Below are 144179 nucleotides of genomic sequence, written 5' to 3' on the forward strand. Positions count from 1 at the left end.
CGCTGACCCCACGCTGAGAGCTCCAAAGACAGCACCAACAAATAGCCCCACTGGGTGCTGAGAGAGAAGGGTGAGGTAAGTTGTAGATACATATAATCAAATAGGAGATTAGAGTGAAAACAAACAAATAAAAAGAAAAAAAAGAAGCCACCAAAGAGAGTGACCCTTTAAAAAGTCCTGATTTGATCCATTGGACAATCCAGTTTGGTCAAGTAAATCCAATACGCTTGTCTCTCTTTTTTTTTTACAGCCTCTCTTGAGCCTTGGATGGAGCCGCACTAAGATCAGAGACTCGCTGTCACAACATTAGCCCTCCCCTCTCTCTCTCTTTCTTCTTTCTCCTCTCCTCTTTACTTTAACACTTGTAGGACAGACCTGAGCAGGCTGACAGACAGAGTACTGAGCTGGTGACCTGGGTCTGTTCGAGACCCTGAGATCCAGACAGAGGAGGGGTTTCAGTGCAGCATTCATGGAGCAACAGCAACAGAAGAAAGAAGCCTTGGGACCCTGAGAAACTGACAGTGTGCAGACACCACGTGGATATTTTTCTATTTTTTTTTTTTTTTTTTTTGTGCGTCCCAGTTTGAATGTGTGTTTGTTGGACAAAATCCACCTGAGTTACATGAGAGATGTTTTTGGACTTTAATGATCGCACGTTTTCAGCTTGACGAGAGCTTGGGGAGATGTTTTGAACAATATAGCAAACAGCTGTTCTGAACTGATTTCAGATAGTTTTGGAACAACAATAAAATAATAGGTGGATCCTACTTTTCTTAAAAAAAAAAAAAAAAAAAAAAAGGAATAACGTTCTCAAAAGATGCCCGACATAAAAACAAAGGATCTTTCTTTAAATGGTGACACTGATAATAGAAGGATGATAGATGCAAGTTAAGCAAGGTCAAGACTGCAAACACTGCAGTGTGGATCACAGTCATTGTTGACAAAGGGAATATTCATCTTTCCTTGGAGTGAAAAAGTTTTCGTGCGGGCCTGACAATCTACAAGTTTTAAAGGTGTCGGCCTCAATTTCCTTATCACACTGTTGGACATAGAGAGCACTTACGGATGAAATGATCCATTCATCTATAAACCAGTTGCTGGGAATGCCAAAGCAGTTTCATTTGTAGGTAACTCGGCCTCTTAAATTGGACGGCTTCAAAACCAGCAGATTTGGGATTTGCTCAAGACCACCTCTGCTGTCTGCTGATGACACATGGATTTGTGCAGAGGTGACCTAAACTAATTTCTGACTGTCTAATGCATGCATCCATGTTACCTACACTGCTTTTATTTACCACTGATGGTTATTAACTTACTGTAAGACAGAGTTTAAAATACAAAAAGTCTTTAAGCCACTGTTTCTTTGTTGTTTTAACACACAGGAGCTTTAGAGGAGGCCTGTTACTAAGCTGTACACATCAGCGCTGAGATATCACAAATTCCCATAAAACCAAGATGGCTACCTCTTTGCATCCATTTTTTGTAAACCTCTCACTGGCGCTTTTCCTGGGACTGACTTCTCTGGGCAGACTGAACTCCCGTCTGTCGGGTCACGCTTTGGCGCAGGTCTCTAACAACCAGACTACAGAGCCGTCTGTAATGCCAGAGGCGGCGTTGGTGACACCAACACCAGAAACACAGGACCAAACATCTCTGTCTGGCAGTAACCGCTGCTGGGGTTACTACGATGTCATGGGCCAATGGGACCCACCTTTCAACTGTAACGCAGGCATCTACATGTTCTGCTGTGGTTCCTGCTTCTATCGTTTCTGCTGTCAGTTCAAAGTCCACAGTCTGGACCAGACTTCTTGTTCCAACTACGACACACCAGTGTGGGCCAACACTGGCGGCCCAGCAGTTCCTGTCACAGAGGTCCACGAGGAGCCAGACCGTGATCGGACCCACATGATCGTATATATTATCTGTGGTGTGGTGGCCATTATGGTGCTGGTGGGAATTTTCACTAAACTTGGGCTGGAGAAGAGTCAGGGAGGACAGACTGACATGACCAACTCCAGGTAAGAATCAGACAACATGGAAATGAGATGAGTGTTTGTGACACTGTTCAATGTTATAGTCATGATGTTTTCATGATACCACCTGTAGTATAGTAGTTAGGAAACATTTGCCTGGGTTTTTTAAATCATGAATGAATGCAAAATCTGGGGTGCAACAAACAGGTTCATACCTTGTTTTAGGATATGTACATGAACATATACTGATGAAAATTGAATAAGATGTAATTTGATTTAGCTAAAATTAACAAATAGCAAAATTTTTAGGTTGTAAAATGTACATTAATTTTAATTCAGTGCATTTGTTCAGAAAGGAAGTTTTCCACTTATTAAAATGTCATTTATAGAGGTGTCCCGATCCGATATTGATATCGGATATTATTCCGATATTGATATCGGATATTATTCCGATATTGATATCGGATATCATTCCGATATCAGCCAGAAAAGAATCGGACTGCATCTAAAATCTCCAATATATATTATATTTATTCAATTGTAGAATAATGTAGATATTATGTTGAAGGTTAAAATGTATGTAACCGATTGGTTAATAATAAATGGGTCAGTTTTTCTCATATCTACTGTTGCTGACTATTGTTCTCTGTTTGAGTGACACTTTTCTAATATTCCACACTACAAATTAAGTAATAAAAGTATGTATGATACGTGCTGATATAGTATCGTATCGATATTGGTATCGACAAATACTCAAGGCTGCAATATCGGTATTGTATTGAAAGTGAAAAAATAGTATCGGGACATACGTACATAGTCATTTATCAAACAAAAGTCGCCAAAAATCAAAAACATTTCTAAAAAAACCCACCTTTATGTACATTCACATATATTCGTAATCATGCATTGGCCTACACGCAAACAAATATTTTCACTGTTGATTCAGAAGACTGATCTTAGTTGCTAACTGACAAAACACACAAATTGGCTTATACATAATGTCATTACATAATATTAAAACTGCTTCACAAACAAGACGTTAGTAAAAAAAAAAAAAAAAAAAAACAAATAAATAAATAAATCCAACTAATATTTCTTTGTTCATCGTATAACTGTTTAAAATGTTGTTTTCAGTATTTATGTTTGGTAACAGGCTGAAAGCAACAGCTGCCAGTTTTAGTCTTTCCTCGTGCACGTTAGGTGGGTGCAGGTGCTGGGAAAAATCCACTAGCAACAACTGGTCAATGTATAGCTTCTTCAAGCTCGTAGGCTAACCGCAAATTGAAAAATGAATCTAATAATTGAATACATTTTAAGTTAAACTATGGACTTATAAATTTGTTACAGCTCTAATCATTCTATTACACATAATTAGCCTGCAAAGGTAATCAACCATGGGTGGGACCATTTTAAAGCTGGTGTTTAAAATGTAATCCCGTACAATACTTGTATTTCTAAAAAAAATATTACGCTGCTGTGTAATTGTGTTTCGGCCTAACCTTGTTAGTCACACACCGGATGGATTGAGACATGTCTGCATATGTGTGAGAGGGTCACCAGCTGGCTAATGAATAAAGCGAGTGAGTCACAGTGAGGTGATAATGGCTGTGAAGTCTGTTTACAACCATTGGCCAGAACAGGCAAGTGGAGTGGAGGGGGGCGACGGGGCGAGGGGGCGAGGATGCTGAGGACGGAGGTCAGGTGGCAGGATGGAGATTGTAAAGGACAGATGTTGAGTGACAGTAAGAGAGGAGTTTGCTCAAAATTGTAGTGCAGCTGCACGGAGTTTACTCTGTATTGGTGCAGCCGTTTCACATTGATGGTTGATTGATTGCTGTGACACAACTATGTCTCTGGCAATATGTGGCCTCGAGAGAACAATGAGAAGGGAGAGGGTGGTTTTGGAAGCATGGAATATTGAACGGATCCGACTGGAGTGCAGCCAATGGCTATATCTAGTGCAGATAACGTGTGTGAGAGAGAGAGAGAGAGAGAGAGAGAGAGAGAGAGAGGCAGACTGGGTGTGTGCTCTGGATGGTACTGGCCAGTCTTTCGGGTGCTTAAAGTTAGCCCATAGGGGCTCCTTTAAAATGATGACGTTATCAGATCTCTTTTCAACATTCAAATGCAGAATAATGAAGATAAAGAGGAGGATCAAAGCAGATATTATAAACATTGCAGTACTGATAAAAAAAGGCCTTGATTATGGGAGGGGCTCCTGAAGCAGTTAAGACACGCCCAGCCTATACATAAAATCTCCAAAGAACAAGCTATGCTATGCTATGCTATGCTATGCTATGCTATGCTATGCTATGCTATGCTATGCTATGCTATGCTAACTACACACTACTTTTAAAAGGAGGGGCGGGGCCAACAGTGCTGGTTTGTGAGGAAAGAAGCCACCAGAACGTCACAAATCATCATTCTCAGCCAATAGCAAAATGTAATTGTAATAGCTAGGTTTCAACTCATAGAGGGCAGTCACTCTGACACCTTTACGACTACTTTAAATATGCAGTGCAAATGTAAAAAGTTGGACTCAATCAACAGCACTACTTTATATCCAAATACATTTGCTTTCAGAAGAAAACAAAAGTGGTTAACATGAAATACTGGTATCCATATTGGTACCTAGGCTGTCAACATAGAAAAAAGAGGTACGTATTTTGGCTTTAAGTGTCCCATTGATGACACAAATAATCCTCAAAATGTACTTATATATAGGCTTTCCTAAATCTATGGAATGTAAATATCGTTATTCTAGTAAAAAAAAACAGTTTTAGGCAAAAACATACTTTTGTTCTTCTGTGTAATGACAGATTTCCCTTGCCATATTGAATACCCTACCAACATACTGTAAACAACAGTTGTTTGTTAGACTTTTTTACACAAACATATATCTATCAGGTCTATGAAAGTCATTCTCTCACGTATAAAGGATATTTAATTTATTTTCTTTAACAGGACAATCACACAGAAGATACATTTTAATCATAACAGCTCATCAAATACACTACATGCTTTGATAATAAATGTTTGAACAATGTAAGGCAAAAGTAAGCAGATCCCCTCCTATTTCATCCTTTTCTACAAAAGCCAAAATATCTGCGGTTTCTATTTTTTGCCTTTGCATTTGAAAGTGAGGAAAGACATACTGCTTTACGGCAGCCCAATAATAATAATAATAATGATAATAATAATAATAATGCATCAATTTTCTATAGCACATTTTTGAACACTCAAAGTCGCTTTACAGAATTAAGGGATTATTCTTTCACTCATACTTAGTGGTGGTAAGCCACAGCTGCCCTGGGGCAGACCGACAGAAGCTAGGCTGCCAAAGTGCACCATCGGCCCTTCCGACCGCCACCAACACTCACACACTACATTCATACTAGGAAATGTGGGTAAAGTGCCTTGCCCAAGGACACAATGACAGATACCACAGGGGTGACTGCCACCCCACTGGGGTGACTGCCACCCCACTGTGGCACCTGGAATTCTCAGTGGTCACCCATCCAACTACCAACCAGGCCCAGACCTGCATAGCTTCCGAGATGTAACGGGATCAGGCAATGACAGGCAGGTACGGCCACAATATAAGCTAATGCTAGATTATGACCAGCCCCGTGACTCCACACGGTTGTCTACAATTTCACTTTTCTCAAACTTATATCATGGCGGAGCTAGCAAAAAAAGGCAGGGTAGACCTTTGTCCTTGGAACTTGAGCAAATCCATGTAGTGACAGCTCAGCAGCAACACACAGCATACTGTGCAAATGCCATACAAACACACTCGCAACCCAGCATTCCATCAGGCAGCACGCACACAAATATCCATCTATCTATCTATCTATCTATCTATCTATCTATCTATCTATCTATCTATCTATCTATCTATCTATCTATCTATCTATCTATCTATCTATCTATCTATCCATCCATCCATCCATCCATCCATCCATCCATCCATCCATCCATCCATCCATCCATCCATCCATCCATCCATCCATCTATCCATCCATCCATCCATCCATCCATCCATCCATTCATCCATCAATCAATCTTTTATTTGTATGGTGCCAAATCATAACCAATGGTATCTCAAGACACTTTACAGTAGAGCAGTCTTAAGGACGGACTCTTCATTTTATGGATACACACATATGCATATATACGTATATACACATACATATGTGTCCCACACCCAACATGAATTCATCCATCCATCCATCCATCCATTTTCAGAGCCGCTTTGTCAGCACAAAAGCAAACACATCACACACATTTCCACACTCCCTTCCATATTACTCCCACATCATTCATTTATTTTACTTGTCTCTTCCTCATACTGTTCACATGGTCACATGGGACTATATGTGTAAAAGCACCCTTAGTGTCACTGTTGTCTTAGGATTTTTCAGTGATCGGTTGCTACCGTCTTGGGAGAGCAAAGGTGCGCATGTAGCTGTGGGGTGGGGCAGGTGGCGGGGGGTGCAGAGTTTTTACAACAGTGACATAACCAAAAGGACCTTTAGGGGGAGCGCTAAGCACAAGTTACTTAGTTCTGCTTTAAATTCAATACCATAATAACTAACCAGACTGATAACAATATTACTAATATTAATTATCTTTATTAAGTTCTTTTCTTACTACTTTCACAGAGCACATAAAACATAAAATAGAACAGGGAAATAATGAGTTATTGTACAATCAAATGCAAATCACTTGCAGATTAAAACGTTGAAAAACATGTTTTAGGTTAAAAATAAGATGGAAACATGTCAGTAAATAAATTGGTATTAAAAGCTATTTTGAAAAGGTGGCTCCTGAGGCTATTCCTGAATGTGTTTATGCTGCTGCAGTCTCTGAGGTTAAAGAGTAGGGATTTCTAAAAGGAGGGGGCAGCGATGAAAAAGGCGCTGTTGCCTCAGGTCCTGTGGTTGGATCAGAGAGGAGGGGAGAGAAGATTAGAATTGAATGAACAGAGATCTCTAAAGGGAATGTGTTGGAGTAATTCAGTCAAGTAGGATGGGTGCATCCTGGTGAAAACTCTGGGGAACGATTGCATTTTGAGAATGGGTCAGAAGACAGAAAAGGCTTCTGAGGAGGAGGAAAGATGTCTTCATTACACGGTTATTGTGATGTCAGAAATGATTTGGTATGTGTGTTGCAGGTTATTGGATTTAGTTGTCGATAGTGAAAATTTTCGTCCATCCAACGTTGTTTCATGTATGCAGTTCCATATGAGGATGAGGGTTGAAGGTGTGATGGATTTAATGGGAATGTATAGCTTGATGTCATCAGCATGAGGTGATAACAGGTGTTGCCTGAAAATACAGATTCTACTAATAATTAATGTTCACAAAAGTCAGAATAAATAAATAAATAACAACTAAAAAAAAGCCAACTTTTAAATGTACACATTGTAACAAAAACTGACTTGATTCTCACGGTAAGTGCATGCTAAGAGGTCATCTATACATCCTTTATGTTTGTATGATATTAAAGTATGGGTCTCTGCTATGTCACCTAAGATCAGTACATATGTATTTCTTCTCAAAGAATATTGTGGTTTGTTTGATTAAAAAAGAAAAATTAATGCTACATTCTGGAAAGACTGAAGTTTTGGTTGATAACAAATATGTTGATGGGTTACAGGTAGAACTGAATGATTTAATTCAAACTTACAGTCTTTTGTGAAAAAAAACAAAAAAAAAAAAAAAACAGCTCAAATCTATTCATGTAATGTAATTGGCATCAAAATAAAATAAAGTGTTTTATCAATGTAAATAGTTTACTATGTTGAGATCATTATAGGAAAGAAAATTTATATGTTTTTAATTATAATTTTTTAGCAAATGCAGCAATTCAGTAAGTTGTGTATTCTTTAGATTTTGCTTTAATGTGTGGTGGTGGGGCTCATTGTTAATTAAAAACAAAAAATGGATGATTAGGGTTGCACGTGAAAAACTGACACTGCGATTTTTTATAATCCTGCGAGATATATTGCGATATTTTTTTTAAAAATGCAGGAATTTTTACCATATGACTCTGCACTGCTGCCATCTTGTGGGATAATTAACCTGCATTGATCTCTGTATCTGTCCCATGTTAGAAAACCTTGTGTGCCTGAGTGCATCACTTTTCCGACAACTTCCAAAGCTTATTTATGTATTTGTGGTTCACAGGGATGCCCAATGACTGTGCCAGTTCAGTTGGTCGGGACACAGTTATGCCTCCTGACAGCCCATTTTACTGGACAAATGTGTGCAGTGTTTGCACAAAAGATCTGCATTGTGATTATTGCGCGCAAGTAAAATGTGATGACGATGCTCAAACGATATATTGTGCAGCCTTACTGATGATGACCATTTATTGATGCCTGTTCATGTGCATAATTGTCCTTAAAGCTGCTACCCCAATATGTTTTTTTATTAGAGAAATTCATCGTGTATGCCTCATAGATTAAGGAATTATACATAATTTACCCCAAAATGAAGGAAAAATGTTGAAAAACGCTGTTTGAAAGTTTGTATTCATCACTACCCGAAACAGTCAATTTGTTCACATTTTATGTGCCTTACATTAGATTTGTATTTATTAGAAGATCTATGCCTAACAAAACGCATTATTTTGCACCATATTCATTTTATTAACTTTTAATACAGGGATTACTTTACCCTGTGTGCCACCATGTTGAAATGACATCATTGATGACACCAATCTCCCCTTTCAGTCCAGTTCTATAGGAGGTGCAGCATTCATGAAAATACAGGCAACCAGGATTGCACTGCTGCTCTGAGCTCTTGGCGTGACACCATCACTTATACTGCAGCACAATCAAAAAAACACGCACTTCCCTTTACTTGAAGCAGTGTGCTGGATCAAAAAAGTCCAAAGTAGCAATGAAGAAACGAAGGTCCGCACCACTGCAAAGTATGCTCCCAAATTCAGTTTTTAATAAAACACCATAAGACGTGACGTTTCGGGCTGACCGCCCTTCATCAGACATAGGTTGTAACTTTCCGGCACACCTGATTTTTGTATCTTAAGAATGTTAAATTTATAAATAGTACAAAAAGTATTTAAATATACATAGTCTATTTTTCTATAGATATACTGTATATTTGTATATAGTAGTGTATATATTTTTGTATATATTTATATAGTGTATATAGTTGGTACACATGACAATTGTAAATATATGCGAGACAAATGACCACTCGCCTACACTGAAATGCATCATGTGACCACCCTGACCAATCATGTACACTATAAAAACAGGTGTGCCGGAAAGTTACAACCTATGTCTGATGAAGGGCGTTCAGCCCAAAACATCACGTCTTTTGGTGTTTTATTAAAAACTGAATTTGGGAGCAAACTATGCAGTGGTGCGGACCTTCGTTTCTTCATAACCATCACTTATACTGCCTGTATTTACATGCCGTCTACGAAACAGCAGAGTTGGAACTGTCGCCTCCTGCGGTCACAGATTTTTTGGGCTCACGGATTTTATTTATCAAATTTCGATAAACAAAAGAGGATTACATCAACTTTTTTAACTTTTACTGATTTTTAAAGCAACCCAAAGCAGAACAAGTTGTCATTTTGTCTGAAAAAGCTGCTAAAAGATCCCGAATACTTCATCTCCTACAGAACTCAATGGACAGAAATGGGGAGATTGGCGTCATCAATGATGTAATTTCAACATGGCGATGTAATGTAGTCCCATTTTTTAAATGTTAATAAAACAAATATGGTGCAAAATAATGTGTTTTGTTAGGCATAGATAATAAGGACATTTCAAAAGTTTTAGGCCACATTTGTAAAAACAGTGGCTCTGATTGGCTACCATGAAACATGACGCCGCCTTAGCCAATCATAATCGCTCACCTTGTTTTTAACCCACCTCCTCACTACAGCTGCGTATGAAGCCTGGGATGCTTTTGGATAAAGGTTTATTCAATCGATACATGTAACGCACCGCATTTAACGTTCAGTAACAATAACGGCGTTGTAACGGCGTAAAAAGTAAATAGTTAGATTACCTGTTACTGAAAAACAAACACCGTTATTCCAAACACTGTATATGAGAGTGGTCAAATTTCCATTTAACAAAAGCTTTACTTTGCAGTAATACATTTGCATTCCGTTCTTCTGGGTAATCACCCGACTAAACTGTATTAATGGTTCCTTTGAAAAATAACACCTTAAATGGTGTTGCTATTTTGTCTTTAACAAATAATATTAAGTCAAAACTGGAAAATGTGCAGTCTGCCAGTGAAAATCATTTTGTTTATCCCTCTAGAAGGTATGAACCCAGGTGAGATTGTTTATCACACTGGGCTTTAAAATCCATCCTCGACCTGCATTCATTTGACTGACAGACACATTCTCTGGCTGGGAGTTACAAATGTGTGTGTCAGGGTGCACAGGTGTTGGCCACTGTCCCATGTGTGCATTCCACAAATAAATCCAGCCACAAGGCAGTTAAGGTGCTAATGCGCTGAAACCTGAGGTCAGACAATCACAACAGCCAGTGGTGCAATGGAGTATAAAACAAGAACACACATGTGCTCCTGTGCATTCACACACTCTAAAAATCTCTCATTATGAGTGTATGACGACCCCCCTGGCCCAGCACTAACACCTCCTCACCCCCTTTCTGTGGCCCTAATGTTGCACCGCTTCTCATTTCCCAGCGGCTGTGGGTGTTTTTGTTTGGCTCTGAGCCTCTGTAGTGTCTGTTGCTGGGTAGCTAAATTAAAAATGAGTTATATCCTTTGATGCATGATTCAGCAGTGGGAAGCAATATGCCGAATCATATTTTTCTAATTTAACGACAGCTCAGTTTACGATATAATGGACAGCGGCAGCACCAGAAATGGGAAGGGTAAGAATTAGAAGGGCATTAAAGTAAACCTGCTAATACTGTAAAAAAAAAAAAAAAAAAAAAAAACCGCAGCTTTCATTTTCTAGCCGTTTTTTGCACCTTGGGCAGTAATTATATATTACAAAATGCCACAGATGCAAAATGATGAATTATTTTTTTTTTTTTGGGGATATATCATTAAAAAATATCTTCACATCTCGTCAAAACTATTCAGATGTTTTAGATGAAAATTTCCCACATTACACTTCAACCTTAAAACATCACTTTGGTTCAGGTTTTGGGATATTTAAAGCCACAGCATGTAAGTTCTTCTCATAATGAGGTTTGCATGGCCACAATGAAAGACTGGTACTTTTATTCTATATCTGAAATCTATTGAAGCTGAGCTCACACCTTGAATTTCGTTTGCATTTATGGTGTATATAGCAAGAAACGGATTTCAGATTTGATTTTAGAACTGGGTACCAAGCCAAAACAATTCACTTTAAAATTGTACCATAATTTATCATATTATTGTGCTTAAATTTGAATCATCCTGTTATTGTTTAGTTGTCTTTATGATGGAGGTGTGTCTACTAATGCATGGATCCCACGCAGCAAGAGGTCTTAGCAGCACAGTCCCCCTTATAATAAGTTATTTCACTAAAGAGCCACGGGTTCAAGGGCAGCGGCGATTGAATGAACCATAAGAGAGGAAAACAACATCTCCGTGGGTCCCTCTCTATTCCTTTACCACATTGTGTTTCAGCAACTGGGCACTCCATTTCCTTTATTATTGAGCCACTGTGGTGCTTTTCATCAATGCGTGTGACAGGTGTTTAGAGCCAAGAGATAAACGTGTGCACAGAGCTCCATGCCCCCCCCCCCCCCCGATATTATTATCGCAGAGACTAGATGAACTGAATACATTAAGAAAGGCCAAACAATCCAGACATTTAATACAGGTAATTGTGTTATTTGTGCATCATGTTACAAGGCCAATAAAACCAGGTGATGTGGTTTAAACTATAACAAGGCCTGTTTAAGGTTTAATAGAAAAAGACCTCAGGGTTTGTGAGAAACACAGCTTACTTCTTTTAAATTCCTTTATCATAACATTTCCTATCACTACTATGAGGAATTTGAAGACTCAAATTAAACTTGCCCGCATATTTTTGGATGGAGGGGGGGAGGAGAGAAAACCCATGCCAGCTCCACAGATAGAGCCAAGTGTCCACCCCAGGGTTTGAACCCCGGACACCACCCTGATGCCCTGTCTGAGCTTCTTCTCTGATTTGACACCCCTGATCTTTTAGGGTCCATTCACGCCAAAAGATTTGTTTCCTTGGATAATCTGCATTCGTTTGGCCCTGTGTGAACACGCACCCAAAGTCTAGAGTGGATCAGAGAAGTAAATTCCACTTCGGATTAAAAGAAGGCTCTCGGAACAGTTGCAAAAAAATTCCCACTTCTCATGTAGAGCAGACTGACAGCAGTGTGAGTAAAGTTTAACAATCCTATCATCCGCAAATATTACTGACACATTTTACCCTTGGGGTCAATCTGACCCCAGGATTATTTACCTCCAGAAAAAGATTTTGAAATAAAAATAATCAACAAAAGGAAAATTAAACATAGCCTATACAACAACGGCTATAACATAACAGAAACACTTCCCTACACATGGTTGGATTTGATTTTCTCCAGATTTCCTCACTGACATTGTCCGGGCGGACCATCCTTCACTGAGCGTCGTTTCCGGCCGGACAATAATAACGACTACACCTCTTCTTATGCGGTGTAATTGTTATTATTATTACAGCAATATTATTATTACAATAATATAATTACACCGCATAAGAAGAGGAAGAAGAGTCTTCTTCCTCTTCTTATGCGGTGTAATTGTTATTATTGTCCGGCTGGAAACGACGCTCAGTGAAGGATGGTCCGCCCGGACAATGTCGGGCAGAAATCAGGAGAAAATCGGGAGGGTTGGCAAGTATGTATTAAACACAAAAAACACTTTACATTTTAAGTGTTTATATATATGTATTGTCATTTCTAAGTTACATGTAAGTGTGATTTAAACAAGAATAGCTAAATAAATAAATCTATATATATAAAAGCTCACTGGTAAGTGCTGCTATTTGAGCTATTTTTAGAACAGGCCAGCGGGCGACTCATCTGGTCCTTACGGGCGACCTGGTGCCCGCGGGCACCACGTTGGTGACCCCTGGGCTAGGAGATAGGAAAGGAGATAGGAGGGACAATTCGGACACAGCCTTAGTGTATCTTGAAAATCTTTCATCCAGGTTTTTTTCTAATTTGGGGTGCACATTCATGAGTCTCAAAGAATGAACCATATGGATTGATATTGGTGACCCCATGTTTTTGTAACAGATTTGTGGTTATTTTCACACACATTCTCCTCAAGAGCTGAGAAACAGACAGTTTTTTACAGCTAAAACAGTTTGGGGTCAAATTGATCCCAGAACACCACCAATGGGTGCAATACAAGAAGTGTCCGGCACAATTTTATGCATAATCAATTGTTACCTATCAAATAAGGAAAGGTCATGAAATATGAAAAAGAAACTGTAAACTACTATTTTTGGAATGATAAACATTAAATTGGATCAAATTGACCCCAAGAATAATAGGAGGGTTGAAAACACACACCAAAAACAGGGGCAGGCGTGTCTATATTAAGATTTTAATGTGTTTGGTGGGGTGAACACATCATGGCTTTACCACAGAAGGAGTCACTGACTTGCTTACCCTTTGCTAGTTCTTCCTACTGCTGAAAATCACAACACTGAACAATTTGAATTATACAGCATCGAAATCAAGCAGCTCTTGTTACTGACAGGGTTTTCCAGTCAGTTTGGAGCAATTCTAAAAGTGCATTTTTAATGCAAACCGAGCCAAGTCAAGGTGATAAATTTATCAGCTGGTCTCCGCCCATTTGCAAGAAGTCCTGGGCTGTTCCAATGTGAAAGCAGCCTAAAAGAGGAGCAGTAATTTTGTATGAAATCTGACATTAACAATAAGAAAGTACAACGATTGGATGCAACACAAAGAGGTGGGAAAATTCTGCCGAGTTGTTTTTATAAAGGAAAGAAAATATGAATGCACCCTGACCGTTTTAGTGTTACATTAATACCCAAGAACACATCAAAGAACTAACATCGAACATAACTCCAATTGACTTGGTATGTACGTACACTCATCAAAGATGTAAAGCATGTCCTCAGGTTTCAGTGCTGATATCTCTTCTGCTGGTAAAGCAGGATGTTATTCCCACCTTTCATTAAAGCAGCGAGACTCAGCTTCCTTATTAAACTGCCTTTTCCCTACAGCTTAATCCAACCCAAAATAAATTCTTTGATGCTGCAGTGGTGCTAAAATAAAAAAAAAGATGTTGACCATCCCAAAGTGCAACAAGGAAATATTGTTTACGTGCCTCGTCCCACATAACAGGGAGGATGCTTTGAATAACTTCTACTCAGGTCTCACGTGAGCCATATCACTCTTTTATTCACTAATCCTGTTTATGGTCTTCTTTTGACTAGTTTAGTCTTTTTCATGCAAGCTCAAAGCAGTATACAGTTAGATCCTTAAAACTCTGGAAAAACCACAACTTACCTTTAAATAAAAAAATATTATCTGTGAGAAGAAATGTGCTTGAAGTGTTGCTTAGCGGTGGGAAAACAAATCATCAATGCACAAGTATCTTTGGTCAAGTAAAGAAAATCTTTGAAGGACCTATTTCTTCTTTAGTGAATGGCGTGTGCTGAGGTGCAGTATCATTGCTGTTGTAATTGTAACCCCACACCATGCCTCAGTGCAGCAGCGCACACAGAGATTGCTGCAGAGCCCTTAAGTTGTCTTAAGAAACTGTTGCTTCCGTAGCACCCGACCACAGAAGATTTTCTGTTTCTGCCCTCTTTTCATCTCTTGCATCTATAACCATTTGTTACACGGCAATTTTAAATCCCTCCCTTTTTAATATTTTTGTCCCACAGTATATTTTCCCCTCAGAGCATTGTGTGTAAAACTTATCAGGCAGGAACATTTGCATAACAGATGATCAGATCTAAATACAGAAGTGCATAAATTTCATCGTGTTTAGTTTTAGGCCCAGAAGGTACATTATAAATATTATTTTTAAATCTAACACAATGGGTCTGATTTACAAAAGATTTGCATGTGTTAAAAAGTGCACAAAACAAACATTGCGGTACTAACAAGGAGGTTTGCTTCTATTAAATGTGCAATATAACACAAGCAATCTATATATTGTGTTTGCTTCTAATAAATATAAAATACGCAATATTGGCGCCTCCATAATGTGCCATATATAGGGAATAAAATATGCAGAGAGAAAAGAGAAAAAAAAGAGAGAGAAAAGATGCCACAAGATGTATTGTAGAGGAACTATAGCAAACACACTGGTTTGTTGTAGTTCCTACTAGATAAAAATGTCATATCCAGAGTACGTATGTCTATAGCAGATGTTTTTGACTGACAGGGTCATAAAAATCCAGTCATAACCTATTTTCACTTGTCACTTTAAGTTTTTATTATAAACTATTCAATAGCATTTTTATTCACTCATTTTTAATTCACATTCATGTTCAAAAAAGCAGAACCGAGAATTCACTGTGCCATCACATATCAGTCAGATGAATGCATACAACTATTTCACTGCAGTGACTAGAAACACTGACCTTGGCCCCAAATAACATATGAACCATGAAATGAAATAATTGTACTTTATGAACAGTTCACCAACTGTGGCCTGAACACATATCGCAGACCTGATTCCTGGTCTGCATACAGTTCCTGATCCAGCAAGCACTCACTTCTGTGGGAGGAATAGCTAACTAATATGCTCACTAGCCAACAAGTGGTCAATGTTGTGAATTCTAATCTCTCAAAATGACAAATGACCTTCATATCACTATTAAAAAAAACTGGTTAATGCAACTCCTGGTGCAGATGCAAAATGTTGTATTGCAATGTAATCATGAGGCCATTATCACTGTTGCATAATATTGTAAACTCAGTGTATCGTCGCACCCCTACTGTTTTTGTGTATTTATCCAGCACCTCTGACAGGCAGGTTTTAAAGAGCAGTATGTAGGGAAAAGATATTTTCTGTTTTGGTCAATGATTTTGAAATGATATTATTCTTCTCAATTACATCTGCTGTTTATGTTTTGTTTTGTTTAGAGCCTTCTATATTGGATTTCTCCTGCTTCTATTCAGATGTGTTTTCTGTAATTCAAGATAATGTTTATTTGCTTCTTCCACTAATGCCTCAATAGCTTCCAATTTGCTGCCACTTTCCTCTGCCACGGTCTCCATGTTGAACGTAGTAAGTAAGTAATCTTTATTTATAGAGCGCTTTTCACAGGTAAAAAAAAACCACAAAGTGCTTTACTCAAATTTCAGTTTCATCCCGTCTAAACAGAACATGGAAGAACAGTAACACATAACATGGGTCCGTCAACCCTTGGTGGTATCACCTTTAAGTTATAATGATAAGTTATGATGTACTGTGTAAGTTATTTTCTTCAAATGTTACATTAGGAGGACTATTCAGATCCCTGAGATTTCCACTTTTGGGCCATAAATCAGCCACAACTAAATTATGAATATTTTGTCTGCTCGATGAAAAGTTCTATGCCTCCAAATTAGCTTGTTTCCTGTAATGTTTTCTTTTCTAAAGCTACTGCCAGCTGACTTTGTTATTTCTGTCTATTTCCTTTTGTTTTATGCACATCTATAATCATACAAAATGAAATCAAACGTTGAGCCTCCTCTTCATCTTCCTACCTGGTTTAGAAACTGGATCTCATTAGCATGAGCTGCTGCTGCTATTAACACAAACAAAATAACAGGTTAATTTATGTTTGTAAAAAGGGACACAATCTAAAACACATCTGAGTTTGTTTCTTTGTTTTTCTTTTTTTAGCTCGGCTGCCTGCTGATGACAACAATCTGTGTCACTTTTGATTTGGTAATTTTCAGGCTCAGTGGGAGGCTCGTGGGAGGCTCCATTGTTAGTGTGTTTGAATCTACTTTTCTGTGTATTCACATGACCTGCACAGCATCTCTGGATGGAGTAACTTGCACTGACAGTGGGGGTCACATTGCACACACACATTGGAAAGTGTGTATATCTACAATGGGTTTTGGACAGGGTTGTTCAACATGGGCTCCATTTTCACTTCAGTGATCCTGGTAATGGCCTTTTCCCAATGCAGATTGACGCCGACTCCAAGTCGTCCTGACAGGAAATCAACTGCTGTCATGTAGCTGTTTGCTGAGGCGCACACATCTGTGAGCGTTATTCGTCTGTCTAAGAACTTCGTCCATCCCTCCATCCACGTCTCTATACCTGTTTTTCTTGGGTCGCAGGGCAGATTAGTCAAGGCAGGAAACAACCTGGATGGATAGCCAGTTCATCACAGGGAAATGGTGTAATAACATCAATAATTCAGTTATATATGCTGTATAAGTGGTTTACAAAATGTGTGTTACAGCCCTTTGGTGGGTCCTGCAGGATATTTGCTAAAACACTAGGGGTTTGAAAAATAAAACCATTACACAATATATCACATTTTTTTTTTTTCTTCTTCTTTTCTGTTATTTAATCAATATGTTTCTTATTGCATTCATCACATTTTCGTGGACGTGTGTTTTCTTCTGCTGGAGACATTGTCACTTCTCAGCGGAGCACCCTAACTACTGGGCATGTTGACCAGCTCCTGTTCCTACATAAAAACTTTGAAAATTGTGCCACTTCCAGACCTCCACTCCAGTAGATATAATAATAATAATAATAATAATAATAATAATAATAATAATAATAATAATAATAAATAGGATGTTTTGAAGCAAATTGTTTTGACTCAATTTGTCCTCTGAATGATGAATATCTTCTGATGAACATATACAGCAACTTGATTTCTTGTCTCTACGTTTAATTTTGATATTAACTGGGTAGAATATTGCAATACCGTATATTGTGATAATATCGTATCGTGGCCCAAGTATCGTGATACGTATCATATTGCAATATTCTTGCCAACACTCACCCCTATAAAACAGTAGGCTTTCTAATTTTGCATTAAGTTTGTTTTGTGTGTGTCTTGAAAGTAGCTGCAATTCTATTACCCGTGGCAATGCACAAAATCCAAATATCGCAATAAAAACTGGTAATGGAAATGCCTGACTTTCAAAAAAACACTCAAATAACGCTAAAACGTTTTTACACTTTCATGAGGAGGAATTTCAAACATTTCGATAGTGAAACGTGTCACAAAAGCGCTACGTAAACACGTTTTGTCCGCAAACACTTCACAGAATGTGACGTACCTGGTCACATGACCACTTCTCTCTGAGAAAACACGGCGCGGTACGTGTAAACAGTAGAGGATACCGGGACATTTATACTTTGTCGATAATATTGCTTTTAATAGAAACCCAGCTTGTGGTAGTGTAAGCCAGACCAGCTGGGAGTGAGGTGAAGTGTCAATGTCATTTTGTGTTAGGGTTAAATAAAAAAACATGTCAATACACACATACTGATACAGGTTCAGTAATATTTCTAAAGAAAAAAAGAAACCACCAATGAAACAGGGTGGTTAGGGGTACATTTAGATATATTCTGTTTGAGCTCATGTAAATTTTTTACTTAGTGTAAAAATAATTAAATTGTTGTTGTTGTTTTTTATTTTGTTTGTGCAAAAAAAAAAAAAATGCAAATAATGCAAGCTCCATTATATTTATTTATGTATTCATAACAAGGAGAACATCAGTAAAAATAATAATTTAATGGATACTGTTTTTACGTTACTTTTGTAAAACATTTGGTATTGTTGGTTTAGAAGTCTGTATTCACCTTTTTATGATTGTAAACATTGCTTTAACCTATAGACTAGAATCTCAGTGTCTATATTTCCTTTCACGGTTGAGTTCTGAGTACAGCTGTTTTTCCTCCAGATTGTACATTTGTGTGGCTTCCTCACTGGTATACACGGGTTTATTGTTGCTCTCATACTCACGGATTTTGGTTTTACGATGACAACACTGTTGACGCAAGTGGGCTGTGCTTGTGCAGATTTTACTCCATTTTGACTGCTCCATCATCATCATCATCATCATCATCATCATCATCATCATCATCATCATCATCATCATCATCATCATCATCATCAGAGTACCAATGTGTTTCCCTTTGTCTTGTTCAACAGTCTTTCTCTTCCCAGAAATGACCATAGATTCTATCTTCACACACCATCATCTACATGAGGAAGCTTTGATTTTACACACAGTGGTTTTGAGCAGTGTAATAAATAACTGAATCCTGCAAGGTTAAAACAAAAGTGCAAGTGCAAAGGGAAATTGAGGTTAAAAGGGAATCTGGATCAATATACTGATTCTGGATCAATTTGGGAAAATCCCTGACTTTCATTATTGGCGAAATGTCAAACATTCTTAATTGCATTTATGTCCGTTGGTGCCTCACTTTCTCCACTGAGTTACAACTGGATCGGATCTAGATTGGTAATTTAATTGCAGTTTTTCGAGAAAACCAGGGTGCCTATACATTTGAATCTAGTGCATCTTTATTAATGTAGATAAACATGTCTTCCAAGCCTTTAAAAGTGTGAATAATCACTGATCCAGATAACTGGCAGCATCTGGCAAAGACATATTTGGTACTTGGCAGAGGTTTGAGTACTCTTGTTTGTTCTTTAAATATCTTTCATCATACACATTTCTAGATATGATCACGTTTACCTCATATTTTATCCTCATGTTCTAAGTAGGACGGACTATTAGTGTCTACGTTTACCTTTTGATTTCCATCAACGTGTTAAAGAGTGAGACGGTCAACAGGAAGCTGGAAATATACCAAAATGTTTATTCAAGGCTTCAGTGTAAAGGTCGCAGCAGTCGCACTGAACTGTTGTGTTGTTTATTTGTCAGCTTGTGTTGGACCTAAAAATGAGATACTAAGCAGCTGCAGTCGTCGCTGCACAATTAACGTTGCCAGCACATTAGTGCAATCCAAGAGGTTTTTATTGTTCATACAGTTGCAGAGCTAATTAGAAGCAAACTATTGATTCTAATTGGGGTTTGTAACTGCTTTACACAAAATAAAGGGCGTTTCCTATGCTCGACTGTAGAAGTGCGTACTTTGCCGATTATTAACTCTGACAAAGCACATAATCCACCTATAATAGTTGGATAATTATTTTTGCATTGCAGAAACCACAGTAAATCGGACACATTTGAATATATACACAATGAGGTAAAACAACTACGTCAAGCTCTCGATTTCATACATAAATTGTGCTTTTCTTTTTTGTCCTCTCATCATGCCATGTGTTATAACTTATTTTTAAATGGTTCTGTTTTTCCAAATTTTCCAGATAATTTTTTTTTTTCAGGATTTTTCACTTGGTTTTTAGAAGTGATGTTTTTATTTATTTATTTATTTATTTATTTTCAAGAAATGGGCAAGTTAGTGTCTGTTTTTCAAAAACGTTACTATTGCATTTAAATGAAGGGGGGAAGTTACTCCTTATCTTAGGACAAGACATGATGTGATTAAAGAATGAATGTCAATACTTCCTTCATATCATTTACATATCATTATACATTTATGTTACTCTCTTCTAACTTCATAATTTTTTCAGCACTGACAATTTTTTTTAAATGAGATTGTACATGCATAACATTGAACAATAGTCGTATTAATAGTTAGTCATACTTCGAATGTAGCAATAAAACTATCTTTAAAGAGGAATGGTTGACGTTCACGCTGATCTGTGAGGTTTAGTAAAAACACTCAGCAATTGCTTGAAGAAAAGAATAATCGAGTCTGTTGTTTTGTCGGCAGGGAAACAAAAAAACCTTCATAAGAGACCATGACTAATAAACCCAGCATTTTCTTCCACCAACCAGTCTGCTGTGTAACTACACAGATATCGCACAGTACCCACAAAAGTGGGGCGCAAAGGAACAGAAACACAGTTATATAAGAAAAGACCAGTAAGAGTTTGAAGAAAACAGACAGTAAAGTTGCAGGAGAACAGAGAGCAGAGCTCAAAGATTAGACCAAGACGATTGATGAGAAGAGAATGTGAGACAGTGGCAGTTGGTCACTTAAAGTGACTGAGAACGACAATCGACAAAACATTCCTATAAGTAGGGGTGTTGAAAGAAATTGATTCGGCGATATATCGTCATATTACGTTGCGTGTTTCTTGGATTGATTCAAAATGCATCCATATCGATTTTTTTTTTTTTACCTTCATTTTACCAGAAAAGTCTTTTCCACTACAGGAGACATTGTAACTGCACAAAGAAAATATCAATTTTGTGCATTACAATTATTGTATATCAGAGAATTTATTTACCTCAATTAATAGTAATGTGCATAACATGTTAGTAACAATTTAGTAGGATATTAAGGCCACAATATTGTTTATTCCATTAATGCCGTTTATTGTCAACTGGTGGAAAAGATGTTGGATGAGCATGTACAGTGTCTGAAATAGGCTCAAAAATGACTCAGCATGTTGGAAATAGATTCATCAATGTTTCCAAGTACCCCCTGCAATGTGTTCAAGTACCCCTAGGGGTACACGTACCCTTGGTTGGGAACCATTGATCTAGACTCTCGTTGAGCCAAGCCAACTCTACATTTTTACCATTTCTCTCCTTCTGAGGATTTCCTTCTCTACTCATGTTCTCTATTAATGCTGCTCCTTTACCTGTTCCCTGCTAACTGCATCTCCTTCACACTCCTAAGTTGCAAGCTTATAAAGATGTTAGCATTCAAGCCACATGCGCTGCTCCTCCCCACTTTGGTCCAAATGAACACTATAAATCTTAACAGAGGAGCTTTGCTGTAAGAGCTGCACACGTCCCTCAGAATAAAAATGGTTAGATGCAGCAAACCAAACCAAATATTTGCTGTTGTCAAATAGAAAAAAAGATGACAGAGCTTCTTAAATCCTGACCTAGGCCTACTCATCTGCTAACAATGTAATTTGATGTGAACCGTGTGTCTAAAAAGCAGGAAAACAAAGGGATTTATTTATACAAAGACAAGGAAGAAGGAGCACAAGTTAAATGCTTGTAATCTTCCTGAAAACAATTAAGTCGAGGTTATTCGTCAGCAAATTGGTCAGATTGCTTTAAGTCTTCACTATTGTTGACCAGTGTTTCAAGTAGCACATGTTGTTGTTCCACTTCCTTTTTCCATCTCTGGCAGTGGATTTTTTTTTCCTACTAAAAAGTCAGTTTTGCAAGTCACTACCAGCACATTGACAGCCCTCCAAAATCTTCCATAAGCTCTTTGGGAAAAAGAGCAGAGCAGCCAGCAGGCTGGATCACACTCAAAACACTACAAAGTGTCAGCGGGATGAAACTCTTAAATAGCGCAGAAAAACACACCCAATGCTTTTGAATGTAGAGCGTCTCCAATCCTCATCCCTTCTTTTCCAAAGTGACAGCTTCCTGTCCTCCCTCTTAACATGCCTGTGCATGCTATGCAGTATTAACCAGCATAGCTCAGAATATGCCAAGCTCGGTCGTGCATTCAGCGTAAGATCCCACATAAATGATCCCTCTGCACATGAGAACTGCATGATGATACATTTCCCCCATGTGCGTTCACGGTGTGTGTGTCTGTGTGTGTCAAATTCTATGCAGATTATATATTTAAATGTCACTCTGATGTTTTCCCGCAAGACTGAAACGTCTTACCTAGTGGTGTGTAGAGAAGCAGGCTGTTGTAAAATAGCGTAAATATGTCCTTTTCAGTGAAACATGACAGTACAGTTTATTTCTGACAGCTGACAGAGATCAATTGCAATAAAACATAAACCTCTTGTGTATAGGGCTACTCATAACTGTGTATTTTGACAAGAGCCCAATCAATTAATGAACCCGATTTTAACAATTAATTGACATCGGTCAATAGTGGTCAGCTATAATATGTAACTGATGTATTAACTTTAAGCTGTGAGGAAATTCTGTGCTACAATTACAACACTGGGAGAAGTGCACTAGTTCAATGTTACAATTACAATTTGCCTTTAAAAAAAAAAATATATATATATATATATATTTTTTTGTATTACAGAAATACAGTAGCTTACTAATATCACTGGCTTTACTGTCCTGATGTTGATAGTGTCACCAATTAAAGTTTTTTATTTTTTATTTAGCAATGTTTGCAGCTTTTTAAATCCTATTTTGGGTATTATGGGCTCTATTCTCCCATGTGCGGAAGTCCAAAAAGCCACGCAGCGGTGCTGTTTTTGACTGTGTGCTATTCTCCCCCTGTACTTAAGTGTGGGATACATATGTATGTGTATATACGTATATATGCATATGTGTGTATCCATAAAATGAAGAGTCCGTCCTTAAGACTGCTCTACTGTAAAGTGCCTTGAGATACCATTGGTTATGATTTGGCGCTATACAAATAAAGATTGATTGATTGATTGAAGTCAGTCGCAGCACGCCTTCATCCCTGTTACGCACTGTGGGTGGAGCAGCCCTGAAATGTGGGTGTTCCCATTCAATTCTGGCTTTATGCGCATTCTCCGGTGTCCTTTTCCTCTTACGTGCTTCTAACCTTGGAATAAGAGCAGCGCCCCGATAAGGTGAAACATTATATTGCACTAGAAATATGGACGTAGTTACATTTGAAGCCACACAAACTCCTGGATCACTCAGCTGCTGCTGCGCGATTAATTAAAACTCTGACAGACGCAGACTTCTGTCCACATTGGTCAAAGTGATTCAGAGAGAAACAAACTGTCATATGCAAATGAGGATGGACCACAAACTGTTCCCACACATATTTTAATGAGGCACAGCTCAGGGCGCTTTAAACTATTTATATTTAAAACTGTGTATTGTGGAAGCCAACAGTTCTGTTTCACTACAAACATCCTTCTGTATTCAAGCAGGACCCTCTGCGGCCGGGTTATTTCCTGATATCTCCAGGGCGCGTTACAGCAATTTTGCTCTGCTTACGCGCGGTGGGCGTGTCAGAAGCCTGGACCGCAGAATACGTGTAGGAGAGAAGCGCGTAACTGCTGGCGCGCAAAAAAGTGCTTAAGTCCAGATGGGAGAATAGAGCCCCTATATGAATTTGTGTTCATGGACAGCAGAGGTTCCCAACTTTTTTCAGGTCATGACGCCATTTTGATATCACAAATGTCCAGCAACCCCAGACACATTTTTATTCGTCTACTAGAATTGTTATTGATCATTATTTATTAAAGTGTGCTACAAAAAAAAAAGAGTAGTCTGGATTAGTGCACAAAGTGACAAATGCGCCACCTCGAGTTTTGAGTCAAAATAAAGAATCCATCTTTACTTTTGCACATTTTCAGCTACTTGGTTTCATGGCCAGTGTTTGAAGCACTTGTGCTCACTGCAGGAATCCATCAATGTTAATAACAGCAAGACTTTTGTTAGAGTAGAGCAAATTTAAGATTTTTCAACTTTCTGCTAACACGTGTGCAGTGAATCTATTGGAGAATCAATTTAGCTGAGCAGCATATTGGTCTCAATAATATAACAATAACTGAACATTCTGATTTAGGGAAACAATACGAATAGTTAATGATTACGATTGTGTTGCTTAACTTGTCTGACATCGTTTTCTAAAACATGGCATTCGGTTTATTTCAAAGATTTACAATTTCTATGAGTTGTATGGGGGGATGGAGCGTGGATGGAGTCTGAGCAGACACCAAGTGTGTGTGTGTGTGTGTGTGTGTAGTTGTGTACTTGTGTGTCTGTGTCAGTGAGTCACAAGGCAGTTTGTCATGTTGCTGCTCCACAGCTCTGATCCAAGGTGACAGGTGAAGCTAAGCTCCGCTAAACACAACACACAACGGAAAACGGTGGATGGAATAACAAATGGAGGAGCAGAGAAAGGACGAGGAACGCCCAGTTGTTAAAAAGAAGAAAGAAAGAATTGCATGTGGGAGAGGAAATAAAGAAATCAAAGGATGAGATTTGGAGAACAGTTTAGGAGATAAAGACGAGAAGAGCAAAGTGGACAGGGAGAGAAAGTCAACTGGAGCAAAAAAAGGGATGGGAAAGTGTCATTGTGGAGATAAAGAAGTGAATAACAATGGTTAATTAGTGTTTTATCAAAAAGGAAGACTGAAGCAGGCGTCTTTAAAAATTCTATTGTCTCATTTATCTGTAATTGCATCCTTTCACTTTTTCATATTCATCACATTTCCAATTTACTTTTCTCAGAAAGCTTCTGTCACATTAAGCGAAATGTGGGCTGCACATACAGGGATATTCATATAATGTAGTATTAGTAGCATAACCTCATAACACCATTCCATATTAACAACAAAAAAACTAAAGACACACGTACAAAATAAAGAAAAAAATCAAAGACAAAGAAGAGGCGACAACGCACGAGCGGGAAACGATGACAATGAGCCAACAAACAGAGCTATAAGTGATGGAGCTAATCAGGGAGGATGAGACTCACCTGTGTAAGAATGGGAGGAGCTAACCTCTCACACACACCTGCTGACGAGACAGGAGGTGCGTCCGAATAGTCCCTCCTATCTCCTTTCCTATTCACTTTTCCTTAACACCCCAAAAGTGGCGGCCATGATTAGGAGCGTTCCAATTCGCTAAAAGCTAAGGAAAGGAGGCTCAATGCTTCCTTTATAACCTCCTTTAGCTTAGGAAACACTGGTGCAGCCTTAACCAAAGGAGAAGACATAATGCTGACCCACAATTCCTTGCGGCAACAACATTTTAAGAGACCCGCTCATCTGAGCGCTAACAAAGACCAATGCAATAATATGCCTTGAACAACTTTAAGAGACATTTTCTAGCCACATTATGTTGTACATTTATATGCCCACAACGTTATGTAGGCCTGTATCTTGCATAAATGTATCAATTTCATAAAATAATACTTATTTTGGAAGAATGTTGATTTCTGAGTGGAAGGTGAGTGTGGGTAACTATTTTCTGGTGGTCTTTTCGCCTTTGATCTCAATTCAAACCTTGTGGTATTTGAGATTATATCAGCAAAAAATGTTATTGAGTTTTTACTAGTCTATTTTTGGAAATTTGTATTTTTTTTCCATGGCAGACATCACTAACCTTTGCTGCCGTCAGATTATTACATCACATAGTGGAAGTGTGTCTGATTGTCAAAACAATGTGATGGCCTTAACCCCATGACATCACCCATGGGGTTAAGGAAAAGTGGATAGGAATAGAGATAGGAGGGACTATTCGGACACAGCCTAAGTCTGAAGACACAGACAGTCGACAGCAACAGACAAAGACAAAACTAAGATCAAGACAAAATACTAAACAAGACTAAAATATGAACAGAAACAAAATAACCAACTTAACAGGCTCACCAGTGCTTAAACAGACAAGGATGATGGCAGTATGGCGTATACTGTATGAGAAGTAAAATATTTCAAGGATACTTTTGCCAATACAGAAAGAAAGTCAGGACACGTTGCAAAAAAATTGTAAAAATATATAATTTTGGTACAAAAAGCTGAAATGAGTTTCCTTCATATGGTGGCCTCACTGTTAGAGCTCAGTCATCCAGGAGGGGCTAGGAGTAGAGCCGCTGCTCTGTCACATTGAGAAGAGCCAGATGAGGTGGCTTGGGCACCTAATTAGGTTGCCCCCCAACGCCCCCCCTGGTAGGAAACCCCGAGTTAGACCCAGGACACGCTAGAAAGACTATGTCTCTGCTGGCCTGGGAACGCCTTGGAATCCTTTGGGAAAAGCTGGACGAAGTGGCCGGGGAGAGCAAAGTCTGGGCTTTCCTGCTAAGAATGCTGCCCCTGTAATGGATGGATATACACAGAGCTTTATTTGGGCCGGAGCAGGAATCAGCACCGGCCAGATTTTGACCGACACTTATTTGATTGGATCCAGCACCTAATTTTTAATTTTTTTTAAATTTTCCAGCACCTCATTTGCCTGTTTTAATTACATTTTGAAGTATTATATTTGGAAAGTTGTCTTTTATTGAGTTGAAATCACTGGAAATTTCATTGCACACGCAAAATTGAAAGTTAAAACTGAGGGTGAGTGAGAGAGAACAAAGTCAAGCCACGCCCACGCTACGTCTAAAGTGTGATTATGCCAAAATTGTTTCTCTGTCAGCTTGGAAGACAGTAGAAAATGGCAAAAAAAAAGAAAAGAAAAGCAAAAGAGCTTTTTTAAGCCAATAAGTGACGCTAAGCCTGAGGTAAAGGTTGTTTCTGTGAAAATCGCAAAACAGAAGCAGCACAGCAGCAGTTAGCGTAGTGAGTAGCACCTGTAGTGATAATGCTAATGTAGGAGCAACAGACACAGGAGGAGAAATATCCAGGGAACATGAGGAGGACTCAGGGACAGAGAGAAGAGAAGGAGAAAATGGTGAAAGTTCTAATATGGACATTAATACAGAAGCTCAGTTTAAAGCCAAGATGATCTGCTACTCTAGACTCTAGACAAGGCAGGCGTCGGCTGTGAAATATGTAAAAAAGTTGCGAGGATACAAAGTTCTCCATGGCTGTTTTTTGGCTGTTTTGTCAAATAAAGGGAAGTACGCATTTTATTTTCACTTTCTGCTGTGCTGATGATTCATAAGAGGAGTTATGGTGTAAAAGTTTGTAAACATTAGGTATTTGTTGCTTTTTGTGTTCTGAAATTTTAGTGTTTTGTGGGTAAATTAGTGCTGACTTTGCGCTGTCCTTGGTGCTGAAACATGGCAGATTTGACAGCTGTCACTCAGAGTGAGAGACAGATGTGCTCCGTAACGGGTGATTGTCCATGCTTCTTTAACCCTGATTCATCATTCTTTTATTATAACATTTAGGTTCATTGGTTGTTTGTGTTCACGTGACATTATTGACCCATTTAGTTAACAAAAGGCACTTGTCTCTCTCTTACTGCCTGAACAACACCCAGCGTTTGTTCAGGGACCTCATGATTTACAAATTAAGCACTGGATATATATGTATATTTTTTTTTTTCTGGCAATTGGGAACATCAGGAATTGTAGCTAAATAGTCGTAGGCAAGAGACAGAGAGGAATAATGAAGGATGTGAGGAAGGAATCAGAAGAAGTCAAGCTGGACAGGCTAATAGATTAGAGTCATTGATGTGACCCACCCTGCAGACCTGCTCTTACTCATGTGAGGAGAAGAGCCCAGATCAGAGGTTTTTTTTTACAAATGCCTGTGTGCATGTGTGTGCGTGTGTGTGTGTCTGACTGAATTTGATTTCATGAAAAATTAAGTCCAGGAATTGGCCCCGAGAGTTCTTATCCATTAGTTTATTGTACGTCACTGTCACAGTGTCCTTGCACTCTTTGTAGGTAAGTGTGTGTGTTTATAAGTGTGTGTGTGTGGGGTGGGGGGTATAAGTGTGAGTAACCCCTTTGACAAACAGCATATTGCTCAGAGCTTTGATGCCAATGTACAATGCTCCACTTTGAGCTGAATGCGGTGTGAAGGGAATATCTGTGCCTGTGTGAATGTGTGTCATGAGCTAAACACAGGTTGACTGCTTTGGTTGCACTGCAGTGTCAAGCTTTTTGAAGAGAGGCTTTCTGATATATTACATTGCATTGCATCAATTTTATTAGACTGCGTCAAACAGGATTTGTTTTTAGTTTGGTGCAGTAATCAGAGGTGTGTTTGGTTTGGAGATTATGGACATACAATTAGAGGAAGGTTAATGTAGCCTTACAACTAGCAAAGTGAAGCATTTCAATCTGATTGATTTGTGACATTCAAGGAAGAACTTCTGACATATCCACGTACATCCGTTATTGAGGCTCAAACATTTTAGGTATTGCATGTGCGTTGATTTTGCACGTTGGTGGAAAAGCACCAGCGTGAAATGATGAAAATGATGGCACTCATTGATGAAAGTCAACCTCTGCTTTTTGGTTTATCTATTGTGGTGAGTTTGCCTTTATTTAAATGTTAAGGTGATGATGTGAAGAATTCTCCGCAGACACTTTTTTGATACAAACAGAACATTTTATTAATACAAAGTGAAGATCAGTGTCCGAATTAGACCCTCGATGGTAAGGTCTGAGAGCAGCAAAGCTAAATGCTACTCTAAGGGAAAATAGGAAAGAGAACACATATGTTCTGAAGAGAAACCTGAAACCAGCATGGTGTCTAAATAAGGCTTTAGCTCTGGCACAAAGAGAGGAAGCAACAAATGTTTACTGTGGACCTAAAGGTGGTAAAAATCCCATTTGTCAAAGAACTGGAGCCGAAATCGGACACTTTTATGACACACAGCTGTGGCTAGTCTGGGACCAAGGAACCTCTCCATTTCCTAAGTCAATATACAGTAACACTCTAGCAACTGTGCTGGCTGAGCTTAATTGTGAAAACATGTGTTCAAGCATGCAAAAGACCAACACTCAAATCTAGGTAAAAATGTATACTGCATTAAATGAATATCATATGAAGCAGTCAATACACTATCCTTGAACAAACCCTTGATGGTGGCGACATTCTCTTCCTCACTGGAACAGCAGCACCTCTGGCTAACAGCCATGGCTGTTCCATGCGTCTGCGCATGAGGTTGGAATCCAAGGTCACTGAACTCTCTCGATCACACACACCACTAACATTTACTACTGCCTCTCTGTTCTGTGATGAAATATCGCTTTGGTGTTGCTCATTTTTCTCCCTGATGTGACATCCTTACAGTACAGGAAGTGTGACGCATTTAGGAGGAAACAATTGAACAAAATGGATTGTGGACGTAATGGAGGAAGCTTTCACGATTAAAGGATAAAACTAGTGCCATCTTCCTTTTTCATGGAACTTCTACTTTATAATTATATAAGCAGAAATGTAAAGAGTACTGATATATCCTGCTTAAGTAGAAGTACTCTTACTTGATGGAAATTGTACTAAAGTACAAGTAAAAAGTAGCTCTATTAAATAGTACTCAAAGTAAGTTACTAGTTACTTTCACCCACCAAGTTTAATTTTGGTAATAAATCTTGATACGGTTCCCTTGCATACAGTACACATCTCATGAATAAACGCAAAAAGAAAGAGACCAAATCTTGTACAATTGGAACACAAAGACATAAAATAATAATAATAATAACACCTAGGAATTAAATTCAAAATAAAAATAATTCTCAGGCTCTAAGTATAGCTACATTTAAGAACTGTAAAACTGAAAAAATAACTAGCTTTCAATGCTGTTTTGGTGCCTTGCATTGCATTTAATCTGATTGGTCGATCTGATTGTTGTCTGGTCATTTCATTTCATTTTTTGTAGTTTCACAATGCCTGTTGATCATTTGAAAACAAAGTAATAATAATTTACTATGGTTGGGTGTAGAAAAGTAATGAATGTCTTTACTTCTTTTAAAACGTATAGTACAAGCAAAATTACTACTTTAGAAATATACTAAAAAATGTATCTATAAAAGCAATTTAATTACAGTAATGTGAGTACTTGCAATCCGTCACGTTCACCTCTGTATACAGGTACAACTTCCTGTGTGATAAATACTTATATATATACTGTACATAGTACAAACTAGAATGAATAGTTTTGACAGCAAAAGAGACAGCAGCATGCACACAGTACTGCTTCACACACAGAACAACTACTACTTATAGCCTTTCACAACAAAAGCACAATTGCAACATACTGTATATATTTAACTCCTGTTTATTTTTATAACTTTAAAAAAACATGCATTTATTTAAAAAGAGAAAGCTTAATAATTGAATTGAATTATTTATTACAGTGGTCGTTCTCTAATCTTCAGTTGCTTAGTTGTGCCTCTTCTGTCACACAGGAAGTCGTGTCCATAATCAATAATCATAACAACAGGAGTGCTTTCAGGAAACAACATGGATCTGTGTCCCTACAATAGTGTGAATGCTCGGAAACTAGCTGATGCAAAAAGTTTGAAATGTGACTACTTAAAACAGCCAAACAATGTGGTATTGATCCTTGTACCTCTAAAGAAAATTGATTGAGTTTTCCAAATCTGACAGAGTTTTGAAAGGATGTGGCTCCCATGGTGTCAAGACAAAACAAATGTGAATAAAAAGTTCAATATTCGTCCATTATCAAGTAATGATGAATGAGTCTTTGATTGATCCGGAGCTTACTGAGAAGCAGCACACTGTCAATATTGTCAATGGGGTCCCTAGATATTCTACTGACAAATGTGTGTATGTGTGTCTCTGTGTGTGTAGGTGTATTCATGCGTGGGTTATGTGTGCGTCACACTGATGAACACTTCAGACGAAACCCTTGAGGTGTGTGTGTGTGTGTGTGTGTGTGTGTGTGTGTGTGTGTGCGTGTGTGTGTGTGTGTGTGTGTGTGTGTTGATGTTTCTAAAATAAAGATGGCCTAAAATAATGAGTGCAGGCAGTGACTCAGACGTTGACATATGGTATTTTCTGTGACATCATCCTTTGCAAATCTACATCCTCAGCACTGACATCCTGCCAGCAACTGGTTCTTACCGCTTCAAGCGTTCAGCCTCTGTAGGGTTTATTTTTATCTTGGATAAAAATAAATAAATAAAAATGTATTTGTCCAACCAAATGGATTTTAGACAATGATTTGGTTGTCCCAAACACTACATCTAGGTTTCATAGAGATAGAAGTGGCTATATGGCTAGTCTGGTTATATTCAAATTTTCCCATTTGATCACATTTTTTTTCAAAATACATTGTAAATGTACATGTTTTGAAAATGCACTGAGACAAAATGCACCACACTACCGTTTGTTAAGGTATATTTTGTATTTTAATTTGTTTTTGTAAAAAGTAAATTAGTTTAAAAAGCTTTTGTGACTTTTTTAACATTCTGGGCCTTTGAAAATCTTCTGGTCCCTGTTTTTTTTATATAGTACTTATTATATCTGTCATATTATGTTGTATGCCACCCTTTGTAAAGTCTATGTGATTGTTCAAACAAAAATACAGAAAAACAACGAACACGCACCAGCGTCATTTGACGTCACTATCAGCAGGACTGTATAACACAATCTTGTCAAGGCAATAGGTAGAACTCATTCTTTTTGGTTTAGAGCACTTCATCACCCTATAGCATAAAAAAAAACTTAAAATGAATGTTTATTTTTTCTCAAATCCTGCCCTATGCTCCTTTAAGAACCAAGATAAGAGTTTTTTTTTTGCTGATGATGACAGAGATTTTAACATTTTCAAAGTGATCCCGAATCAGTAGATTTATCTGGATTCCAAAATAAATTGGAATCTTCCATAGCGTAAGACCTATCGTTGGTTTAATATTGTCAAAATACATTAAGTACTTTTGATGTAATCCTGCTAACAGACAATAAAAAAAAATAAACGCAGCTGAAAGGTGAAAAAAAAAGTCAAGTGGCCAAAGTGATTGAGGAAGCTAGAGGCGATGCAATGATCACTATCAAGAATAATCAAGGAAACTTGGCTCCTGTGTTAAGATGATGAGACAATCGTAATGCTTGAAGATGAATCCACAATCACCTGGATAACATGACAGCCCAGAAAGTTCTAAGAAATGCATCATAAATGCTGACTTCTCATTGAAAAAAACAAAACAATAATTTTTTTTTTTTTTTTTTTTTTTCAATGCTACACTGGAATATTTGGCTGCATTTTAAAGATAATAATCATAACATGTTGTGCATAAGGCTGCATTGTGGTGGAGCGTTTCAAGTATGAGCTTACACATGTGTACACATGTAAATGGGAGTCTATGAGCGGACACAAACAAGCTCTGACATAACAGGCACTCAGCCATACCAGGGGACAATATTTGGCAGCTGTCAGCTCTAATAGGAGCAATGCAAGGCGGGGACAGACCCAGGATCTGCACTTTGCCTACAAGGGTGTGCTATCTGTCTGCTGCAACGTGTGTGTGTGTGTGTGTCTGTGTGTGCATACACTGATGTTTATGTATTAGAAGGATTGAGGCATCAAACCTCCTCTGAGTAGATATATGAAACCACTTGTGCCTCTAGAATCCATTTAGCCTCCTGTCTTTGTCGTGGATCTACTCCTGAGTTATGTGCACGTGCGAGTGCCGCGCTCTGACAGCAGTGATGGGAAAGAGTGTGGTGAATTAAAGATAAAAAGACACTTCAAGGGTTGACTCTGTCTTTTATAGCACTGTGAATCTGATAAGAGGGAGAAAGATTCGCAAGATCCTAACATCTCTTGCAAGCCATCTGTAAAAAAAAAAACAGATTTTTACCCTTATTTAAACCCCACACTTGAAGCAGAAGGTGGATAACTCCAACTATGATGATGGGTTTAAGTGAATTTACATAATTTAGGGAAAACATTTTGTAAAACAGTGATTACTGTAATTATGTTATCACTGAGGCATGAAGGAAAAAATGCTAAATTTCCACACGAGAAAAGAAAACAAATATTTGGATTGAAAACCACACTGAATACGGAATTGTGTTGGTTTTGGGCTTGTTTGGTGTTTAGTTTGCTATTGCTAATAAAAAAACAAACATCACTTCAGAGAAAGACTAAAAACAGATATATATATTTTTTCTTTTAGGGAACACAAACCCACAAAAATCTAGTTTTTTATCAGATATTGTAATTAGTTCATTTCAGTTCCTGTGCCGTGAAAGACTGCTTAAAAGCTAACACACACACATCTGTGTATGTGTGTCTCCTATGGGGCGCTGATTGTAAAGTTACGCATGTTAAAATAAACAGCAACTTTTTGCAAAATATAGCAACCAACCACAATCAAAAAACGAGACCAGATTTACAGATTTGTGAAATTTGTAATATTTTTTGTATAAATATGTCAATGTTAAATCTAAATGTTAAAAATCAAATCTTAATATAAATGTTCAATCTAAGTGTTAATTCTAAATAAACATTTAGCTAATAAGCAAATTCACTGTTTAGATTTAGCATTTAACATTTAGATTTAACATTTAAAATTTATATTTAACATTTACATTTAGATTAAACATTTAGATTTAACATTTAGATTTAACATCTAGATTTAAATGCAACATTTAGATTTAACATTTAGATTTAACATTTAGATTTAAATGCAACATTTAGATTTAACATTTAGATTTATTATCTAACATTTAGATTTAGATTTAACATTTAGATTTAATATTTAACATTTAGATTTAGATTTTCCATTTAGATTTAACATTGACATCATAAAAATCACAAATTTCACAAATAATGCTGGTCAAATCTGGTCAGAAGTAACAAAAAAAAAATCCATGTTTTTTAAACTTAGTTTGCTGCTAAATGTTGTAAAAAGTTGCTGTTTATTTTGGCGTAGTCAACGTCCTACATTTGTATATAGTGTTGTTATTTGATGCCACGTTGGAATGACTCATCCTTTACAGTGTGTGTGTGCGTGTGTGTGTGTGTGTGTGTGTGTGTGTGTGTGTGTGTGTGTGTGTGTGTGTGTGTGTGTGTGTGTGTGTGTGTGTGTGTGTGTGTGTGTGTGTGTGTGTGTGTGTGTGTTTTATACGTTGGCGTTTTACACGTTGTGGATTGGCACAATTGTAGGAGGCGAGCAGCGTTGCACACAATTATACAGCATCAATGTTTTGAAACTGCAGGGTTTCCTCTCCGTGCTCCGTTCGATGCTGGGTTACAGGCCCATGGATTCAACTGTGGGGGGGCTTGTAATATAACCTAACCTGCTGTGACAGTAAGGAGTGATTCAGCTACAAAGAGCTGTGTTAGAGACCCAGGGGAGTTCATGTGCTGTGTTCACGTTCATGCGTGCGTGCTGCGTGCATGTTGAACAGTTTTGGCTTGTTACATGACTATGGGGTATTTTTCTCACATTATTTTTTAGCAACAAATGCTATTTGACTATCAAAAAAAGCAGACATTGGGTTATACAACCGATGCTGGGCTTTTATGCAGCTACACACTGAGTGACTTATTTTCCTGCTGATGTCCATCAACCTCATTGATCTTGGATTTGACCATTTGGAATTAACACTCTCCTCTCTATCATTGGGCAAAATGAAAAGCAGTTGCCTGTTCTGTGCCTTTACAGCAGGGGTCACCAACCTTTCTGAAACTGAGAGCTACTTCAAAGCTACTTTATAGTCCAAAGGGCTACCAGTTAGAAAAGCACTTCTTAAATACAATACAATACAATTTCATAGTTTCAACTTAATTAAAGGGTAAGATAGGATAGCAGTAACTTAAAAAGTTAGGAAATAATTTCAGCAAGTTCTTTTTTTTTTTAATAATGTTATGGTTTCATTTATTCAGTTTTTCAGGAAATTTACTTTGATCTCCTGACATGTTTCGATTGTCAACTGCCAGTCTTCTTCAAAGGCGTCTGCTGATCGCTTTGATGTTTCCTTGACGTCACGTATTTTTTGTCTTCTTTTTGAATAATATGTTAAGGTTTCATTTATTCAGACTATTGTTTTTCACATCAAATCAATCAGCAGACACATCTGAAGAAGACTAGCAGTTGAAAGTCAAAACATGTAATGAGATCAAAGTAAATTTCCTGAAAAACAGTTGTCGGAATCAATGCAACCATAACATTTTAAAGGCAGGAAATGTTGAGTTTTCAACATGAAACACTTTATTTCTCCTAATTTATGCAATTGTTTAATTTTCATAAAATGTTTATAGAAAGTCCACTTTGAGTTTTTAAAAATGTATCTTATAGATATAATAATAAATATAACCTCCAACTGTCCATACACCAGATCTGCAACATTTAAAACCATTTGTCACAGTGTTTCATTGAAAATAAACATTTAAAGTTGATTAAATTAATATGAATACTTTATCAGCAGTATTTCGATAGATAGATAGATAGATAGATAGATAGATAGATAGATAGATAGATAGATAGATAGATAGATAGATAGATAGATAGATAGATAGATAGATAGATCATCATTTAACTACATCTCTCATATACTGTATATTAATCTAGAGTTTTAATGGAGCTCATTGATGACTAGGGCCCCTCACATGGTCCAGGAGGTCTACCTGGTGCCCGTGGGCACCGTGTTGGTGACCCCTGCTTTACAGTATGCTAATGTATCATCCGCTTCACCCACTTGTCTGATTTACAAGCTGCTGAAATAGCTAAACAAATACAGAATGATAAAATCTTTTTGGACTTTCTATCACCCTCAGTTGACCGCCAACAGCAAAACAACATGAGCTAATGAAGGAGCCGTTAGCATTAGTGAACTCTCGGTGGGCAAAGCAGTTCCAGAGCACAATAAGAGTCACTGTATTTAGAAAATGAGAGCCAGTTTAATCCTTTTCAGACATCTAAATGCACTAGGGTACTTTTGTTACATGATTGCAATTAGGAAAGAAGTGGACGCCTGCTCAATAAAACAGAAAATCAATTCTCCTTATTCCTTCAAACCACCTTCTGGTCCTGGAGAGCCACTCTGCTTTCACCCACACACCTGACTTTAGTGAATCAGTCATCACCCATGCAGCTCTGCTGAAAGCCTGATAACAAGCTAATAATCACATTTGCTTGTTGGAAACATGCAGAACTATGTCTTCCCTGCTCTTTACAGAAGTCACTCTGACCTCATGGATGTCACTTTCTAGACCAACATTTAAACAGGTTAGCATCTGGAAAGGAAAAACTGAAGAAAAAAAATGTTTATATTCCAACAATTAATTTTTTTTGTATATTAAAGCAGTGTTTCTCAAATGGGGGTATATGATGGCACTACAGGGGGTACTTGAGAGAGAGAGGGGGACATTTAACAAATTAAATCATTAAAAATATGGGGTTTTATCATTTTTATTTTTAGTTAAAAATGACAATCATACTAAATATTACCAGCAACTCACAAAACGACAACAAAAACACACAATATACAAGACAAAATAATAAAAAATATAAAAACAAACAACAACAAAATACACAAAATAACACCAAAAACACACTAAAAAAGTTGGAACAAAGTACAACCAATAGACTCTTTGATTGTTTGTAAACACTGTGACGTATTTTGTTGGGCGGGGCTTAGCCTGGAGGTAAAACCACAATTGTCTTTGTTTTTTCTGAGCACGAGTGTCCGCTGAAATCCTATAAAACTTTCATTTACGTCCACTAATGTTACTTCTCCTATTCTGGCACCCAAACACACAACAAAGCTGTAACATTACTGGCCTCCACAGCCTTTAGCCAGCGGCATTTCCTGTTTTTGCCTCCAGCCGTCACTCGTGGCATGCCATTAAGGGGTCTATAAGGGACTTTTAGAGCCAATGCTGATATTGGGGTTTTTACAAAGCCAACATCCAATGTATCTGCAATAACCGGTTGATATTAATTGATGTCATTCAATCATCATAGCGATTAGAACAAAGCTTGCACAAACAAATAAATTCAAATTGGCTGAGCAAAGGGAAGGAATAGAAACAAACATGGACGTTTAACCACAGGAGGGAAAGATTTGTTTAAACAACGACTTGAGTAGTTTAAAATTAATGCGTGCAAACAGCTTTTTGACAATAGCACAAATCATGATTTAGAAGAATTGGTTTGAACGACAGTCTTTGTCATAATAGCTGAGACGTTTAATGAAGTCAATCATACGTCATCCTGTTACATACAGTAGATGTCAGAGTGAGTAAACACAATAACTCATGCTATTCTACTTCTCATAAACACCAGAAAACTGCAGGCATTTCCATTTAACAGTTTATTTTTTCTTATTTATTCAAGACTGTGCAATTAGAAGAAAGCACACCAGAAATCCATTAATGTTATTTAATCTCTCAAAATGTTTTACTCCTAAGTAGCTTCATGCTGGGAGATTATCAACACACTTTTCAGAGGAGGATTCTTGATGAATGTTTGAATGATTACTAATTGCACTTCATGCGAGAGGCTCCATGATGGCAGATGACTGATTCCTTTTGATGCTGGTACCACACATTGACTCACTAGACAACACCCGGTCATGCCCAGTTGGCGGTCTCATAAGAACTATTTTGGATTTTTTTTTTTTTTTTTTTTATCCAAAAGCTTTTTAAAAGATTTAAAGCTTTTGTAACTTGTATTTAACATCTTTGTGGTGTTTAGCACATCTTCATTTTAGGACAGAGCTGAACATCTGGCGCTGTCAGATTGCCTGGAGAAGTTTTTGGGAGTTTTCCAGAATTGCACCAAATCCCATTGGAGTCGAAATCTCAGGAGGAACATTTATCACCACCTGCTGAATCACTTTTATGTACAGTTTTGGAAAAACACATTTCCTGTGTATAAGTCTCTTTAAATGATTCATTCATTTAACTTGTCCCTTTATTTTGGTAAAACTCACTAATCTATTGTTTTTTGTTATCCTGCTTTTACGCAAAACACTTCAATGTTACCTGTAGATGAAAAGTATATAACGTAAAATGTGTTTAATGTATTACCAACAAACAAAATATGTGCTAATGTATATAAAAAATACTAATGAAGTACTTTTTCTTTATTTGAAACATGTTTTTATCCCTTAAAATAAATTTGGAGCAGCCATGTTTGGACGGAAGTGATGCTAAGTCCTTGCTTTTGGTGCAGTGTTTATATTGGTTCCTTCCTGATGATTTCTCTGATTGTTTTTTTTTTTTCCTCAACATTTTCCTTAGTATTGTATAATGTATCAGTACGGAGAACACAATGATGCGTTTAGAAGCTATATTAAGTACTATTATACCTGAAAGAAACAAATCTAAGCTAGGCTACCACTACAAATGTGAGCCATAATGAAAACTGTCAGTAGCATTAGATTCCATTGTCTTTGTTCAAAAGCAATTGTACTAAAGATTAATGGGAACCGTCGACATTATATCACATATATTTATGTGAGAGGGAGCGAATGGGAATTCTGTTCTATAGTTTTACACAAACATTAATTTCTCCATTAAATAATAAAACAAAACGAAAATCACTTTATTCATTAATTGCATGAGTAGGTACACAATATAAGAAATGTCTTACAGCAGAAATTCCATGGTTTGATTTCCAAATTCCCTGTGTTTGCTAGGGTTTTTTCTTTAAACTTGAATATTTCACCTACGTTTATGGTCAATTGGAGTCTCTAAATTGCCCATAGTAAAATGGAAGAGTGTTTTTCTATCTTTACATGTTAACCTTGTTGTGACAGACTGGTGTTTTCTCCGGGGTCCCGTTAAGCAGAATATGAAAAATGAAAGTCATTCTTAGCTGTGCATTGCCTTCGGCTGTGCATGTATCGGTCTTAACAATGATTTTTTCTCATATCAACTTATACAGTATCAAAAGTCTACTATTGCACGTTGGAATAGTTTATGTGACAGCTTCTTCAGGGAAGACGAATAAACAGAGATGGGAGGAAAGGGATTTGTTTCCTAAAGGAGAAAAAAGGAGTGGGAGGAAACATGAAGTAGGCTAAAGGGTGAAACCCTGAGAGTTTGAGCAGACAAGAGGAGAGAAGGCTGAGAGGAGGCCAAGTGATGATGAAGAGATACAGGAGGAGATAAAAGGCTCATGGCAAACGAAAAACAAGGAAAGCAGGGACAGATAACAGGATGGGAGGAGGCAGAGTCTGAAAGTTGAGGAGATACGACAGGCATGATGGGTAGAAAAAAGAAGAGAGCGAGACGATGAGACGATGTTTCCAGAAAGAGAACAACAACAAGTACTCTACAATAGCACTCTTAAGCATTCTGGAGGGGATGCGGAGCGGGTGATGGTGGGAGGACAGGATGAGCGAGTGATGGAGAAACTGCCTTATTAGCATGGAGAAGGGAGAGGAGGGTGAGGAGTGGGAGACAAATGAAGTAATAGATTAGAAGTGAACAGTTATTAATGAGATGAGGAGAAGGCAAGGAATGACCAACAGGCAGAAAATGCAAAGAAAAAGCGTGTGGTTACAGAGTGGGCGTTTTTCAGGATTGGACAATATCATCAACATTTATCAAACCCTCTCAGAGAAACCTGGAGTCAACACACTGAACCATGAATAGCCATAATACATTATTGATTAGAACTATTGAATGCAATAATTAGACATTAAACAGTGATAATAACCTTCAACAACTTTACTAGTGAGGTGGAAATCTTGCCTGGCTCACCAGCACTTAAATGATTAATAATGTTTGTGAATGCAGAATAATGTTTTAATTGGTTTTTTTATGTTGTTGTTGTTTTTTTAGTATCCACTTTGTTGCGTTCACAACGGAAAGATTAATGCTTCAAATGCATGTAAGGGGTTGGTTACTGGCATTATAGCAGCCAGAAAAACACTGAAGGAGAGAAAATATGTACCGGTACATTTCTGAACGTTTAGCATTTGCCTCATGAGAAGAAGATCTGACTTCATGTTATTTTAATTTATCTTTAAAATAAAATGTTTTTTTTCCCAATCAAACATATTTATCTTATAGGAATACCATTTAAGGAGGTTATTTTAGCCATTTCCAAACTTTTCATAATAAAGTACAATTGTGCAGGTTCTGTTTAATTTTGAGTGTGTTAAAGGCACACCGGGGACTTTTTGACCTAAAGAGTTGACCCATATGAATTATTTTAAATGATTCCTCAGGCCAATATACAACGCTTGACAGTATTAATGCTCCGAGCGGGGCTTTCCTTTTGAAATACCACCCATGTAAGTTTGGAGAGATGGACCGTCTCTAGCCAGGTCATTTGACCTAGAGAACGTACCACTTTAAGGTAGTCACGTGACCCCAGGCTCTGATATACTCATTGGTCTAAGGCTTTTGCTACTAATTTTCCGACTGTTCGACTCCTGGTCATGGCCGAGGCAAGCAAAACGTTTAAAACTGCTTCTGAGGAGGTTAAAAAGATGCCGCCGAGACCTGGCCTACTCTGCCGAGACCCGCCTTTCGCCCCACGCTGACACCGCCCCGCTCACGTCGGGTCGCCCCTCCGCCGCGCCAACCTCCGGCAAAGGGGCCGACGACGGCTGCAAGGCCAGGGAGTAGGGGGCGGCGGCTGCTCCTCCAGCCTCGCTACACACCCCAGCCCCACCGACCCAGCCCTTAGAGCCAATCCTTATCCTGAAGTTACAGGTCAACTACTGTCTGCATACATGATCAAAACACAAGGGAGGCTGGCCCGACCGACTGACTGTTGATTTTTGCAACAGTGCTGCATCGCTTGTGGCCACGATGGGCGCTTGATGTAAAAGTTACAGGTCTAGCGCCCCTAGTGGCCAAAAGTTTCACAGTGTGCCTTTAAATAAATATTAGAGTATGTTTCTGGAAACACCTGAAGACATTTTCCCAGTTCTGTCAGTGTGTGTTGGTTGAGTGAGTACAATAGTTTGTTGCTTTTTCCTTTTGTTACTCACTCAAGTGTTTTCCTTCTCCTAATTGCCTTTCCCTCACTATAAAAGATGTGTTTGGATTATTGTGACTTTATGCCTTGTCCTGTCTGCGTCCCCTTAAACTCAAAGCTTTGGCTTGTCGTTCAACAGTTTTGCCTTATCAGCATGTTTCTGCTTGTCATTTTACCCCGCTTGAGTGAGATAATAATTAATTTGTGTTTTTAGTGCACCACAGAGAACCATTTACAGTAAACTAATAAAAGCATTATTTAAAGCAAGGGTTTTAGTGGTTAAGAAGCTCATATCTACAGTATATTCATGGAGCATATGATAGCAGCGCTGAGGTCCCAACTAAATTTTTGTTGTTACAGATTTGCTGTCATCAATAACAACATGCTGATATGGGGTATTTTCTTGTGTTAGGCAGGACACAGTGGAAAGTTTAAAGATTATCTTTGGTGCAGCAATTTGTTCCTGTGTTGCATTATTAATAGCATGTAGCGGCTTCCTGCAACACTGCAGGAATAACACATTTTGTATTTTAAATTGGTTTGTTTGCTCTTTGGAAAATAAGAACAGTTGTGACTGAACGGAGTCTTTCAAGGTTTTTATTAGTTTTGTGTTCAAGACCACACTATACGAGACCAAGACTTGCCCGAGAACAGAATGCACCGAGACCAAGACAAGACCAAGACTTCCGGGAGCCAAGACCGAGTCAAGACCAAGACCGAGACAAACCGAGACCATAAACATTTTTTTTTAATTTAAAAAAATATATAAATAAATAAAATTATGACAAGGTTCGACAGTTAAATAACATTCTCTCTTTAGTTTTAGTTTCTTTTAAATACATTTGACGGACAAAAAAGGTGCCTGCAAAAAATTAACTAAAATATTAAAACTACTACTGCTACTGATAAATTCACAATTATTCACAATTATTCTACATATTTAATATTCTGAAACAAGATTTTTATGTCAGCTGAATGTAGAGCAAGTGTTTAAAAGTATTTCTGCCAAGAAATAACAAGATCGAGTCAAAATGCTTCTGAGACAAGACCGAGACCTTTAAAATTTGGTCTCAAGACCGGTCTCCTTCCTGAATAGGGCTGAGCAATATGGTCCAAAAATGTCAGTATACGATATAAATCTCAATCATTTTAATTCAGATGAAGTCTTACCAGAAAGACAATTTTGGCTTAAAATTGCTGATACAAAATGCCACACAGACACAATTATTACAAAACAGCTGCACAACATGTGCCATTTCAGGCTTTTTCTCCTGTCAGAGACAGCACGTGTGAGTGAGTTCTGTAGTGTGGCTTGTTTAGTGGAAGGTCTGGGTTAGGACACACTCAGCAATCCATGTAACTGTGCTTTTCATGCTGAGAAAAAGGGACTCCTAAAGCAGGTAATTTGATACAAAATAAGCTATATATACAGTATATATATATGTATACTGTTTCTTTCCACTCATATACAAAATGAGATTCTTTAAAATGTTTATCACTCATTTATTCCATCATTGTGCTCTATTGTTGTTTCTTCATAGAATTCTGAGCAAATTTCAGAAATAACAGAAAGGGGGTATTAAGCCAAAAAAGTATGAGATCCACTGTGTTAGTATAAACCATTAGGTACTATTGTATATATGTTAGCTCCTAGTAGCTGTTTGTGTTCTGTTGTTGTCCAATCAAAGTATTTTGTGCTGCTGTTTAAGTTCTCGCATTACTATTGTGTTACTTTGTGCTGTACTTTAATTTCTCTCTGTGGCTCCTAAGGTGACATGTTCACTTATAACAATTTAAAAACGTGTTTTTACTCAGGCACAGTCGGTTCGACTCGAAAATAGTTTGGTGAGATCTTTCACATTGGAAGTAAACACACAGATGGCGCAACAGACTTGGATTTGTTTATTGAATAACAATATATTATATGAAATAATCAGTCACAGCTAAATCCCTGTTTAGTTCCTCTATAGAAAAGCACCATATACAGAATTATTGTCTCTAGTGCTTTAGGGCAGCATTAATACTTAAAAGACAGCTGGTGTAAACTTGTATTACTTCTGAAAACATGATTGATGTTCACAGCTGACACACAGTCAGAAACTCTTTCTTTTTTGCCTTTTTTTGGAGTTTTTTTTAAGTCGAACTCTTAGCCTTTGTTTGTTTTGTTGTTGACCAGTTTTACTCAATGTTGTGTTTCTTAATTAGAGGAAGATTCTAAGATGAAGATCAAACAGCTACATTTAAATGACACAAAGTTGAACGTTTTTCCCAGATGCTTTAAATTTGTCACAATCCTGTTTTTTTTTTTTTTCCGCTCACAATGCAATGTGTTTGTGTGCTTATGTGGAGGAGAGTCAAATGTGGTTGTTTTCTCTTCTCAGGACTTTAACAGAGCTTCTGAAGCAGCCGGGGGAGGCAGGGGTAGTGGATGGAGCCGTTATTCATCATCCCATTGGAACGAATGGTATCTCCGCCCGGGCACTTCGCTCCAACAATGGTAAGCCTCCGTTAAACTGAAACCTAAAGTGTGTTTTTTCAGCAACATTTTAATTAGCGACTGTATTTTTTTATATGAGACACAATGTTTTTTTAATTCTTATGCAGGGAGCTCTTTCAGCGTGTAATAATACATTTATTCAAGATAATATTTGCCAACAATAATAATTGTTAATCAAATTTCTTTCACAATTGGCCCCAAAATGGTGAAGGTTAGCAATCCGCAACCTCACAGTGAGAAGGTCATCATGTGTTTGAACAGATTTCATGCAGATTTAAGATTATTTCTCATTCATGCATCTCCATTTTCTTTCCACGTTCCAAAGGAGAGGTTGGATTGTGCTCTCTTCCACTCTCATGGATACATGACGGACGGATGTTGCATAATTGCAACAAATAATGGAATAAACAGCATCTCGTAGTTTAACAAAACAAGTAAAAGGGCCAAAAACCCTTTACAGTTTCTGTTCATTCTCCCCTTTTCTTCCAATACATAACTTTAAATCCACAATCATCTACTTGTCAGCATATCTGTGCCTCTAACTCAGGGGTCTGCAACCTTTACTCTACAAGGAACCATTTAACCTTATATCACCTGGATTAAAGTCCTCCTGGAGCCGAAAAATACCTTCTCAATGAAGACAATACAGTGAATTAAATTATGTACAGTTAAAATTATATAGAATATTGTTTGATTTAATTTGACTTGATTTTTATTGATCATGTAAATGGAAACTTAAAAACAGTTTAAAATAAAATAAAATAAATTGACATCAAGAAATGAAATTTCATTAATTGCCTCTGTGAAAAAGATAACTATTTATTTCAATATTATTATTTTTTTTTAAAGCTAACCATTGCATAAGAGTCAGAGAGCCACATTAGGCCCTATAGCCGCAGGTTGCAGACCCCTGCTCTAATTAGAGGTATTGATATTGATATCGGATATCGGTCCGATATCAGCCAGAAAACTATTATCAAATTTTATCAGAATACATCTAAAAACACCGATATAAGCGCTCTGACAAAATGTTCTACTCCAGCACTTCTATCTATAGATGAATGTGGTTCACGCACCAACAAAGTAACCTACTGTTGCTGACTACTGTTCTCTGTTTAAGTAACATCACTTGATCAAGCCTTTTCTAACATTCCACACTACAAAAAAAGTAATAAAAGTATATAAGATTCATGCTGATATCGTATCGGATCAATATTGTTATACGCAAGGCTGCAATATCGGCATCATATCAGAAGTGGAAAAAGTAGTATCGGGACATCCCTACCTCTAACACCCTCACACTTGCCTATTCAAACATGGTTTACACTAATAGCAGCCACATCCTCACACACACACACAAAGTGACATGAATGTGTCACTCCTGGGCCAATGGCAACAGAGACAGACAGGTCATATCTAATTAAGATGTAATTAGCTGTTCCATCTTTGGACCTACAGAGAGAAAACTGAGAGACCCATCTGTCTGCTTCACTCTGACCGCGTGTAGCCGTGCACGTACAATGCACGCACTCATTTAGCAGCTCAATATAACACTGTGATTCTTCAGTGGATTGATACTATAAAAATAAAAAAAAGCACATGTATTTCCTAAGGGTTCGTTTGTGATAAGTGTGATCAAGGTACTAAGGTTCCTTTGGTCTCAAAGGTAAGCCCTCATTATGAACACAGTGAATGTTAGCTGTCCTTTGGTCCAGATGTATTTATAACCAGCTTGGTGTGTATTACTGTGGGAAGGTTCAGGTTTCCCACTAAATGCAGTCAGGAAGTCGGATAATGTCAAAGAAACATAGGCTCACTGTAGATAGCTGCCTGATTACATGTGGAAAGCACACACTGAGGCAAAAACACCAGATGTTCTCTATGTTCCTCTCTGCTTTAGACATGAATTATTCCACAGTATCGCTCTTCATTTTATAGTGTCGCCAAACAGCAGACTCACACATGCAGTATTCATTCCCTCACACAGAGGAAATAAAACAGTCAGACTTCCATTTCCTCTTTTATCTTCTTTCCTCTACAACAAACATGTTTTTTGGCCTCCTCTTCACCTTCTGCTGTACTTAATATCACTTGGCTTTCTTCCCTCTTGCTTCCTCTCCCCCTTCACAATTCTTCCTCTTCTATCAAATCAACCCTCTTTGCATTCTCATTTTTTTTTTAAATGCTCTTACCTCTGTGCTCAATGCCATCAGCAGCCTGCCAACGCACTCTTAGCTTTGAGAACGCCACAACTTTGTGCGCAGTGTGCTCTGCAACCGAAAAACACAAATGCAATTTATAAAAGAGAGTGAACGTTGATTATATGAATGCTGCAAATAATGAACACACGGTACAGTCAGGGAGAATTGGTTAAGATGCAGGAAAAAGAAAAGAAAATACTTATATTTGGGATCAGTTAATGCTAATATTTGTCATCGCTAACCTCTGTCTAGACTTTAACCCTATAGGACTATTTCCATTAATAACACCAAAATGTATTGGGATCCAACTACGATACTAATATAGTTTATTAGATATACATAGGATACATTTTTGCTTCTTTTCAGTAAATGTACAAACATTTAAAATTTTCAATTTGTAGGATTTAGGAAAGATGTGATTTTTTACAACCAGTCAGATGAAATGTAACTGCTTTAAGCTGCTTTTTTTTTCTTTCTTTTTTTTAATCTGGTGAAAAACGATTGCATCAGTGTGCTAAATATGTACTTTTCCTCAAAAAACTAACTAGAAATGCACATTAAAATGATATACATGAGAAAATGTTTTGAAAGTTTTCTGAAATACACTTTTTTGGCAAATTTATTTTTGTTTTAGCAAAAAAGGAAATTAAACAAATGTGTTTTATTAATGCATTTACTCCAAATACACTTTCCTCAGTTTGATAAAGCATAGCCTGCAACTGCTCTATCCTCACTGTAACTGAAGGAGGGTGTGGAATATGTATAAGTAGCATTTTTTTGTTAAAAACAGACAAAATCTAAATATGTGGGCCAAATAATTTAAAAGATTTAAATAGAAATGCAGGAAGGAAGGAAAGTGTGTTGAGCAAGATATGTGGATCACTGATAATCAAAGCATACATCTGTGTGCACATGTGCATGTGTGTGTTTGTGTGGGGAAAGTCGGGTTCTTAGTGATGACAATGGGAGTAATTAGCTAAAACCATCCTGATCATGCTGTGACAGCCATCCCATAATCACCTCTTAATTAAACAGCCATAATCCTCCAGGCCACTCAAACAGAGACAGAGAGCGATAGGGAGGAAAGCGTTGACACGAGTCAAAGGCACAGACAGAAAATGGGCTAAGGATGGCAGACAGATAAATACATAACCACCATTTTTCACAAGAAGTTAATCATTTCAGGATTTAGATTTTCTGGCTTGTCAAGAATAATGTCTGCTTCAAAAGCTATTTTTTGTCCTGCCCTGTCCCCTGTTAATATGGTGAGATCCAGACTCATATTCAGGACATAAAATGAGGATAAGATTGGCTAATAAAAGCTCCTCTGCTCACTGAAAGGGTTTAGCAACTGTCTGATATATTTCTATAGCTGTGATGCCCCTGCTTCTCAGAGCTAATAAAGCCATTAGTCACATGATCATCCATACTGATTTATTATCAAAAACAAGTTCACCTTCCTTTCTCAGAAAGTCTTACATTAATTACTCAATAAAGTCCACAGATTAAAAACAGCTTGGAGCCATAGTCTGCGCAGTAGGGTCCGGTGGGAGGAGCCCTGGTAGCACGCCCCGCCCATTTAGCATACTGCCCTGATGACTTACGCAGCTACGCCAAGAACATAAGTATCTCTCCCATCTGGAAATTCTACCAACGTCTTGTTCAGATCATATATGTTAGTACAAAACCACCATATATTTCAACTCAAATATCTAGTAAAATGGCGTCTGCTTTCCTTCACAACGTTACTGCTTTTCACAAAGAGAGCCACGCAAGATCTGTGGCTGTCAATCATCGTCATATATGACATAAAATCCAGTTTTTTATCTTCAAATAACTTATTTAAAACAAACTTCACAGAAAAATGAGCACTTGAACACAATGTGGGGAGATAATAACTAATGATCACAGCAGACTTTAGGTTTGAAAAAAAATTGTGATGAGTATTTTAAAGGCACACTGTGTAACGTTTGGCCACTAGTGGCGCTAGACCGGTAACTTTCACGCAAGCGCCCTTAGTGGCAACAAGCGCCGCAGCACTGTCGCAAAAATCAACAGTCAGTCAGTCGGGCCAGCCTCCCTTGTCTTTTGATCATGTATGGAGACAGTAGTTGACCTTTAACTTTGGGATAAAGTTTGGCTCTAAGGGCTGGGGTGCGAAGCGGGGCAGGGCTAGAGTATGGGCTGGAGGAGCAGCCGCCACCGCCACCCTCCTCTCCCCGCCGCTCAGTCCCCCTTGCCGCATCGGTGATGCTCCCCCCCACTCCCTGGCCTCGCGCAGGCGTCGGCCCCCTTTGCTGAGGATCGGTGCAGCCCCGGGGTTGGGGCGGACGGATGACGCCGGGTCGCCCGTCCCCTCCGACCCCCGGCAAAGAGGGCCAACAACGGCAGCGAGGCCAGGGAGTAGAGGGGAACACGGCAAGGCTGGCCGAGCACCAGGTCTCCGGACGAAGAGTGCGGCGGTGGCGGTTTCTCCTCCAGTCCATAGACTGTAGCCGAGGCGTGAGCCCAACCCTGCTTTGTACCCCACCCCTGAGAGCCAATCCGTATCCTGAAGTTACAGATCTGACTTGCTGACTTCCCTTACTAAAGAATCCACGTTTAACTGAACTATCGCGGCGATTAGTGCATCATTAACCTAACACAAACTACCATATTCTGCTCTTTTGGCTGTAAACAGAGGCTAAACTTGTTTCAGCTGCCCACAGCAATGGCACCGGGTCGGGAAATGCACGCGTGGTATGACGTCAGGTGGGAACTATATATGTCCGAGCCTGTGGTCACGTGACTGCCGCAAAGTGAAACATTCTCCAGGTCACATGACCTGGCCAAAGACGGTCCGTCTCTCCAAACTTACATTGTCGGTATTTCAAGAGGGAAGCTCCGCTCGGAGCATTGATACTGTCAAGTGCTGTATATTGGCCTGAGGAATCATTTAAAATAACTAAATATGGGTCAACTCTTTAGGTCACAAAGTCCACGGTGTGCCTTTAACTTTACAGTTTGACCCACATCCCATCTGTTATCATTGAAGAGGCGGGGTTTATGACCTATACTGCAGCCAGTCAGCAGGGGGAGCTCTAAAAATAAAAGCTTCACTACTACAGGAGCTTGTCCCATCCATTCTTTACGGTCCATGGTAGCAACTGGTAGAACTGGAAGGTTAATCACGACTGTGTAGAGCATATTCTAGGGAGGTAGTACTTTAGTACTCGAGTACTCTTGTAGTGGCGTGGGCCGTTGGGGAAAATAGGTTTCATACAATCAAATGCAGCCATCCTCCAGCCAACGCTCAAAGCCGACTGCAGCGCGCCAATTCATTCATTTATTCATTGTTCATTAGTCATGGTGAGATGAGGCTTCTTTAAGCATTTGATGCTTTAATAGCATAAGCCATGTTTGTTAAGTCACTGCCCCCGTGTGCACAGAAACTCAGAGACTTTAGTTTAGTTGGTGAGCAAGCATTGTTAAATAAATCAACTTGGGCTACATTCACAACCAAATACAAAAAGTTCTTTAAAAATGTACTGGTACTTGCTGTAGTATTGCAATAGAAACACAACAGAGAATAACCAAGATCATATCAGATTTTAAAACTTTTACCTTTAGGCTTAAGTCTTGACTTAAAGAAAACCAAAATTGTGCCTATTTGTAAATAGTGTGTATGTGCGTATGCGCAACAATGTTTTAGAATATTTGTATTGTGGGTGGGTAAAGAAAGGCCCAACCAGGCACAGGAGTTGTAAACTAGCACTAGCTATATACTCTATGTCAGGGGTCACCAATACGGTGCCCACAGGTACCAGGTAGCCCGCATGGACCATGTGAAGGGCCCTCAGAACCTCTACTCAACAATGAGCTCCATCTAAAATCTGATTTACTTTCCAGGATTCAAACTCACAAAGATAAATACATATGAAAGATGTAGTTAGTACTTAGAGGTAAATACTGCTGCAAAAAATGATTTTAGTATTAAATTGACCATCTTTAAATGTTTAATTACACTGAAACATTGTTACAAATGTTTTTAGGTATTGCAGATTTGGTGAATAGGTTGTGATATATATATTTGTTATATAATATGATATGTAAGATATATTTTCAAAAATCCAAGTTGGATTTTTGTCAAATATGACATTACATTTTACAAATATTATACAATTAGTTAAAAGTTGTTTGTTAGTAGCTCGTAAAATAAGAAAATTATTATTTTCTATGAAATGCAATGAAAATGAAACAATTGTATAAAATAAGGGTTGCATGATGAAACTTAAACATTTCCTACCTTTTTAAGTTACTGCTAGCCTTATAATTTTACCCTCTAATTCAAGTGAAGCTGTAAACATTTGGTTTTTAGGAAGTGCTTTTCAAACTGGTAACCCTTCGTACTATTGAGTACCTATGAAGTAGCTCACAGTTTCAAAAAGGTTGGTGACCCCTGCTCCATGTGCATCATATCAGCTGCAAACCTATTTTTGTATTCATGTTGAATTGCATTGTCCCTGTCAAATAAATAAATAAATGAATGAATGAAAAAAACTGTGTTGCATGCACGTAAAGTTTGTAAAAGGAGATGAAGATGATGAAAACTGCGACATTGTCTATTGTGTGGAATAACAACACGATCAGACTGACTTGGACTTTTTCGCCATATTGCAATCGCATCTTTACTGAATTCATGAAAAAAAAAAAAAAAAATGTTCATTGTGTGGCTGAACAGAATGTATTATTTATTCAGCTCAAACCATAGTTTTTGGTGTGGTCATGACTTTTAAACAGCCTGTTGGGCTTGGGAGCTGTGATCACTTTGTATTCACAAAGACAAAGTTTCCTGAAATCTTCGGTGGTGATTCGTGCTGTTTGAAAAGACTGTTTCTGGGGCTCTAAAAACACAAACTGCAAATATTGGTTGTGGTTTCAGACATAACGGCTCCTGTGTGGATGGGGCCTCAAAAACTTCAACACTTCATCACCATCAGCCCCCACAGCACAGCAAAAACTCATGAGAATAGAGGATGCCGGGAAAAAGACTTCTACAGAGTGCGTGAGTGAACACAGTATTTCATTGGGAAACAGAGTGTTTGTTTGTAATCGGCATCACTATTCAAGTTATTTATAAATGGTGTAAATGTATATTTTACTGTACTCCATGGGAGAGAATAGATACATCATTGTGCATTCTGGAATTGTGTCCTTTGAGGAGAAAACTACAGTGCTGCTGTGTTTTAACCTTAATTACAATTTAATATATATTTCTTCTAAAGTTGCAGAGAGAACTTATAAACAGCAATGTGTTTTATTCCTAATGGTCCCATCGGTGATGCCTTTAAATTAATCTGATTTTACATTTATAAATAATCCATTACACACTAACACAAAGAGGATAACTCTAAGATATTAAAAACACTGTGACTTCAAATTTAAATTTTAAAATTTCATGAACAGTAAAGTGCATGTCGCTGCCTCCAAGTATCACTGTAAACTTGGTATGACAATAATATCCAGAGGTGCTCCAAAGTCAAGTAAAGTAAATGCACAGAACTGTTTTGACTTGGTATATGCAAACTTTTAAAAGTTTTCAAAACTTTCACAACTTTGGCAAACACGGATTCACAACTTTTATATTATTTTTGTAAAACACTAGGCCAGACGTGGAGAACTGGTCCCCTGGGGGCCACATGCATCCCTTGATCAATATTCGGGGAAAAAAAAAATCACAAAACAACTCCAAAAACCATGCAAAACAACAAAAAAAATATGTACAAGGACAACAAAAATGAGTCAAAAAACCCAAAACAACAGCAAAGGTGAACACCAAAAACACAAAAAAATGAAAGAATAATACAGTAAAGGACAACAAAAATAAACACAGATGTTTCCAAAAACACAAAACGACAAAATTATTCACACAATGACAACAAAAATACACAAAACTAACAACACAAAAAATATCTCTAGAAAACACAAAAATGTACTCCAAAGTTGTTCTTTCAAGTGTTAATGCTCTGATTGGCCAATATTCTAAACGCTGACATACTGTTGATAATGTGGCTTATGGAGCACATAATCACAGTTTAGTTGCCCCAGCTGAAAAACAGCGTCCACTTAAACCTGGTCGGGAGCAGGTTTGCACCATGGACTGGTGTTACTATGGTAACCAAGGTGTTTTCTCATTGATGAAACCGCCGTTCCAGTTAAATCCCGGCTTAACAGAGCCGGACACTCAGGTTAAACCTGGACTTAACTCTGAGCTGGGTTTGATGAAATTATTCTCAGCTCTGTTGGCCCCGCCCCTTCTATGAAAACTAGCACCTGTGGACTCTGCAATCTGTATCAACTTGAGTAGGTTGGACTGAGGGCATTGTGAATAGAGAGGTATAATATTAAGTAGGTAGTTAGCAAAGCTAAGATTGTTCTATGGAGATTTAACGGTATGTCTTAACTGCTCCAGGAGCCCCGCCCAGAATCAAGACATTTTCTGAAATTCCAGCCTCGTGGCACATCAGCAAAAATAGTTTAGTTATTATTTAATTACATGCAGTTGACATTTCAAAACGTTCTTCCTGCAGTGGGGACACACAGAACACTCAGACATTAATAAAAGTATGGTCTTATACCTGCACTACCTACAGTGACGTGTAGTTTTTCAAAGATGTGTCAAAGAAAAACAATTCCCTGATTTACAAAATAATGGAGACAGAAAATAGAGAGTCAGAGGTCTGGCCTGAAAACTTGGGAGAGACAGAAAGAGGATTAAAATCAGAGTTGTGAAGGATATAAAAACTTGAGAAGGTCAGACTGGTGTGATACACAGCAAACCAAATCTCTTTTTGATGAGTACAACGTGTGAGTGAGCCAAAGTCAGCAGAGGATGATAGAGAGGAGCAAAGGAAGAGATGACAAACTGCGAGGAGGGACAGCTCGTCAGTAGCTCTGCTGTGGAGCTACAAACACATAATAACATCACGGTGCAGGATATACACACTGTGTTTCGTTTACCGTAGAGCTGATGCAAAAAGGCCAGATAAAGGCAAATCTTAGAGAGGTGGAATAATGAGATGCAAACAGAATACGTCCAACAAATCAGAGAAAAGTGAGAGACAAATATAAGGCAAGCTTAAGTGAGACAGTGAGTGATTAAACAACAGGGAGGGGTGAAAGTGTTTGGGAGAAATAGGAAAGGTTTGGGGGAAGGAGGAGTGAGAGGAGAACAGATGGCAGGGATGAGGAGCAGAGAAGAGGGAATTACAGAGACAATCACGTCACCTGTGTTTAAAGCCTGATTACGAGTCATTCATTCATTTCCATATCGCATCATTTCAGCACCAAACTGCTGATAGCTGGTGAGCAGGAGGGTTTAGCATGTACACTTAGTTATTACATAATCTAATAAGAGCAGATTACTTCAACAGAGGGTCCAACCTTAAATGATCTCCAGAGGAAGAAGAAACATCAGCATCAACTCTTTATAATAAGGGTTTAGTTAAGGCAATATTACACATTAATTAACAGGTTATTAATATTATAATAATCATATAATATATTAAATAACATAACAGTTATTGCATCAATAAGCAGTTAATTAATGCGTAGTAATTCAATCATTACTAAGCATTAATACATGTTATATAATGTAATCAGCTATCCTAATATAACATTAATTAACAGGTTAATAATATAATAATAATATTGTAATGTATTAGGTAACAATAACATTACATTTTACTATTATAGTAATAAATGATGCATCATAAGTATAGCTAATTACAATATATAACAGTTATTACTGCTTAGTAATGTATTAATTAACTGCTTATTAATGCATTAACTAGTATGTTATTTAAGGTTAAAGTTAATACATTATAAGTATTATTATAACATTATTAAGCTGTTAATTCATGTTTAATAATGCATTAACTAACGTTAATTAAGGGACCGTTATTGTAAAGTGTTACCGAAACATCAAGCTGAGAAACAGTCGTGGTGCCACGGAATAATTAATATAATCAGATGAATCATTTCCAGCATTTAGATTTGCTATTTACATTTACCTTAACAAAATGTTAATAACTTCATTAATAAAATCTGTCACCCACTTTTGAATGTGCACTAATATTTTACACAGTTTACACAAAATTTATTTATTTTTTTCTCCTTTTAAAACATTTAATTACCATTGCTATATTACCGCCATCTATACACATTAGATGGGGACATGATGACACGAGACTCAGGTGTTAGCGAGCAGCCGTCAAACATGGTGCATAAATATCCTACAGCAGTGGTTCCCAACCAGGGGTACATGTCCCCTTAGGGGTACTTTTACGCACCTCAGGGGGGTACACAGAAACAATTGTCAATTTTTTTTTTTCTAAAATGACGAGACAAATTTGCGCTTGCTCACAGACATTTTCCTTATCTATTGATAATACATTGTGGCACAACTCTTTAAAATACATTAAAGAAAAGGTGAAGATCAACACCGGAAATGGTCGAAACATCAGAAAAATATGAGTGAAGCTTTCAGACGAGTCTTCTGAGACAAAATAACAAAATAGAAGGGTACTCGCCTGAAGACAGAAAAGATCAGGGGTACATTGGAGAAAAAGGTTGGGAAACACTGTCCTACAGGACTGAACCAGGACACTCCTGCACATGTGTAGCTCTGTATTCAACACTTTAATTAACAACTTGTTTTCAAACGTAATCTCTCCTGTTAAAAATAAAAATATAGGAAAAAGGGGGGGAAAATTGCGCCCTGTAGACTCTTTTCTTTTTCTTTACTAGCTATACCAAAAAATTTGCATTTGTGGGACATTATTTGCATGTTTGTGAGATGGGAAACAGAAGGAGATACAGAGAAAAAAAAACGCTTGAGTGAGGGAATGGCTGATGGAGAGAGTGTAAAGGGAGAAAAGCACGAGGGAGGGGAACACTGAGAGGGAGAGTGTTTGAAGCTACAAGAGGGAGATGGAGTCAGTGTGAGGCTGAAATCAAAACAAGGAAATGGGTGTCATGGGAGCTTCCAGGATAAGTGCTAAGTGAAAAGATGTACTATTGGCATGGTTGGCATGCGTGTGCGCGAGTGTCTCTTTGTGTGGAAGCGTGCATGTGTGCGCGTGTGTGAGGGAGAGTTTGTTTACATCTATGTGCCCTTGATTTTAGCGGATTGTAACTACGGTGCCACATGGGTCCAGTGCCAATTATAACTGCACTGAGCTCATCAACCGCACACAAGGACACAACAGAGGAGAGCCAGTCACAACAATAAAAAACATCCTGCTATATGTTTCTGTATTCTGATAAATGCAAGCTAACATGCACTAATGAGGGGATTTACTGTCGTTCATACATGAGGGGGACTGCTTTGTCCTCCTATCAGTCATACCCTCATCATTAAATATAAATAACTCCTTCTGAAGGCTTCATTTGCTGTTACGTCAGTTAATACTTTTAATAGATCACATCAGGACCTGAAAGGGCTAATCATGAGCTCATTGCCGTCATGAGACTTCCTGGTGCCTCTCCAAATAACAACCTCATAAAATTTAGCTTTGTAAATTAAGACAATTATTGGTTCAGTGTTGTAATACTCATTTAAAAAAACACACACACATTTAAAAGTATCCTAATTTGCAGTTTAGTGATAATTTAGAAACGCTCATTGGTTGTCTTAATAAATTTAAGTTTGTTACAGTTTGGTGCTTATTTTAAATACAGATGAGGGACAAAAAAAAAAAAAGGTTTAGCGAACAAGCAGCAAAACTTTTTCTTTCTTCTTTTCAATGTCCGCCCTCACAACCAAGTTCATCATCCTTTTTATTCACAGTTTGTACAACTTTTTAACCCACTTAAATATTCATATTTTGCACTTACAGTATTTGGTTTAATAGTCTCTGCCTCTTCCTTGGGTTGTTTTGTATTTTCTTTAACATTTGTAATCCTTCATAATCACCTTGGGGTAAAAGTTTGCACATTTTCATTAAAGTGTGATTCTATCTTTAGTAAGAACAGAAAGAAACAGAAAAATACAACAGTTTATTACTGAGTAAACTTTATTCATCCCATGCTGACAAATTCAGTTGTAAGAAACAGTGTTAAAGCGATATGTAATATGTGATAGGTCTAAAGCTGAATAAGCAAACTTTGTTATTAATTTGAGTGATATATGTCTTTGGAGTTTTTTTTTTTAATCAACTTTTAGCCTCAAACAAACATTATATCATTCAATAATGGCCATCGACTTCAAAAGTCTATGGTAAAATGGTATTTCAATCTGATATATTAGATTTTAATTACATGTCATTCTTGGATGTCATTAACATGATATAACAACCAAAAGCATTAGGCGGATGGATTTTGATGACTTTAACTGACTTGGAATCAGATTCATATAATGAAACCTAAGTTTAAGTAACCTAAGATGCTTTTCTTTTTTTTTCTCCTGACAAATAGTTGTGGATTTGGCAGAATACCTGTCTGTACATGCTGAATTCACTCTGCTCTGTTTGGGATTACTGACAGAAAACAAAGGGATAATCAGAACAGGATGAAGTTAAAGCTGCAGTATGTATGCTTTTTTGTCTTAATTTGGTCAAAAAACCATAATAACTTTTGAGCATATTGTAATCCAAAGTGTTCTGAAAGGCCACTGGATCTCTGTTCCTTCTCCCAGAGTGTGATGCTATTTTACAGCCAGAGATGTTTTTCATAACAAAGTGCTCCATGAGCTGTTTGGGGCGTTACTATTGGCTGCAGAACAGAAGTCGATGCACAATCACGTCTTGTAGGTAGTAAAGGTGCAATGATGGACGTTTTGCACAACAGTTTACATAGCAAAGCAAGAAGTGAAAAGAAAAACAACGTTGTCAAGCGACAGTCGAAAGGCCCAAAACATATGCGGAATGGATGGAATGCTGCAGCTGGGGGCATCTGTCAGCCTGTCAGCCTGACCGCCTGTAAGCGCTTTGTGACGGAGAAGGGGAGGGCAGTCACAACACAGTGATACGCACTTTCATGTCAGAGTCTCTAAAATACTTTTTTTTAAAAACTCTCCAATTACTCAAAAAAAGTAAGTAGATTTAGCGAGTAAGTCACTGCAAATAGCTCCACAGTTATGCGCGTTCGCAAGGATGTCAGTGGAGCATGGTTGATTCCATTCCAGTCTCACGACTCTACATACTGCAGCTTTAAATCAGCCAACAGCGACGGATAGAGGGATAAGGACAAGAAAGACTGTGTGCAGTCAGCATTTGTCCATGTTGAGCAAATAATTTGTTCATATATGGGGTACAATACATGAATGAATACGTTTAATGGTGATATTAAATATCTATTGTTTAAGACGTGGTTTATGTTTGAGTGATTTCTAATTTCATCAACGATTGATGAAACAGAGGAACCCATTTAACACCCTGTAAAACATTGCCTTTTGTCTCTTCCTTAAACAGCAGGATCAGCATATCCACACTAGTTATTAAGGCGGTTAGATCTGTTCTAAATCCGCTTGATAATCCAGTGGAGTATCAGAAGCTTTATTCTCCACCAGCAATATCTCTCTTTCCATCTCTGTACTAGTCGCCCCTTATTAGCTTCCATCTTCTCTGATCCTTTGCTTTCTCTCTGCTCACACTCCAGCTTCTTTAAGGTCACTCTCTTTCCTGCTTTTTCCATAATTACTAATAAATCCAAACTCTCCAAACCCTGGTGTAGACAGTTGTACTGTTTTTATTCCAAGGCGTTGGAGTGTGCACTGCAGGGGTGTCGAACATTTTAGTTCATGTGCCAAATACGGAGCAGTTGATCTTAAGTGGGTCGCAGATTTTAGGCAAGAAAATTAGGTATTTGAACATTATTGTGCTCTAGTTTGCACTTCCATGTATAAAAAAAAAGTACAGCACCAATGTTATCGAAGCAATAAGTGACAGATATCGGTCACTGCAGGATATTCACTTTAAATTTATATGTAATTTGGGGATTTTTTGTGGAATGATTTAAAGAAAATTGTTCTTTTAATAATTTAAGTGCAAAAATGACGTGATATAAGCATGGGGAAAATGTGAGCCCTGCTAATATTGTGGAGTTGGTGTTTTACACAATAATTCATAGTTACTCTGACTTTTTTATTTTCTTGTGGGGCTGAATTGCTCTAAAGCAGGGGTTCTCACCTGGTCTCACCCTGGGACCTACATTTTGTCATGATCATTAAATCACAACCCACTTCTTTTTTTTTTTTAGAATTTAACCAATCAAATTTATTTTTTTTTTTAAATTAGCTGATGAAAACACACATGTATCATCTTTTTAAAAACATAAATCTATATATTTTCCTGTGCAACATGCATTTCACAGCATGCCTGTCAAAAGATCAGTTCAAAATAAAAGACAAGTCCAACATGAGGGACATTTAGTATTTATTTATATTTGAACAGCAGTCCGTGACCCACCCAGTGCAGGTTCACGACCCACTTTTGGGTCCCGACCCACCAGTTGAGAATCACTGCTCTAAAGGGCCAGATTTGGCCCTCGGGACATGAGTTTGACAAGCGTGGCGAACTGTTTCAATGTAGACTGTTGTATGCTAGAGTGAGAAAAAGAAGCTTTGCTATTTTCACTAACTCCAACTTTACCTCTAGCTTTCGTTTATGAACTCTCTCTTCTTGCAAAGGACTGAATACTTTACCATAAATACAACTCTTAAGTTGAGTCTCTATGGAATTCATTGCAGGTATTAAAGGACACTGACAGATAGCTGAAAGAAAGCCGACGTAGTTGATTGTTTCCCTGTATTGAGCATCACTTAGTTTTGCTTCATAAGCAGAAAAGGGTTGTTTTTGAATGTTCAAGCAATGAGCTGACAGGCTGATCAAAAAGAGAAATTCCATGGCTCTTGGGGAATGTGTGGATATGTGTGTTAGTGGAAGTCCTCACATCTGTTGGATAGATACGCGCTGCAGCTCAGCCTCTGAGTGAGGTGCAGTGTGTGGCTATACATTAAATAGCCGGATTAGCCTCGACTGCTGCAGGCTCGCTGATAGTGTTACTGCTACAGAGCTACTGGGAGGGATCAGGATCCATTTTGGCTCTGTTATTCTGTCATAATGAGGCATAACCCTCCACAATGTGGACTCCATTGTTTCCCAGTAAATGCCTTAGCCCGGGGTTAGCACAGCTGATGACTATCATAAGGGAAGACATTCAGTTAGAAGGAGAACTTTACAAAAAGCAAAAAAAAAAGGTTGATTAATGATCTATTAATGATCTTTTTTTTAGGTACATACTACGCCTGTTCACTGTCCGTCTGTGATGTCATGCATTATACAGTCACAATTGTAAGAATCTATAGTTTACAGTTGAAAAGCTAAACATATTTAACCAAAACAAAAGAAATCTGTTCAGATATCAGATGTTTATATGTATTTATTTATTCATTTTAATGTATTTTTTTAAATTTTATTAAAATAATTTATTTCAGTTTAAATAAAAAATGAAATAAAACAAATAAAAGAAGAAAAAAAAAGTAAACAATCTGATGTATTTAAACTACACTGTAATCCAATCACTAGACATAATACACATCTTTATTGCTTTTTTCTTTTTAGAACACATGCCTAACAGCATAGATAAACGCTACCGTGAGGACAGAGTAATGGCACAGAGTGACACGGAAGGTCAGGGAATGCCCTGCGTACCCAGATGAGTGAAGCAATCGACAGTGAACCTGCTGTGAAAAGCCTCCGACAGAATCTTTTTCCATTTTTGTAGTTTATAAAAGCCTGTAGGCATAGCTGAACTACCCAATGTGGACAGAACGGTCATTAACATGCCTTCCTCAGAAGCACCACAGCCAAATTATACAATAAAAACTCATCAGAAAAGCCTAAAAGGATGACTGATACATTCCAAAACAGACAATACAATACATCACATGGTAACAGTGGTACTACAGATGCGTGGATAGAATATCAACATGATCAATAAAGAATTAGAAACAAGGTAAAAAAAAAAAAACTACATCGGTTAAATGTTAGCTAGCTTAATGCTACATATACATATCTGTGTACTATTATATGAGTTAGAGACAGAAAACTACATTGAAGGAAAAAATCACTTATTCATTCACACATCAGTGGTAAACAGGCCGACATGCAATGTGTTTATTGTATGTTTAGAGCAGCTATAGCATTTTTTGTTTGTTTGTTTGTTTGTTTGTTTAGTGATTCTTGGACACAATAAAAGGCCTTTTTGGTAATCAACATTTTAAACTATTGATCAGAAGATAAATATTTTTTTGTTTTTGTTTTTGATTAATGGTGACCTTCTGTAAAAAGGTAGTTTCTTTGCAAGAAGAGGGTAAATAACCGTAAAACCAACACACGTACATGCACGGGAAGGTATCATTACTGTTGCACTTAAGGAGTACCTAAACCCCAAAACACAACACAATACAAATGTATGTGAATATGAAGTAGTGCTGTTGATTAATCCTGGTCCAACTCTCTACATTTTAGTAAAAAAAATTCAATTTGGCATATTTTGTTGTAAAATGTCAGAGTGACTGCCCTCTATGAGTTGAATTTTGCTATTGGCTGAGAACAAGATCATGTGACATTTTGGGACCATCTTGCTTCACAGACAATCACTGTTTGCCCCGCCCCTTTTATAAAAACTATCACCTGTGAGCTCTACAATCTGTGGTGAGCAGGAAGGATTGAGAGAATAGTGAATAGAGAGGTATACTGAGTATTGCGTAGCTAGTTAATTTAGCACAGATTGTTTAATGGAGATTTTTTAGTATACTGGGCGTGTCTTAACTGCTCCAGATGCCCCGCCCTAGTGGCAGGTCAGGAGAAAGCAGGGGTTTAGTTACTCTAAAGAAGACAAGAGACAATAATGACACTTTCTCTCTCTCCCTCTCTCTTTTAGCACTATGTTTTTCTTTCTGTCAAGCACAAGACACACGTGCACGCACGCACACACACAAACGGAGACACACACCACAATGCCACTTCACATCACGTCATTTCAGAGAGCGTGTTTAACCTAATCACACTCAACCATGCATGATCCTCAGAGGGAGAGTCAGGTCTGATATGACAGCCCATGTGCTGTGTGACGGCCACAGGCTCCACCGAGCCTCAACCAGCAGCTTTTAATACCTCTTCTATAGCACCCCCACACTGGCAACACATGACAGAGACCTGTGCAGGAGAACATCTGGATAGACAAGGAGTGATGGCCAACAGACACGACAGCACGGCAACAATGAGTGATGGGCTGTAGGTTTCCATTTGATATCACTGACCTGAGAGCAGAGCAGATCAAAAACCCCTCAGAGAAACTTTGTGTTTTCAGACTTACTGGTGACCTGTGAGGACATGACAGCCGTATGAATAGTTGCTACTGATCACTTTTATTAGCACTAGATTCTGACTACAATTAATAATTTACAGCTCTGTTATCACAAAATTCTGACTGAAATAGAAATCATTGGAAAAAGAAAACAACTGGGTGTCAAATTTGCTCCCAATGTATCCAAAAACATCATTACAGTATAGGCCTGGGGTCTGCAACCTTTACTCTCAAAAGAGCCATTTTGCCTCATCTCACCTGGATTAATGTCCTTACGGAGCCGGAAAAAAAAAAAAAAAAAAAACTTTTTTAATGAAGACAACATAGTGAAGAAAATTATATACAGTTGAAATTATATTGAATAATGTTATATAAATATATACAGTATATATATATATATATATATATATATATATATATATATATATTTTTTAGATAATAGATACAAAACAATAACATTAATTTGATAACACAATGTCAGTTAACACATGCTAAATGCTAATTTACTGCCGCATATCAAGCATGTATATTTAGCCAGCATGTTGGCAGTTAAATAAATCGGTCCCCACACAATTAAAGTCTCTATTTACTTCCAGAATAGTCATTTAGTTGATTTAGTTGTCTTACCAGGGATTTAAAACTGAAGGTGAGCCACAGGTGCAGGGAAAGTTAATGGTCTGTAGATGTTTCAGGAGGTGAAGTAGGAAGGTTGCCTAGTTATTGCACCATGCGATTTATTTTTAGGTTAACAAATCGTGATATCGTGAATTCATTTTCTGTCAAAATCATTAATCATGAATACCCTCTGTAAGAAAATAACTAATTATTTCAATATTTTTGAAAGCTATAGGGAGCCATTGCAAAAGAGTCAAAGAGTCACATGAGGCTCCAGAGCCACAGGTTGCAGACCCCTAGTATAGGCAAATGTAAAGAATACAGCACAACAACAAACAAACAGATTAAAGTCCAGAAAAAAAATATTGAAGCTTGAAATACTATGTTAGTCTTTTCATCTTCTTGAAGCAGAATTTTCAAATTGCTGAAGATACCAATTAAAGATTTAATCGTGACTGAAGCTGTTCCATTTAAAAATAACTGGGTTTTATGTTGTACATTAAATGCTTTTGTGGCAGTGGAAACTTGGAGATGTTTCAGAATTTGACTAATACCACAGATATTAATAGAGTGAGTAAGAATTGGCACAAGAACTTTTTTCATATTTGGTTATCAGTACCTTTAACTTGAAACTCTACAATTTTCCCTTGTTGGTTCAAAGACTATAAGATTTGTCACAGTCAGGGCCACAAAAAGTGAATGGAGGGCCAATTATCAATATGTCAGCATTTAGAATAATGACCAATCTGAGCAATAATAGAGGTAGAAAAAAGGGGTTATATGTGTATTTTTGAATAATTTGTTCTAATCTTTTTAATTGGTCTATTATTTTGTACTTGTTTTGTATATTCTTCAATAATCTATGATTTTTTAATCGTCATTTTGTGTATTTATTTTAATTTTGAATGTTTTTAGAGTCATTTTAGAGTATTTTGGTTATCTCTTAGTATATTGTTTTGTTGTTTTTGTGTATTTTTTTAGTGGGTTTGTGTGTTTTGGAAGTCATTTTGCTGGGTTTTTTTTAATGTATTTTTCCGTTATTTTGTACATTTACGTCAGCGGGCCACACAAAATGAGACCAAGTGCCGTATCTGGCCCTTGGACCGCCAGTTGCGCATGTCCAGACTAAGATATACATAAACCTTGTTATTTATGTGGGTTTAATACAATGACTGACAACTACAATCACAGTGAGAAATGTGACACGTTTTGATCATAACTAAGGAAAGTAGAAGAAAAGTAACAATCAGAGCCTTATAGATGTTAACTACATGTGCATGTAATTGCAGGGTATCTGTAACCTGTTTCTCATGTGTCTGAGCCTCCTTCCACAAAGCCGTTCACTCATGTCACCGACACAACAATTTGTTCCATCAATCACTGGAACTACTGGTATTACATGTGTGACAGACAAGGTGAGGCTGTCATATAACAAAGTGAGGCCATATAGCGTATGGCCGTTATACTGCTGTGTAAAAGACATGTACCATTCATCTAAAGGTAACATAAGATGAACTGTTCAGCTTCTCACACTCTCCGTCTCAGTCACGAGTAAACACTCACACTGCTGTGATGCTTCCTCATCGTTTCTTAAAAATGTATATCTTGCTTAATTGAGCTATTAAATTGCAAAACATAAACTTCAAGCATGTTTGGATGTGGTTCAGACTTCCCTAAAGTAGACAGAGAATCACCCCCCCCCACCCCACCCCCCCACCCCCCCACTGCTCCTTTTTTATCCCAACACTCTCACCATATGCTTGGACACACTGTAGCTCTCACTGCACCGTTTGTCCTCCATTCCGATATATAAGTGTACAGTTTATTGAGGTTGTCTCTGTGTTGACATGGAGTCTTATGTAAAATATACTTGTGAAAAGAGCAGAAGCTGCAGGCTGATGAATGTTTTGATTTTTCAAAAAAAAAAATAGGACACTTGGCCCTGCTTCAAGATGATGAAATAATATTCAGTTCATGTAAAAAATGCCTTAGGAATTTAATACACGAATACTCTAACACTACGTTTTTTGTAAAATAAATATTGGCATACAGACAAATACAAAATTAAATTAAATTGTCAGTTGAATAAAAATAAATGACATCTCTGGAAATAAATGATTAAGAACATGTTTTTTCAATATCTAAATACTTGATAAAATACGTAGTTATTAAACTGTACCTAGCATATACACTGTGGTTCCAGAGATTCACTTCTTTCAATTTTGGTCACATTCAAGTGGCCTCTAAAAAAATATTAATCAACACATTTACCTTTTTAAGGTAAACTTTATTAAAACTTTTAATTAAAAATGGAAACGCTCCCAATAACGTGTATTCTCTGGTATTCTGACACTGTAAACCAGGGGTCACCTACCATTCTGTAATGGTACTGTATATCCTGAAGGGCTACCAGTTAGAAAAGCACTTCTTAAATGTACCTTTTCACGGTTTCACTTGAATTAGAGGGTAAGATAATAAGGACCTGAAAAGGTAAGAAATGTTGAGGTTTCAACATGAAACACTTTATTTCTCCTAATTTATGCAATTGTTTCATTTTAATTACATTTTATAGAAAATCCACCTTTTAAAAAATCAACTGTTTAAAAAAAATATGTATTATACATATCATATATATAACATACCACTAACCACCCACCAGATCAGCAACACTTAAAAACATTTGTCACAATGTTTCAGTAAAAATTTTTAAAGGGCCCATGTTTTCTGTGCTTTAAACATTATAAAGTACTATTAGGGCTTCATACACATGCCCAAAGTGTTTTTTTCACTGATTCCCTCAGTCGTTAGTTAGAGGGTGATTTGCTCCTTTCTTACTGCAGGGTGAGCCTAAACACCTCGCTCCAATTTGATGACACGTTCCCACTTTGATGACGAATTTGACGCGGCACTGAGCTGGAGAAGCCACGCCTCCAGGAAGCTCTCTGCCGTGATTGACATATAAACAGACACGCACACAAATGTGAGCATTTCTTTTTTTTTTTTTTTTTTTTTTTTTAAGGATTTTTTTGGCTCTAGTGGCCTTTATATGACAGTTGCTTGACAGGAAGGGGGTGAGAGAGAGCAGGGAATGACACGCAGGAAAGGGTCCCAGGCCGGGAATCGAACCTGGACCCGCTGCAGGTGAGGAGCTATAGCCTCTGTACATGGGGCGGGCGCTCTACCCACTGAGCTAAACACCGCCCCAACGTGAGCATTTCAACGCCCCGCCCCCACGCTCTGTTTTGTGTTTTTAAAGAGGAATGAGCTCAGCTACAGAGTGGGTGTGAGGAGGGCGGGCCGTCCTCTGGCCCTACGTCACCGTGCGGGGAGGAGGCAGTCAGTGTTCCATCAATAGACACACACACTCATGAATATGCATAAGTAGGCCACAAATCAGCCTTTGTGTAGAGTTACTCAGAAAGTGACTTTTCAGAAGCTAAAATTCTGGAAAACAGGCGAGTTTGGGAAAATAAAGCTTAAATACTATGTTTTTGGGGTTCATGATATGGGAGCTTCAATACTAAAACTGTATCAGCAGTGTTTAACTTTACTAAGTACGAGCTACATCTCTATGTACTCTTTGTGAGATTGAATTTTGGAAAGTAAATCAGATTTTAGATGGAGTTCATCAGTGACTAGAGCTCCTGGGGCCACCTGAAATGGTCCATATGGGTGACCCCTGCTCTAAATAGCCATTAATTTACTATAGCTTGTACAATAGTAGAATATTTACCCAAAACACCCACAGTAGCAAAAACCAAATACTTGAAATCCTGGCATCACTTTCTCAAGTTGTTAAAAACAAAATTGCTTTGTTTCAATCTGGCTCCTTTTCACACAAAATCAATTTTTTAAAGTGCTTTAGTCTGAAGGAGAAAGTCCCTTGCCATGCCAAAGTACTGTACACCCCACCCTCCACCAAAGCAGTCATGTACCTGTCTCTTGTTTAAGCAACTGTGATTGTTGCACTAACCAGTTGCAGTCACATAGACGAAACCATATTTAATGCAGAAAGGTGTGCATGTGTGGCAGGAAAGAGAGAGATCTGGAAAAAAGAAGTGATAAATAAATCAAGAACAGATGAAAAGACAGCAGGAGTAGACAAAGGGCTGGTTAAGAAGGTTGTTTAATTTGGGAGGTAATGAAACAGAGCAACAACAATAAGCCATTGTGAGGAAATGAGATGATCAGACGGACCGAGAGCAGAAAGATTAACAGAGAAAACATTTCCCTGTGGCATGACATGATTGATTAGAGTTTATTCCTTGGAAAGACTCTCTAAGATCAGGCTGAGCGCTGACACAGCCATCATAATGTATTATGAGGGATCAAACAGAGGCCAGTAATGGCCACAAAGCATGAGCTAATGCCTGGGGAAGGGATAGAAAGAAAGCAGGGAGGGGAAAGAGAAGGACGAAATGGAGAAGAACCCCACTCTGCAAAACAGGAATTTCAATCACAGGCTGTCATTCGCTGTGGCATCTCAATCGTTCATCATCTCAGAGGAGAGGGGATAAGGGGGGGAGTGTGTGTGTGTGTGTGTGTGTGTGTGTGTGTCTGTGAATAGCGTGAGAATGAAGCCAATGGAGGGCAGGAAAGAAGAGCCAAAGAAATAACAGCTAATATGGCAAAAAATAAAGAGATGCAGGTGGAAAAATGTAGTCCAGCTACAGAGAGACTGTGCGTTGGTGATGATGATGAGCACATTTAAACAAATAAAGGCAAAGAAGGACAAAAATGATGACAATATTGAAACTCATGCAGGACAATGAAACACTTGGGCCTGATTTACCATGTCCATTGATTCCACTTTTTTTTTTTTTCATTTGCTCTTTGTTTTCCTCCCACCCCTCAGACTGTGAAATGTCACTGGACAGCTTACATGTGCTGGCTGCCGAGCAAGTAAAATGTCAAGCATGGTAAAACTGCTGACGTATTAAACGACGTGTGTGTCTGTGCGTGTGTGGGTTTCACATTAAGCAGCTTGTGTGTGTCAGGATATAAATGTGTGGTAAGTTACCAGTCCGATATTAGTGCCGAGGATCATGGGGAATATACTTTAGTCATAAGCTGTAAAAGTGTCAGAGTAGGCCAGCATGGCTTCCATACTAATTTTACTGTTTTATTCAAAGTTGATATTAAAGGTGGGGGCAAAGGATTTTATATCTATTAAATCGGTCATTACTGATTTTAAGGATGCCATGAACTACAGATGAATAGGTTTTGTCACATACCCTAAGGTGGCACACTTCACTCAGACAGCCTCAATAACAGGCTGAATCACATGTGACAAATGTCAAGGGCCTGACCTTCACATATGAAGTCACAACTCCTCCTTATCATCGATGTGATGAAACAAAAACAGAAACGCACACACATCATGGCCCTCATTTATCAACCGTTCGTACGTGCATTCGACCATATTAACGCAAGCTTTGGTATTTATCCATTTTGACGTGAGCGTACGCTACGATCAGATCTCACGTCAGGTCTGAGCTCGTGTACGATAATCTGATGTGTGAATACGTGGGTCACAAAAAAAAAATCTGACTGAGCCTGAAAATAAAGTATTAAACAAGCCTGAGCTGTCATTTAAGCATACGCAGACACACATCACAGAACAGATCAAAATGGATTATTTTAACAATTTAAACTAAAAATGAATTCCCAAAAAGCCTACATTATTACTGATACCACTTTTTTTGGTTTTCCTGAAATAAAACCTCATTCGTGCATTAAAAATGTAAAGTATACCTTAAACTTTTACAAATGCGCTGCAGTAATCAGTGTTGTAATTAATTATAAGGTCATATTATAACGTCATATTTCTGTGTGTCTCATCAGAATCTCTGCTGTGAAATTTGTGCACAGCGCACACAGGGGGGCAGACGTCACCAGCTCAGTAGCTGATCCTCTTCCACAGAGCTTTTAAATGAGCTCCTTTAAGTCCACTTTTCACACGGTCAAAAAGCACATCTTTGTTTTCCTCCCCCTCAGATATGAAGATGCCCATTTCCATCTTGGAAAAGCTTATCTTCTTGTTTGACCTCAGTGGGCGGGTCCTTTGAAACATGAGGGTGTAACAAGTTAATGACGCTCGGACCCGATCATTTGGACGCTGGGATTGGTCAAATAGGAATGTTTTATGAATCACACGTTGGTCCTGTCGTACTACCAAATGTGCACTCAAATTTACAGCCGTTTTCACACACGGTTGATAAATGAGGGCCACTGTGTTTGAGCAACATGTAGAATGTGAGGGCTGTCAAAGTGAAATCATGTTAAAGTGAACTCTGCACAAAATGCAGGAGCCAACACAATATGAATAACTACAGGGAACTGAGATAAAAACATAGTGAAGGCTTAATATCATCAACTCGAAAAAAGTAAAAGGCAGAAATTGCTGTTTGAGAGTTTGATACTATAAACACTCTGTTTATTGACATTGATAAGTTTTGCACATTGCATTGTGGGATGTGAAGTCCCGCAGACAGATGCATAGAAGTGTTTTTACTTCATTCTTACAGACAAAGAAACACGAAATCATGGAAAGAAAACAATCTTTGATTTATTAAGCTATGAGGCCAACACTGTCTTTATCTGATTAAATATTGTCTCCAGTAGCTTTAAGCATTACTGACCACATATGGCTCTTCTTTCTGAGATTTCTCTTGCACGCTCATTTGTTCTTTGTGTTGACTTATTATGGTGCAATGTAGTGGGATTTAATAATTCAATTCTGATTCATTTTTACACCAAAAAATAAATCCATCGGAAATGAGAAACATCGACTCTGTTTGAGATCCCTAAAATGGTCTCAGGGAATATCCAGTTGACTATCATTGCTACTAATAATTGTATTTAGTTCAGGCAGTTAGTCCCTTCTGCACCATTAATAGTTGTTTTTAGGCCAGGCTACCGGATTCAAAATGCCACTCACTTTGTTCTCCTTCTTGTTCTTCTTCTCTGTACACTAATTAAAATCACTACTCCTCTGTTATTTGTGAACGGATCGGGCTGAAATTTGGTCGGTAAAATCTATGGATGTGTATGCATTGACGCTCAGAGCCCGATTTTTGATTTGGGGCCTAGGGCCCCCCCGCAAAGTCAATATTACAACAGTTGGTGGTACCGAATCATTGGCACATACCAATATATAAATGGGGCCCATTACCCCGTACGTGTCACAGGGGTGCCAGGGGGACCCCATTTTTCAAATAACTACTCCTCCATTAGTTCTTGTTAGATAGGAATGCAGTTTGGTATGAATACTCTTTGAACGAATATAATGAGACGCTCAAAGCCCTTTTTTTTTAAATGGGGTAGGGGGCCTGGAGGCCCAACTCCCATTTCCGGTAATTTCCAAATTCATGGGAACATAGTCATGTGAAATATTGTTTCAAAGGTAATTTAATGTTATGATTTTTTGTCGCACAATTTCATTTGTTTTACTTGGTAGAACCGAGTCATTTCACTGAATTCTTGGGAAGGTGGTACGTGCTATTCTGTGCGGTGACGTTCCGCAGGCACAGCCATAGTTAATCAGAACCTTTTTTAGGCCATTTCCATTAAAGTCGTTTTCTAATTTATTTGTGTCAAATATTGCGACAGTTTGTGGTACCGAATCATTGACACATTACTCCGTATTTTTCAAATAATAATAATAATGCATCAATTTTATATGGCGCTTTTTTGGACACTCAAAGTCACTTTACAGAATTAAGGGATTAGTCCTTCACTCCACACTTAGTGGCAGTAAGCTACTGTTGTAGCCACAGCTGACCTGGGGCAGAGTGAAGCGAGGCTGCCAAAGTGCACCATCGGCCGCTCCGACCACCACCAACACTCATTCACACACTACATTCATACTAGGCAATGTGGGTAAAGTGCCTTGCCCAAGGACACAATGACAGGTACCACTGGGGTGACTGCCACCCCACTGTGGCACCTGGAATTCTCAGTGGTCACCCATCCAACTATTAACCAGGCCCAGCTCATTGAATCAGGCTGTAATTTGACATGTATATTCTATGAGCGGATGTCAAGAGCCTCTCAGAGACCTTTTTGAAAGGGGACGGGGGCCCACCCCTTTTCCGATAATTTTTAAATTCATCAAAACATAGTCGTGTGCTATATTATTTCAAAGGCTATTCAACATAGATTCTGATTTTACGTTGCACAATTTCATTTGTTTTACTTGGTGGAACCGAGTCATTTCACTGAATTCTCGGGGAAATGGTACATGCTATTCAGCGTGGAGACGTTCCACAGACCCGGCCGTAGTTCATCAGAACTTGTTTTTTTAATTGATCTAATATTAGACAGCCTGTATTTTCAGATATCTTATTTCCATTAACCTTTGCATCTGGCATTAAAATGCCTATGGAAGCATTGAAGCGTAACAAGGGCATCATCATTCGTTATTATTAAACCTGTGCTTCTTAAGGCAGTGAAACCACAGAATTGGCTCCTGATGTATACTTTCTTTATGCTATCTTTACCACCTAACTATACAACTAAGGAGTGCAGCGTGAGTTTCTTTGTTAGGTCAGTGCACAAAGCATCCTAAAGAGATCACCCAGCCTTTACATCAAGGATCCCTTTTTAGCTCATACCAAGTCTGGTCAGAAGTACAACAGTGGAGTAGGTCAAAACAACAGTATTAAAATTAATCAATGGTTTAAGTTTCAATTCCTTACTTTCTAATAGAGATGTATCGAATCAGTTGCCTACACAACTAATCAAGTGTATATGAACAGCACTACTGTATGTGGGACATTGTATTGTGGCGTTATGGAGCGTGGCGAGTACCGCCAGTTGGGTAAAAGAAATGACAACGCCAACCCCCCGAAATTAGGTTTAAACAGACTTCCGTCAAGGGGTAAACAGAAGACACACAGGTGATCGTGTATAATGGAGAACAGAGACGTGTTTCCTGGTGGGGGGGGGAACGCCCAAACACCTACACCAGGACTGCACCGCACACGAAGAAACCACCACCTCGGACCCACCACCACGATGGCTGCTGCTGCTGCCGGGAGGAGAAGCACAATATAACCAAATTTAAACACCAATATAAGCGGACATTCCATCCGCTTACGGGATGTTGGCAAAGTACGTAACAGATCGTGAAGTGTGCGGTTAAACCGCTCGCACTGGCCATTCCCAGCGGGGTGGAAGCGTTCCCGTGGACACTCAGTAGGCGAAGCAGCAGTGTTCCTTGTTTTACTTTGCTTTCTCCAGCAGGTCCCGTGTCCCGATAGCCGGCAGCCCTCCCCCACTTGCAGAGCCTCCGTCCTGCGTGGCTGGTGTGTTCCGGTTCTGCTTAACACAGACACGTTATCACAACAGCTAATGGTAGCCTACACATTAGCCACAATCAATGCCTACCCGCTGCAGGGCGAGGTCAGGTTTGGGGAGGCTGATGATCGCCACCGTCTGTCGGTATTGAATGACCCTACAATGCGTAATCACCACGAGTCCATCATTAAGATCAGGTAATCAAACATTGAAAATGAGCGAGTCGCACACCTACCGATCCAAGAATCAATGAGAGCACGCAGGTCTGGTAGCGTGCAACATGAGTGCCCGAGTCAGGTATTGGGAGGAGCAAAAGCCAGGGAGGAGCGAGTGGTTGGAGGAAGAAACTCAATCCCTTTTATTCTCCCACCCCGTTAATAGGCCAGATTAACTTGCTAGCAGTCATACTGCTACAGTATGATAACAAAGTGATGAGATACCCGATAGGAATAATTAACGACTTTAATTACTTTCCAACAAAAAACTCGCGCTGGAACTTTGGTGCTCAGATAATTGGTTGTAAAATTCTTTCTCACACTGTGACACATCAATTGTAGGAACAACCAAAAGGCAATTAATCAGGCTTATGTTTAGTACTAAACTAAAAATGTGCAAATATCAGCATAGATGCAACTAAATTAATTATGAAACTAATAATAAAGCTCAAACCTAATTTACATAGGCAAAAAACTCTTCAAACATTTCTTTGTCCTTGAAATTTTAGGGGTGCCATTCATCACCTACAACACATTTTATTTGTGTTTTTATGGCATCACTGGTTTTTATTAGAATGGTCAAACGTGGTGGCTAGAGTGGGTCTGACTATTAATGATTACTTTGGAGATTTACTTTTTACGGAATAGGTCAAACAACTGGAAATGCTTGTAGTTGTTGTCTCTTTAATTCACAGTAAAATAAAATATATTGTAGAAGATCTTCTAAGATGCTCAGTTTATTCCTCATTAAATGTACACATATCTTTATTTTTAACAAGGTTGCAGGATCCAGATACACCACATACAATATGGCTTCTTTGCTTTTTTTTGTGCTTTTTTTTTAAGTCAGATAAAACATTATAATTGAGAACTTTAGACCATTATTTTTTTGCGAACAGTGGATGATCTAGTGATGCCTGAGCCTGAGGTATTGTTTTAATTTGCTACACTTGCTTGTGTGTATATTCCACTCCCTCTATCCTTCATTAATTGGTTTCTTTGTCTCCCTCGCCCATGTGGTCATGGTTCTGCTCCATTTCAAGTCGTCTTGGTGTCCTGCCATGTGTGTGTGTGTGTGTGTTCTCTCTTGTGCTCATTACCAATGTGAAATCATTCCTTCTATTCTGCTTTATGATATGAATACTATGTATCCAGCTCAATCTTCTCTCTGAAAACAATACTACGCTGTTGAAAAATAATTCAGCTAAAGTATACAACAAAACAGCACAAGGTTCATTTTGTGATCATTACTTTTAAATCCACACATTTATTAGATTTATTCATTAATATTACTTAGTTTTAAGAGTGACATACGAGATGTGTCACTCTGAAAATAAATAAAGTTTTTCTTAAAGGTCCCATGTCATGCTATTTTTCACCCATTTACATTTGTTCTAAGAACCCCAAAAACATAGTATTTGAAGTTTATTTTCCCAAACTCGCCTGTTTTCCAGAGTTTTAGCCTCTGAAAAGTCACTTTCTGAGCAACTCTACACAAACAGGCTGATTTGCGGCCTACTTATGCATATTCATGAGTGGGCGTGTCTGTACTCCTCCCCGCACAGTGACGTAGACCCAGAGGACGGCCCGCCCTCCTCCCACCCACTCCGCTTTATAAACACGAGACAGAACGTGGGTGCGGGGCATTCACCGGTACATACATAGACTGTATAAAATACATACATAGCACTGTGCTAAGGACACTGAAATGCTCACCTTTGTGGGCGTGCCTGTTTATATGTAAGTATTGTAAAAACTGGTTTCAGTTAAAGATAATGCTAAAATCCATACTTAATATGGGTAAACTTTGGTTTAGCAGTAATGGGTAATTTTAGTAAAACCAGTTTGTTTGTTAAAGAAAAGGGAATGTTATATGGTATTGTAAATATATTACATTATAACATAACATTTGTAATTTAGCCTTCTCTAAACAGCATCAGCTTGACATTGTTTGTTTCCTACATAGCCAGATGCTTTAAAATAAATACCGATATATAACTAGACAATAGTTTGGTTTGCACCAGAAATTATCAATAATGACAAACAATAGATGATTCTATGCATGTTTGAGGGTGAGATAAAAACCCAAACCATTGTAGAGGATTAAAAAAGATTGTGAGAAACACAATTGGTTTCATATAATCCTACCCGAAGCAGTGCAAACACGGAGAAGTTGGTTATAGCTGCTTTACAAAAAAAGGCTAAATATCTGCATTGAAAATTGCTTTACTTTAAAATCCAATACTTTTCTCATTTTTCTTCATTTAGAACAGAGAGTGAAACCACTGTGAGACATTTGGATCCAATACTATTTCTGCAAAATGCATTCTAGGAGCCACATACACTCATTAAGTCTAGGATTGAAGTCCCCAATTAAACAATGCACCATCTTTCACAATAAGAACCGACTCATAAATTCCACTCAAGTGTTCTCTAAAGGCTTTTTTGGGAGTTTTTTAAAGGGGAAAAATTTTGGTCTCTTTAATAAGGTGGAAGTCATTCATAAAAGCAAAAGCACCCCGTCCCAGTTGTCTGTAGTATTTTTAGGGTGGTGGCCTACATTTCCAACTACCTAAAGGATGACGGTGCGTGGAGAGAGGGGATGTGTAGTTATTCACAAATTCACATCCTATCGTCCTCTTATATGCATACATATCATCCCCTCCCTCCGTCTACGTCTTCTCTCTCCCTCTCTCTGAGGGAGTGCGAGAGGAAATCCAGCTGCTGGTGTGTGACAGTATCCACAAATCACTGCTCTGGAGACCAGAAAGGAGAGCTAGAAACAGACAGAGGAGGAGGGGGAGGATGCTTGTGAAAACACAGGCAGATTGGTTAAAAATATCAAAGGGTCTAAAAGTGTAACATCTGAGGAGCATTGCTAAGCACTTAGAGAGTGTGTAACGTTGAGGGGGTTTCCACGGGGTTGAAAAAGGAAGTAATGACACATGAAACATGGATATTTTAAAGGAGGGAGGGTTTGTTTTTCTGGAAAACAAGACAGTAGCTGGATCTAGTGACTGTTTTCTGCTCTTCTGTCAAACTGGTGTCAACTCTAAGCCATCTGCTCTGACTGTTTGTCTTCATGTCGTCTTTTCTCTCTGTGTCCTGTTTTTGACTCCTCGTCAGACATCACGAATGCATCCTATGAATTCCTTCTTTCCATCCTGTCTTAATGCACCTTCCTCCACTTGATCCTCCTTATAACTGCAGGGTATATAACAGCCAATTAACACTGTGTGAAAGCCATGCCATCACCCCTCACCCTCCCAAGTGGCCTAGACCCTTTACTCCATAAGTACCTCTTATTGGTTAAAACAGAACAAGACGAAGGCATACATACAGAGGTTGGCCAATGGTGATACTTGTTGTGGGGGGATTGGCTTGTCGAGAGAGAAGGTGAATTGAAGGTCAAGCACAAGCATCCTTGTGAAGTAAAGGCACACTCACGCACATAAACATACAAGTCACGTGTGCATGATAATTGGTCATACGGCTTGTCTGTGCAGCATCAATCCCTGTTAGACATGCTAGCTTGGCACTCCAGCAGGAAGATTCATGCTTTACGAAACACGCAGAAGAGCTAAACCCAAATTTACCAGACAGGGGGAGGGGTGAAGGACCACATGTGCATGGTTGCACAGATCATGTATCATATACGTGTGTTTGTAAGCATTGACTGAGAGGAACTGCTTAAGGAAGAAACTCACGTGAGTTGCGAGCAACAAAAACAGTAGCTGTAGCTTTGTACCTGCACGTGTTTTCTTCAACCTCCAAAGGCAATTTATTCATGCATCCTACTTGTCATTTGCAAGGCTGACTGACTGACTGAGCCTCATAGAAAATCAACACTTTTGTTGCACTTAATACCTATTTTTGGAAATAAGTCTTTTGTCTGCACATGCAAAAAAAAAATGTCTCTATTTTTAAATGCTTTTAAATATTTTTACAGTAGTAAAATGTAGTGGCGGCTCCTGACAAATTTCTCAGGGGGGGCAGCAACTGTTCTAATGATGACTAAGGTGACCCGTTACAGTATATGGGAAAATTAATAGGCTGCAAGACAACTGCCACATCTTGTTGTTTTCTGGTCAACTTACATAGCAATACCAAATGTCAAGGCTACAGGGAACAGTTACATCCAGGAGTGTTCAACAAATAAAATTAACTTGGCTCTACAAATGAAGATCAACAGAGAGATAAACTGTGAATCAGTTTACCTAAAAATATCTTTGAACATGGACAGATACGCTTGCTTTACCAAAGGGTAATACATAGAAGTCAAAACCATTAAAAGTATTTATTTACAGTTCTTTAAAGTAGTTCTTTTAATTACAAATAGTTTATATAAATCCAAATAAAGGGGTAGTGCATTCAAATTTGCTCAACATTGCACAAACAATACTGTATTTGCAGAAACAAACAGTAAATACAGTATATGTATATGATTGCCATATCGGACATTTTATAGGTCGTGCAGCTTAACTGTCTTTAAGTGCAAATGAACGTGCACGCATTCAACAGTGAACTATAAATACAAATATAATATCTGGCCAATTGTATAGATTTGCAAAAATAAACATATTGCCTGAAAGCATCATTTGAATGAAAAGATAACCAATAAAAACCAATATTAATCAGTTAATAGTACATGTGTATGGGGCTCAGATATATACAGAAGTGTGCTGATTTAATAATTGGCACCAAGTAGGCGCACTTTCACGTTTTTTAACAATTAGCTTTAAAAAAACATGTTATATTACGATGGATGTTGTAGTTTATCAACGATACCCCTGGAACAATGCCAGTCCATCACAGCGCCGCGAGCACGCCGTTTCCAGTCAATCTGACGCCGGCTATGTTCACGTTAGGTATGATTCAAGCCCGTTAGTGCGAGCCTTCCCGGAGCCCATAAGGAATGCATTGTAACGACTGAAATTAGAAAAAAAAAAACTGATTTTACATGGGAGTCTATGAGAGCAGTCTGAGCAATTTTCAATTTGACTGAGGTCGCCCAAAAGGGGCGGTACTTCATGGAGCACGGCCCTGTGCTGATTGGACAATGACAAAGACAGCAGCTCACACTGTCTAGAACTGTCACTGCCTGTAAGCCAGAAGCATTGAATTATCAATAGGATGTACGCATATATGAAACAGTGTGTATTTATATTATGTTGTTGTGTTGACCTTGTGGTAACTGAAGGCACGTAAAGTACAAGTGAAACCTCTGGTGGTCTATTACTGAGAAGAAAATTAATTATGGTCTTAATTAAATAATAGGGCTAAATTGAATAGGAAAATCAGCAACTATCACAATTTATGTGACCTTGTTGGAGCCAGTCTCCAATTATAATTGAGTTTGTACAATGTACAATTACGATCATAATATAGGGAATGACTTCCTCTTTGTTGTGGTTGAAAGGTTTGTTTGTTTGGTTTCGACGCTACCTTCACATCACTAATAACTACTCCATGTCCTCAGGCGCTATCACAATCTGATAAAAAAAAAACAACATATTCACGAATAATTTTGAGATGACAGAAATCTGGTGCATTTCTAATATCCGTGCCTGTAATGTTGAATGTTGCATTGGCTTTTTTGTTATTGCCCCTTTCATCTGGAAGAAGCAGAGGTGTAGAAGTATTGTTACTGATTGAAATTGTACTCAAGTACAAGTACAAGTAAGTAATACATAATATACTCAAATAAAAAGTAGCTCAATTAAATAGTACTCAAAGTAAAAGTTCCCAATTACTTTCACCCCCTACATTTATTTTTGGTAATATATCTTTCTTTGCATACAGTAAACATCTCATGTATAAACTTAAAAAGGAAGAGACCAAATTTTGCACAATTGGAACTTCATTGTATTTTCCACAAAGGCATCTGTATAAAATAAATAGTTTGTCCAAATGTACAATTATTTTAAAAACAAAATAATGCCAATGAATCAAATTCAAAATAAAAAGTATAGATATCTAAGTGTAGATACATTTATGAACTCTAAAACTGAGAAAATAACCTCCATTCATTGCTGTGCATTACGTTTAATCTGAATGGTCTGCTATGAAGTGATGCATCTGACTGTTGTCAGGTCAATTTTTTTTTTGTAGTTTCACAATGTTCATTGGTCATTTTAAAACAAAATACTATTACTTCACTTCTTAAAATCACTGATTTAGAAATATACTCAAAAAAGTACAGGTGGCCATGAAAGCAACCCAATTACAGTAACGTGAGTACTTGTAATCCGTTACTTTCACCTCTGAGCACAAGTATGATATTTGCTGTGTGTGGATCTCCTCATATGGTGTATGTCATGGGCTTTGTATTGAGTTTCAATGAAGTGAATGAAAAAGAAAAGAAAATCATGTAGCGTTTTTTTCCCCACTCAGTTGTTACTGACAATCCTAAAAGGCGATGTATGGAAATGTTTCACTACATAAGTTTTGAAGTAAATTTTCTTGATCAGTCACACCTCACTAAGGGTTGTAACGAGGGCTGTTTAGTGAAGGACAATGCTGGCTGCAGAGGTTTTATGGGCCTGTATGGAGTCAGCGAGCTGAGTGATTCCTGTGTTGCCAATGGCGCCTTGAGAATATGGATGAGATCATTCTCACAGACGGTAATCACAAGACTCTAGTACACACACACTCACACAAAGGTTCCTACATATGCACCTGTGGCTAAAAGAGCGTGTCAAATATAGGTCTTACACAAGTAAAGATGCACAGACGCACCAAAGCACCTGTGAGCAATAACTTTAAGAGGTACTACAGCTGATTGTGTTGTAGAAATTGAGTTTATATCACCTCCATAATCACATTACAGACCTGCCGATTAGTCAAGAAGCATCAGAAGGGGCCTCGCGAAATACTACTTTGACAAAAATGTGCATGTGTGTGGTTAGTGGAAAATAGTGATAACGTGATAAAGCAGTCATTTTTAATGGTCAGATTTAAATCTACCAAAAGTCATTAAAATGTTCTGCTCTATCATTAGAAAACCAGTTATAAACTTATTTTAATTCAATTGGTTGGTTCACTTACTGTGAATACAAATGTTGATGTGTCATTTGCATGTGATTGAATTTTTCTTGTTTTGTTCAACATATACACTTTCAAACAATTTTAAAGTAAATAAAAAACCTAGAGGTGTCCCGATCCGATATTGATATTGGATATTGGTCCAATATCAGACAGAAAACGATATCGGATTTTATCGGACTACATCTGCATCTGCTATGTGTTAATTTCCACCGGGTCCGCTGCGGTGCGTGTCTGCTCCTTCCCAGCTGCAGTAGTCCAGTGCCCTGCGCCAGATAAACACAGGGCTTCTATTTCTGGCGGACATTGGCGCACGACGCATCAATTAGCACAGAGCAAATGAAGCTAAACAGGAAGTTAAGCACATACTCTGCAGTAAATCATCTGGTTACTTTTCAAAATTAAAACACTTCAGATTATATTTCAAGTAACTACATCACCAAAACGTCATAGTGTGTAAAAACAAAATTGCATTCACTATGTTGTTTCCTCTCATACTGTAACTACACTGTAAACTGCAGCAACTTTGATTTAGTTCATGTTTTACTGGTGCAGTTTTATCTCTTCTCTGTTGGCTGTTGCAAAAAAATGCAGCTATGACAGATCCAGAGAGTCCAACCTTCTTGTATTCCTTCGTTAGGAACACTGACCTGTTTATCTGTTTATTGTTGTTTATAACACATACCTTTAAATGCGTTCTTGCGCTAATATATAAATATCATGAGAACTGATCCGTCTCGTGAGTCGTCCAATCGGAGAGCACCGTGGCGCACTCAAAACGCAACCGGTGGGGATTACCGCACGGCAGAGCAAAACGGATCGGTGCCGTGGCGCAGCGGAGACGTATCCAGTGGAAACTCCGGCTAAGGGTGTCCCAATCATGTACTGCTATTTGACATTGGTCCGATATAGGCCCAAAAAAAAGAAGAGTAACGCATGTTATCGGTCTGCATCTAAAATATCTGATGAGTCCTCAAATATAAAACCTAATAAAAACCTACCTTTTCCCATCAAATAGAGAGAAAGCAAAGCTTTTCATTTGGTGGCTTTTGTTACACATATTTTTGTCTAGTTTTCAATGTTAATGCTGAATTATTGAAAAAGTGTTTCAGATAAATTTTCCCAGGTATTTTTCTCTAGTTTTAGATTTCAGTTAGGGTTGAATACTGAGTTTCTACGAGCAGCTAAATATTAAGATTACAGTGTATATTGATAGTAGTGTACTGCCGTTATCTATATAAAGAATACGTGTACACACACGGACACAAGGGATTTTGTACAACTGTCATTAAACATTATACATCAAATTAGATCAGAGACAAGAGACTGTGCCTATTTCAATCTTCAAACTTATTAGATTGACACTTCACCCAGAGATCTGAGTTGTTACGCAACAATGGCCTTGTAGCGTTGAAGTTCTCTCTCTCTCCCTTTTTCTCCCATCTGTTGAAGTGCACTAATGCAGAGTATTTTTTTTCTGCTTTTTTCTCCTTTTCATCAATTCTTAGAAAGTAACCTCCTGTTTTTTGTTTTTTTTAACACACCTCCACTACTCCTCCCATCTCCGCCTCCTCCCTCAAGGCCATTTTATTCTTTTCCTCCTCTTTATGCCTTACCTCTTCTTCGACTCCTTTCATCCTTTATTGCACTCCTTTGGCTGCATCAAAGGTCTGTTCAGTAATATTTCATAGTGGAGCTAATAAGCATAGCCTGTGCCCTTTCCCTCCGTCTGAATGGATACATACATAAGTAATTTGATCCCTGTTTGATGCCGGTCTTCCACACAGTCTGTGTGCGAGGTGAGCGCCAGTGTCCACACGCGTGTGTTTGTTCTCACTGACCTTGACAATTTGTGCTTGTTAGTTTTCATCGACAATAACAGATTTATGCTAATAGGTTCAACATACACTCGTGAGAACATCAAGCAGGCTGTTTGTCATCACTCTCAAACATCGTTCTGTTGACAAATTGATTATGCGACAGATTAAAAACATTTAAATGAAGTAGAAAACTGGGATGATCTCATTTGTATAAACACTGCTCAGCCATGACATTATGACCACTGACAGTTGGTGAGCGAAAGCTAAGCTTGTTAGAGGATTGGAGTTATTAGGTAGCAAGATTTGGTCTTGTCTCGATGTCCTGCCCCAAAACAGCTTCACTTCCACCCACTGCCTCTGCCAATCCACCAGAAGCCACGCCTCTACTTTTCTGCATGCGCATTGCGGAAGTAAGGTTGCATTGATATAGGTCTATGGGTCAGGTAAGAGCCAAAATCATACCTACCTATTGGCTGGGCGCAGTCGGCAATCGATTCCATTTGTATAGGGGTCTAAAGGACGAAGGAGGGACTTATATACATTCATGTATATGAATGACCACCGGCAGTAGACCATAGTAAAAGACTAGTTAGTGTCAGGGACTAAGCAGGATCACCTTCCACTGGTGGGAGGGTCACAGGTTCTGGGCGGTCCTGTCAGCACCACACCTGTAGCCACTCTGCTGCTAATCATGTCACCTATATATATTCTGTCTGTGTGCATTACTGTGTTGGTCTGTTAGTCTTTCGTGTCTGGTCTGTCCTAGTCGTCTGTCTAATCCTGCTCTGTAAGAGAATAAAAACTTGTCAAGCAACCCTGCCTCTGAGTCCTGCAATTGGGTCCTGCCTGCTATCCGTGACAGAACAGACCAACCATGATGGACCCAGCAGACTCTGACCCGCTTCGAGGAGCGATCAGCGCGTTTCTCAGGGGACTCTGGAGACTCGTGACCCTTCCTGGTCCAGTGTGGTCTCCATGTCGAAATGCGGCCAGGCGCATTTCGAAATGGAGAGGTCCAAGGTGGCGTACATGATTTCCCACCTTTCTGGAAGAGCAGAGGCGTGGGCCACCGCTGAGTGGAATAGCCGATCGCGGCTGTGTGACTCTGTGGACGTGTTTGCTGACACGCTGTCAAAAATCTTTGATCAACGGTGGACAAGAGGCGGCACGAGCGCTGGCAGCGCTGTTTCAGGGAGGAAGATCAGTGATTGACTTCGCGATTGAGTTTCGGACTCTCTCCGCGAGCTGTGCCTGGAACGAGGCCTCACTGAGGGACACTTTCCTTTACGGGCTGTCCGTGATCAGCTGTTTCCCATGGAGCTCCCGGAGGACTTGGATTCCCTGATTGCCTTGGCTGTCAAGATGGATAATCGTCTGACGGTCCGTGAACGCCTCAGGCAGACGGATTCGCGGAGAAGAGGAGCCATGACTGCACGTGAGGACCACGCCCCTCTCCCCCCTACTCCTCAGCAGGAGCGATCACTCATCGCTGCACAGCTTCCTGAAGAGCCGATGCAGCTTGGCAGCACCGGCATCTCCACACAGGAACGTCATCGACGTCTGACCGGTGGCCTGTGTCTGTACTGCGGCCAGCACGGGCACAGAGCTGCAGTCTGCCTGTTAAAAAAATCAGGCTCACCAGGGTTAAGGAGGGCTCCGGTGGGTCTTAAGAATTCCTCCACTGCACCTTTAAGAAGACTGACGCCTGCTAAACTCAGGTATGACAGCACCACATTAGACATTGACATTTTCATTGATTCTGGTGCAGATGAGAACTTTATGGACCTTAAGAGGGCTGAGCAACACAATGTTCCCACTGAACTGTTACCATCGCCTTTAGAGGCTTTTGCTTTAGATTGACATGACATTTTTTCCATTAAAGAAAAGACACTTTCTGTTAAATTATTGTTTGGCTCCTCCCATGTTGAAGACATTTCTTTTCATTTAGGTCTGAGTCCATCTTACCCAGTTATTTTGGGCCTTCCTTGGTTACGAAGGCACAAGCCCCATATTGACTGGGAGTCGGGAGGGATTTTGAGTTGGGGAAAAGAATGTTCAGAACGTTGTCGGTCTTCAGTTAATATTGCAGCTAGTGATATTTCAAACTATCCTGACCTAGATCGAGTTCCCAGCTGTTACCATGATCTCAGAGAGGTGTTTAATAAAGGTAAAGCTAGGTCGCTGCCACCTCATCGTCCTTATGACTGTGCCAGTGAATTATTACCGGGTACCGCTCCCCCCAAAGGTCGCATTTACTCACTCTCTCAACCTGAGAACCAAGCTATGAAAGAGTATGTTGAGTCTGCTTTAAAAGCAGGTATTATTAGGCCCTCATCCTCCCCTGCAGGAGCAGGATTTTTTTTTGTTGAAAAGAAAGATAAGACACTTAGGCCATGCATTGATTACAGGTGCCTAAATGAAATTACAGTTAAGAACCACTACCCACGACCCCTCATGACCTCCGCTTTTGAACGCGTGCAGGGTGCCAAGGTGTTTACTAAACTGGACCTGCGTAATGCTTATCACTTGGTCCGGATTAGACAGGGGGATGAGTGGAAGACTGCTTTTAATACTCTTTCAGGCCACTATGAATACTTAGTGATGCCTTTTGGGTTATGCAATGCTCCTGCAGTTTTCCAAAACCTGGTCAATGATGTTCTAAGAGATGCACTGAATAAGTTTTTGTTTGTGTACCTGGACTATATTTTAATTTTTTCTTCTGACTTAGCTAGTCATGTTAGTCATGTTCGGTTGGTTTTGGAGCGCCATCTGCATAACCATTTATTTGTGAAAGCTGAAAAATGTGTATTTCATGCTCCCTCAACTTCTTTCCTTGGACATGTAATCGCTGAAGGAAGAATTGAGATGGACAAAGAAAAAGTCAGGGCAGTGACTGAATGGCCGACCCCAGTTAACCGCAAACAACTTTTGTAATTTTTGAAGTTTGCTAATTTTTATCGAAGGTTTATTCGAGGGTTTAGCTCCATTGCTGAGTGGAGGCATTATTTGGAGGGTGCAGAGCACCCTTTTGTGGTATGGACCGATCATAGGAACCTCAAATACATCAGGTCAGCTAAGCAATTAAACTCTCGCCAGGCATGGTGGGCTCTGTTTTTCACCAGGTTCAATTTTGTGGCGTCATATCGCCCCAGTTCAAAGAATGTGAAGCCTGATGCTCTTTCCCGTGCCTTTGAACTGGATCCGGCTCCTCGATCCCTCACGCACATCTTGCCCCCCATCTGTGTGGTGGGGGCGGTAACGTGGGAGATTGAGGAGCGGGTTCGGCGGGCTCTGGAGGGGGCGACGGTACCACCAGGTTGCCCTCCCAATCGCCTGTTTGTGTGCACCCCACAACGATCTGGGGTCCTTCAATGGGCCCATACTAACCGGTTGTCTTCAATCAATCAATCAATCAATCTTTTATTTGTATAGCGCCAAATCATAACCAATGGTATCTCAAGACACTTTACAGTAGAGCAGTCTTAAGGACGGACTCTTCATTTTATGGATACACACATATGCATATATACGTATATACACATACTGTACATATGTATCCCACACCCAACATGAATTCATCATGGCGGCAAGGAAAACCTTCTGTTAAGCAGCAGGAACCTTGTGTGGATCCCATTCTTATGATGAACCCAGGAAGTCAGCGCACCCTGTTCATGGTGAGGCAGCGTTTTTGGTGGCCAGGAATGAGCAGGGAAGTTCGTGAGTATGTCAGTGCTTGCCCTGTTTGTGCTCGTAACAAGACCTCTCGTTCTCGTCCCTCAGGTCTTTTACAGCCACTCCCAGTGCCTACCCGGCCATTTGCAGACCTGTCCATTGACTTTGTCACGGGTCTCTCTGAGGCAGAGGGATTTACCACTATTCTCACGGTAGTGGACCAACTAATGGCCCACTTTGTGCCGTTAGTGAAGCTCCCGTCCGCCAAAGAGCTAGCAGAGGTGATGGTGACCAATGAGTTCCGCCTCCATGGGTTCCCACGGGACATAGTATCAGACAGAGGACCTCAGTTTGTGTCTTGTTTTTGGAGGGAGTTTTGTAGACTGTTAGGAACAACTGTGAGTCTTTCATCTGGTTACCACCCTGAGTCTAATGGCCAAACAGAGAGGATGAACCAAGAGTTGGAGTCCACCCTTCGCTGTCTGGTGTCTGACAGTCCGGCCTCTTGGTACAGGCAGTTAGTCTGGGTAGAGTATGCCCATAATTCTCTTCCCTGTTCTTCTACTGGGCTGTCTCCCTTTGAGTGTGTTTACGGTTACCAACCTCCCCTGTTCCCTGCTTTAGAGTCTGAGGTTAGTGCACCTTCGGCTCTGGTGTTGGTGCGGAGATGCAAGCGAGCTTGGCTTAAAGCAAGGAGCAAGCTTCTGCAGTGTTCTGCAGAGTGTAAGAGGCTCGCAGATCAGCGTCGGGTTCTCGCCCCTACTTACTCTGTTGGTCAGAGTAAGTAGGGGCGGGAACCCTGCCTCTGAGTCCTGCAATTAGGTCCTGCCTGCTATCTGTGACAGTTAGGTATTTTTTTGCATTTCAAAAGAATCATACATAAACATAGATTTCTCAGAAACTCCGGACATCAGCTTTAAAGTTAATGTGCAAATTTCCACCGCATGCGTATGCGATCCGTAACTGCTGCGTAACTGCTGCGTAAATTCTGAAGCATGCGTCAGCCCTCTACAACCGATACATAGCCTTTCTATTTTTGCTACACGCCAGAGCTGTGCTGCATAAATTCGGCAAATAGAAGCCTGTGCGGGACAGGAAGTAGTGCAGACATAATAAAATATCCGGTTAATTTTTTTTTTAAAGTAAATGTTCTGTGTTCAAGGCGGATCGTATTTCCATCCCCTAGGCAAGGCTACACTCTGAACACGGCGGCAGTGTATCATATTTCAGATATAAATATCGACCTCATCCATGGTTGAATCACAATAATCTCCACAAAAGTGGAAGATCAACGGGGCAGGGCTCAGTGGACTTTTTTGTGCTTCTCTCAAAGGACATAATGAACTGTTTGTATGGTTTTGTGGTTCTCTTTGAATTGACTACAACTCGCTATGTCTTGCAATTACACGTGAATTAGCGGGATCTCCTCAGTCCTTGCTGCAACAGATATGCATCACAGACGGAGGCAGTGGGGATTAACGGACTGCAGATTATGCTGCAGTAACCCAGCAGTTACACGTGCAATGGAAATCTGGTATTAGACTCATAAATTGCTGAGGCTTATTGATTAAAGGGATGATCAACGGTGTACACAGACAAAATACTGCAGCTAAAAGATCTATTAAGAGTATAGGCCCCAGCATAGCCTGTAGTGGTTTGAGTTAAAATGGGTTAAAATCAGATGTAAATGTCATCAAGGCATCTGTGAGACATGCTGACAATGACTAAACCTGTCACCCTGTAACTCACTGGACTAAATGTAATTTGTCATAGTGACCTTGTGCTACATTCCAGTGAACACCTTTACTATTCCTATGGACTAAAACCTCTGGCTGTTTAACTGATTCTGGTAACATATAGTAAACCTAAAATGTATTAGCAGGTGGTCATTATATTCATATTGTGTGGTTAAATAGGCATTGTTATGTATTATGCATAGTCCTTTTTTTCATGTATTTACCTATTATGTCCAGCAAAGCCTAAGCGGTTCCTAAAGGGGAGGGGCATGACGTCATGGCGGAGAGGAGGCAAAGGAGGGTGGAGGTGGTGTGAGAATGGCCTCGCTGAATTTTGACTCCTCTAAAATATGCAATTGTACATTTTGTGTTATTTTTATGAGTTTTGAAGAAGAATAGTCACCATTCTTACCTTTACAAATTTTGTTAAAATTGTGTTGCAATAAGGGGGGAACAGAAAAGGTTTGGGAACCACTGGCCTAACTGATTCTATGTCTAATGACAACCAAGTAACAATGTTTTTTGACTCATTTCAGAAAGCCAATAGAGATATTCCCAAAATGAGATCAATTATGAAGCCATGATATTTATTTACTAGTAGGTAACAATCTACTTTTTTCTTAAACTTTTTTACTCTTGCCACAACTGATTTTGGCCACAACCTACAAGTGCAGTCCACAATGTTGCAAAGCCACCAAGACCTCTTCTAAGCTCCTCCCCCTACCCCTATCCCGTCAGTGCTCCGTTAAACGACATGCACCCACAAGCTTGAACTGGACTTTTGCTGAATACAGTAGTCCCTCGTTTATCGCGGGGGTTACGTTCTAAAAATAACCCGCAATAGGTGAAATCCGCAAAGTAGCCAGCTTTATTTTTTACAATTATTATACATGTTTTAAGCCTGTAAAATCCCTCACCACACACTTTATACACTTTTCTCAGACAGGAATAAACATTTCTCTCTTGTTTAAACACTCGCAAAGTTCAAACCTTTATAGATTTTAAAACATAAATGTGTTCTCAAACATACAGCACTTGAGAGTCACACTGCTAGCGATCAGACATTGATGCCGAACGCATTAAGATTCTTTGTTGACAATGACGTCAGGGCGTCAACACGGACATTGGTCTGTTCACCCATTCAACCATGGAGTAGAAGCTGTGTGTGACCACCTGGAGCTGTATAACCAGGACTGGACTGGGAAGGATTTGCCGTGGAGGTGAATCAGAGAGGAGGTGGTAGTGCTAATCACCCCGGCTTTTTTCACTGGTGGTTTATGAGAGGAGAAAAAGGAGCGCGCTCCTCACTTCAACAGGCAGTGAAACTCACCGAGTTGGATGTGTTGCTGGTGGGTGAACCCAGCATTAGCCAATCATGATGCAGAACACAATGCTCGTTCATACCCTGTGAAAAAAATCTGCGAAAGGTGAACCGCAATATAATGTACATAATATATTTACTATTTGAAGGACCATTTCACCCAACGAAAAGTGTTTCTGAACAGGATGGCATTCTCACGAGGAATACTACAGACATGTAGAATTCCCGTGATTGCAAGTGTTTTTGTTCATTAGTGGTTCTTTTTCCTAAAATGACAAGTATTTGGCTGAACACTTGGTCAGTCCAAAAGTCATGAAACAGCTGTAAGGAAAAGCCTATGAAAAGACTCTTTGAAGACAGCAAACATTCCCAGAAAATAAACAAAACATAACAAACCTGAGCCAAAAAGGAAGGAAGAGTTATTTTCCAAGAAGTATCCTCCAAACAACTGAACATAAAGGGTCAGGGACTAACCAAACATGTATTATTTACTGCAAGAAAGGGGAAGAAATGTAAATGTCAAAGAAAAACCATTGTATTATAAAAATGTGTGGCTTGCAGAGGTCAGCTTTAGGACAATGCCGTGTCTATATAAAGCTTCAGTGGATTTTCCTGAAGGTTAAGGAATTGGACTGTGAGGTTTAGAGGATTGACCTTTGGAGTGTTTCACTCGGATTATCTGAATAATTCATGACTTCTGTAAGTGCTGGAGAAAATAGTCGACACAATCATGCGAGGTGAAGGTGGGGGTAACATCACTTAATAGCTTAGTGGGGGTTCGTACATAAAAAGGATTCACAGACGGATAAACACGGAAAGGCGAGAAGATGACTCTCAAAGATTCTTAAATCCAATTAAAAGAGTTTTAAAGGATTCATGCTTGAAAGACATGTTTATATACAAATAGTGGGAATCATTCTATATAGACCCATATACAAGCTAGTTCCTTTAAATAACCCCGATGGCCACGTTTACATGGGAGCTTTAATTCCTCTTTAAAGAGGAATAAAAGTTCATTCCTCTTTAACCTGACATTGTAAACACTTAATTCCTAATGCTAAATTAATTCTGAATTAGGTGGCTGGTTTATTCCATTTTTTTATTCCGAATTAAAAATTTCCTCTTTCTTGTAAACAGTTAACACTTAATTCCAGTTTAAGTTAATTCCGGTCGTTTTGCGCATGTGCGGTTCTGGAATAGAGCCAACACTATTTAATAAGAGCCTTAAAAGACATGGATATAATGAAAAAAGGGGATGAACAGAGGCATAAACATGTGGCCATTAACACAGACACACGGACTTATCACACACATGGAGATCAGCAAATGGAACAGGCTTCATCGGAAGGGTGATAGTAAGACCCGGAGACGGAGTATATGCATCCCCATACTGCTGCACAGGCTGTGATATCACCAGGTTTATCATTGTAATGTTAAAGCTACTATTTTTTTTTTTTTACCAGGGAGCAAATATCTATTCCTGGGTATTGTTTTCTGGAGTTTTATTTACCGGTGATTAGTTCCTTATCTCTCTTCCGCTCCGTGGACCAAAGTGTGTTATTGTCGAGCTGTTGCTTCAAAACTACAATCAAAATAAAGGTGAAAACACTTCTCGTGTGGTCTTCTGTGTTACAGCCAACAATAAAAGGTTTGTTGTGTGTATCTCCTGATTGACGTGATACGTCATGTTCTCCCCCTGTCTAATCAGAACCTTCCCAACCCCCAGACCTAAAGCGGAATTAACTAAAGTCGAATAAACCGGTTTTCAATGTAAACACAAAGCCGAACACTTTAATTCCAAATTATTTAATTCGGAATAGCTAATTACAAATTAAAAAACATCATGCAACTGTGGCCAATGTTACAGATATACTCCTACTTGGAAATCAGTGCTGCGTGATATTATCAGTAGATACCATAAATAGATTTGGAAGGGGAACGTTTGAGTAAAGGTGAAGACAGACAAATAAAAGCAATGTGGGTTTTAATAACACACTGTATAAAGGGAATAAATGCCTTCAAGTTTGATCTAACATCATTACTCCAACCAGGTCAAGCCAGCGATTAATACGCAATTATTTTGTCAGAAATGCCTAAGTGAGCAAATTATTCTTGACTGTATACGACCCTCTCATGTACTGTCCAAGTGTATTTTGACCCGCTCTTGTTGTACGTGAAAGACGAACACAGGTAAATTAGCTTAATGTTTGTGACCTATTTTCATTTCCTGTTGCATAACAAGGGCTTCTCTACTCCTCCAAAGTTCTGCAGTGGATAGAAAGTAGTGGATGTGATTATGCAACACACATTTAAAGGCACACTAATTGGGAATGTCCTGACACACGCACACACCAAACTTCCGTGAATTTCTGTGGGTTAGTGAGACTTTTGGATGTCTGTGCAGCACGGTTAGCTCTGCTGAATAATTAAATCCTCTGAAGTTGAGAAGCGTTGGCCAGGGATTTGCTTTGTTGTTCCTTGAAGAACAATTAGAGAGAGGAGAGGAGAGAGAGAGCCAGTGTGAGTCACAGGGACTTTGGGGAGTAGGGAGGTGGGAGGGAGGAAGCGGAACATCATCTCTTGTCACACTTAAAGCGGTTTGTTATTTGTGAGGAATAAAGAAATAAAGAGACTCATTTGGACCCTTTGCTTCTGTGTTGCATAACAAACATAATGTTATCACAAACATGTATGCCCTTCGTACACCCAAACACCATCAATCACTCATTATCAAAAACAAAAACTCTCATCGGAGATACAAAATTCCCAAGTCTATACAAAAGCAACACTGTGATATAAATAAATGAGGATCCTCAATGGTCTTAGGTCAAACTTTATAATAAAAAATAGGATAATTAATTCAAAAGAAGAAAACTGTTTATGGAAGTGTTGGACTTTCCTGATGTAAACAAGTACTTTTAGTCACAAACAAGTCAGGGATGATCTCCGCATCTGATTCAGTTTATTTTCTTCCTTCAGGTTTCTACTACTTGGAAAGGTCTTAATGTAATTTATCTACTGTTGTTGGAGAAATTCCCTTTATCAAAGCGTCAGTTTTAAGCTTTAAGGAATCATCAAAGACAACCTTTACAAACACAATGGATGTTTGAGTAAATTGCAGTAATGTGTTTGTAATATATAGATATCTAACCATTTATCTCATTTATAAAGCTTATACAGTAGCTTACTGTAATTTAATGGCACTGGCTATCCGTACATTGTCGTATCAATGTACTGCCATTCTATCCGTACGCAGCGCCCCTATTTGGCCAGTTTAGGTCACGTGATTGGTCAGTCATTGGCCAGTTTAGGTCGCGTGACTAAGACTAAACTTTACCCTAAACCTAACCGTAAAAATTCTTGCGATATTTTATTATAACCTAACCCTAAGACCGAATTGGGTTCTGAAGGGCCTCCCTGCGGTTTTTTCACCATTTTCCTTCAGTCTTGGGCCCAATTTTTCAGGCTGTTCAGCTGTAGCCAGCTGTAGCCAAGGTCGTGTTATCGGAGCGAATGAAAACACGTCTGCTCTCTCCAAAGACCAGAGAAGAATATGAATTTTAATAGTGTGGCCCTCAGAGTGGACAGTCACATTTCTGTGACCCCCGCTGTGATAAAAGTTATCAATCTAGGTCTTTTGGATGAAAATTCTTTTTTACTATTATTATCATTAATATTATTATTACAGTCAAATAACATCATTGTTAATATTGCCTATAATAACCATAACTGTAAATTGTCTAAATATATTTTCCTGATTTTTTTTTTATCTGAAATAAACAAAACCAACAGTCTCAATCTTGATTAATGTTGATCAATTTAAGCACAATGTCTCCTTAGTCAGTGAGACCAGAATCCTAATCAATTTGTATTTATCATGCTTTACAGAAAACCTGATAATGTCTCCCTACAATTATTTGCGCTTTCACCTCTAAACTGCAGAACATTGACTTTTAAGAGCTGAGCATCCATTGTCATGTTTTTTTTCCTCCGTCATATAGTTCTGTATTGTTCAGTACTGGTAATTGTGGTTACACTTTTTGTTGCAGTGGATGCTCCCAGCTCTGTTGGTGGTGGTTGTTGTTGTTGCTTGTCTCTATTCTCTTTCCCTGCACAGTGTGTGTGTGTGTGGATGTGTAATGATCCACTGCATTATGCAACACCCAAGTTGAATGCTGTGCATCTGCGAAAGCTAAAGGCACAAATGCTAGTGTCAGCTTCCTGTTTACGATGGGAACACTGAGTGTTATTCAAGAAGGGTTTAGATGACCAAAATTCTTCCATTCAAATGCAATCACTAGAAATATGCCATTCACAAAGTAGAGGAAGAAGCTTTCTTTTCATGTCATCAGTCTGCTTTTCAGGCCTTGCAAAATGTAACAAATAATAAAGATTGTTATTTCAGCAAAACCAGATCCACTTCCCAATGGTTTGTGTATGAAAGCAATTTTCCTTGCAACGATTGCAACTTATGAAGGAAAATGTGTAGGTATTATATTACATAAAAAAGAACAAGCAACAATAAAGTAAATTTTTGGGAAGTTAAAATGGGTTTGAGTGTTTCACACCTTGCATTTTGTATACACGCAGTTTGTCAACCTCACACAATGAGAAAGGAAGAAAAAAGCAAAACAAGACGTTAAGAAAAAGAAAATGCAAACCCAACATGAGCAGAAAAAGAACCGTGGTGCACATCCTAACATGCACCCGTGTTGTTTGCATGATTTAAGACGACAGCATGTGAGACTGAAATGTCCTAGACAAATGCTTGCGTGCGATTTTCCACTGTACAGGGAAACGGGTGCTAATGAAGGAAGCCCATATGTTGCACAAATGTCAGGCAAGAAGCTTTAACATGCAAAGAACTCACAGTTATCCAATCAAGAGAGTTTTTCTCTATATATATGCAACTATGTCTTATTTACAACAGAAAAACAAGCCTGTGAGGCTGAAGAGGTTAAAGAAGGGTCCATTAAAAATAAAAGTTACCTGAAATTTTTAAATGCTCTTCTGTCAAGGGGCCATGCATCTGTATCATGCTATGCATGTGCTGCATGCTGGGAAAGGCTCCAGCAGATCCCTGAGCTCCCTTCAGTGGATGAATGAATGAATATTATGTCATAATGTACATGTATTCAGGGTAACTAATCATATTTCATTGGATCCGGAAACCCCACCTGGTTAGGGTTAAACTAAATACATTTTGAACATTTATGTTAGAAAGAGCACAATTACGTAAACACATCACGAGTGGAATAACATTGCCCCATTTATTAGCTTATATCTAAAATATATACGATAAACCAAAATGTCACATCTTATTTATTTTAAAATCAAAATCAATAAATTTTTACAAAATGATGATGATGTTTATTGGGGGACCAAAACCCTGAGTAGATTGCATTGTTTCAAATTATGCTATTCTGTTGTTTGTTTGTCTTTTTTTAAGTAGCTTAAACACTGAGAGTGAGGCCCCCGTAGGATTTTAAAATTTCTGCTCTAATAACTTAATGTGCCCACTCGGCAACATGGAGACTAGTTCCCCCCAACAGCTGGTGCATTACATTTACAACATGTCTTTTCTGTTGCATTGCGGGTACAGAAAGTGTGTCAGGCAGTAACCTTTGTGGCCCCCTTTGACACATTTCACCGTCCTGGGATTTTTTTCAAACCTTTCTCCCGACATGTTGTCTTTTAGTTTGCCAATGGATCTGACATTCAAAAGTCTCTCAGGGAAAGATTAGCTCCCCAATGAGAGAGTGAAAAGTTGAGACTATAGCTGTAGGTATGGCAGACTTTAATCAAATGTCTTTTTATCGTTTTGTCACTCTGAGTGTTATTGTGTGGTCCATTTTCAGCCTGCTTAGTCAATGCGACGGTGAACATTTAAGGACATCCTCAGTCTGTAGAGTGAGGAATCAGGAAAACCTCCGTCATATGTCAGACCAAACAAACTCATTTGTCAAACCAAACAGACTCGTGACTCAGCAAAACCTCCGTCAAATGAAACAGCATCAAACCAAACGCCGTCAGAAGAAACGGCCTCAGGCTTAAAAAAAAAAGTCATCAGACTAAACGGTAAAGCACAACATGACGTTGTACTTTGAAGAAACCGGTCATCAATATGTGCTGCTTCAGATACAAAGTTGAAGAAACCTGTTATTTTCTATTTATTTTGAAATGTTAAGATATAAACGTTTCATTTAACTATGTATTTATTAATCGAACAAAACGTTGATATATTTTAACTTTTGAAAACTGAAAGGAAAGAATGGTTTTTAACTTACTTCGTCATGTCCTCACAGTTCCTTCAAAATAAAACACGATGTCGTGTTTTACGGCCTGAGGCCGTCAAGTCTGATGGCTTTTATTTTGAAGCCTGAGGCCGTGTCATTTGATGGCGTTTGGTTTGACAAGTGAGGTCGTGTCATTGAACGGAGGTTTTGCTGAGTCATAAGTCCATTTGGTCTGACAAATGACAGAGGTTTTCGGTGATAGCTGATACCTCACTCCTAAAATGTACACCATACAATGCTATAACGGCTGTTGATTATGTTTTTTGCTTTGAACTTCAAAATGTAAGGTAATTTTTGGAGTTTGTCCATAACATTCTGCTCACAGGCCATCGATACATGGTCATTTTGACAGTAATCGACAATTGATGCATACATTTTCAATATTTGTTGATTTAAACGGTAAATCACATGAAATACTGTAGAAGTAACAAATATTTTTAAATCACTATGGTTGAGCTGCTGATTTAGTTTTTTAGTTATGAAAAACTGTATATAATACATCATTTAGAACAGTCCTGTTTAGTTTGTTTATTGTTTTGTATGTGTATCGATGCTGCTACTTAAGCATTCAGTTCTATCTTAACAGTGTACAGATGGTGCTATGTTTTTACAAATAGCAGTTCATCAGTGGTCAGGGTGACAAATGTGCATCGAGATGCATCAATTCAAGATGCATCACCCTTGCATTGATATATAATCAAATCGCAGTCCCTACAATTATAATTAAATTGTCAGGAGCCTGATTAGAGATGACAATACTGTACAATGTGTTTAAGTGTAACGAATTGGAAAAATCAGCAAATCGGGTGTGTGAGTTGTCTTTTTTTTAAGTTTATGTCCCAGTGCAATGCAACCCACCGCTGTGGTAAAGGTTACACGCTACTTTACAAAAATCCACAAAAGCTTGTCTCAGGTCTTTATCAAGCTCTGGTTGGAAGACTTTTCAGACTTCATAACTCAGAGATTAAAACAAATGTGTGGTGGAGAGAAAATAATTTAAAAGGTTAAAAAGCATAATGCTGCATTCACACTGGACATATCACAAAATGTTTGTGCGACCAGATTACATACAAAGTCAATGGAATAGATGCGGTAAGAGCCAAATTCTTCTCCTGTTGGGCGGCGCAGTGTGATCCGCATGGCGAGTGCGTCGGCTGCAGCATATGTGCTCCCAATTTTCCGTGACATTCGTCATTCGCCTGAGATGAAAATAATGAACTCCAGCTAATGTTTCGCGTGACGCGCAGGCACGAAAGCCAATCAGAGTTCTTGTTGTGAAGGATGTCTGGCCGTCAACACGGACACCAGTCTTTTCACCCATTGTAGCATGGAGGAAAAAATAATTCAGTCAGGATCGCTTTAGTCAAAATAAATGATTTATTTACACTAAATGTGCAATAGGATTTGTATAGCGCTTTACATGAATATGCATGCAATCGTATATTTGGCGGTATGGGTGTGTTCTGAGACCTCCTTGCCTTTTCCACGAGCTTACATGGACAGCCGTAGGTAGGGAGAGCACTCCTCCCTGACCTTCCCTGAGCCCTAGCTAAAGGATAAAGCAAGGAGAGTGGTTAGCAGAAACCCCCTGGAACAGATCAGAGCATATGTTAATGACAACAATGATACCCAGTTAGTTGGATACATACTGACCAGGAGGAGTTGGGGCGGAGGTGGGTTGCGAGATGCTTGCTCAGGTCATAAGAGGCAGCTGTTGCGGATTAAGTAGCGCTTCCTGTATGCTTTGACCAATAGGGAGCCAATCTGGGCTGTCGGTTGATTGGAAATGTGGTTGGGTTGACGTCTGCGGCCTGCCTGAACTAACTCTATGCTGAATTCGTGGTGGTGTGTGATCACCTGGAGCTCTACAACACAGACTGTTTTTTTACCGGGGCCGGACCAGGAAGGATTTGGTGCAGCTCCTGAAGAAAACAGTGAAACTCACTGAGTTGGATGCGTCACTGGTTAACCTGGTGAATCCAGGAACGCTGGATTTTGATGGCAATTGAGCTTCCACAGAAGGTAAAGAGCATCAATTTTACTGGGATCTTCCATAGTTGATGGTGAAAAGAAAGGGAGTCTAGTTGGCGGCGCTTTTTGTATTTGCTTCAAATTCGCATACAAAGCGAATATGAGGAAAGCGTTTTTCGATCCTTCGGAAGCTTTCGCGAGGAGCACGCGTCACAAAAATGTGTGTCGCGTTCAATGTGAACGCAGCATTAGAGGGCATCCTTTACAGTCTGATTTTAACGATAATAACCCTAGTTTGATTACTTTAGTGTTCCCAATGCATTACACAACACAGGGGTTCCCACATTCTAACATCTCTTTGCCTTTCTTCTTCCCATCTTGCTCGTTCTCCCTGAGTGTGAAGCTGTAGTCTTGTCAAAGTAAGGCCGGCTGATACCCTTGCAGCAGTCGGCCTCTTTGATGTACAGTCCTGCTGAATTAGGCCATCACCCAGCGGTGCTGAGCCGCCTGCCGGCCGCCACACACACACACACACACACACACACGCACTCATTACACAACCACAAGCCTGTATGCATGCAAACAAACACCAAGAAGGAATTCCTGCAAAAATATGCATGCAAACAAAAAGTAATGAACCCTTGCAGGATGACACACACATGCAAAACTTAATTTTACAAGCATGAGGAGCCGCTCACAGAAGTCTTGGACACATTCATGGACTCATGCACACCTGACAATAGCTTCAATAATTAGCATGTTCATAATTATTTTCCCCGCAGAGTTTCTGCATCTTCATACATTCATACATACTGTGAATTACATTCATGTATTATAAATCCTCTTTTTTTTTGCCTCTCTTTGATAAACACAAATTTGAATTCTTATGTGCACGTCTCCTTTGAGGCTTCGTCTTATAGCACATCAAAAACAGGCACACACTCAAGAGGGGAAAAATGTAGGACATTCTGGGAGAATTTATTCAAGAAGAGAGAATACAGGAGTAAATGTATTCCCTTTCCATCTCATTCTCACACTTTGCTGAGGCAGTGTGAAGTGTTTACAGTGACAATATGACTGGAAGCTTTCTTCTGCTGACAGCTCATTAAATGACCCTGACTAAAATGTATAATCTGAGCATGCAATGAAAATGCATTAGAAAATGTGTTTAACTCATCAAGTGTTATTAAACTGAACAAAAGTAATCTGGGACAAAATGAATTGGGTCAATGTGCAGTGGTTTAATGAGAAAATCTAAACTAATAAAGGTGATACGAGGTGATAAGCCACAGAACATTTCAATAAATGAAATTTACTACGTAAATATGATCACTATGCTTTCTAAATGGTTTGGATGGAAACATTGCATTGTGGGATGTGGAGTCCCCTAAACAGATGCATAGAAGTGTTTTTACTTCATTCTGTTATCACGAGGAAAACCTATGGAGTACCAAACCAAGGTTTGCCAAAATTAGAATTAAATGAAAAAATAAATGTGAAAGATGTAAAAAAAAAAAAAAAAAAGAAAATTGAAAATAAATACAAATAAATAAATACAAGTGGGGAAAAATACTAAATATGAATACAAATATAAATATATTGTTAAATAAATAAATGCAAAATAATATTGTTTAAAAAAATGGATAAATAAAAGTGGAAATAAAAAAATACAAATATAATTTATTCTTTTTTACTTTTATTCATTTAATCAATTATTTTATATGTATAAAAATATTTCTATTTTTGTTTTGTTTTTATGTTATACTTTCATTTTATTCATTTTTTAGCAGGTTTTGGCAGGTATGGGTCACAACATAATATAAATGTAAATTAGGGGGCTGTCCTATTTAATTTTAGGAAAATATGTGTACTGTATAAATGTTTAACTTTAACATTTTTTCCTCCATAAACAGCAGTCTGGGAACAAACTAGAACAAAAATAGTGTCAATAGAATCACTGTCCTCCTTGTATGCAAGATGGCTGCTGTGGTGTGTTGGTGCGCACTTTTTTGTCTTGTTTTTGTCATAAAATCCGCAACTGGCTGCTCTTATTCAAGAGAAGAGCTCTTGAACGTCAGGGCAACAATCTCCAAAGATTTATTTCCCACTTTCATCGCTTCCTCTGTGGATTTACTGGACATTTTACTCAAAGGTGCGCTCACCTGTGCTCACGCAGTGAAGCGCCGGAGGAGAGGAAAAAGAGCTGGTGCGTTTCTGCGCCTCCGCCAGCGCGGCCGACGCACACCGTTACCGGGGATATTCCTCTCTAACGTGCGCTCACTGTGTAACAAAGTGGACGAACTCCAGCTGCTGTTGGGTAGAAACAGAGACTTCTCATTTTCTGTTCTGTGCTTCACGGAAACGTGGCTGTGTGGAGCGGTACCGGACTCTGCGCTGCAGTTGGCCGGCTTCCAACTTCACAGAGCGGACCGAGACGCGGAGCTCACCGGGAAGAGGAAAGGTGGAGGAATCTGCTTTTATGTGAACAGCAACTGGTGTAACGACGTGACAGTGATCCTTCAGCACTGCTCTCCTCACCTGGAATCCTTGATTATCAACAGCAAACCCTTCTATTCTCCCCGTGAGTTCACTTCATTCATCCTGGTTGGTGTGTACATCCCACCGTCAGCTCATGTGCGCGAGGCACAGCGCACACTCACCGACCAGATCCTGTGCATGGAGCGGACCTACCCGGACTCTTATCATTGTGCTTGGTGACTTTAATAAAGGGGACCTCTCACACCAGCTCCCCAAATATAGACAATTAATTAAATGTCCGACCAGAGAGGAGAAGACACTGGATCACTGTTACACCACACTAAGCAGTGCTTATCACGCCGTTTCCCGTGCTGCACTGGGCCTATCGGACCATGTGATGGTCCACCTGATTCCTTCATACAGACAGAGGCTGAAGTTCTGTAAACCTGTGGTGAAGGAATCTAAACAGTGGACCAGTGAAGCAGTGGAGAAACTCCAGGAGTGTTTGGACTGGACTGACTGGGATGTTTTCAGGTCTGCGAACAGTTCTCTGGATGAGTTTACAGACGCTGTGACGTCCTACATCAGCTTCTGTGAGGACAGCTGTATTCTATCAAAGACCAGGGTGAGTTATAACATTGACAAACCCTGGTTCACAGCTAAGCTCAGAGGGCTGAGGGCAGACAAAGAGGTCGCTTTCAGGGGCGGAGACAGAGCCAGGTACAGAGAGTCGAAGTACACGTTTAGGAAGGAGGTGAGAAAAGCCAAACGTTTGTACTCAGAGAAGCTACAACATCAGTTCTCTGCAAATGACTCGGCTTCTGTCTGGAGAGGGCTCAGGCAAATTACAAACTACAAGCCCAGAGCCCCTGCTGCTGCTAACGACCACTGCCTGGCCAACAGTCTGAATAACTTCTATTGTAGATTTGACAGACAATGGGACAAACCTGACTCCAACCCCCCACATCAAAGCTACAGTCTCACCACAGCTGCTTACAGAGGCTCTCTCCCCCCCCCCCCCCCCCCCCCCCCCCTCCCACAGAGACACCTTTCTCCATCAAAGAGAGAGATGTAAATAGACTTTTCAGGAGACAAAACCCCCGTAAGGCTTGTGGACCGGACTCTGTCTCTTCTTCCACCTTAAAGCACTGTGCTGATCAGCTGTCTCCAGTGTTCACAGACATTTTTAACACCTCACTGGAGGCATGCACCGTACCAGCCTGTTTTAAGGCCTCCACCATCGTTCCTGTCCCTAAAAAGCTGAGGATCACAGGACTTAATGACTACAGACCCGTCGCTCTGACATCTGTGGTCATGAAGTCCTTTGAACGCCTCATGCTGTCCCACATCAAGGACATCACCGACCCCCACCTGGACCCCCTGCAGTTTGCCTATAGATCCAACAGGTCTGTAGACGATGCTGTAAACCTGGCTCTCCACTTCATCCTCCAGCACCTGGACTCCCCAGGCTCCTACGCCAGGATCCTGTTTGTGGACTTCCCCTCGACCCCTCCCACCCCGATCATAAACTGTTTCAATCTCTCCCTTCTGGAAGGAGGTTTCGGTCCATCAGGACCAGAACCTCCAGACACAAAAACAGCTTCTTTTCCTCTGCCACCATCCACATGAACACACCCCAAGTCACCCACTGAACCCCCCCCCCACCCGATCACCACCTCCATGATGACATTATCTGCTGCACTGTATATATATATATATATATTTATATTTATCCTTTATTCTCTATCTATCCTTTATTTATCCCTCATCCTTATATTTATCATTATTATTATTATTGTTGCTGGGTTGTTCTTTGTTTTTTTTTGTTGTTTGTTTTGTGCACCAACTACCAAGACAAATTCCTTGTACTGTCCTTAAAACTGTACATGGCCATTAAAAACATTTCTGATTCTGATTCTGATTCTGATTACAAAGAAAAACAAGAAATCATGTTTAGATTGTGTTTACTATGGAGATAAAAACAAACTTCCAAGAGGTTGTTTTTACATTTTTTCCTTTCTTTTGGCAGTAAATGATGTACAATTCATTGATCTGTGAGGCATACACCATGATTGTATCTAGTAAAAATAAAAATATTGTGAGCAGCAGCTTGCCCAGAAAATAAAAAGTAGAACAAGTGCTTTACCTTGATCCTGAAATACTACATCTGTCATTGCCAATAACTTGCCTAATCAGCACGTTACGTCAGTACAGCTCATTTGAATAATATCATGCAGAACATTGGTTTTCTTGGTTGTATTTGTGTGTTCTTTCTAGCTGTTATCCTTGTTTGCAAAGACTATTTATGAATAATATGGAAACTTAAGCATTTGAAAAAGAAATAAGTCATCCAAGGACAAACTGCAGAGTCCATGTCTGCATGCCCGGCTGTAATACCACTTCCATTTCCCTAAAAAAAACACTGTCTCTCTGTGTTTCTCACCCTCTCTGGTGGCTGGGAACAGCCCTGTGGTCAAACTGGAGACCAGCCAGGGATAGCTCCATCAATTAGCTCTGCCTTTAACTCTCCCTGCCTCTCTTTATTACACTGTATTTCTCAGCACTGCCCATCTCATTATTTCCACTGTTGTTGGTGCACCCAGGGAAAGCTTGATAAAACAGTATCTGAATGTTGAGCTATTTATTCATCACACACAGAGATCTACTCCTCAGTCTTTTTTTTCTTCTTCTTGTGCTTATTTGTTTGAGGATCTTACTGAAGCTAGTGTAGTGTAAAAATTGTATTTCAGAAGTCATGGTAGGTGAAAGCGAGTAACACACACAGCGACGCGTGCATGACATTACTACAGCCAGCCTGGCCTCCCTGCATCCCACACTGCACAGTGTGTGTCATTACTGCATATCATTTACACGGGGAAGTGGATATCTTTTTTGTATTTCAGTCAGTTATCACTGGTGTCGCTTTCCTGGCTTTTTGGATCTCCTTCGCCCATTAGCTTGATTTCCAGTGATGCGTTTCAGTTATCATGGTGCTGGCAGTTCGCGTTTGCTCTTCTACGTTAGAGGAAAATTATGGGGTGTAATGGTAGAATTATATGCATACACAGAGTTTGCAGGGGACCCCAAGCGGTCAAAAGTTTTCATTACAGTTTTCCCAATTGGGAAAAGACAGTGACTAAGAAATAATAAAAACAGCGATATAAAATCCACAAAATATAAAAAGGTTGACAAAATAAAACAAAGTAAAAACATTTTAAAGGACCAGCAGCCACTGACATTTGACCCTCCTGCTTCCCGTAGCAGCTCAGTGCTTTATTTACAACATGGAGGACACTGTGGGTGATCCATAGACTCACTAGTCTGTTGTTTGTAGTGATGCATTGAGAAAACAAGCCGGCTGGAACAGAGAACGAGCAAACCCTGCGCTCAGTGTCTGGATATAAAGCGGTGGATTGAGCGGTGTTGTGATAATCTACTTGCCCGCCTACCCCGCAACAAAATCGTCGTCCACCGGCCACGGAAGCACATATACAATCAGTGAATGCGGACTGCGGAGAAACGTTTTTTGAAACATTTAATGTCATAGTCTACGTTGTTGGACTTTTAAATGTTTTTAATCCATATGGATCCTTTTATTCTATCCTGTTACGTTTTCCTCAGGCAAGTTCACAAAACATGTCTTGTTCCCACAGAGATTCTCTCACTGCCAGACTATCCCAAAACAAAACTCATGCACCCTATAAGAAATCGGTGCCGTTTATCTGTAATTGCTACTTTTCCTTTTTCCTTTTCCACAAGACCTCTTCATCTGTAGCCTTTTTCCATGCCAGAGCTGCGGAATAAAATCCACAAAAGATATTTTCTATTGCAACAACACATCATCAGTAGGGTAAAACTAACCTGTCTCACAACGGTCTAAACCCAGCTCACGTTTCTTATTATATATTTTGGTCTATTTTGACTTTATTTCATCAGTGTATGCTGGAAGATTTCCACAACAGGGGATATTAAAAAAAATGATCTTGTTGCTTTTGGATCATTTGAAATGTCAAATTACTGTCACTTTTTTGTATTATTCAGTGAATGAGTACTGATTTCCTGTCAACACATTTTGAAGTTGTTCATGGTTTGTTTGCACAGAGTCCAAATTACTCTGTAATTGCAGCACAAGCAGAAAAGCCTTGAAAATTATGTTTGTATGTTTATCACTCGCGTTTCGACTCAATTGTTTGCCTTCAAATACAATGACTAGATGGGTTGTTTTGCTTCAACACATTTAGTGACAAATTAGCTTTTAGGTAGACTTGAATTTACTCCAAACAAACAAACAAAAATAGCCTTCTAGCTAAACGCTGGTACATTTTCTATATGGATATTAATGTGCACTATCCCTGTTAAATAAACCAATAAATAAATAAAATATACTACGCAGAAATTGATTTGAATGTCCTAAATACAGTAGATATTACTAAAGAGGACCTTGTGCATTAGCATGATTCATGACGGTCAGGGTCAAGACCTACTGATTCTGTAGCATTCACTAATATAGAAAAACTTTAAATTGATGTGAATACCCTCCTTTTTAGCGCTCATCCTGTGTGACAGTGTTAAGCATTAGAGTTCTGTTTTTCTTTATCTTTGTCAGCTCCGTCTGCTTCCTGTAGGCATTTATTAAGCCGTGTTTACTTTGGTGCTGCATGTGCAACGACTTCATGAATATATTTGTTATTTTAAGATCAACAATTCTGTAATGAGGGTTAAATTTGGTTTCAGCAGCAAGATGGCGCCGCGGATGGCTGCTGTGGTGTGTTGGTGCGCACTTTTTTGTCTTGTTTTTGTCGTAAAATCCGCAACTGGCGGCTCTTATTCAAGAGAAGAGCTCTTGAACGTCAGGGCAACAATCCCCAAAGATTTATTTCCCACTTTCATCGCTTCCTCTGTGGATTTACTGGACATTTTACTCAAAGGTGCGCTCACCTGTGCTCACGCAGTGAAGCGCCGGAGGAGAGGAAAAAGAGCTGGTGCGCTTGTGCGCCTCCGCCAGCGCGGCCGACGCACACCGTTACCGAGGATATTCCTCTCTAACGTGCGCTCACTGTGTAACAAAGTGGACGAACTCCAGCTGCTGTTGGGTAGAAACAGAGACTTCTCATTTTCTGTTCTGTGCTTCACGGAAACGTGGCTGTGTGGAGCGGTACCGGACTGCGCTGCAGTTGGCCGGCTTCCAACTTCACAGAGCGGCCCGAGACGCGGAGCTCACCGGGAAGAGGAAAGGTGGAGGAATCTGCTTTTATGTGAACAGCAACTGGTGTAATGACGTGACAGTGATCCTCCAGCACTGCTCTCCTCACCTGGAATCCTTGATTATCAACAGCAAACCCTTCTATTCTCCCCATGAGTTCACTTCATTCATCCTGGTTGGCGTGTACATCCCACCGTCAGCTGATGAGGCACAGCGCACACTCGCCGACCAGATCCTGTGCATGGAGCAGACCTACCCGGACTCTTTTATCATTGTGCTTGGTGACTTTAATAAAGGGGACCTCTCACACCAGCTCCCCAAATATAGACAATTAATTAAATGACCGACCAGAGAGGAGAAGACACTGGATCACTGTTACACCACACTAAGCAGTGCTGATCACGCCGTTTCCCGTGCTGCACTGGGCCTATCGGACCATGTGATGGTCCACCTGATTCCTTCATACAGACAGAGGCTGAAGCTCTGTAAACCTGTGGTGAAGGAATCTAAACAGTGGACCAGTGAAGCAGTGCAGAAACTCCAGGAGTGTTTGGACTGTACTGACTGGGATGTTTTCAGGTCTGCGAACAGTTCTCTGGATGAGTTTACAGACGCTGTGACGTCCTACATCAGCTTCTGTGAGGACAGCTGTATTCTATCAAAGACCAGGGTGAGTTATAACAATGACAAACCCTGGTTCACAGCTAGGCTCAGAGGGCTGAGGGCAGACAAAGTGGTCGCTTTCAGGAGTGGAGACAGAGCCAGGTACAGAGAGTCGAAGTTCACGTTTGGAAAGGAGGTGAGAAAAGCCAAACGTTTGTACTCTGCTTACAGAGGCTGTCTCCCCTATCTTCCCCCCTTCCACAGAGACACCTTTCTCCATCAAAGAGAGAGAGATGTAAATAGACTTTTAAGGAGACAAAAACCCCGTAAGGCTTGTGGACCGGACTCTGTCTCTCCTTCCACCTTAAAGCACTGTGCTGATCAGCTGTCTCCAGTGTTCACAGACATTTTTAACACCTCACTGGAGACATGCACTGTACCAGCCTGTTTTAAGGCCTCCACCATCGTTCCTGTCCCTAAAAAGCTGAGGATCACAGGACTTAATGACTACAGACCCATCGCTCTGACATCTGTGGTCATGAAGTCCTTTGAACGCCTCATGCTCTCCCACATAAAGGACATCACCGACCCCCACCTGGACCCCCTGCAGTTTGCTTATAGATCCAACAGGTCTGTAGACGATGCTGTAAACCTGGCTCTCCACTTCATCCTCCAGCACCTGGACTCCCCAGGCTCCTACGCCAGGATCCTGTTTGTGGACTATGCTCTGCTTTCAACACTATAATCCCAGCTCTCCTTCAGGACAAGCTTTCCCAGCTGAACGTGCCAGACTCCACCTGCAAGTGGATCACAGACTTCCTGTCTGACAGGAAGCAGCACGTGAAGCTGGTAAAAACCATCTCTGCTCCCTGGACCATCAGCACTGGATCTCCTCAGGGCTGTGTTCTTTCTCCTCTGCTCTTCTCCCTGTACACCAACAGCTGCACCTCCTCTCACCAGTTAGTCAAACTCCTGAAGTGTGCAGACGACACGACCATCATCGGTCTCATCTCTGATGGAGACGAGTCTGACTACAGGTGGGAGACAGACCGGCTGGTGTCCTGGTGCAGCCAGAACAACCTGGAGCTCAACGCTTTAAAGACAGTGGAGATGATAGCAGACTTCAGGAAGAACCCAGCCCCCCTCACCCTGGGAGACTCTACAGTGAGCTCTGTGGAGTACTTCTGCTTCCTGGGGATCATCATCACTCAGGACCTCAAGTGGGAGCTGAACATCAGCTCCCTCATCAAAAAAGCTCAGCAGAGGATGTACCTCCTGCGGCAGCTGAAGAAGTTCAGTCTGCCAACAAAGATGATGGTGAACTTCTACAGCTCCATCATCCAGTCCATCCTCTGCTCCTCCATCACCATCTGGTACGCTGCAGCTACGGCCAAGGACAAGGCCAGACTGCAGCGTATCATCCACTCTGCAGAGAAGGTCATCGGCTGCAATCTGACCTCCCTCCAGGACCTGTACGCCTCCAGGATTTTGAGGCGTGCAGGAAAGATTGTGGCCGATCCCTCCCACCCCGGTCATAAACTGTTTCAATCTCTCCCTTCTGGAAGAAGGTTTCGGTCCATCAGGACCAGAACCTCCAGACACAAAAACAGCTTCTTTCCCTCTGCCACCATCCACATGAACACACCCCAAGTCACCCACTGAACCCCCCCCCACCCGATCACCACCTCCATGATGACATTATCTGCTGCACTGTATATATATATATATATATATATATATATATATATATATATATATATATATATATATATATTTATATTTATCCTATTTATCCTTGATTCTCTATCTATCCTTTATTTATCCCTCATCCTTTATATTTATCATTATTATTATTATTATTGTTGCTGGGTTGTTCTTTATTTTTTTTTCTTTGTTTTTTTTTTGTTGTTGTTTGTTTTGTGCACCAACTACCAAGACAAATTCCTTGTACTGTATTTAAAACTGTACATGGCCATTAAAAACATTTCTGATTCTGATTCTGAAATTAAAACACAAAGAGCTGCAGAGTGCCAGAAACTCACGACATGCATCAAAGACAATATAAAAGCTTACTTTGTAAACCCGAATAAGTTACCAGAACTCAAAAAAATTGAGGCAATTGATTGCCTCAATTTCTTTTAAGTTGATTAACTTAAAAGTACATTTTTTTTTCAGAATTTAAAAGGTTGGATGACTGGCTACTTGTACTTTTTGATAAATTAAAATGCTATATGAATTAGTTATTTTTTAAAAAGAATAAACTTATTTGAAACAACAGAAATAATAGGACTTATTCTTAGCATGTAATTACCTAATTATATTACGATGTACTTAAGTTGTGTTTTTAAGTTATGCTTACTTATCAACAAATATTGTTCCATTTACTCAAGAATTTTATCGTCAAAGTTACTCAAAAAGGAAGAAAATATTACACCAACTTGACATAATTAAGTTAGTAGATGTATAAACTACTTAATCTATTTAATTACTTTGAACATTCGGGTTTACAGTGATATATAAGGTTTTGTATTATTTTGAATGTGTAATATATACACAATATAATATGCTTGTGTGTGAATGTCACAAACAAAATAATTATTAAAAAATAAAAAAACAACTAGAGTTAAGGAATGATATAACTGAGTAAGCAGATACATATTTATCTGTGTCTGTTCTTGTGTGATCTCTTTCCTTCTTTTAGATCATAATCACTTGAACAATGCAGCTTTATCTCCCCTGGGTCCTGCCATGGCCTTGTCTCACCCTCACAACAACTTGGGAATCGGCTTCAATAAGTACACTTCACTTAAGACCGTCGGTAAGTATACCGTAAAGATTACAGAGCTGCGTTCAAAGGAACTAAGCTGCAATGAAGAAAAAAAAGCAACCTGTACGCTGGGATTACAGTGGTTAATTAATACAAACGATGGCCTCAATAATGTCGATGTGTTTGCTTTAGCTTGAGTCCGGGGCTAAGAGACGTCCGTGGAGTCCCAGCAGACACTAGTGCTTGTTTTCTTCATGAGGGTCAGGGTTGGTTTAAGGCCAGATCACAAGAGACTTGTCATCATTAAATGCTCTGCTGCATCTCTGCTGGAGGGGAGCTGGAATGCTGCACACGGCTCAAAACACTGTATCATACCATAACATAGCCAAACCTATTAGAAACAGACTGTGTTTCTCATTAAGACCAGCACGGTCAGTTCAAAATATCACCCTGAGTTTGTCTCCGCAACACAACTTTCCTTCAAAGTCCACTACACCAATTCTGAGTCATCTACATTTTCATTTGAGCAAATACAAGGACGTATACCAAAAACAAATATTTTCTAAAGTAATCTAATAAATACAGCACAGTCTTTTCATGACACTTGAATAGTTGTTGTTTTTTTGAATCCCACTCAATTTTTAAATATGTTAATAGCTTGTTGCATTCATTTTAATGGGGCTTTAATTCAGGTGATTTAAAAATCAGCATCAGTGCCTCCAATCCCAAATTCTGATCACTATAACTGAACTGAGAATCCTGAATTGATAATCCTTGTGGAATGACCAACTATTGATCTAAGAAAGGCAAAAACTAAGAACAAATGCAAACAAGTGACCACACTAGAGCTGTGTTCGAAAGAGCATACTAATGTACTATACATTACATACTCAATGAGTATATACTGTCAACTACATACTATTAGTATGATTAGTATAATGACCATTCCAACTGAAGTGTACTTCCAAGTTTCCCAAAATGCATTTTGAACCAACAACGACAAAAACCTGAAGCACACTGAGGGTAAATATCTTTGCTTTGAAAGTTTTGAAAATATTTTAAGCAAGAAAGTGACCAGGTAGAATATCAACATGGGGTCATTTGATCCATAAAACCCATGAAAACACATTTCATGCTGAAATTTCAGAGATATTCGGCGACCCTCCACTGTGCTACTGAAAAAACGTCTGGTAAACTTAAAAAAAAAAAAAAAAAAAAGAGCTCTATTTACAAAAGTGTTAAAAAACTAAAGGAAGACAAGAAGAGGTGACATTTTGCTCACAATACATCATGGGGCAGTTAAGTATGACTAGTGTGGCCACTGTGAATACTTCAAAAATATTCCGAAATAGCGTAATAATAATATAATAATAATACATTTTATATAAAGGCATACACCAGACAGAAAAACATGTTAAAAACAGAAGAAAACAACAAAAAATACAAAGACAAAATAAGGTGGACAATAATGGAAGTCCAGTGGAAAAATGTTGATCAGAGGGAAAAGGCAAGTTCAAACTACCGGGTATTTCTCAAGTACTTTGCATATTATCTAATGTGAATGCACTACATACTTATTTTGACATCAGACTTAATATGAGTAGTACGTTAGTATGCGAATTTGAGCACAGCCAAGGATTAATTAGCAATAGAGAGTAATTAGCAAGGAGAAACACATGTGCAGAGACAAAGAGGAGAATTAATTAATCGGTGCGCACACAAACACCCACAGACACCAACACACAGGAAGTGATACATAGGAGCCCAGCCCAGACCGAGACCAAAAGTGAAAAAATCTACTGAAAATCCTGGCAGTTTGGATAAATTAATTATTATGTCAAAGGGTTTGGGGCGGACAGACCTTTCTAGGATTTTGATTTCCTGACTTGATCTGTATTAGTGATGACGATTGGCACTTAGATGAGAAACACAGGAACAGTAGTCAATCACTATAACGCAGTTCATCTTAGATTTTTTTTTTTTTACAGTGCAATTTTGAATGCATTTTTTACAGTGTATGAACGCACATTGGTGATTGATTGGCTATTGCTGCGTTCATCCACCAGCGACAAATACAACTCGGTGAGTTTCACTGCCTGCTGAAGCGAGGAGCTGTACTCTGAATGCGTTCGGCTTCAATGCCTGATCGCTAGCAGTGTGACTCTGAAGTGCTGTATGTTTGAAAACAGATTTAAGTTTTAAAATCTATGAAGGTTTGAACTTTGAGAGTGTTTAAACAAGAGAGAAATGTTAATTCCTGTCTGAGAAAAGTGTATAAAGTGTGTGGTGAGGGGTTTTACAGCCTTAAAGGGGACATATCATGGTTTTAAATCCTTCCTTTTTACATATAAATCATACAGTTGTGGTCTATATAAAGCGGAACTGCAATGCTTGGGTCTGAATTCCTCATTATTATAGCTCCACAGGCCCCTTTTCTACCCCTTTTCTGATGTGCTTCTGAGAGCAACTCGTTTTGGTGCGGTCTCTTTAAATACAAATGAGACACTCCATACCCCGCCCCCTCTTCAGGTGACACTCGGTTCAACTCCACCCTGCTCGGCCATTTTTGTAGTTTGATAGAAGAGATACGGCTATGTTGCGGCGCATAAACTTTTTATTCAGAGGTTATTTACAAAATGTCAACAACAGAAGACTTGTCCATCCAGCCTTACATGTTTGAGCCAGAGTCTGACCCAGCGGAGCGAGATGAAAATGAAGATGATGAACCTGCAGAACCCTAACAAGTGAGCTAACACAAGCACCGAGCTAACGCTAGCGCCAAGCTAACGTCACGAAATGCATTTTAATACAGTCTTTTCAAAGACAAAAACGGCAAAATGAAATGACTAATGAAAACTTTAGACTTAAATTAAATCACGTAGGCCATATCATCAAGGATCTAAAACGAGCACACAGCACTAACATATGAAGTCTGAAGACGGTGCAACTGCTAATGCTAACAAAACAATGACAGGGACGTCTTATCATCACTTTTTAGCATTATTTACAGCTTACCGAAGTGCTGTGTTCGTCGTCTCCAAAGATAGAAAGAATTGAACCCTCAATCAGACAAAGTCTTTCGGCAAATCCTTCTTTATACTGGCAGAGGTTGCTGAAGCAGTCATCCTTGAAGTGCTGCGCGCACACAAAAATGACCTTACCCACAGATGTGGGTACATTTCCGTGAAAAATAAAACTCAACCAGGCACTTTGAAAAGGTTCTGATGCTGGGAGACGGTGTAATGAAGCGTGTGGGTTACTACATCCAACAACCGAACATTTTGACTTATCCTCTCGTAACATCGGCATCCTTGAGCTTGGACTACAAAATAAAAGCGAGAAATAAAAATGGTGGATTGCTCGAAGTGTTGGACCTGGAGTTGATGTACTAGTTTGGCAGTTCTGCTGCAAATACTGTGATGTAATAGTTCAAAAAACGTAATAGAGAATAGAAAAATCAAAACAGATTGAAAAATATGAGCAAAACAGAATATAAAGATATCTACGGAGCACCTGAAGAGACTAATTTGATTTTTTCTGTACTTCTAAGCACTCTAAATATACAACAAAATGCATTTAAGGGCTAAAAAAGTGGATTTAGCATGATTTGTCCCCTTTGAAACATGTATAATCACTGTAAAAAAATAAAGCTGACTACTTCGCGGATTTTGCCTATTGCGGGTTTAATTTTAGAACATAACCTCCGCGATAAACAAGGGACTACTGTATACATACGAGGTGAATAATTGTATAAAATGAGATGATTACTCACATTTACAGCTTTTGTTTGAGTAAAACATAAGACACTGTCACCAATTCTAATGTCACTACAAGCAGAAAACATTAATATTACTTGATTTTAATAATCAACTGCTGTTATTTTGTACTGAGAATAAACAGCAAGATCAGACATTCATTTGTTTCCAAAAATTGGGCGGGGCCTGAATACAGTTATTACGATCAGTGTTACAATATAGCATTACAAAACCACTGTGTTATTTTCATAATGGATGGCTTCAATCATTATCAAGCTGACCATTATTGACAGCCTGGCCTTTTAAAAACATTATTGTTATCCCTGTGGCGGAAGCAAAAAGGAAGTGAGTTGGCAGTGGATCAGAGCTAAAGATGACGTAACTTGTCGAGGCCTAAATCACTATGGCTCACAATTTTATAATATAAGAATACAGGACACACACACACACACACACACACACATACACACACAGAATGAGGTCTCGGTGGGTGGGAGGTGACAGATGTCTGGACAGCAGCAGGATGAGGATACAAGTTCAGGCCTCAAGGCTGCCCTTCAACACTCTCTCACACACGCGCACGTGCACGCGCGCACACACACACACACACACACACACGACAGAAATGTAAACATGCACATGCTAATGAGAACGCCCACCCACAATCATTATCTGATCACTGCAGACAGATAAGGACATGGTGACAATGATAAAGAGTGACAGCTTGACACATGAACATGTACTGTTCTTTGGCCCAATATGCAATAATGAGGAGTATCAGGCAAATAAATTATAGAGCCTGAGACCTCTAAGATTTGAAGGACAGAGGAGTAATATGTTGACTGGCTGCATTAATGAGAGCAGCGGAAAAGAGCTGAAAACAAGGACAAAGTGGTACTAGTCGTGGCCCATATATGTGGGGTAATTCTCTTCTATACATAAAATGCAATTTATAGATGTCAAACAGAAATATTAGTTTGTTGGAGTTACTTTTTTGTATTGATCTTGCTTCCAAAAATACATTTACAGCTTTGTTATAATTGTGTAATGAACAGTTGACTTGTTATTGTCAAAATAAATTACAACAAATATATATCATGATATAATACTGTATATCATATTATGAAATATTGCTAAAAAAGGATATTCTGTTGCTCTGCAGAGGTTTTTTATTGTGTGTACAAACTGAGTTTTAATGACTGCTGGGGAAAAAAACAGACATTAAGTTGGGAGAAAAGACTGAAGTTGTGAAGCGGGTGTAGAATGTGACTGGGGAGAAGAAGAGTAGAGACAAGTTCATCTCATTATTCTGCTCAGTGACTGAGAAACAAAGGGCGACTGCGGCAGCAGCAGCAGCACCAAAGTCCCAACCACTCAACAAAAGAGCCGGAAAAATAGTTCAAAGTAACAAATCCCTCACACAGACATACAATATGCTCTCCTCTCAAAGTCTGTGCGAGTTGAGGTATTGAGTTTTATTCCGATGACACACAGGCACGCACTCATCTTCTGCCCTGTTGGAAATCTTTTGTTTTTGTCTCTCGCATACAGTACTTTCCTTTCATGTTTTCTGACAATTTGGCTTCTCTTTCAACATTATACACACATACATGTGATTTGAAATTACCTGCCCAGCAGCCAATAAAACACATATATGATCAGCTAATCCAACTGTTGGGTTGAGATGAGTTTCTTTTCCTATTAAATGCATATTTATGAAGTCCTATATTTTTTAATTGTAGAAATACAGCCTGATTTACTAAGATCCCAATTAAACAGCAATAAATTGGGTGCACACGTAAATTAAATAGTTTATTCACCTGTTGTGGAGAAAGATCGCCCTATTTAAATGAGCGTTTTTGCACTCGTGGGAAATCAACCTCTCGTGGCTGAGCAGAGAAGCCGCAAGCGAAAAATGAAATTTTGGATGTGTTGGTGGAAGAGGCGAGTAATGTATTCTTGAATTACAGCAAACAAATCAGATTAAAGACAGGATAAACAGGAGATAGGAGGCAATCTGTGAGAAAGTGAATGCTGTGTAGAAAACAAGAAACACAGCACAAGAAGGGTAGAAAAAATAAGAAAATTTTGACTTATTTTAGGTTCGGTTATTAATTCCAGAAATGTTGACTTGAGCAGAAAAGATGCTGCCATCTGTGGGTAAAGTTGTGACAGTTAATAATTGCTTATGAAATGCGCTAAATAACTGTGAAACAATAGCCAGTGCAATCAGGTTCCAGGCATGGAAGTCGACGTTGACTTGTCGATAACGTCACCAAGAGCCGAAGCCGAGCCGAGGCGGTAGGTGAAGCAGCAGTGTTCCTGGGTTTACTTAGCTTCTATAGCATGTCCCGTTTCCCAGGGGCTGCCGGTGTTGTGCCAAAATCTGTGACCCAAAAAAATCTGTGACCGCAGGTGGTGGCAGTTCCAACCCCTGTGGCTTCTCGGCGGACATTTACTCCCCCTTAAACACATTTGTAATTCAGTCTGCATTTACTTCACCCACCAAAGCGTCATGTTTAAGGGGGAGTAAAGGGCTCCCTAATAGCTGCGAAGAGTAACACGCTTTTTCTCTACCGCCAAGAAGCCGCAGCAGTCACAGATTTTTTCAGGTCACAGACTTTGGCTCAACACCGCCAGCCCCTGGGAAACGGGACATGCTATAGAAGCTGAGTAAACCCAGGAACACTGCTGCTTCGCCTACCGCAAGTCTACAGTAACTGTTTAGCCCCAAGGTTTCCTCATTTAGTCTTGTTTGGGCTGTTTTTACTGTAGAATCCTTCAATGAAGCCGGTGTTGTGCCAAAGTCTGTGACCCGAAAAAATCTATGACCGCTGCGGCGTCTTGGCGGTAGAGAAGAAGAGTGCTACGTCACCTGTGTAAAACCTCTTTGTCGCTATTAAGGAGCCATTTACTCCCCCTTAAACATGACGCTCCGGTGGGTGAAGTAAATGCAGACTGGAGAAGAATTACAAACGTGTTTAAGGGGGAGTAAATGTCCGCCAAGAAGCTGCAGGGGTTGGAACTGTCGCCACCTCCGGTCACAGATTTTTTTTGGGTCACAGATTTTTGAACAAGAGCGGTCTTACCCTGCTAACGGAGCCTCCGTCCTGCGTTGCTGATGTTTTCCAGATCTGCTTAGTACACAAACATGTGACCACTACAGCTAACGTTAGCATGTATATTAGCCGTAGTATCTGCCTACCAGCCGCAGTTTGAGCACAACCCAGGAAGGAGCGATAAACACTTGATGTGCTGTCTTGCTGTGCAGGGGTACAAGGACCCTCGTTTGCTGTGTTGCGCCGCCATCTTGGGCGGTACTGCGACTAGTCGAAGTCACGTGGACAGTCGCGAGACAACACTAAAGTCGACTAGTCAACTAATCGACTAGTCTCTTCAACCCATAGCGTGTGTTAAATTGATTTATTTCCATCTTCTGAAAGTAGAGAAGATATTATCCTTGATGCACAGCTGGACCTAATCTTGTTCTAAGATAATATATATATACACACATTTGATTCTACTGTTGGTGTATTTTGAAATTGAATGATTGGAGAAAGCCAAATTTTATTTGACTTCATTTTCAATACACAAAGGGCTACCTACCTGACATACTGATAGCTGTGTTATTTCACGGAAAATACAAACTGCAAATTCAAACCATTGTTTTGTATTTGAAATGAATAAACTTCAACTTGCTCAATATGTTTTTAAATATATCGGCATGAATTTTGGAGCCTACATTAACAGATACTTAGGTTGATTGCTATTGGTCTGTTACTCACACAAGAAAAGCCTCTCATAATCTCTATTTTTAGTGGGCCCTCGCAGAGGAATCAGTGAAGCTGTAGGAAATAACATTCAAAATAGACTGAATAGAATAATCTATGCTGTCAAACTGTGAAACTCTCTGTCAGCTCCAGCTAATGCTGTTATAAAGCAGCTCTGATTAGGCCTACTAGCCTTGCCTTAGGCTTGAATAGAAAAGCAAAAAATTATGTTTTTGAAAAGTGTAAAAAAGATGGAATTGAGCTTGTGGTGAGTCTTCGCACTGTTCATTTTGTTGGCTAAAGTTTTTTATCGCAGTTTTCATCGACTACATTTTTTTCAGTGACAGTAATGAGGCTATGACTAATTTTTAGAAATATTCTGAAGCGCTTTGGGACTACCTCAGTGGTTATAAAGCGCTATTTAAATCAAGTCCATTTACCATTTCATGAAAACAAAACTATAATTTTCTTTTTTTGGAATCCAATCAAAAGCTACTTTTGTTGCGTAGAAGGGCGGGCCAAGCCGGTTAATGACCCAATAGGAATCAAGCTGCTGCTCTCATTTCAAGTTGAAAATATCAGGTTAATTGAATCTTTAATAATGCAGAAATGCTTATGCGTTATATTTTAGTCGACCACATCTAACAGACTAAAATCTTAATGTTATTCAGTTGAATAACCTCTAACTAAAATAGTCCTATTGACACAATTTTGACTAAAACACTAAGTCACATTTTAGTCAAAAGACTGACTAAAACCAAATCAAAATTTGCTGTCTAAATTAACACTAAAACTGAGAAGAATTGATGGTGATTTTGCTCAGACACAGGACTTCACTGTTGATTACATCTATGAGAACATGAGAGAACTCTCCAATAGACAAAAATATAAGTTGATATATGGGAAGAAAAACTGTTTGATCACCTAATTCTTGTTTTTATCTGGAAATTTAAGAAAAAAATAACCTTTTGGTGTCAAATGTTAGCGTGGTAGGGGATAATGGTGCCACAACAAAAAAATGTTAATTGTTATATTAATATACTACACAGACAACATTGCCATGAAATATATGGCTTGTATAGCATCGTTAAAAAGTCATAATACACAGTATGAACGGTTGGCTTCCATTGGTTTCATTTGCCAATTACAGTGGTTGATCCGCTTTTCATGCAACAAAGAAGAAATGTAAATGTGTACTCTGATGCAAGCAACTGCACACTCAGAGAATGATGAAAATGCAGACTTATCTCAGAAGCATTTGCGCATACTAAAACTAGACACTAATCCTCAGCCTCTTTGTATCGACCCTAAATAAAATTTAAGCAACTCAACAATTTATTCCTCCCATTCAGTGCTTTTCAAAGGAGAAAAGTTGTCCTTCTCTTCTTTATCCATACTAACAAAGTCAAAGTTTATTTATCAGAATAGCTTTATCTAAAACAGAGTCATGAATTTAATTCCAACAAGTGACCTACATGTTTAAAAGACATGGAAATAAATGGAAATGTTGGTTACATCTTTAAATTGTCAGAAATATGGATTAACATTAAATGCATGTACCGAATAAACATCAGCTCTCTGGGAAGATAGAAAACCCTTAAACACACAAACCCTTAAACATGCACACTTTATGATGGTTTGTCTTGTTCTTTACCATTATCCTTGTTATGTTATGTGTTCCATTTTGCTTTTCTGTGCATGTAAAATTGCATTTACCAAGTTTTCTGTTTTGTCTTCCTCAATATATCCAATCTACCAGATACAACTCCAAGAGATTACTACAAGAGTTATCCAATGGTTGACTACACCCATCGTCAGTCTCCGCCTACATTCCAACCAATCAATTTTCACCCCAAGGACAAACCCTTCCTCCCACCGCCCGATGTCCACGCACCGCTTGCAATCACCATCAACGCCTCCCAGATCTCCAAGCCTAAGATTTCCAAGACCAACACACACCCGCTGACCTCCAGCTCAGCCTTCAAAGTATGGGACCCGAGCAAGAGTCACATGCATCATCCGACAGCCGCCCACATTGGCCTCGGGGGGCAACAGCATCATCACCCAATCCAGCAGCAGCAACACCAACCTTTGCATCAGCCAAACACTCGGCGCCAGGCCTTCTCTAATAAGAGGCAGTTCAGTATTGAAACGCTGCCGGAGCTCTTCTCACAGCCGCTAAGTTACGGCCACTCGCCACACATGCACCCCAAGCACAAGGGACTGGCCACTAACAGCAAAACAGAGGTCACTGTGTGAACATGGAGATGACTCAGAGAGAGGACAAAAACAAGCAGAGTTGAAAGGAGATGCTCTTTTATATCTGTGGCTGTTCTGGTGTGAGGTCAAGAATTTATCGTATCTGGATAATTTTTTTTCTAACTTTTCTTCCTCATTACTGTCGGCATTATTATTCAAAGTGTAAGTAATACTTGTGTATTCCAATGAAAATCGGATGTGAAGCAGCAGCTACAGAAAAGCTGGTGGAATGGTAGGTGTTGGCTGTGACTCTTTGAACCTGGCAGCTCTTTTAAATAATTGAGCAGCCACACAGTGTGTTGGCACAGCTCTCTCCTCCACCTCTTCTTAGCCCTCTTGCACCTTGATGGTATTCTGCACTTATCTGTGAAAACACTCCACTGAGCACTAACATTTGAATATTACACAAACAATGTTTTAATGCTGCCAGGTAAACCGTCCACTAGTCTTTCAAAGTGGCTGGTAAAACAAGGAAGCATGTTTCCCCTAAGACTTTGGCTTCCTGTCAGCAGACACAATGCCATCGTGTTGTCAGCTTCCCCTGCCCTCTAAACAGTGAGATATCAGCCTTGCAAATCAAGCCCAAGAGCAGGGCAGCGTAGTGTGGGAGGGATTCATCTCATTCCAGGGCCAAGAGAGATGAAAAAGCTCTGAAGCATGTACTGGTACAAACACACATACAGGCTGCACATGTCCCCGCCATGCAGGGAGTATGAGCAACTACCACTATAACCCCTGTAAAACCTAAGAGTGTCCAGTGATGCACTGTGCTAGGTTGTCACCGTGTGGAGTTTGCATGTTTTCTCTGGCCATGCATGATTTGTCTTTGTGTTCTAATTCCCTCAAGGTCACTGTTGTTTGGCCCTTGTTCCCAGAGTCATTAGAAGCTCCCGGACGCTCTGCAAACCAGTACCGGATAAGTTCATGTTGAACATGAATTAATGAATGCATTTTGAAAGCCAGGCAAAGTACAGGGTTATAATTATGCTCGAGAATGTTTGTCTTGATGGCACACTCCACAAACCTCAACTAAACCTTATTTAATGTTGACCACTACTAACACATTTTACATACATTAAAGAGTAACTAAACCCCAAAACTTTTTTTTCTGCTGAATACAAATATGTGTGGGTATGAAGTAGAGTCTTTGATTGATCCTGGTCCAACTCTCAACATTTTAGTCAAAGTATTTCAATTTGGCATATTTTGTTGTAAAATGTCAGTGACTGCCCTCTATGGGTTGAAATCCAGCTTTTACAATTTATTTTTGCTATTGGCTGAGAACAAGATCATGTGATGTATTGGGATCATCTTGCGTCACAAACGATCCCTGTTAGCCCCGCCCCTTTTAATAAAACTAGCACTTGTGGGCTCTACAATCTGTGGTGAGTAAGTTGGATTGAGAGAAGAGTGAATAGAGAGGTAAATTGAATATTGAGTAGCTAGTGAATATAACATAGATTGTTCATTGGGGATTTTATAGTATAGACTGGGCGTGTCTAACTGCTCCAGGAGCCCCGTTCTTATTCAAGGCATTTTTTTGATTTTCCCTTCTAGTGGCAGGTCAGGAGAAAGCAGGGGTTTAGTTACTCTTTAAGGCTTTGTCAATATTTGTACATTTTTTGTCTGGGTCAATATTTTCTCCCCACAATTTCCATATGATAGGAAACAACGTTTGTCACACATTTTTTAATACAAGAAATTTTGATCCAAATGATTTCTCATTAAATAGCATTTTATAAAGTAAATTTGCTGAAAAGCCGCAAACAAAAACAAGATTTCTTTAATCGACAACTATGTCTTGGTATGAAAAAAAATCTTCATGCCATAAAAATGTATTTCCTTTTTAGCTTTTTAAATCACCTTTTATTTCACTGCATAGCCTCACCTCTACCCCCTTTAATGCTGTTCAGTCTAAAAGCTTGTCTGAGTCACTGATTGAATTCACCTTCATTTGTTATCATGGGGACAACAGCTACGCTGCATTGCATATGCCTGGCACGGGCTACAGCATATCAGGCAGGTGGTGGAGTATCAAACAGTCGCGCTTAGCAGACTCACACTCTCTTTCGCACTTTCTCATCTCTCTGTCAATCCCACTCTTGAGCAGCCACTCAGCAGATTTTCTCCAAACACATGAACTCCAATTGTCCATATGTGTCCAAGTTCTAAGTAATCAGTACTAAGCCCTTAACTGGTGTTTGGTACCGGTACTAATTTCCCCATAGTGCTGTGAATCATAATGGTCTCACACCCCTACTTCCTTCAACAACTTCAAGCACCCACTCAAACTTAACTCGTATGCTAAATACAATCGAGATATTCCAAAATAGATTTCAAGTACCGGTAGTTGCGGTAACAGAAAATATCACCAAGCCAAATTTTTCAATTTCAATTTTATGGAGCTAAGACGCTGCACTAAGCAATGGGATAAAACTTTAACAAGAGAGAATAAATTAGCAATACAATGCTTCTTTGTATTTCTGGAATAGCCTCTCCACTTTACCTCTCCGAGATGTGAAAACCCTGTTAAGGCAGGCTCTCGGAGTAATGCTTGGGAGCTGCTGGCATGCTTTTGTAATAAGGGATCTAGGGGAGAATGTGGCTCATGAATACATAAGCAGCAGCGAGATGTGCCTCGTGTGAAGACGCATCAGACACATCTGTGCATATGCTTCCTAGGACTGTGCAGTATTAAACATACTATAATGCTGGCCTCCCCCTTCACAGCTTTGCCGTCTCTATTGCTTTTTTTCCTCCCATGTGATTCCACCATTTGAGAGGGTCACTTCATTTGTACGGATTTTTGGCTTCTAGAAGCATGATTACAATTTTCTATGGGGTCTAATGACTCGGAATGCATAAGAGTTTGAGAAGGAAATAAAAATGACAGCAAGAAAAAACAAACAATATGCATCAGTAAAGCAATAAATACTTGACCGCACCCCCTACCCTTATCTCTATGTGTCGGTCAGAAGAAAATATATATATAATATATATAGTGTGCACTAAAGAGAGTACATGTGCCAAAACCGAGAGGCAAGGAGGAAAGAATGGGCTGTGCTTAAAACTCAAGTGAAGATGGAGATGAGGGAAACAAAGTGGATTGTGTTGACAGCTGATATCACAACGGTTGTTTTTCATTAAGGTTTGTCAAAGGAATTTGTTCCATACAGTCAAGAAACCAGCTATCACAAACATTTGTTTCTGTAGCTGCAATGGAAAGCTGGTTTGTGCTTAGACAATTTTAACTTTCGTGAAACGTTCAATGCTTTTTGTACTCTTTAACAATGGCAATCCTGGTCGGTTGTAATGTCTGTGCAAGCTGAAAAAAAATCCTTGCGGTGAAACAGTAATGGCTTCAGGATTTCCAATTAAGGACTGGAGCAAGTCCTTCAGGAACAAACATTGCCTGTGGACTGGCTGCCGGGAAAGTTAACCTTTGCCATCTTTCCTGAATTTTGTCGGCTGGCATTTTTCACACTGATGGCAGGCGGAGTTCAAGAGGGACCAGTGAATGGATGGGTATTGATTTTACTCCTGGACTTTGGAAAGTCACATTGAATGCACCAGAGTTGCATGTATCAGGGGACGCCATGTCAAGAACCTCAATGCAGGAACAACATTTATTAACCTCTTCAGGTAGAGACTCCAAAAGATCACCTGGAAAAGACTGATGAGCCAGAGCTTTACCACAGTACTTTATATACTTGAACACATGCACAACTACACATGCAAAAACACACAAAAACAAGACATGATAGTCAAAGAGGTATGACATAAATCATATCCTCCATACAATGTCCACAACTTTGTGGCATGGAACAGGACCAAAAGCCTTGAATCAGGAGAAACTGAGTACACCTAAATGATGAGGATAAATCCAAAACAGTGCGAATGTGCCGACTGTTTTAGATCATCATCTTAGAGTGCGTTTACTCAATTTCTCCTGATGAACGACAGACTATGGCGTCTCTTGCTCGTCTCAGAGCTAACTGACTGTTTGTAAAACTCCCTCTCTATTAAAATAACCAATACAAGTATTCTACGACAGGTTATATGAATGCAACCTGGTAGACATACTTGGGCTCTGAGATCCCTAGCAATATATAGATGATCGTGTATGGTTCGATTGTTTCTCTTTGTTTTCTGTCTGATTTTGTACGGTGTTTTTCAATGATTAAACTACTGTCAAAAACGAAAAAAAAAAAAAGTTATTTTGACCAACAACAAAAATTTTAAAGTGCTTCCAGATTTTTGATTCATGGCTGCGCGACCCTTCAATCATGCCTCGCCCACTTTAACATACCAGAAGATCCTCTGGTTTACACTGTCAGTCATATGTTTGAAATGTGTGATATTTTGAGTTACATTGTATGATATACATGCACTCATGTATTTATTGTTAAAAGATATTGCATTGTATTCAAGTGCTTTGCTAACACATTAGCTAAACGTGACAGAAAGGTTCAGTGGCTTCTTGTACAGCCTTTGCATCAGCAAAAATATAAAATAAAAAAAAGAGTCATGCGTTGTTACATGATAATATGTCAAAGGCAGCAGTAGGCTGTCCTGGATTGCTATGTACTTTGTGTATATATGTATGCTGTACCATTTGTCTGCTGTGGAATTTGTTGACTACTCAGCTTATATAAGGGCTTTTTATAGATATAAAAGCAGACTGGGCAATCTGACATCACTCTCTAAATGGTTGAGATTAATTTCTTAAGTTTTGTTTTGTTTTGTTTAAAGGATGAAGGGATATTAACAAAATTGTCATGCACACACAATGCTATCTAAAGTTTTGACTGACAAGCTGAAATGTCATAGGCTATCATGCAACGTCAGCCCATTTGTCCTGTTTGAATAAATCTTTCAAAAAATGTATTTACTGGTCAATGTACGTATTAGATGGATGGATGAATGGTGGAATGACAATAGAAACTGTAGACGTGTGTGTGTGTGTGTGTGTGTGTGTGTGTGTGTGTGTGTGTGTGTGTGTGTGTGCGTGTGTGTGTGTGTGTGTGTGTGTGTGTGTGTGTGTGTGTGTGTGTGTGTGTGCGTGTGTGTGTGTCTGTAATTGTTCATCTTTGTATGCTATTTTTAGAATTTAAATGATGGACTTAGATAAATAATTGGTCATAAGATGTGTGAAATTTGACTTCTATACAATCAGATTTAAAAAAAAAAAAAAAAAAAGGTTAGCTAGAATAAGTCAAATGGAAATTCATGTGATTGTTTTCTTTTGGAACCAAATTTACTGATTAGTAATAGCTGATCGGTACTAAAAATCCTGATCTCAGCAGCATTAATTAAGAGTCAAAGTCTTTTTACCACAATCGTTTTTAAAACAGTGTACTTAAGTTAATGTGCATTCAAACTATCAGCAATTACATGTACAATGTAATTCCTAGCATTGTAAGACCTCCGATTTTCTGTGATTGCGAATAATGGACGGAAAAAAAGAATTTGCGCTCTGAAACTGAAAAATTAATATGACGCAGCGAAATGCAATCGGTCCCATTAGTTTTTTGTTTTTTTTTTGCTCTTTATTTAAAATAAATGTTTTCATGAAAAAATATTTGACCATGTTATCCAGTGATTGAAAATGAATGCAGAGCTTCATCTGAAATGTATTTAATGTGTTGTGATGAACAAGCAGTTCAAATTAGTATGAATGCACTCAAATCTAAAAAAAAAAAAAAGGCTCAGGTACAAAGACAGGTTTAGCTGTTGATGTATCAGCTGAACTTTTTTTATTTTTATTTTTATGCTATTATTATTATTATTATTATTATTATTATTATCTTGTTATTTTATTTAGTTTTGCACATTCTAGTCTAACTACTGTTTATATTTATGTTTATATTTATTATCATTTTTTCAAGTTGATTGTTATTATTTAATGTTTACACGATTAGAGAGAGCACAGTTCACCAAATCAAATTCCTCGTGTGTATAACACATTCTTGGTCAATAAAGTTGATTCTGATTCTGAACTTATGGTCATTTTACCTGGTGGCACGTCATAAAGGAAGCATCAACAATCACATGGTTCTGCAGAGTTTGGTGCAAAACATGAAGGTAGGGTTGTGCAATTAATCAAATTTTAATTGTAATCATGATTTTGGTTGCCACGATTAAATTAACCTGATCGTCTGCAATATTTACATTTATCATACGGGCTCTGCACTCTGTAATAGTATATTTATACAGTTAGTCTTTGGTACATTTTAAATTCTTGTTTTATTTTTTCTGTGTATCGATAATTCCATTTTCAAGTTTAATTTTGAACTGTAAACTGTACACGTTTGCTCAAATGTAATTTTTACCTAACATGGTAAATAATTGTGATTATAATCGTGATTACGATATTGATCAAAATAATCATGATCATCATTTTGGCCATAATCGTGCAGCACTACATAAAGGTGATTCAAATTCAGAAATATGATTTTGGTACCATAACACACATATCCATGGTTTTTTTCCCAGTAAACAGGTGGCTGACGGTTAGCAGTGATTTCACCCAAACCATCCCATTTTCATAAATCATCCGAAGCAGTCAAATTAATAACAGTTGTTGACTCTATTACCCCTATTTAGCATGTTTGATACAATTTTGGGAAGATTAATGCCCAATAAAGTCATTTAAATAAGGACAGATGATGAAACGTGGAATGAAACGACATTTGGGGAATTTTGAAACAGAAAATCCGAGGTCCTACATATGTATTATATCTGTTTGCACTGTATTCACCAACACAAATACACTGGTGTGTGCTTCAATGCTTTCATCACATTTTGAAAAGGAAATCTGAATTTAAAACCCGGAGGAATTTTGATACATCATCACAAAAGGAGTAATGCGTGCACGATTATACAAGGTCTTCTTTAAGGTCATCTTTGCATGTGTCTTCTTTAAGTTTTGAAAAAAATAATTTTGACAACAGCAGCATTGGTAGCACGAGCAAAGACGTCGCCGCCTCATACAAGTAACAGCCCAAAAAGATCTGCTTCAAGCTTTAATGTGACCCAGTTTATAGTTCTCATGCATCACTCCCTGCAGAACACACTGAGGATTATTGGTACGTGTCACACAAGCAAGGGAGCGGAAGTGACAAATTTCACTATATGGCTGGCAAAGGCTCAGAATGAGGTGGCTAGAAGAACCTTTTCCTACATCATTGTATGATTCATCAGGCTTTGCCAATTTCTTTGTCATACACTGCCTGGAATCTGTGTTTGAAGAAGAGGGATGTTCCCATTTAATTTGTTCTGACATCAACTGACTGCATGTGTTTTCTATGAGTTATGAAAGACCTAGAAGTGCAAGGAGTGGATCTCTTTAGTGTGGGATATTGAACCCAAATACAAGTTCTGACCCCATGAAAACACTTTTTTACATCTTTCAGATGCTTAGAAACAGGTAGAAAAAAGTCATGATAGCATTTTCTCAGTGACTTACAGCATTAGGCAGTGTAGGCAAATGCTCTATCCAGGCGGCACCACACATGATGGAAGGAAAGAAGGGCTTATCTTGTAATATAGGTATTTTTGTTTTATTGAAAAAAAAAAAAAAAAAACAAGACCAACACATGCAAAGGGGATGGGTCCCAAAATTGTGTGTTACAATTAAATCCTACATTACATCCTAATAGGACTTTTAACCTGTAAAAAAAAAAAAGTCATAGCTCACCCCTTTACAGCAACAAATCATGGAAGTTGTTTGCAACTGAACTCATAAAGAAAAATATTTTTTAAAAAAATTGCATAGCCCAGTTTCAAAAACAGTTTTCAAAAATAAAATGACAAGCAGGTGAAGATGCTGGAAAGAAAATCAGCATCAGCCTCCCCATCCATTAAGAACCAAAAAGTGCGTCTTAGTAACACTTTTAGTTTGAAAGTGCTGTTAATTCTGCTAAAAAACTGCAGCTAATAAACAGCTATGATTTAATAAAACAATGATTTATTATTTCACAAAATGTCAAATAAAGTGTGTTAAACCAAAAGTTTGATTTAAAAAGACTACACTACAATAATTGGGTTTTGTATTACTTAATCTTAAGTTAGTGCAATTTTTTACATTTTATACTGTAAATATATATACTAATTGCGGGTAAAAATTAACTTTGGCGAGTAACATTGCAGCACTACTAGCCGTTTTGGCTGGTGAAGAACGAAACAAACGGGCTGTTTTTAATAAATGGATGTCAGGTCGTGAGTGACTGGTATTCAACCATTTGTCTCTTTTAAAATGTGCACTATACAGTTTGTTTACATTTGAAGAGCATGCATGTTAGTAAAACATTTTTTTACCTACAGTACATGTAATTCTTAGTACTGATTACTTCTATTCTTTCTAACTTCAGCGTTCCAGGGATTCAATTTTCAGTTTGTTTATTAAGTTATAAGAATATACTTTATAAAAGGTTCACTTCTCCGACACACCCGAAGTTCCATATTGCACCTTTTAGGCATTGTTATAACATTGTTTTTAAATTAAATGTTTATATTTTTACCATTTTAATGTATTCCTGCAATCAACTAAAATAAAAACGATTTAATGAAACATGAACGCTTAAATCCGTTCTGTGGCACTCACAATGTAGTTCATTTTTGCTGGTAAATAATTTGGCTGGTGGAAAATCTGGTTGGATGGTAACTTTATGAATCTACTAGCCATGCTGGCTGGTGATCTAAAGGTTATTTTAAAGCTCTGTATGTGTGTGTGTATATATATATATGTGAAAAACATTTTGTACTCCTCAACATGTGAGACCCAACACAAATGTTGAGAACTCAGAACCTACAAGATATATAAGACAAATATAATATGAGGAGCAATACAATATACCATACACATATCCATTTTCTGCACCTGATTTATCCTAAGAAGTATGCAAATGAATGCACATCCATCAGAAGTCATATTACTCCCCGCCCAAAGGCCTTGAAATTGGATTTTCTTGCTGCCCTTTCCTTCCTTTAGAAGGTGTAAAAAATATCCTTCTTGGCTGTGGTGTCCTGGTAAGCAGTGACATATAGGACGGTGAGCCAACATGCACAGTACTAGGACCATGAAAGAACATTGTGAAAAAGATTCAACCATTTATATTTATATTAGCTGCACCCTCAGCTTTGAAGGAGAGACATGTGGGAATGCCCTCTTTAGAAAGAGATTAACTTGTGATTTTTTTTTTTACACATTAAAGCCTTTAACTTAAATACATCAAAAGGTGGAGTAACATTATTAATAGGGGCCGTTGGTGGATCCAAAAGCCATTTGTTACTTTTAGAGCTGACTGTGACTGAGAGAGTAAAGAGGTTGTCTTCTGAATCAGGGGTTGGGGAACTTTCCATGTGTCAAAGTGTCCTTGGATGAGATACTGAACCTAAGTTGCTCCCAATGGTCGATAAGCGCCTTCCATGGTTTAATATGCACGAAACCGGAAAGCGCTTTGACACTTACATTGATTTTAGTAATCAAAGCACTTTATACATTAAGTCCATTTACCATTTTTAAAATAGAGAAATGGTAACAAGGTCCTTGTATATTAAGTTTTAGATTACATGAGCAATAACCAAGACACCTTTTCTTCCTTTAGTCTGAATAGGCAGTTAATGCTGCACCAGAAGGCATTTTCTCCTCTGTGTTGGTCTGCATCATTGGTTCGTATTATTGGACTAAACATGAGAGCTGATCCACCGTTTCCAGGGAGCTCTCTAATTACAACCTCTTTATATCCTGAATTGATTTTTCTTTAATTTCACGTGATCTAGAATGGGTATAACGTGTGTGGCAAATTGAAAAGAGGATCCATTGTTTACCAAACAAAATGTCCAGCCAGAAACGTCTCCCTCATTGTACCCAGAAAGCTCAAAACGTGGCATTTTACCAACCCACCTTTGTGAGGGAATGAATTTTCACTAGCACCTGACAAAACATGATAAGACACCAGCTGCCACTCATGGCAGTTGATAACAGTAGAACAGAAAACCTGCATGAATGAAGAATAAAAAAAAAACCAAAAGGCCAGAGGAAGGAAAGAGGGATGGGGAGGGGGGGGGGTGGGTGCTTTGTGTGTAAAAGTGTCGACTGCATAAAAGAAATTGTGGTAGATAAACCAAGAAGAAGAATGAAAAGGACAAAAGAAATCTGTAAGAATGTAAGGATGACATTTTCACTGTATGTGTGTGTGTGTGTGTGTGTGTGTGTTCGTGTGTATGCATGTGTGTGTGCGTGCGTGCGTGCATGCATTTTCTGCAAAGATGAATCGAACTACACTGCAAAAGCAGCAAGGACTAGAGGATATGTTTGGGTTGGATGCTGCAGGTGAGACACTGGCAGCATGAGTCTGAAGTTAATCCAGCTAATGCTGAGGTTGGCTCAGGAGCAGCAGCAGGAAACGAGGCCAAAGAGAGCCATGAAAACTGCTGACAGTGAGATGTCCAAAGCATGTGGGTACTAGAAGGTTTTTTTTTTTTTTTTACAAACCAGTAACCTCTTAATGATGCTGTTTCTATAAACATCCTTAGAATTTAGTAATTCCCTTTCACAGGAATCTCAATAACAACAAAAAACAGTTATCTAACAGTGTGATGATTTTTTTATTTTTTATTTTGTAAACCCAAGAACTAGCCAATGCTTTCCTCTTTATTATTTAGATTATTCAGACTGCTAACAAAATGCAGTTTGAGCATTTACTATTATCATCTTCCAATAGGATATGAATGACTGGTGACCACTGTAGGTAGCGATATATTTGCCTAAGAATTCTTAGCAGATACACTTTTACCAACATGTTTTAGTAGCAGATAACAATTGTGACTCATTCAGGGACTAACAGTCTACATATTCTATTTAAAGAGTAACAAAAACCCCCAAACTCCTTTTTTCTGCAGAAAAATGTTTTTCTTCAGTGTGAAGTAGTGTCGTTGATTAATTCTAGTCCAACTCTTGATATTGTAGTCAAAGTATTTCTATTTGGCATATTTTGTCCCCTCTATTGGTTGAAACCTGGCTTTGCTGTTGGCTGAGAATGGCAAATTGTGATGTTTTGGTGGCTTGGCTTATACATCACGAAAAAGGCACTGTTGGCCCCGCCCCTCCTATTAAACTAGCACCTGTCGAACCATTGGTGAGTCGGTTGGATTGAGATCATTTTGAATAGAAAGGTATAGTGAGTATTGAGTAGGTAATTAGCATAGCATAGATTGTAATTTGGATATTTTATGTATAGACTGGGCGTGTCTTAACTGCTTGAGGAGCCTCGCCCATAATCAAGGCATTTTTTTTCAATGTCCAGCCAAAACTTCAGGGTGTAGTTACTCTTTAAGGAGTACCTTAGCATGTGGATGATGTGTGTAATCACAAGATAAAACCAGAGAACATTTATTATTGTCATCTGCACAAGCTTGTTTTACTCTATATATTCAAAGCACTGCTATATTGCTCTCATAAGGCTACGATAAGCATTTATTAGCATACTTCTCAGCAACCTAAACACATTTCCCGATGCCAAACAACAGCTCAATCAATCTGATAAGCTGTCAAGTAGCTGTCAAGTAAGTCTTTAGTCTAAAAAACTCAGTTTAAAATAATGTCTGATTTCTATTTGTCAGTTTTAAGGAAACTGTTATGCTATTACGTTATCGTTGCATTTACGTGTTTGTTCTCTGCAGGTATAATTTTTCTTTCAATTAAAGTGCACCAAAAAATGTATCCAAGTGTGTACATCCATGCTAAATCGTAACAGTTTATACTAATAACAAAGGAGAGAGTGGTGAGCAGACAGAACATGGAGAAAGAAGAAACAAAGAAGCAGGACAGTAAGTGAGATTAATTGGCAGAAAATAGAGGAGAAAAGAGAAGTGGTTCAGGTGAAAGATGGAGCGCAAAGAGGAGGTTCCACAGAGATCATGGTGGTATTAGATGGATGTCCTCCATCAATCCACTCCCTCCACTGCTTCATAAACTCAATTAAACTGCAGGCCTCCTGAGGAGCTACACTCTTTTACTCCATCTATCTAAATCTCACAGTCCATTCCTCCCCCTCTAATCTGGCACAATATCTGCTACGACTGCATTGCAATTTCCTTCTCTCACATACATATTCAAAAATATGATAAAAGCAATTACCTCTCTTTTTTATGGATCCTCTGTCTGACATCTACAGTTGATTTCACTTGACATTGAGTCAGATTTAAGTTTTGCACACCATAATTTTCTTATAGGCTTATGCAAGTAAATGATTTAACGACACTCTTTTCAATTCAACTGTGACACATGTAATTTCACTCAGTTCCAGCAAGGGCATAGCAGAGAAAATGAAACAGATATGTGCCGTTGGCTTCTTCATAAAACCTCGACAACCTCTAATCAATACATCTCTTTTAAAGGGGAAATGATAGGAGATGGAGAAGTGGGCGGCAGACAGGGCATAAAATCTGATGGATAGACCGAGTCAGGACCCAACGCGTAGAATTAATTAAAGTTGAGAAAATTCATGGTGATTGGACACATCCATAATTACTGTGGCTTGATGTCTCTGTGTGAATGTGTGGGTTTGTTTGTGCGTTTGAAAAGTGCTCTGTTAAATTAAGAATAGTATCTCATTCTCAGTTCAACCAAGAGACCCATCAGTCTTCAGGTACTAAGCAGGCAACACTCTCCGCCTCATGGTGAAGCTCACGTAAACTCTTTTAGAAACCAAACACAACTAATCAAGGAGTGTGTGCACTGCAGGGTTTGCCTCTGCTGCACAACCTTAATTCATCCACTGCCGCTTCCTGCTGACCAGCTGGATGAGCTGCTCTCATTTTATTTTAGATAATAAATTTGAAAGGATTTCAGGTTAACCTTCACAACTGAGGTTTGTAGCGTTGCTGGCAGAAAGACTTCAGGGATGAGGGTCTGTTCTGGAAAGTCCCACATTTACTGAAATATCCCCCAAAGATGCAATATATCACATCTGACAGTCACTGGAACCTGTTTTCCTCTTAAATTCCAAGTATCAGTTCATTATAGTGTCTTTTTTCCCTTTTTCTTTTGAACTGAAGTAACAGAGACATTATGCATCCAATGTCGAGGGAATAGAGGAAAGAAAATGCACTACTCACACTGATTTTTGGACGACATCCTGCCTACTTCTTGAGTTGCTATTGTAGATAGATTCTTGCCACTACTTCTAAAAAAAGAAGCAGTAAGCTAAGCAGGGGGTGAAGTAAAAAGTATTTTTAAAACATTCTGCTCCTTTTTGTTGAAAACGGTATGCAATATGGTAACAGGATATTATCTGCTGATCAGAAGTGTGTTGCTTATGATAAACTTTGTAAAACACTACAGGTTTTGACAAATTTGCAGAGAAATAAAGAGAGGCGTTTAACCTTAAAGTGTCCATTTCAAAAATTGTATTTCCTTTTATTTATTAATTTTTCCTTATCCATGCATTCACATTTAGTTCCTCTGGAGGAAAATAAAAGTCTATTTCCTTTGTTTTGTAATTTATCTATTTATCATGCAATAGGTGACACCCATAATTAGGAAGGATTCACCCTCAGAATGAGGCAGAACTCATTTATTCATTTCTCTTCTGACCTGCTTTTGTCCTGTTTAGGATAGTGGGGGTCTTCTGTTCCCTCTCTTAATGGGGGCTAGGCGGGGGTCCATCACAGGAGGTGGATCAGAGAGAAATCCATTTTCATTATTGGGGGGTGGACAATAAACAGAAAGTTGAGCATTCTTAAAGGATTCATTATAAGCAACTTTTTTTATATACATAATAGTAGTAGCAGTAGCCCTCAAACACTGAACAGCCCATCCTTGAAATAGGTTGAAATTAATGAACCAATAATTGAGTTTTACCATTTGAACTAAAACCAGCATTCAGAGCATGGGACTCTTACGCCAGGGTGTTTCTGCAGGGAATATGCATGTTCTCTTCAAAAGGTACATGTTTTTTTTTGGGGGGGGACCTTTGCTTTTCTTTTATTCCCCCTCCCAAAAAAAAGGGGGTTTATCGAAAAGCCTAACTTATCAACACTAGAGGTAATAAAATAGATCGCTTCAAATTTTAATAATCCTATTAATTCTCTTGAGTTTATTCAATAAAGCCTGACTATTATACTGTCCTATGAAAGAGAAGCAATGGCACCAGAGCTTTAAAATGTTACAACTGCCTTCAAGATTATAATAATCCTGTTGATCAAAGATGGTAATTATGTTCACTAATTGGGCATCCAATGATTGTAATCCAGTGTGTGCATCCAATTTGTTTCTAAATGTATATCATGAGGATAACCATTGAAATCGTTGCGGTGGAGCTTCAGCTTTTCCTTCTCTTAATCAGATTTCTTTCACTTCATTTCCTGTGTTGAAATGAAAACAACTTGGTTTGTCGCAGCATCAATGTCTCACTCAATTTCTCAGCCGATCAGCATGAGCTTGTGTCTTACCCTGAGCAGAGGTTGCGATGGTGGGCATCAGTAATTTCAATGAGAGGATGTGACTGCAGTGTTGAGCTGAGTTTGGCTCTAATTAAAAAAGCAACACTTGACAGCAACAGGATACAAAGTCAGAGCTACAGAGATTTGATGCCTTGCTCCTTTTTCTGCTATCCAATTCTCTCTCTTGTTTCTTCACCCACCCTCCGTCTCTATGTGATGGGATCAATCTTTTATGATCTTGGTTGGAGAGGCTTTATCACGATGCAGCAGCAAGTGGAACGCTACAAAGATTGATGCATTTTGAATATTTACAATCTGGATTTTCTGCTTGCTAAAGGAGTTGCATGAATTATAGAAGCAGACTGATCAAGGCTTCCCACGAGGTGTGACAAATGGCAAAGTTCATAATGAAAAATATATGGAAAGCTATAGGACTAATGCCAACAAATTAACACTAAAATGAAAAACAAAAAACACAAATCTGTGCAAACCTGTATCTTATAATTTATAAGAAACCAAAACAAGGCTTTTTTCTTTATCTCAATAATTGTAGTTTTTCTCCATTCTTTTCATTCTCTTAACTCATCTCTCTTCTTTGTGTGCATTTCTGTATCTTTAGCTCTTGTTGCTTGAGGCTACTTTAAGCTCATGAGTAAAATCATCTGTACAGCCTCAGCCTAGCTCAAATCTGGGGAAAGGATTCTTCACTCCCTCTGCTTGTGACTCCTGATTTGAATGTGTCTGTTGCTTGAGCATTGCAGCAGAAGCTGCTGCTTCTATTAAACTAGCCATTATTTTTGTAATAGGTTAACAACGTTCTTTGACAACAACAGTAGGTCAAGTGTCATCAAAATGAGGATTTTCTGGGATAACAAAACTGAAAAACAATATACAACCTTAAATCTGAAGTTTGAGGCACTGATAACAAAGAAAACAAGAGCAATTGGAGAGCACAAACCTCCGCCAAATGCCAAATCATCCTCTCTTACAGATGCTCATTTGTCTGAATCAGTGATCCGCATAATTATAAACCACTCCCTCCTGGCCGGCCATATCCCACCTGCATTAAAAACTGCTGTCATCAGACCACTATTGAAAAAGCCCACCCTGGATCCAAAAGTTCTCTCCAACTACAGGCCCATCTCCAATCTCCCGTTTCTTTTAAAGGCTCTGGAGAAAACCGTTGCAACACAACTTCAGGATCATCTCATTCATAATAATCTGTTCGAGAAATTTCAGTCTGGTTTTCGTCCTGGCCGTAGTACAGAAACTGCTTTGGTCAGGGTCACGAACGACCTCCTGATGGCAGCAGACACCGGTACCCCATCACTTCTCACCCTCTTGGATCTTACAGCTGCTTTCGATACAGTCGACCACGACTTCCTCCTCCACCGCCTGCAATACACTACTGGACTCACAGGAAATACACATAACTGGTTCATCTCATATCTCACCGGCAGAACCGAGCATGTTGCTCTGGGCAAAGCAAAATCACACACCCACCAAGTCACCTGCGGTGTCCTCCAGAGCTCAGAGCTGGGCCCCACCCTTTTCTCCATCTACATGCTCCCCCTGTGTCATCAGCAGGCATGGGTTATCCTACCATTGCTATGCTGATGACACACAGCTGTACATAAAAACCACCCCCACTTCTTCTTCCCCCTGCCAACATCCACACTGCCTGGAGGAGATAGAGGTGTGGATTAAGCTCAACTTTCTCCATTTAAACAGCTCCAAAACTGAAGCCATCCTCTCATCGGCACATCACATCAGCCTGCTCCTCCCCCATCACCAATATCACTTTCTCTGACCAAAACTTCAAACAATATTTGCAGAGAAGCTCATCCATGGTTTTGTTTCCTCCAGGTTGGACTACTGCAATGCACTTCTTATCGGGATCTCTGATAAGAGCATCCAGAAGCTCCAGCATTATCAAAACAGCGCTGTCAGGATCCTGATGAGGGTGCACAAACACAAACACATCACCCCTATTTTCAAATCCCTTCACTGGTTCCCTGTCAAACTCAAAATTGAGTATAAGGTCTCCCTCCTCACCCATCAGTGCATCCACGGATCTGCCCCTCCTTACCTCCAGGAGCTCCTCAACCCCCAGACCACTTCACGCACCCTTCGTTCAACATCCACACACACCCTCAAACCACCTACAACTAAGCTACGCACCATGAGCGATAGCGCCTTCTCTGCTGCTGCTCCAAGACTGTGGAATGGCCTCCCTGACCACCTGAATGTCCCCACAGACTACAGCTGCTTTTAAACGAAGCCTTAAGACTCATCTTTTTTTTTAAAAAAAACCCTTTTGCTAATTTTTCTTTTGGATGTTTTTTTAAAGTTTTAACAATTATTTTACTCCTATAAACTCTGTACTACTTTGAGATTTATGAATTTTGAGCTCTACAAATAAAATGTATTATCATTATTATTTATTATTATAATGGTGCAATCACACTTAAAGGGTAACTAAACCCCAGAAAACCTTGTTTTGCTGCTGAAAACAAATGCATTTTTTGAATTTCTGGCCTGGGCATACATGACCCAAAACCCTGGGATTTAGTTACTCTATTTTGAAAATCGCATTAAAATGTGCAATCTGGATCTGATCCATATAAAACTAAGGTAAGGTCAATTTTTGGTTAGGATTTGGTCAAAATCGAGTATATAATTTTGACGTGAACCTGCTGAGGGGTGTGTTACATTTTTGTTACCCTTTCTTTTGTGTTGTTCGGGGCTCCAGCTACATTCCAATGCCTGATGGACAAAGTGTTCCGCCCGCACACTGCTTACGCGGTAGCAAATCTCAATGACGTCATAATTTACAGTGACAGCTGGGCTGAGCATATGCGCCGCATGGCAGCTGTGTTGGGTGCTCTGAGGCGGGTGGGGCTCACGGCTAACCCAAAAAAGTGTGCGACTGGAAGGAGAGGGATACAGTATCTGAGGTACCATTTGGGTGTTGGACAGGTGCGGCCCCAGATAGATAAAACCACAGCAATTGTGGCCTGTTCGCGGCCCCAGATAGATAAAACCACAGCAATTGTGGCCTGTTCGCGGCCCCAGTCCAAAAAAAACATGAGGCGGGTTTTGGAAATGGTAGGACACACTCTGCGCTTTATTCCAAACTTTGCGGACCTGACTGTCCCCCTGACCGACCTTATGTGCAAAGGTGCATCAGATCTGCTACAGTGGACGGAGCAGTGCCAGCAGGAGTTTGAGCAGTAAAAACAACCCTCTGTGGGGAACACTTCTCTATAGGCCTGATTTCACCCTGCCTTTTGTCTTTCAGACAGACAGAGGGGTGGGGGCTGTTCTATTCCAGGAGGTACAGGGACTCGACCGTCCAGTGGTGTAAATCAACCAGAAGCTGTCTGACAGGGAAACCCGTTATAGCACCTTGGAGAAAGAGTGCATGGCAATCCAGAGGGCGGTCGATGCCCTCCGCTACTACCTTCTGGGGTGCCCATTCACCCTATGTTCGGATCATGCTTGGTTGCAGTGGCTCTACTGCATGTAGGATACTATAAGTCACTCGATGGTATCTGCCATAGACCCGGGACACAGATGATCGTGGCTGACTTCCTCTCTCGCTCGCGGAAAAAAAAATTGTGGCTGAAAGCTTGGCTCTCTGTAGCTGTGTGTAGCGCGGTGGCCCCCAGTCTGTGTGACGGACACATAGGTGCGCCACTTGCGGCTTTCATAGAAGCGGTCTGAGGAGTGTGGCGGCAGCCCTATTGGGCCGCGGCGATGTTTGTCATGGTTCCGATGGTAGGAGACCACCGTCCACCTGCTCTCATATCCCCGTCTATCCATAACAGGAGTAAAACAGCTAAAATGAAGAAAAAGCAAGCCGGTAACGCGATTCAGTCCTTAAGAGGACCTTCTTCAGGCAGGCTTGCTTGCTAATACACGTGTAAAAACATGCAGGAACAGAGTGTAATAGATGCAATCTGAGCTTGGAATGTGGAATCAATCTTTGATTTGAGGGGGCACTGCCCCCTCTTTCCCCTGCATAGAGCCGCCCCCGATCCATCCCATCTGTTGCGGTATCTGATGCTATTTCATTCAGATCCACATATTACATGAGTAGCACCATGAATAGATGGGATGGATTAAGATAAATCTGAAGTTAGGGCAGGTACCAACAAAAACCGCTTTCTCCTTTTATCAGATACAGGAAGCAGCAACTGTCAAAGAGGCAAACAGTGCCATTACAGAGGCAGTAGGATTCCCTGGTCCAGTCTGCTGCAGATGTCTTTGTCAATGGGAGGATGCAGGCTGCCCTGGACCAGTAAGAAATACAGCCACCTGTCTTTAGTCAGATAAATTAAAGTAATTCATTTGTCAATAGCTCAGCACAACTTTCACACAATGTAATGTATTTTGGAGGTTTGTTGATGGGTTAAGAATCCTTGGATTACTGGAGGAGCTGAGAAAGAGTTTTCAGTTTTCAGCAACATGTTTATGAATGAGGAAAGGCCACTTCAGGCAAAGGACCTCTGCACTCTGTTTGAAGTGGACTTCTCTGTGCGGGGCAACAACAGGAGAGCCAGAGAAAACATGACAATTTCGAAGGTTTGCTATTCATTGGATTCATTAGATAATGTCATGAGATCATTTTGTTTTTCAATCTTTCCCAAAATCTAAGATGGAGTCCAAAAATATCTTATTGCTTTGTCTCAAGATACACAGTGGACTGTTTTAAAGGAGTAATGAAATTGGAAAATAATGAGATTGAAGAAGCTGAGATCTGAATTATTTTGTGAATTAAAAATGACTAAAATGATTCTCAAATTGACAATCAGTCATAATGAATTCAACGAGCTACGACTTCAGTTAGTTATATACATTTTAAAAATTTGTGTAACAGGATCCAAATTTAACTCTTTACATTTACATTGTATTCTATCACATCTGTGAGTCATATTAGACTGCATATAAAAACTGAAAGACAGCTTTCTTGTGTTGCGAAAATCCAATTTCTTCATGAAGCCAACAAAATCTTTCCAGAAGCAAATGCCTGCCTCATCATCCTCTGCCTCCCCATACATGGTAGTTATGAGACTTTCCCGAAATGTATGACAGAGGGAATTCAGCAGGCTCCTTGCTTTGGATTTGTGTGAAAATGTTGTGATTGCAGAGAGTTGCGATGTGTTCTTGAAGTTTAATTTGCTCCGACTTTTGCTCAATGGTACACCATTCCAGGTGTAAATAATTCAAAACAAATGCTTTACTGTATCTAAAACATGTACACCTCTGAAGTTGTAGAGATAAATAAATAGGTAAAGTTATGTCCACTAGTTCTCTTTTTCCTACATGCATCATTTACATTTAAATTTTGCTCTTTTCCAAACTGTGACAAATAATATATACAAAACCAATATATTCAGAGACAGGAGTCATATGTTGTCTGTCATTTTTTATTTTAATAAATATTTATGAAGCTAATATACAATTTTGCTGACAAAACATGGTATTTTACTTGTTATGTACACTGCCTTTATTATGAGGCAAATAAAGGAACAGCCACTTCTAACTAGAATTATTAGTATGGCGCTTCTGCTAAAAACGATAAAAAAGCTGCTCTTTCATTTTAATTCAAAATAAAGAAAAGATCATTATGCTTGAAACATGTCAAATTTATCCAACAATAAGTAAATAATTCATGACAAAAACTACTGTTTTACATTGACATACTTACAACTTAAAATAAGACAAGCTAAAACAACAGCTACACATTGTCCAAACAAAATGTATAAAGAAAGTTTTACTTAGTAGCATTTAAATTTAGAGACACTGTAAGTAGTCAGTCAAATTTACACTATCACACAGCATTAGCTACATTAAGATTCCAGTGCGAACAAAAGCTAAAGCTTGTTATACAGTGGATTATTCACATAGTTTCAATTGTAGCATCTGGACTTGCTTGAGTTTCTAGAAGACGTTTCACTTCTCATCAACAGTAAATATTGCTCTGTGTGAGTAGGTTTCCTAGGTTGATGTGTTGGTGAAGGCAGGATAACTTAAATTATAGCAGACACACAGATATCTGTAACTCAGTTTTAACTAGTCAAAACTGAGTTACAGATATCTCTAACTGTATTTTTGACTAGTCGAAATTGAATTTTGAGTAGTCACAATTATGTTGTTGATATCTATTATGTTAATGCTGAATAGTCACATGTAGCTGTTAAAGGGGCTTGCCATAGACAGCGAGGAGTGGCAGGACGAGCTGCTCAACCTGACAGTTGTGCTTCAAATGTGGGTGAACTCATTAAAACTCTATAAACCCTTTCCTGAGTCCTCGAGTGTGACTATTGCTGATGAGTTAGATTGATTTTTCTGACAATATGACATGTAGGATTAACTGATGATTTTGTTGTCTGTTCTTACCACTTTTGACTTCCTGGTTGTTCAAATCAAGGTTAACTTTAACAAAAGGAGGGATTTGAGAAATATTTCTAATACTTGTCGTTCTCCTTGTCCCTCGACTGTCTTTTCTGCATCTTGTTGTTAGCTTTAGCAGCCTGGAGCTATCACTTCTGGTATAGGAAAAAAGGAAGGGAGAGAGAAGATTTATCTGGAACTCTGAGGAGACCACTTTAGACTTTCAGCCAGCTGATTTTTCTGTAAACCCCTGTGCTTTTACTCAAATAAAACTCCTGCACTCATCTTCAAATCTCACTTCTCATCTTTGGGTTTCATCTCCTTCAATCCAAAGCTCAACACCAGTCAATCCAAAAAGTTCTAAGCACAAATAGGCTTACACATATCCTCAGGACAGTGCCTTACTCAAAGCTGAAAGTCCTTGTGCCAGTCCAAGGACATTCCTAGATAATGCTAAAAGTTTCTACTGCACCAGAAGGTCTTAAGGACAGTTTGTAACTTGATTTGTATGCATCTATGTATTTATGCAAGAAAGCAGGTCTCATCCTGGCCTTAGATTTATGTAGCCACGGAGCACACAACAGCTGTTGACCTAAGCCGTTCTAAAACGCTGACTCGGCCAGCTGGTAAGCTGTCACCAGCTGATTGCTCAAGGTGCAAGGCGACAAGTTGAAAAGGGTTACAAGTTAGGTAGAGGATTCATAATGGAAACAAACAGGCACAATTCATCAGATCAGCTGAGATGGTGGAATAATAGCAAACAAAAAGCTCAAATTTCAATCCGTGTACTGTTCGTTCTTTGGTCATTCTGTTTCAAAACCAAATTAAAATGACAAATGAACAGTGTGGTTTACTTTGTTGTCCTAATGTAAAACCAAAACAGAAAAATAAAAAACAGACAAGCAGCATTTTTCTGTTTTAAAATTAAATCTTGTTCTGTTTGTGTGATATTTGGATATTTAAGGGAAACTATGGACGACAGCTTCATGTTTTAAGCTCATCGCACAGAGGGGACCCACCGACGGGGGCGGACTTTTACTCCCGGACAAAAATAGGATCAACGCAAGTCACATTACTGATAAACTGGTGAATTGAAACGTTAATACATAAATAAATAAAATACAATCAAAATGTTAAAAGGAGGATACAAAAAGTATGCACATGATACATGATTAAAGAACCTGAGGTGGTGTAATGAATCTACTGGTGCTCTTGTGATCAACCTCCATGCATGTTGACGGTTGCTGTTAGTGGCTCACGGTATCAAGATATTTTTGCTGCTCTCAAAAAAGCTGTAATTGTTTTTGTAAAAGTGTCAGGGAAACCAGGTGCAGTGGACTTCAGTTCTGGTCCTGTTCGCTCTGTCAGAATGTGACACGCTTAAGCTCCATCTCTAATTTCCCCTTAAAGGTCCAAATATTATCTGGTAATAAAACTGAATAACCAAAGAACAAACAGTACACAGATTTACACGGATTCATTTAATATTGCTTTGAGAGTGCTACAGTTTTATTTAGGCCTTTCACCATCCACTGGGAGTAACTGAATTGTACAATAAAATATATAACATTCAAAGCCTGTGCAGAGTAAAATACAAATAATAATAAAACGTAATTGTATGTTGCATGTATAATATGGTTGTGGAAAGAGTAACAGCAATACAGCTACAAAATGACCACAAGAATGGCTGATGATAGAGAGATGATGGAGAGGTCATCTTCCAATCAAGAGGATGGTTGATCTATTGCTCCCAATGGAGGGTAAGGGCTTACGGGTAAATGGGTGAATGTGGCTGACAATATAAAGCGCTTTGGAAATACACTACGGGTAATAAAAGTCCAGTTATCATTTATCAAAACATAATTGGTAGAAATCGGAGGATTTCACTCAGCCGAGGCACAAATAGAAGGTGAAGAAGATGTAGCATAGCGAAATGTTACAACATAAGTATATTTATTTGTCTACTAAAGGCTAATTTTGGTATTTTTACATGAAGTGTTAAAGCAGAGAAGTCAAAGATAAATGTAAATATATAAGAAAAATAAACAAAAATGTTGTTTGAAAATTATTAAAATGTGCAGCAAAGGGTGGATGATGGATAAAGAAATCCAGAATAAAAATAAGTATGTATATTTATTGAGGGATGATGTAAAAACAAAACAAAAGAACTGTAAATAAGCTTCTCATTTGTATTAGTTGCAGAGTGATGTTTGAGCACGTGAGAGTTATTTTAATGGACGTCACTGTTGTAAAATATCTGCGCAACAAGCATCATAATCACTGATGTGGCTAACTGAATTTATCCAGATTACAGTGTATACAGACTCATTGAAGAGAGTCGGTCGACTATATGGCAGGAATTTTATGGATTTATATGACAAATACTAAACAAAATAGAGAAAAAAAATTGACTAATAATCTGCATGATTTATACGATACAAGATATTTCAACATTTCTTACACCAACAATGGTAATAGAAGTGACAAACACAGACAGGGTAAACAACTAATGGTAAGTAGAATGCTCTGCTATGTTAATAATTAAGTGGCTTTTTTTGTTTTTATATGTGCTTTCCATGACAGTTTGTTATCAATTATTACTCCAAAGAACTTATTTTCAGAAACATTCTCTAACCATATATCTTTATTTGGATTTGTAAGTTACTTTCATAATGACCAAATATCATTACATTTGTTAAGTTCTCAAATTACTTTACTTATAAGTTTGATTTAATTGTCACAACTGTAGAATAATTTTGTGTCAAATATTAATCTTGATCATTTAGATACACTCAATAAACTGTTGTATATAAATTGAAGAGTTGGGGGCCTAACACTGACCCCTGGGGGACACCACAGACAACACCAAGTTCCACAGATATGTTCACCCATTTTTACATACCGTGTTGGTAGCTTTTGAACCAATTCCCAGAGATTCCTCTGATTCCATATTCCTGTAGTCTATTTACAAAATGTAAGTGATTTATTGTAACAAATGTCTTTTTCAGGTCAATGAATATCCCAACTGCATATTTCATTTGATCCTTGTTATTTCTTCTATTGCTTTGATTAATGCCATATTGAGCTTAATTCATCTAAATAAGAATTAAAGAGCCTTTCTCAAGTTTTTTTGAAAACTTAGACAGAAAGGGAATAGGTCAATAATTTGTGAAATGTGGCTTTTTTGTCATTTTTACATAATGGCATAATTTTTGCCATTTTCATGGCTTCTTAAGAGCCCATGATTTTGCTGGATTGAACTAGTATGCATGATACTTTTGTTTTGTAGTTAATGATGATGTGAATGTACTAGGGTGATATACTGTAGGTGAGAAAACGATTCAATAAGTGAGAAAACATGTAAATGTTCTTGCTGACATTGAAAGTCCTTCGTTTGCACAGTAGGTATTGGTGCTGTAGTGCCCATTAGTAAATGTGTTTGATATGCAGCGAGAATGATAAGCAGACATCTACAGTACCTCAGTTATGTAACGGATGGGGCCTCTCCTGTGTGCGCTTTCTGGAAAGTTCAGCTCCAGTGTATTCTGTGTGAAAAATAATACAGACAATGACGAAAAACGCGATAAAGAACAAGGAGATAAAAGTGGTGAGGATAAAGAGGTCTATTCAAGTCCGACATTGTACCCGTAGTAAAAGCCTGATAAAGTGGCCGTTAGATGAATAGTTAAACAGTTTTTCTTTTATATACCACGTTCAGTTTTCTTGTTCAAACAAAAACAGGACAGAAATTCTGTTTAATGTATTAAAGATTCCTTCCCATAGTGTCTTTATTGAAATGGTTGGTTCAGTCTCTCTCACACGGTTTGCATCAGTGGAGACGTATAATTTTCTACCATGTAGGACAGTTTTAAAGAGCAAAGACTCACACAAAGAATGTGTGAGTCTCTTATCTCACGGAGACAAAAAACAAAACACAGAAACTGAGATCTTTCTGTCTTTCACTGCATGAATAGGAACATTTTCTGTTCCAAATATCAGTGTTAAATGAAATACAAAGCCAATAGAGTTCTTACAGTTAAACGCGTCCACCTTATATTAATATATTGTAGCTATTGTGTGTATCTAGAAAACCAGTTATTTCTTGATCTTCTACAGTTGCTATAAGAGGTTCTGATCCACCACCAACCAGACACTAGTCTGTTGAACATCCAGAAACCTAATTCTATGTATTTTATGTTCTTATGAATTAACTTGCCAACCTATTAGTGATGAGCGCTGATATAATGCTAATGCCCTTCTGTGTGTGGTCTGGTCTGACTGTTCTTCCTACAGTGTTTGCTGTGGTGGCGACTTTGGTTTTTCTTGCAGGGAGTAAAAACCAAACATGTCATGCTAATTGGAGTCATTAACCAACCAAGTTTATCACCTCATCAAGCAGCTAATTGGGCCACTTAGAGAAAAGTGATGATGTGCAACACTGCCTCTAAGGTCATGGGGTTTGTGCCCTGGTCCATCGCTGCAGAGTTTTCATACTCTCTAAACCACAATTACTTTTCTCTTCAGTTCTGTAAAAGGTGTCTGGAGTAAGGTTACATTTTAGGACTTTAACGTGAGTTATCATCAAGAGGGAATTATAGAAGGTGAATAGGATGAGAAATCTACTGTCGCCCACCTCTATCACTAGGCAGGCAGTTTAGGGAATAAGAAAAATGGATTAGACAGTGAACAGAAGGACAGGATAAGCAAATATTTTCTGAGCCCCGACGCAATATACTATATAATTAGACAAAAAGTTAATTGGCACCAAAATGTTAGAACAAACACTGCAGCATTCAGATCTATTTATGCTCCATGTAAAATGTGGGCATGGATGTGGAAAGTTAAAAAAAATAAAAAATTAAAAAAGATCTCAAGCTCTCAATGATCCAAATAACTATTGATAATGGGCTGATAACAATACCCAGATGAATAATCAACATCAAGTTCCATGATCACATTAATCCTGTTTGATGTGCAATAACACTTCTGAATGAAAACTGCTTACTCACTATGACAGACCCACACAACTGCTTTTAATATTTATTATTCATACTGTTTTTTATTCTGAAAAATGATCGATGAATTGCCTCCTTGCACTTTTTATTCTATTTATTTATATATATTGTGTGTGTGTGTGTGTGTGTGAATGAAATGTGGTTTGCAGCGTGGGCGACTGTGGTCGTACTTTATGCAATGACAATAAAGACTTATCTAATGTTTGTATGTGAAACTGGCAGTGAGTCGGCTCACAATTCAACAATGATAATGATGTTCACTTTTTTTTTTTTTTTTTTGGGGGGGGGGGGGGTAAATCTTCTTAGTATATTAACGTAAATATTATTCAAAACATGCATTTAGCTTCATTGACCAAAAGCTACAAATTCAATTAAAAATGTAAATATATTTCAAAATCAAACTGCAAAATAATTCAAATGTAAATGTTAAAATATGTGAATAGTTATTTGTCTATAAAAAGATTAAATGACCTTCACAAAAAAAAATTCTGAAGATCAGGTGAGGAAAGTGGAACAAACGACAAGCCAAATTACACCTTTGTTTTATTATGTAACATTGACATTACGTTGACTTTCAGGCTAAGATAAGTAGGTACACTTTTATATATTAGAGTATATTATTAGAATAAAGTACAAAAAAAAATAATAAGACTGAATAAAATAACTTAGGAGAAATGAAAGTGGTCCTCTGGGAGGAGAGGACAAGTCACCCTTTGATGTGTCATGAAGGACTTTGTGACATCAGCACGAGGCTTTTTGTGACTCAGTGGGTTTTTTACAACAACTTCTGCACAATCTGACAGTCCCCTTCAAATGGGAGAGAAGGTTAACATTTGTCAAGTGTCTCGTGGACTCTTTATAGTGAGCTGATTTATCATTAGGGACAAGGACTGGTTGTGACTTCCTGTCTTTCCCCCTCTTCATGTACCACCATGTGCTGGTAAAACAATGAGAAAACAAAGATCTGCTCCCCATGTATTTACACAGCAGAAATACTTCAACAGCGTATAAAGTGATACCTATTGGTGCATCAGGAGAGAAAAATGGCCAAGAAAAACTGTATAATCCTCACATTAATTACAACATGTTTACTGCCATCTGTGCATCCACATATCCTAGGGTTTATCTGAATAGCTGCGTCAGACCCATTTAAACAAATAAGTTTAATATTTATTGAAAGTACAACAATAACCAACAAAGTTTTGAGAATCCCAACAAATGCTTTGTTACAGATCTCCAAGCAGTGGCTCAGAGATCCCCAGTGGGTCCCTAGACCCAAGTGTGAGAACCATTATCACATGTATATGCACATGGCTATTGATACGAAAAACTAATGCAGCGCCCCTCATTGGCCAGTTTATGTGATGTGATACAGTAGGTGCGCCACGTGACTTAAAGTTCCGTCAGTTTTATGCTAGCTCATATTTATTTTTTAGCTACCCCGCTAACCCTTTTATTTCAGCTCTAGCCCTAACCCTAACCCAGAAAATACCCTACAACGTATATGTATTTTTAAAGGTGGAATTTGCTGTGTTAAATATGTTAAAATGAAAATATATATGACAAAAGCAGGATTGGAACCTACAGCAGCGGAAGAAAGAATTATTGGGTCAGTTGCCTTAAGGCTGGGATACACTGTGCGATGTTTTTTAATCGTTGTACTCAGCTCCAGCTCAAACTGTGCGACTCAGACGCAGAGCCCGAATGTGCGCAGCTCACGATGCATGTTCTCACTCACACTGTACGGACCGACACTCTGACACGATCTGACTGCTCGCACTGTACGTTCATACGCGACCCGTCGGGGGCTTGTTTCCGAAAATACAATGTACAAATTAGAAGAAGAAGAAGAAGAACACTGAAGCGTCGCCATTAAAACAGACGAAGAAGAAAAACCCGGAAGTGGAGAGACGAAGGAGAGACCCTTACGACCCTACGATTGCTGATCGGGAGCTGGTCGTGAGGTGTTAATTGCTTCTCGTGACCCCATGTATACTACACGACACACGATCTAGCAGAGACTCGCACGCTCCCACAAAAACAGTCGCACGAGTCGAAAATCGGCTCAAAATGGGCCAAATATCGCACAGTGTATGCCTGCCTTTAGACCACTCGGCCATCCTGACACGGTGATGACACATGCACTTCACATTACATTTTTCCGTATCAATAGACACTTCCATAATGAAAAGCTA

General features: G+C 39.0%; 1 protein-coding gene across 2 annotated transcripts; it reads left to right on the forward strand.

The window, feature by feature from the left end:
- The first annotated feature begins 583 nt into the window (after positions 1 to 583).
- LOC114467827 (protein shisa-8) lies at positions 584 to 117384 on the forward strand. Of its 2 annotated transcripts, XM_028454286.1 has the most exons (6): positions 584 to 1229; positions 1383 to 2018; positions 43630 to 43745; positions 50868 to 50990; positions 106273 to 106389; positions 115623 to 117384. In XM_028454286.1, exons 2-6 carry the CDS (start codon positions 1456 to 1458, stop codon positions 116120 to 116122), a joined length of 1419 nt encoding a protein of 472 aa, XP_028310087.1. In that variant the 5' UTR covers positions 584 to 1229; positions 1383 to 1455; the 3' UTR covers positions 116123 to 117384. The 2 variants fall into 2 exon arrangements, with proteins under 2 accessions (XP_028310087.1, XP_028310088.1); XM_028454287.1 differs by lacking the exon at positions 50868 to 50990 and having other exon boundaries at positions 584 to 2018.
- Positions 117385 to 144179: the final 26795 nt, after the last annotated feature.

This window comes from Gouania willdenowi, chromosome 8 (genome assembly GCF_900634775.1).
Source record: "Gouania willdenowi chromosome 8, fGouWil2.1, whole genome shotgun sequence".
NCBI classification, from domain to species: domain Eukaryota; kingdom Metazoa; phylum Chordata; class Actinopteri; order Blenniiformes; family Gobiesocidae; genus Gouania; species Gouania willdenowi.

What these genes read in the sequence shown, in the direction of transcription:
- LOC114467827 (XM_028454286.1), top strand. Translation starts at nt 1,456, where the DNA reads ATGGCTACCTCTTTGCATCCATTTTTTGTAAACCTCTCACTGGCGCTT. An exon ending in AAAAGACTTCTACAGAGTGC is followed by an intron (nt 50,991 to 106,272) that starts GTGAGTGAACAC and finishes TCCTTCTTTTAG; the next exon opens with ATCATAATCACTTGAACAAT. An exon ending in CACTTCACTTAAGACCGTCG is followed by an intron (nt 106,390 to 115,622) that starts GTAAGTATACCG and finishes CCAATCTACCAG; the next exon opens with ATACAACTCCAAGAGATTAC.